Here is a 144179-nt window from a genome sequence, read left to right on the forward strand (position 1 = left end):
CTTGGTTAAATGTATTCTTAAAAATTTTGCCTATTTTGGGGCACCTGGATGGCTCAGTACATAGAGCATGTGACTCTTGATCTTGGGGAGCCCCATGTTAGTATAGAGATTGCTTAAAAAATTGTCTTAATCTGGGGCGCCTGGGTGGCGCAGTCGGTTAAGCGTCCAACTTCAGCCAGGTCACGATCTCGCGGTCCGGGAGTTCGAGCCCCGCGTCGGGCTCTGGGCTGATGGCTCGGAGCCTGGAGCCTGTTTCCGATTCTGTGTCTCCCTCTCTCTCTGCCCCTCCCCCGTTCATGCTCTGTCTCTCTCTGTCCCAAAAATAAATAAACGTTGAAAAAAAAATTAAAAAAAAATTGTTTTAATCTTAAAAAAAAATAAAAAATAAAATAAGTACAAATTTTAGAAAATGATTTTATCCAGTCTGGTGATTTTGCAGGTGGAATTGTTTCTTAACTTCCTTTCTGGATTGCTCATTGCTAGTGTATAGAAATACAATTAATTTTGATACGTTGACCTTGCATCCTGTAAATATGCTGAATTCTCTTATTTTTTTAATGTTTATTCATTTTCTTTTGAAGGACGGAGAGAAACAGAGCATGAGCGGGGAAGGGGCAGAGAGAGAGAGAGAGGGAGACACAGAATCCGAAACAGGCTCCAGGCTCTGAGAGGTCAGCACAGAGCCCGACGCGGGACTCGGACTCATAAACTGCAAGATCATGACCTGAGCCAAAGTCGGACGCTCAACCGACTGAGCCACACAGGTGCCCCTGAATTCACTTATGAACTTTAACTTTTTTTGGTAGATTCTTCAGGATTTCCCGAATATATGGTCCTGTAATCTGCAAATGCTGATAACTTTACTTCTACTTTTCCAATTTGGATGCATTTTATTTCGTTTTGGCGCCTAATTGTTCTGACTAGAATTTCCAGTTTGTTAAAATATATGTTTTTTATGTTTGAGGATGTGCATTCAGTTAAACCAAGCTAATGAATTTTTTATGCAAAGCTGTGTCAAGATTTTTCTATTGAAAAGAATAGTCTATAATCAGCATAGTAATATATAATGTGTGTGTTTAATCTTAAAAAAAATAAAATTAGATTTAAAAATAAAAATAGATTTGAAATAGATTAAAAAATAGATTAAAAAATAAAAATAGATTTAAAACCTTGATAAGCTGGGGGCACCTGGGTGGCTCAGTCGGTTGAGGGTCTGACTCTTGACTTTGTCTCAGGTCATGATCTCAGGGTCGCGGGGTCCAGCCCCAAATCATGCTCCATGTTGAACGTGGAGCCTGCTTGAGATTCTCTCTCTCTCTCTCTCTCTCTCTGCCCCTTTCCTCTGCTGTCTCCAAAATGAAAAGGAAAAGGAAGAAAAAGAAGGAAGATTCTGTCTTTCCCTCTGCCCCTCTCCCTCACTCATGCTTGCTTTCTAAAATAAAAAATCGAAAACCTTGATAAGCTGTTTCAAGTTTCACAAAAAGGTTTCCTTATGATAGAATCAAGCAACTACTGAAAATGTATAATCTTTCTTACAGTTTTTGTTTCATAGTTTGATATCCCTCCCCAAACTATTATAAATTTAAAGAGCCTGTGTAATTCATATCCATTCAGACTGCTTGTCTACTTAGAATCTGTTTTCAGGGATAGCCTGAGGTGCAGGGAATAAATCTCCTCTTTTTTTTTTCTTTTTTAAGTAAACTCTATGCCCAACCTGGGGCTTGACCTCAGAACCCCAAGATCCAGAGTCATGTACTCTACCCACCGGGCCAGCCAGGAGCCCTCCAATCCCCCTTTGAGGTAAGGAGTAATGGAATTATCCTAGAAGCTGACATCAAGGTCTTCAAGTGTGAAGAATATACATTTTTACTTGTAAAACGAGTAAGAAATAAATGCAGAATCATCTATTTTGGGGGCAACTGGGTGGCTCAGTCGGTCAGGCGTCCAACTTCGGCTCAGGTCGTGATCTCGCCGTCCGTGAGTTCGAGCCCCGCATCGGGCTCTGCGCTGACAGCTCGGAGCCTGGAGCCTGCTTCAGATTCTGTGTCTCCCTCTCTCTTTGCCCCTCCCCCATTCATGCTCTGTCTCTCTCTGTCTCAAAAATAAACAAACATTAAAAATAAATAAATAAATAAATAAATAAATAAATAAATAAGAATCATCTATTCTGCATCCTTTTTTTTGAGAGAGAGAGACAGAGTCAGGGGAGGGGTACAGGGATAGAATCCCAGCATGAAGCCCAGCTCAGGGCTCGGTCTTATGACCCCCGAGATCATGACCTAAAGCAAAATCAAGAGTTGGACGCTTACCAACGGACCCACCCAGGCACTCCAATTTTTCATACCTTTTTGAACCCTCTGGTGGAAATGTGAATTGAATGTTCACTGGAGTAATCAGGCAAGAACAAGCATCTGAGTTAGATTCGTGAAGGTGAGATTCTTTAGTTAAAGGAAAAATCTCACGTCACCTACATTCTGGCTCGCCACACGCGTTCATTTTGGATGTTCTCCAAATTGTCCCTTAAACTAGTTCTACTTTGGGGCACCTGCCTGGCTCAGCCAGAGGAGCCAGTGACCCTTGATCTCAGGGTTGTGAGTGAGAGCCCCACTGGGTGTAGTGATTACTTAAAAACAGAATCTTCAATGAAATAAAATAGTTCTACTCTTTTGACTCCGTTCCTAGATCTTCCCCCACCCCTGCCTCAGCCCCACGTCCTTCCGGCTGAGCCTTCATACCAAGAACACTAGGAAGTTGAGAGACTTATAACTGAGGCACTGCTCTAAATGATGAAATCAATCAGGATAGCACAAAAGGGGACGAAAAAGAAGCTTTTCGGTCGCTTTTTTTTTTTTCAGAGCAGTGGAAGGCTTTAAAATAATTCCTTTATGAAATGAATGGTTTTCTTCACAGAAGATATTTCCATTCATTCAAAGAAATCTTGCAGGCTGACGAGACCCGAAGGAATGGGGAAAGATGAAAACCGGCGATTAACAGCAAACCTGTCTCCTAAAATTTAACCAGCCCACCGGAATATGATATAATCAAACAATGCCCCCTAAGGCGAGGGTTGTGAGATACTACATGGGTCATACTTCTAGTAAAAAATTATTTGGCATGGGGCGCCCGGGTGGCTCAGTCGGTTAAGCCTCCGAGTTGGGCTCAGGTCATGATCTGGAGGTTCATGAGTTCGAGCCCCGTGTGAGGCTCCACACTGACAGTACAGAACCTGCTCGAGATTCTCTCTCCTTCTCCCTGTCCCTCCCCTGCTTGTTCTGTCTCTCAAAAATAAATAAATAGGCTTTTTAAAAAATTATTTGTTGTGTATCTCAAATGTGAATTTAACTGGATTTCCTGTAATGTATTTATTTTGATTGATTGATTGATTGATTGCTACTCCATCGCGTCTGTGGCATTTAACATTTAGAGTCGGGTTTCGTCATTTAACATTCTCTAAAGAACAAAGAGTTTTTACTCAGCTTCCTGAAGGAACAAAATAACATTTTCTTTTCTCTTGACCTCGAACACAATTTGAACCCTATTCTATGACTTTTCTAAAGGTTCAGACGGTAAATATAACTTCACTTATAGAACACGGAGTCTCAGTTCCTACACAGTAGCAGTAACAGTGTAACAATAAGTCCTAGGTTTCTAAGTTTCCTGGTTATCTGTGGATTCACCGTCTTCTCAACCGAGGCCTTGTACCTTTGGATACCAAATTTTCTATTTCAGTGAACTTGGGGAACGGGGGATGGGGTGGGGGGGGTGGAACTTCAGGAACGTTCCTTTGCTCTGCTTTGGGCTGTGTCTGCCTCGTGCTTGCTGAGCAACAGAGAGTTAAAATCTTTTTTTCAATATCGCCACTCAAATTGCTGTTTACCATCTAAAGTACAGGGTACAGAGTGAGGAGAAAGGCCACAAGGGTCATTATGCTCTGGTGGCAAAAGACCTATCATTATTTTCATTCTGTTCGATGCCAACAAACCGTTTATTAAAGGACAAAATTGGAAATTCTCCACTTTGCTCTTTTTGGGGACTGTTGTATTTGATGTCCCCAACCTGAGGAAAAGACGAGCGAAATTCCATTTTGTTTCCTCACGTGGACTTGAACTATTTTAAAATCCTGTTCCCGAAGCGAATCTGGCTTCCCGAGACCGAAATCATTTGGTCAGTCACGGAGGGAAACAGTGGTTTGCCTTCTTCTCTCAACTCAATTGAGGCCTGAATGTAATGAATTTAATTTAACTCATTTCATCCTCTCACCCAGAACTTTGCATTGCATAGCGTAAGTTCTTGACCACTGTTTGTTAAATGAATGAACGTAGGAACTGCTTTTATTTGGCACTAACTAAACCGTCATACCCAGACGTGTGGGGCCTCTGAGCACCTATCTCCGAAAGGAATTTCTTCCCTTTTCGTTAACTCGAAATAAGAGACCTTACAGCTCTGTTATCAAGAACTACTTGGATGTAGGGGCACCTGGGTGGCTCTGTCAGTTCAGCATCCGACTTTGGCTCATGTCATGAACTCACGGTTTGTGGGTTCGAGCCCCGCATCGGGCTCTGTGCTGACAGCTCGGAGCCTGGAGCCTGCTTCGGATTCTGTGTCTCCCTCTCTCTCTCTCTCTCTGCCCCTCCCCCACTCGTGCTCTGTCTCTCAAAAATAAATACACATTAAAAATTTAAAAAAAAAAAGAATTACTTGGATGAAGAGAGACAGAGGAGAGAGGTTTGGGGATTTTCCCTACTGACAAAGTCAAACAAGTAAGTCTATCAACAGAGAGTTTTAGCTGAAGTGAATATTGACTGTAGTGCAGTGTATTCTAGAGTCTTAAAACAGGTCTCTTGTCATCTGCTCAAACTCAAGTGGTGAAAGCTCCAGGCTGGTTGGGATGTTGTTCATCATGAGTTGCATTTTAGCTCAGCATGTTTTTGCATATCTGTAGGAAGTCTTGAATGTAGCCAGAAGAGAATGACAAACCCTGGAGAGAGAAAAAAAAAAAAAAAAAAGTTAGTCTGTAACAAAGGGAGGGGTGTTTTTCAAAAACCTGAGATACGAAAGCAGATGGTGCAAAATAAGAAAGTTGGAGAAGGGGCCACGAAAACAATGTGGGAGGCTAGTTTAAAGAGATTCCTCTGGGGGCGCCTGGGTGGCGCAGTCGGTTAAGCGTCCGACTTCAGCCAGGTCACGATCTCGCGGTCCGTGAGTTCGAGCCCCGCGTCGGGCTCTGGGCTGATGGCTCAGAGCCTGGAGCCTGTCTCCGATTCTGTGTCTCCCTCTCTCTCTGCCCCTCCCCCGTTCATGCTGTGTCTCTCTCTGTCCCAAAAATAAATAAACGTTGAAGAAAAAAAATTTTAAAGAGATTCCTCTGAGCCGAAGACCAGGGGAATATATTCAGTATTCAGGAGGCTAACGGCAGAATTTTCCATCCAGGGAGAAGTGGTGTTAGATTCCAGAACAGAAGAACCTCACTTCCTTAGAAGCAAAGGTGGGAAAGAGGGAGAAAACCTGAAAGAGAAAGAGAAGGAAGAACTGGATGATAGCAAAAAAGCTAAAACCACAAAGGAAGAACTCTGGATCCCATAGCATGAGGGCTAAAGTAAGGAGTTGAGGCGCTATATTAAAAAATCGGGGAGGGGCCCCTGGGGGTGGCTCAGTCGGTTGAGCGTCCGACTTCGGCTCAGGTCATGATCTCACGGTTCGTGAGTTCGAGCCCCGCGTCGGGCTCTGTGCTGACAGCTCAGAGCCTGGAACCTGCTCCAGATTCTGTGTCCCCCTCTCTCTTCACCCCACCCCTGCTTGTGCTCTGTCTCTCTCTTTCAAAAATGAAGAAACATAAAAAAAATAAAAAGAATTGAGAGTTAGAGATAAAGGACTGGGACTAAGAATTTAAAAAAAAAAAAAAATCGGGGAGGGGAGGCACCCGGGTGGCTCAGTCAGTTCAGCGTCCAACTCTTGATTGCGGCTCAAGTCATGGTCTTACGGGTTCGTGACATCCAGCCCTGCGTCGGCAGGGTAGGCTCTCACTCTCTCTCAAAATAAATAAACGCACTTTAAAATTAATTAATTGATTGATTAATTAAAAAGCAAAATCAGACAAAAATTACTGAAATTGAAGGGTGCCTGGGTGGCTCCCTCGGATCTCACAGCGGGTGAGTTGGAGCCCCGAGTACTGCTCCGTGCTGAAATCACAGAGCCTGCTTTGGATTCTCTCTCTCTCTCTCTCTCTCTCTCTCTCTCTCTCTGTCCCTCCCCTCCTTGTGCGCGCTCTCTCTCTCTCTGAAAATAAATAAATAAACTTAAAACCAAAAGAATTATTGACATGGAAAGAAAATTCTTGAAATTCGATGAACCAACTAAAAAAGGACACTGTGTACTTACTCTGTACCAGTCAATACCCCAGGTTCTTTTCCTATGATTTTGGTCCTCCAATCACTATTCGAGTAGAAATTTTTATCTTTATTTTGTGGATGTAAAAGATGGTGGCTCCCATTCATCTTGTTCAAGATCCAACAGTGAGAAATTGAGAGGGAATCCCAGCTCAGGAATAATTCAGGTGCTCCTGACAGACTGAAGCCCACGCTCTTAATGAATGGAGTTTGCATCGGGCTGGTTCAAATAACTATGTATATCTCTGTTTACCGCTGTAGAGTCTATTACCCGCTGAGGTTTTAATAACTTCGGAATTTATTAATTTTGCAATAAAGGCAACTGAAGCCCTATAGGGAAAAGAAGTCAGAAGGGAAATTAGACTCGTCAGAAGGCGTATTTCCCACTTCCTGAGGTTGTGACAGCAACAACAACAAAAAAGTACGGCGACAGCAAAAACCAAAACGTACTTCTTGTAACCCCCTCCGCCTTCCTTCCACACCTATAGCTTCCACTCCTCTAATTCTACAAACCAGTTTAACTTTGTCACCTCGCATACATGTCCCCTCACCTCATGCCCTGACCCGATCCGGGATCTAAATGGGGAGGGGCAAGTGGTGGGGTCCAATAAAGGAAGCTGGTGGCTTTTCCATCACTCAGGAGGACGGAGACTCCTGAAAGAGCCTCACGGCTTTGTTCCTCCCAGTGTAACTCTGCCAATAACCCATGCGCCTTCGACCATAGCCCTTTAGGTGAGGTCCTGCCTTCTACCACCCCCACCCCCACTTCAAGTCCTTCCAGGGACAGGATGTTCTTGACCCTGAACTCTGCTCTTGTCAGCACTGAGTCGCTCTTCCTTCGATTCTATTATTAACGATAAAACCTATGAACTTTACAAAGCACTGTTAAATTCGTATCTCGCCTGGTCTTGACCGCCTTCTATACTTGGGTACGAGTATTTCTTATCCCCGTGTTAAAGATGAGAAGCCTAGGGGCGCCTGGGTGGCTCAGTCGGTTGAACATCAGACTCTTGATTTCAGCTCAGGTCATGATTTCACGGTCTGTGAGTTTGAGCCCCACATAGGGCTCTGTGCTGTCAGCGTGGAGCCTGCTCGGAATTCTCTCTCTACTTCTCTCTTCCCCGCTTGCACACTCGCTCACTCGCTCTCTCCAAAGATAAATAAATAAAATAAAGTTAAGAAGCCTGAAGAGTTGTGACTTGCCTTAGGACACAGGATATTAAATGATTTTTCTGGTGAACAGACCAGTCCTCTGTCACCAATGCCCTGTTACATTCCGACTGTCCCTTCTGCCTATTGGCTCACATACTGGTTTGAGATCTATCTTTGACCCTAAGTTCTCACATGCTTGCACTTTGCTCTTTGCCTCCACGGATTCACTTCTTAAACTAATGTTCCTTCCTTGCCCAGAGATTCTCAGACTTTAGAATGCACAAGGTCACATGGGATGCTTGTTAAAATGTGGATTCTGAGCCCTTGACCCCAGTGGATCTGATTTATTATGTTTGGAGGGAGGATGCAGGAGTCCCCATTTTGGAAAGGAATCTAAGTGATTATGATGCAGGGAGTCCAGGGATCACCCTTTGAGCAATGCTGTTGTAGGTATTCTGAAAGAAGAGAATCCTCAAAGTGAAAATTGCTGGGGGATTCTTCAGTTTGAGAGCTGTGTTGCCTTGAGTTACAGAGCTCTCACACAATGTGAAGTGAATAATGTGGAACATTCTATCAACACAGTTGTTCACTGCAATAAAATGTCAACATTTCAAGTCTTTTTTTTTTTTCAAAAGACTTCTTAAGACTCACTCTGTCTGCACATGGTCCTGTTCAAAAGGAATTACAGCTGTTCCTACTTTTGTAACTAACACTTCCCGATCTGTGTATAAAATATTTAAAAAGAACAAAGCGCAGCTATAGCTGTATTTTCAGTTGTGTAGAATAAATCCATTGCCTTCAAAATTATAAACCTGACTAATTAAAACTAACCAAAAAATCTACTGAATAAGAATGGAATTTTTAAGCATATAAGCAATGGAAGAAACCACAAATGGAAAAATCAATAGATTGAGACTACAGAGAAATGGAAAACATTGAGGCTCAATAGCCACGACTAAATAAGAAAACCTAAAAGACAAGCCACAAGCTGGGAAAAATATATGCAACAGACACTAAAAAGGGATGATAGATTTGAAATATTAAAAAGCTCACAAAAATCAAAATAGAAAATGGCTGAAGAACAGGAACAGAGATAAATACACGTGACCCAAGTTCAAGAACCTAATGAATATATTTTTTAAGATGTTCAGTATTTTAAAATGCCAGTGGTAGGGGTGCCTGGCTGGCTCAGTCGGTAGAACATGGGACTCTTGATCTCGGGGTCATGAGTTCAAGTCCCATGTTGGGCATAGAGCTTATTTTAAAAAATAAAATAAAATAAAATAAAATAAAATAAAATACCAGTGATATATATCATTTCTATCCAACAAATAAAGAACTTTTAAATGATTATTTGGGGGCGCCTGGGTGGCTCAGTTGGTTAAGCATCTGACTTTGGCTCAGGTCATGATCTCACCGTTCATGAGTTCGAGCCCCAAGTCAGTCTCTGTGCTAACAGCTCAGAACCCGGAGCCTGCTTCAGATTCTGTGTCTCCTTCTCTCTCTGCCCCTCCCCCGCTTGTGCTCTGTCTCCCTCTCAAAAGTAAATAAACGTTAAAAAAATTTTAAAAATGATTATTTGGAAGAGACTTCAGTGAAATGGACAGGCACACTCAAACACTGCTGATGGGTGGGTAAATTGATATGAACTTTCTTTAAAAAATTTAAAAATTCTTATGGTGAGTGTGTGTGTGTGTGTGTGTGTGTGTGTGTGTGTGTGTGTGTGTTTTAAGTAAACTCTACCCCCAATGTGGGTCTCAAAGTGATGACCCCAAGATCAAGAGTTTCACGCTCTACCAACTGAGGCAGCCAGGCACCCCTCATGAGTGTTTTTTGGGGAAACACACACACACACACACACACATACTTAGACCCAGGAAGTTCCTTTACAGGATTCTAGTCTAATAAAACAATCAGAAATTCAGACAGAGATTAAGTACAGACTTATTTTTACGATGGAAAAATTGGAATCATACTGTATGTCCAACAGTAAAAGGATGCTGTTTTTAATAAACAATGCATGGTATAGTCACGTGACAAAATGTTGTATAGCAATTTAAAAGGTTTTCAAATACTTAACGGTTCTTGAAAGCGTTTCAAATGTAAGGACACTTTGAAAGCCCAAGATGTAGCATTTTATGTATAACACAATCCCAATAAAAATATTTTATATGCGCATTAAAAAGCTGTAAATAAATACATCAAAATGCTAACAGCTCTTATCTCTAGGTGGTGAGATTTTTATTTTCCTCTTAGTACTTTTCTGTACTATGAATTCTCTACAATAACCATATGTTAGTCTTATAATCCGAAACTGCAACAAATGGTATTTCAGAAGTCCCTCAGAAAGCATAACATAGAGAAGGAAAAGTTGTCAACTTAATTAATTTATAGTTTGCAAGTGACAGAGAACACTCACCACTTGTTTCTGTAACAGGCACTGGAATCCACTTATGGAATGCCAGTGACCTTATATTCTCAAGACAACTGCTTATCTGTATCCCTAATTGAAAGACGGGGCTATGGACTAAAGACAACAGTCTCTGGGAACAGATGTCTGAAGGGAGATAAAACAAGTATCAGGATAACGTAGAAGGAAAATTTTACTAACACTCCTTGGTCTAACTGCATTCTTATTTAGGCCTCTTAGTAGGGTAAAACGCTTCTCCTCGTACAATCTGATACATCAATGGATCAACATAACGCCATTAAGAGTTAGGAGGTTTCTTTTTTTTTTTTTTTTTTTTAACAGAAAAGGCTTTCTTTCAAGAATTTAAAATTGCAATCACAAGAGAAATGTCTTATTGTTTCCTTGATGAATGGATGGTGGGGTAGGGGTTAATTTTGGTAATTGATAGACAGAAAAGGAAGATGACACACGCTAGCGTCACCCAATCAGAGAGGAGCTTTGCAGGAGCCGGTACTGAAGAATCTTAGGCATCCATATTAATTTTGTATGGGTCACGCTCGACAGACTGCTCAAACAGATAATACTGGTACACTACGTGCTCCCTGAATACCCATCTAGAACACAAATTTCTTCAAATTAAAGTCACCATGGAAAACCATCCCTTCTTGGCTGCTGGGCAAACCATAGCCAAGTGGGGGGTCACTTTAGATCATCTGGAAGGTGGAACCAAGATTTGTCTCCTTGCTCCATAGGACATCATTACGTGAACATTCCCAAACTCAAAGCAGGCCATTGGACTTGATGAGGTTAATGCTCTATATTTAAGAGGCCAGGTTCAAAAATCGAGGGATTTCCTAGGCCAATGTGCTATCTTCTAACTTATCACACCTCTACCCGGGGCTAGACATGCCAACGAACACCCTGGAGAGCCACCATATGCAATTTCACTTGAAAGATATTTTAAGGATCATGGATCCAAATCTGCCCACCTCCCAAACAGGTTGCCATGAAGTCAGGTATCCCATCATTTGCCAGGACATTTACATTATAGCTGAATTGAGGCACTGATTAGGGGAGAGAGAAGGAGTTAGCTAAGGAAGCACTAGCAGAGATGAGTTTATCTGATTCAAACCTATCCTTTGGTGCTTAGCAAAAGAAAGCAGAGACTGAGAACAAGCATGGAAAGACAGATATTGTAAGGATCCTGCGAAACGGGGGGGAGGAGTATTACTCAAATAAAGAACAGGTCAAAGGGCCTGAAAGACAGATTTTGCCTACATTAATTCAACAGGCATTTATTGAGCTTGGCACTGTGTCAGTGCTGCAAACACAAGGAAAGAGGCCTTCCTTTAGACTTCGTGGTCTAGTGGGGAAAATATGTGAATTACAAAGTATATAGTCAAGGGGCACCTGGCTGGCTCAGTCGGTAGAGCATGGGACTCCTGATCTTGGGGTCGTGATTTCGAGCCCCACGTCGGGTGTAGAGATTACTGTAAAAAAAAAAAAAAAAAAAGTATAATCAAAAGTCCTACACTCTAGGAAAGCTCTGGCAGACAACTCAGTCTCTTCATCTTTCAACATTTAGTCGCTCTATTATGTACCTGGAACTTGGTTAGAAAATAGAGACACAAAGCCCAATAAGGTGGAATCATTGCCCTAAAGGAGCTTCCTAAACCTAGTTGGGGAAATAGACAAATCAACAATGGCAACACAATGCTCTGAGATGCTATGGAGACGCCGAGATAGAAGCATTTAGGTTTGCCTGGAGGGGCTAGAGAAATCATCTCCAAAGATACGCCATTTGATGTGGGACTTGAAGACTGGGTCGGAATTTGCTAGATTACAAAGGAACATGAGAGCAGACCTCACAAAGGGACAGAGGATAGATGATAAGAGGTAACTATTTACTCATACTATTGTATATGCTATATTTGATCCTTCATTCGATAATAATTGTTCCAGCACATGCTGTATACTTAGCACTGTGCTGAAGTACTAATGCCCTGAGTTTTCATGAGAGGACACAAAGGCATACAGAGACTAAGTGACTTTTCCGAAGCCACACAGATAGTAAGAGGCAGATTCAAACCAAGTTCTGACTCTCTCCAAAACACACATGTTTTCCATTCCACCCCCAAAACGGGATTGTATAGGTATACAGGCATATTTGGGAAATGATGAAATTTCTGGTTTGGCTAGAATATAAGGGAATGTGGGGAGGGGGTGGGAAGTGGCAGCAGAAAATCTGTGGAATGTTTCCCTAATTTGCATGTTAAGGTTTACATATCTGATCATTTGCATTTGATTTTACAAGAGGAGAAATAATTCCTTTTTTATGCCGTTCCAAGAAGGCCCTGGAACAGGTACAATAATAACTTTTTAAAGTTTTTAGAAACTTATGACCCCACCATGTTGAGAGGGGAAGAACAAACAAGAAGGAATTAAAATCGATTCTCAAGGCAACCATTTTTTACTTGCAATTACTTTAAAATATCATGAATATTTATCACTCGGCTTTCCAGACAATACGCCAGAATCCAACCAACGATGAGGGAACAGCTATATGAGGCCAATATGGAGAGAAGTACCAAATAAAAATGATGCGAATGGCAACCTTCACAATGCATCCTAACTGTATCGTGTCTATGGAGTTTCATGTTTTCATACCCATTACCCAGGTAATTTCATACCCATTACCCAGGTCTGCATATACTTTGAAAACTCGTTTCTTACCAAATTCAATTTCGTTAAAAGATCTAAAAATATGTTAAGTAGTATAACAAAACAAAAGAAAACTGTTTGGCAGTAAAGATTGAGTTGCTGAGTAGTGCAAACCTATAGTCATTTCATGAGATTTCTGTTTAGCCCTCAGGGCAAAACTTGAAATGACCGATCTTAGTGATCATGGAAGAGAATTTTACCCTGCACTGACGCTTAAGATGTTGGCTTTAAGTTTACAGATATCAATGTTTAAGCAAATATTTCACTTCTGTGGAGCACCAAAGCACTATAATTAATTTAATGGCTTTTAATAGGAATATCTGAAAACATAGAAATCACCTCCAAGCATTGTACTCTCATTTGAAATAAAGTAATTGAAAAACCTAACATTGGTTATGCATTTCTTGAATTTATGTACTATTTCATGCTTTCATACACATCATACACATTATTATAAATTACGTATCAACTTCCTTTTTAGAAACTGAATTTGTATTTCTAACTATTTATAAAACGCTATGAGACATTTGGAAACAACGATACTCTTCCCGATAAGCATTCAATTAGCCTGATAATCTGACCTGCTCTTTGGAGGCTGAGCCGTTCCGTCCTTCAGAGGATTTTTCTTTCCTACACACACACACACACACACACACACACACACGCACACACACACGCACACACACACACACGAAACTGGGTTGATATAAATATTAATTGAAGTATTGATCCGTTTTTTTAAAAATTATATTTAATTCAACATGGAAAAAAGGCATAGGAAAGACCTTAATGTTCTGAATCATTTCTGGTAAAGAAGAATGATCTATAGTACTATTTTAAATATTCCGAGACAAATTTTCAAGAAGAAAATCCTGAACAACCGGTTCTAGTCTTGCACATCCGTTCTGTGCATCTGGGGAGCTCTAACACATAATCATGTGTTGCTGGCAGGTAGGAGAGGCTGGTATTCATATTTGGGTTTAAAGGAAGTCCTTCCAATGTCTTGCAATCTGTTACCTATGCCTCTCTCCTTGGGGTTTTCTGCTCTGCTAAAGTCGTCCCTCACCCTGATCCAGAACGGTTATGCCATTTTAATGATCAGTACCTGCTTCAATCAAGGTCAAAAAAGAAACTGGAAAGGATAAAACTAGAATCTATTTCTCAGATTTAATGAAGACAAAGGGCTTCATTGTCCTTTTACAGAAGAGAAAGAATTGTGTAGAGTCGACAGTGGGGAAGAAAAGAAAATTAAGGAAGCAAACTGGATGAAGTCTTTCCATTGTGGGGCAGAATGACCTGACAAGTGACCTCTTTGCAGACACTGAATTGCTCCTAATGATGTAGATAATTTCCTCGAGCCTCCCAAGGAGTAATGTCGGTCCTTCCATGCCTCCTAAAATCAAAGTAATTCGTTAGAAGACTCCAATAGCTGTCCAAATCATCTCTCTGCTTAGTTACTATTCAGGTTTCCTTTACCTTATGGGGACTTCCTTCCTCGCAAGCGCTCATCTCAGGTCCTTAAAGCTTGCGTTTTGCATTTCTTTTGGTTGACAGAGTTCCTGATCTTGGTCAGTCCTGGCCCTGCTTTTGCTCTGTAGGTGCAAGGCTTCGGAGACCCACTTCTGCCCTACATGCTATTTGACCTCAGCCAGTGCCCTACTGTTGACTTCCTTTTGTCAACCGACAGCTGCAAGGGACTCCACCCTGCTACATGGCAACGTCACTGGAAGGCATCTTTACCCAGCATATTTGCAAATCCACACTTAGAGTTGAATTACACAGAAAGAAAATTATAATCCTCAAAATGCCACCCTAGCTCTTTCGCCTGCGCTGCCGACGTGCCATCCAGACCGAGGAAGGCCCAGAAAGTTCGGGGCCACGTGAGACACACCCACTGCCCCCCAGTTAACGTGTATTTATTTTTGAGAGAGAGAGAGAAATGGAGTGCAAGCAAGGGAGGGGCAGAGAGAGAGACACGCACAGAATCCGAAGCAGGCTCCAGGCTCTGAGCTGTCAGCACAGAACCCAACACAGGGTAAAAAATACCTCCTTCTAAAGCAAATGGCTCATAAAGTACTCTGAGTGACGGAAGCTTCCAGTCTTCATAATTCTAAAACACCTTTGTCATTAATCCTAGACATCGCCTACAAATCTTACTAAAGAGAAAGATAGAATCATAGTCGTCCTGTTGCCATTGGCCTAAATTGCTATTACGTGGATCCATCCCTTACTCTTTAAACCTGACATTGCCCTTTGTTGGAAGGAAAACACCAAGGGTAGATTTATGAAAACAGTGCGTACCATTAGATTAGGCATTCATGTAATAAACATGACGGCTCATCTATGATATTTACTTCTAACGGGTAACCAATTTTCCATGGAAGAGAGAAGAAAGGTGCTTTATTTCTGGGGAGAAGTAGTGAACATTTCCTGTAAGGTCCCATGGTTCTTTTTTCCCCTAAGTTTTTATTTATTCATTTTGAGAGGGGGAGGGGCAAAGAGAGAGGGAGTTAGAGAGAATCCCAAGCAGGCTCTGCGCTGTCAGCGTGGAGCCCGGCATGAGTCTCGATCTCACGAACCGCGAGATCATGACCTGAGCTGAAACCAAGAGTCAGAAGCTTAACTGACGGAGCCACCCAGGTGCCCCAGGATCCTATGGTTCTACTCACAGGCTGTCGAGATGGAGTATTTGCCTCCCCACTCCCGCATACACCCAGCTCCTGCATTACAGGCCCAATGACCTTGGGCAAAAAGGTTAGTTACACTGTAAGCTTTAGCTTTCTCATCTGAAGATGGGGATAATAATATTTCCATTCACCGACTACCTATTACCACTAAATGAGGCAATATACACCAAGGTCCTAGTACAAGTCCTACCACATTGAACAACTCAGTAAGGGGTAATTGTAAGTGTTGTCATTTTTTTCCCTCGGTGACATTGTGTCACTGTGATTACATTCGACTTTGGAAGGTGAGAAAGAAATGACAGTGGAATGTAACCATCTGCCTAAAGACCTAAGATGGTGATGAAAGAAGGGAGCCAATTTCTACCTTGCTCTGTTTCGTATCGCCAGTTGTGAACCAACTCCTGCTTAAACACTCCTCTGAGAACCCAAACATATCCAGATGCCAAACCCATATTGGAGCAAACACAGTAGCCTAGACAGGGGTCCATTGGCAAACTGCAGCAGCAAACCCAATCTGCTGCTGCTTGTTCTTATAAATAAAGTTTTATTGGCACACCACCATGCCCATTTGTTTCCTTGCTGTCTATGGGTCCTTTTGTACTAGAGCAGCAGAGTTGAGCAGTTACCACAAAGACTGCATGACCTGTGTGCCAAAAACATTTGCTCTCTGGCCCTTCATACACAATGAATGTCTGCTGACTCCTGAGCTAGAATATTCCTTGAGTCTGATCTCACTTCAGATGATGTCCTTTCCAGGGGACTCCCAAATATTTAAACATTTTTCAAAAGCTTAGTCAACTTGAATTAGTTATAGGCCTAGACCATTCCATCCATTGAATGAAATGTATCTTCCTGTAATGTTACCCGATGGGTGAAAAGAAATCCTTCCCTGATTGGACAGCTTTACGTTCCATTTGCACCCTGGTTCTGGTGACCCTATGAAGTTGATAAAGAAACAGACACGTGAAAGCATCTGGTTCTGAATGATCAAAGATGTTTGTTGATTCAAAATGAAACTTCTGTGAGGTGCCTGGGTGGCTCAGGTCATGATCTCGCGGTTTGTGGGATGAAACCCCACATCAGGTTCTGTGCCTGGAGCTCGCTTCCGATTCTGTCTCCCTCTCTCTCTGCCCCTCCCCCCGCTCACGTTCTGTCTGTCTCCCTCTCGCAACAATAATTAATAAACATTAAACAAAAATTTTAAACAGGGGTGCCTGGGTGGGTCAGTCGGTTAAAGCATCTACTTCAGCTCAGGTCACGATCTCACAGTTCGTGGGTTCGAGCCCCACGTCGGGCTCTGTGCTGACAGCTCAGAGCCTGGAGCCTGCTTCAGATTCTGCGTCTCCCTCTCTCTCGGCCTGTCCCTCGCTTGTGTTCTGTCTCTCTCTGTCTCTCAAAAATAAATGTTAAAAAATTTTCTCAACAAACCAAAAAATGAAACTTCTGTGACACTTTCTAAGATTATTTAGACAAGATCTTCTAACTGCATGGAGTTATTAAAACCTTGGCACGATTTAAATCTTTAAACGAATATAGCCACATGTTTAATTCTAAAAGTGCCAGAAAAAGAAATACATCATCTTTTGCTACCTGGATTCTGTTTCTGGCTTAAAATGTTTTTGCAACATTTAAGTCTCTTTTGTATATCAAAGCATTTTGCCCTCTTTTGTATATCAAAGCATTTTGCCCTTCTTTCAAAGACACTGGCAAATAAGGGCTCACACTTGACCAGGACATAGACTCCTTTATCTTCTGAAACCCTCTGGATTTCTGAGTGTAGTTTGTCTCTTGGAGTGCAGATCCTTAGAATACTTGTTTTCTGCCATCACATGTCATACCCTCATTAGTATGGGTTTCCTGTGTTTAAGCAGACTAATTGTGTCATTCTCCCTTTTTTAACACCACCTTTATTGAGATCTAATTCACGGTACCATTCAATTCACCTGCTTAAATGGTACAGCTCAGTGATTTTTAGTTGTACAACCATCATTGCAATCTATTTATTTTTTAATAAAGCTTATTTATGTATTTTGAGAGAAAGACAGCATGCACGCGCACACACACGCACACACACATGAGCAGGGGAAGGGCAGAGAGAGAAGGAGTGAGAGAGAATCCCAAGCAGACTCCACACTGTCAGTGCAGAGCCTTACACGGGGCTTGATCCTACAAACCGTGAGTTCGTGACTTGGACTGAAATCAAGAGGCAGACGCTGAACTGCCTGAGCCACCCAGGTGCCCCTATCACAATCTATTTCAGAACGTTTTCAGGACCCCAAGAAGGAACCCCATTAGCAGTAATTCCCCATTTTCCTCCCTAGATGTCTCTATGGATGTTCCCTTTTTGTGTATTTTATATAAGTGGAATCACATAACATGTGGTCTTTTGTAACGGAATTATTTCATTTAGCATGTTTTCAAAGTTCATCCATGTTGCAACATGGTCAATCTCTTTTTAGAATCACATTTTGCATATTTAGTGGACATGGACCCCAAAATTTGGGGGCATTTAGAAATCTGATTACATTTTCCCTCTCACACACACAAACACATGCACACATGCACACATGCACACACACATTCACACACACGGAAAGAGAACCAAACAATCATACATAATAGGCTAGACACGACTGTTTCTTTAGAAGCCTGATTAGTGGTGTGGAAAATTATGCATAATCCTTATGAATTTTGGAATATGCTGTACAATTTATTCTGAAAGTTCTCCAGGATATCTTTAACAGACCCTTCTTATAGGAAACCCTCAGGGTTTGAAATTACATTCGGACGTAGGTTTAGGTTGACTATTTCATCGAAAAGGATGCTCTTATAACCCAGATGCACAAAACAGCGAAGTCAAGATATGTGTGCGAGCTAGTGCACTCACCTACCTTGCCCTGTAATTTACAGGCATGGGCATTTTTCCTCCCAAATCAAAATGTGACATGTGCCAGTTGGTTATGTAAACCTCATGGGGGGCACTAACATGGCTATATCTAAAGCAACTATCAAAATTGCTGTAAACAAAAGGAAGACCTGTAATTTGCAAGCTCCCGGTGACACAAAAGATGCCTTCTCTGACTGCTTCAGCTTAATCATTCCCATTCTTCACAGAATACACACAACACTCCTTATATATTCTATCTTGTTTCCTCAGTATTTCTTGTATGTTGGTTTTGCCATTGAATTATCATTAGACTTTTAATTCTATGTGCATTAAGACTATACTTTTTCTATGTTGCTTATAGTATTTAATTCAATGCCAAGAACATAATAGGCACTTAAACGAATATTGTCAATTGGGGTGCCTGGGTGGTTCATTGGGTTAAGCGTCTGATTCTTGATTCGGCTCAGGTCGTGCTCTCATGGTTTGTGGGTTCGAGCCCCGTGCCAGGATCCAAGCAGATGGTGTGGGTCCTACTTGAAATTCTTTCTGTTTCTGTCTCTCTCTCTCTCTCTCTCTCTCTCTAACCCTCCCCCACTTGGACTCTCCCTCTCTCTCTCAAAATAAACTTAAAAAAAAAAGGATATTATCAATTAATATTTGACAGGAAACCTGAGGGTAACATTTTAATTTTGAGCATTTCCAGTGATGATAGTGAACTTCATTGGATCTACATAATAGAAGGTTAATGTTAATCAAATATGTCCTAAACCTAGTAAAGTCATTTTACTTGAGGTTTTTTGATCTTTTGTTCTTCTTTTTAGCAAGTGAAAATATGAAAATACTCTTGGACACGTCATAATAATTTCTTTATGAGAATGTGCTTAAAATTGGCAGGTTTTTATCAGACATTCAGGTTGACAGTAATCACTGAGACTTGAAAAATATTTGAAAGTGTTCATACATGGAATTAACATTCATGTGTTATACATGCATACATTTTGAGTTGGAAACATGAAAACAACCTTCACTTAGTAAACAATGGAAATAACTTGCAATTATTACATTGTGGGTCAAAAATTTTTAAGAAATTTCCAGGTCTACTAAGATCACCTCCATGTCTAATATTTTGAGGATAAGAGAAATCTTTTTTTTTTTTTTAATTTTTTTTTTCAACGTTTATTTATTTTTGGACAGAGAGAGACAGAGCATGAACGGGGGAGGGGCAGAGAGAGAGGGAGACACAGAATCGGAAACAGGCTCCAGGCTCTGAGCCATCAGCCCAGAGCCCGACGCGGGGCTCGAACTCCCGGACCGCGAGATCGTGACCTGGCTGAAGTCGGACGCTTAACCGACTGCGCCACCCAGGCGCCCCAAGAGAAATCTTTAAAATCAAACTTAATTTAAAATTTTTCATGTCAGTATTTGCTATGGATATTATCATAGAGGCTGTATTTGTAACCAGAAATAACACGGTGAATAAAAAGTAGAATCAAGAATCAATCCAAGAACCTAACATATCATGATATGGAATAGAATTATCATATTAAAACATAAAATGAAAGCAAAATATATATTAGTTCCTGGAAATGAACTGATAAATTGAGAAGCAATTAATTAGAACAGATTGGTACAGGGGCACCTGGGTGGCTCAGTCGGTTAAGCGTCCAACTTTGGCTCAGGTCATGATCTCCGTGCTCATGAGTTCAAGCCCCACATCTGGCTCTGTGCTCACAGCTGGGAGCCTGGAGCCTGCTTCAGATTCTGTGTCTCCCTCTCTCTGCATCCCTCCCCCGCTAGTGCTCTGTCTCTCTCTCTCTCTCAAAAATAAATAAACATTAAAAAACTTTAAATTAGATTGGTACACAATTACACATTTAGACAGTAAGAAAACAATTAGGTGAATTAGAAGAAATTATTTGCATTGAACTGATCAGGATTGTTTATTTCTTCTATTATATAATGGTTGTGTAGCAAAATCACATTTTTAAAAAATTTTATTTATTTAAAAAAATTTTTTTAACATTTATTCATTTTTGAGAGACAGAGCATGAGCACAAGAGGGACAGACAGAGCCTGACACGGGGCTCAAACTCACTGACTGAGAGATCATGACCTGAGCTGAAGTCAGATGCTTAACCGACGGAGCCACCCAGGTGCCCCTAACATTTATTTATTTATTTTGAGAGAGCTTGAGTGCAAGTGGGGGAGGGACAGAGAGAGAGAGGGAGAGAGAGAATCCCAAGCAGGCTCTGCTCAGTCAGCCCAGAGCCTGACTTGGGGCTCAACCTCACAAGATCATTACCTGAGCCGAAATCAAGAGTCAGACGATTAACCAACTGAGCCATCCAGGCGCCCTGCAAAATCACCTTTTAACAGACTATAGAAAAGAGGTTTTAAAAAAATGGGTAAATGGGAAACATAACTTACCCTAAGAAATTTTCAGGAAAAAATTCAGAATATGTGCACATAATAAATTGTGCACTGGACTGGGGAGAGCTCTGTAGAAAACACAGCAAAGAAAAGGAGGATATGCTTACGGAGAGGAAGAAAGAAAGGTACGTTGGACAGAGGGAAAACCTAAGGGTGAGACCCAAGCCTTCTGTGACATCAAACAAACACAGGAAGAAGAAGTGGTTTTCAAAATTGTGTGATATTGATTTTAAGCTATTTATTACAAAGGTCCGTGGGATTGAAAATTGGAGATGGAAGGAAAAGAGTGAAAACTTTCAGGCTGTTGATTCACAGGGTCTGTGAGAAATCTATATACGTAATAGACTTTTTGTTTTGTTTTCATTTTTACAAGAATAGAACGATAAAATAACCACTAGTTCAACAATCATTTACTGAACTGCAACATGCAAGGTGCTGTAGGCTGAATTAGAGTCTCCAGTCAGTTAAGTGTCTGACTTTGATTCAGGCTCAGGTCACGATCTAACGGTTTGTGGGATCAGCCCGTGCAGCTGGCTCTGTGCTGACAGCTAGGAGTCTGTCTCTCACTCTCTCTGCCACTCCCTGCCTCCTGCTCTCTCTTTCTTTCTCCCTCTCAAAATAGACATTTTTAAAAAGATGAATTATTGCCTCTATCTTGACTATAAGCATCTACGAGGCACACTGGAGCCCTCCTGTGCAAGCCTTTTCTACATAGATAGGAAAATGACCAATTTGGGGTTAGTTTGTGAATGATCCCATCAGAGTTCAATCAAAACGAAGTGCAGTTTGAGTAAAGCTCTGAATCTGAAGCTCCTTTCTTAGGGAAAACGCTTGGCTTTGAAGAGACTTTTAAATTTGGGGCAACACAAAGGTAGCTTAGTTACATCGAAATGCCTATTTTAATAATATTGATTAAAATGCACTTCTACTCGGATTATACTATTGAGTTAGGGATCTTAATCAGCATCCAAATAGGTGCTTCCGTGTTTAAGGCATCTTTTTTCTGGGGGAGACTTCTGAGACCCTGACTAGTGCCACTGCGTGGGCAACCTTGAGGCTTTGAAACTGTAGACCACTACACTTCTATTAAAGTGACATTTCTCAGGGGTGCCTGGGTGGCTCAGTCGGTTGGGCTTCCGACTTCCTCCACTCATGATCTCACCGTAGTTTGGTTCAAGCCCCATGCGGGGAGGGGGGGGGGCTCTGTGCTGACAGCTTAGAGCCTGGAGCCTAGCCTGCTTCAGCAGGCTCCCTGTCTCTCTGCCCCTCCCCTGATTGCTCTCTCTCTCTCTCTCTCAAAAATAAATAAACATTAAAAAAATTTAAAAATAAAGTGACATTTCTTGGCAACAAACTCTTGCTGAATTCTGACAACCTCATTGTTAATTAGTGGTGAACAAAGACCTTTATTAAAGTTTCTGATGTAAGCTTTTCTGATTAAGAAACAGGAAAGCAAAAATAGCATATGCATAGGGTTCTTAATATTTTCCCTTACTCCAAATTCTAAAACTTGAGAAGTAAACGGAAGTAGAAAATTAAGTAATTGAGACAAATATATCCATACTGGAAAACTTAGCTTGCAGAGTCCCCTCAAGCTATGGCTAAGTCTGTACGTTTAAGTCTAAAAGCACGTGGGGGTAGGGGGGGACACCTGGGTGGCTCAGTCGGTTAAGCGGCCAACTTCGGCTCAGGTCATGATCTCACAGTTTGTGAGTTCAAGCCCCGCGACGGGCTCTGTGCTGACAAGCTCAGAGCCTGGAGCCTGCTTCGGATTCTGTGTCTCCCTCTCTCTCTGCCCCTCCCCCACTCACACTCTGTTCTCTCTCTCTCTCTCTCTCTGCCCCTCCCCCACTCACACTCTGTTCTCTCTCTCTCTCTCTCTCTCTCAAATAAATGAACATTAAAAATAAATAAATAAAAGCAGGTGTAAGCTTTTCCGTGGTGACTGACGCAAGGTGGACAGCTGAAGTACCATATTCAGTGTGTCTAGAGATTTTGTGCAAAGAATTATAGAAACCATACCAAACCTTGGGCCAATTATTGGAAGCCAGGATTCTCGTTCTGGAGCCTGTTGTAAATGTGTGTGGCATGGTCAATGTAACAGCAACATGCTGAAACCAGTATTTTCGTGCTGACCCAAACCTGACCCAGTAAGAAATCTCTCATAACAGAAGCTCAATGTTTCTGAAGGCATGATTGCCCTCTCGTTTCTTTTTCACCTTCCCGTGCCTTTCATAAGTCCTTCTAGTTGGTTAATCATTAATCCCCTTCCAGGTTGCCTCCTCCCGCCTCTCTGTGTCAAGTCCTTCCCTGGTTATGTAGCTTTTAGGCAGTCTATGGACCCCCGTACCTCTTCCCATTTAAGAAGTCCGGGCACTCACTACGGGTTAATTTCTCTAAGCAAATTCATAACAGCAGATCAAGCGGGGGCTTCTTTACAGGAGCATTCAATTTTTGAGGCCACTCTTAATTTAGCATTTTTTCCTAAAATGCGTGTAAACTGGGATGCCATTGAACCCATTTTAAATTCGCAAAAAAAAAAAAAAAAAAAAAAAAAAAAAAATTCCAAGCACACATTTCCGGAACAAAATGGTTACGACTGGAACGGGAAAGGGCTTAGACTTTCTCCTCCGCAGCTGTCCCACAAGCCAATCCCTTGACCTGACCCTGGAGAATCCCTCCAACTCTGGCCCTCGGAGCTGATTTTGGACCTGCAGCGAGCCAAAGGATTGGAATGCAGATCCGGAGGGGAAACCTCCGCGTCTGTTCTTGCAAGAAGCCAGCTGTGGTAACCTGGAGGCAATCGGCTGGGCAAAGGAGAAGAAAGGGTACTCTGGGTAACAGAGAAGGTATTCCGGGAAGCGCGTCTCCCAAGTTTTCTCTGGTGGAAAGAGACGGATGAGAGTTGACATCCATTTCTAGCCAACCGAGCGGAACGAGGTTACTTGCACCATGCCTTCCCACCTCGACTTCTCACCCCTTGCCGCTCGGACAAAGCGGCCACACTAGGTGACTGGGGTCAACGATGTACTTGGCACGAAACCAAAGACCCGAGAGCCGGTCCCGTCCATATTCTGCCCCTTGGACCTCGGAAGGTTAAAGGGAAGATTGCTGAGGTTTCCCCTCTGCGTTGTTTCGCACCTGGGCTGATCCGAACAGTCGAAACTACTAGAAATGTCCCTTTCCGCGCCCAGGCTCTCTTCACCATTCAGGGGAAAAAACTGTACCCTCAGACTTAAGTAGGGGCTTAGTGACTTTCAAACTCCCATTCCCAACATTCACATCTTTACATTGTCCCCCCCCCCCCCTTTTTTTTTCTTTTCCTTTTTGCACATTACGCTGAGCCAGGCACTGTGGACTTCTAATCTCTTTTTAGCCGGGGAGGGGGAGAAGCCGGCGCGAGGGACCGGTCTCCGCTCCTCGCCGCAGAGTTAGAGTCCCCATCCCACCGGGGTGTCCACCCAGGCGACTCTTCTCCCAGTTCCCCACCCAGTTGATGTGACAGGCTCGTGGCCCAATCCTCTTCCAGGTTCCCAGGCCGAGGGCTAGCACCACCCGAGCCAATGGCGGCGGCCGAGGGGCGGAGGGAGCGCTGGCTTTAGAACCACTGCCGCAAAGATTTCGAGAGGCAGAAGTTGTCCGGGCGCGTCGGTCGGAGGCTGTCGGGCCAGATCCGGGACTCTGCGACTTTATGTAAGTGCTTTGTGGGCACGGGAGGGCACGACGGGAGCGAGTACCCGGGGCGTGGGCAGGCGTGGGTCCCGGGGAGAGCATCTCCGGGCACCTCTGCCGGAACGTGCCCCGCGCGCCGGGGACGCGGGGCGGAGAGGGGGCTGCAAAAATTCCAGTCCCAGCCCTCGGGCGCCAAAGCGATCGTTGGCAACCGCGATGGGTGGGAGTGACAGCGGGCCCCACGACCACCCGCCGCAAACACGTTTTCTGCTCTTAACCGCAGGGATGGTGCTTTCTCGCTAGTTGCTCTTAACTTGTTGCCTACCTGCGGCTGCAGTCCTGGACGCCAACCCTTGCCCTTCTCCCCTTCCGTGGCGGCCGCCCCGAAGTGGAAACCGAGCGCCTAACTTCCCTCCGTCGTCCTTCCCCGGCTACTGCCATCCCCCGCCCCCCGCCCCCTCCCGCCCCGGACTCAGGAAATCCCGGAGCCGGCCGCCTGCGACGCCTCCAGCCCCGGCTCGCCCGCCTCGGCTGACCTCGCGGGCTCACGCCAGTTCCGGGGCGCTGAGCGGCTGCCTTGGCCCAGGGAAATTAGCGGGGCTCCGACTGCCGGCCTCCCGCTCGTTTCCCTGGCCATTCGCGAGAGCGCCGCGATCGCACCGCATCTCCCTATGAGTAAGCACTTTTTTCCTTTCAGTAGCACAACATCTCCGGGCCAGTAGGGCAGAACCTTTCGGCTCTCGTCTCCCCCGACTCCGCGCCCTCGGGCTGCTCCCTGCTCGGCTCCTCGGGCTCCGTAGCCCCGAGCGCGCGGTCGGGGCAGCAGCAGCCCGGGACCTCCCGGGGCTCCGTGAGAGGCTGAGCGGCGGGGGCAGTGGGAGGGGGTGATGTGCCCTCCCCGCCTCCCCCCCCCCCGCCCCCACAGCTGCACTTGCCGCTGTTTACTTTTTTCCACCCGCGGTACTTAAGCGCTCTAATAAGAGGCCGGGGGGACGCTGACCACCCCCTCCCTGGCTTCTTGCCAGTCCCAAAGTTGCCGCCGCCGCTGCTACCGCTCTAGCGTGCTGGCGGCTCCGACGGCCCGGCTCCAGCACCGGAGACGATCCCAGGCTGGGAGGTGGAATGAGGTTAATGCTTTCTGACACTTGCCCGACGCGCTGCCTCTTGCTCCTCACCAGTTCTGCACACCATCCCTAGTGGTGCAGGTTGGGCTTAGAACTAACTGCGTTGGAGAGCCTCACCGTATAGGATCACCCCGACGGGATGCTGGGGGTGCCTGACCTGTTTCGAGGGAAGGGGTGGAGTGGGGGCACAGAGCCTGGCTGGCCGCACTGTAGGTAGAAAACGTAAAGCGAAATGACAGACTCCTGAGAGGTAAGCACTTAAACTCGACTTTACCGATGTCACACTGTGTTTGGGAGCCTCAACGTGATCCTGGAGATGCAATTTACAGTGAATTCCACGAAGCGACCGATGTCCCACACTTGCTGATTGGCATCACGTGCTGCAAATCTCTGATGCCCCTAGGGTAATGGTCACATGACTTCTTTTGCCTTTAAAACTGGAATGTAATGGCTGAAGCCCATTTTCCAAAAACAACCGCGACAAAAAAGCAGAGGGGGAGTGTGAGCTAGCCCGTACTCCAGGGAATTCTGCTTGGATTTGGATGAGGGGAACAGAAAGGGAATTTGGTGCTCAGATTTTACCCAAAATAAAGACAGGAGCTGTTTTTGAAATAAGGGCTTGAACTGTGTTTGTGCTGGGACATATACCTCCCCAGGGGCCTTTCAATCTACTTAAGGCTTTCCTGAATTCAAAGCATATCTTACTGATTATTTTCTAGGAAAATCGTCCTTCTAATTTACACCCACCTCATGCCTAAATGATCCTTTTGAAGCTGTATTCTGTAAGATGGTGTTAAAAAAAATTAGGATTTACCCATATTCCTGGTTCTGGCCTATATTCTAATTGAACTGTTCTCTTTATTAGGCATCTACTTGAAGGTGATGGATCATTTCTTGACTAAAATTAACCACCAGTTATTTGTGGTTTGGAATTAATTGGATCAGAAATCAGGCACAAAAACTGTGGATTCTAAATTTGATAAGTTGAGCTGGTTGCGACTTTGCCTGTCAGAATCTGTTTTTTGAAAAAGTGTCTCTTTTTTTAAATGATTATTTATTTATTTTGAGAGACAGGGCGCAGGCTCCTACAAGCAGGGAGGGGCAGAGAGAGAGGGAGAAAATCCCAAGCAGGCTCTGCACGGTCAGACCAGAGCCCAAGGCTGAGGCTCAATGTCACCACCAGGAGATCATGACCTGAGCCAAAATCAAGAGTGGGAGGCTTGGGGCGCCCGGGTGGCTCAGTTGGTTGAGCTTCAGACTTTGGCTCAGGTCATGATCTCCGGGTTCGTGAGTGGGAGGGACCTCCTCGTCTGCTCGCTGCTGTCAGCCAAGAGCCTGCTTCGGATCCTCTGTCCCCCTTTTTCTGCCCCTCCCCCGCTCGTGCTCTCTCAAAAATAAAACATTAAAAAAAAAAAAAAAGAGTGGGAGGCTCAACCAACTGAGCCACTCAGTATCTTTAGCCGTCAGATTCTTGATGCAGTAATGAGAGGATCCTGAAACGACTCCCATAATGACCATTACCTGCCCAGGTGGCCCAAGTTAAGGTTGCTGTTGGAAAAACGTGGCAGGGCTGATAGAGACTCTACCCCAGAGTACTGAAATGGACAGAGGAAAAAAAAAATAAAAGTGGGCAGTGGGCAGAGGAATCTCTGAGGTCAGGAGTTTAAAAGCTTTCCTTATTTACAAAAATGGATCCAGTTGATACATATTCAGCCTTGAAACTAGGGCAGCTATAAATGAAACTGGGAACAGTTAAGACATTTTGGCTTTGTATGCATTAGCCAAAATAACCCCTCGTCCACTGCAGCAACCTCGGAGCGACTTGAGCACTCTTTTTTTTTTTGTGCTGTGCTTGGGTTCCTGAGCCTAAAAACAAGAACTCCTCTAAAGCATGTAGTTCTGACCCCAAGGCTAGCCTTGTGGCACAGATTAGCTCAAAGTGGATTTAAGCTACACCTGGGCTATTGGAGTTAACGATGCTGGTTGATAGAACCCCCTAGTGGAGGTGAGGTGATAATAACATTTTAGATTGAACTCCTAATAAATATTTAACCTCAAAAAGAGAGTACAACTGTCCAATGAGGTTGAAGTGGAAGGGAGATGAGCCCTTTTCAAAATATTATTAAACCCAAGGCTCCTGGGGGGCTCAGTCAGTTAAGTGTTCGACCCTTGATTTCAGCTCAGGTCATGATCTCGCGGTGGGATCCACCTGCTGACAGCTGGGTTGGGGGCGGTGCGCACACAGTCTCTCAAAATAAATAAATGCACGTAAAAAAACTCATAAAAAATATTATTAACTCATGTCAAAACAGGATCATCTCTAGGCTCTCAGCCTACACAGCATGTCACTTGTCTTCAGATGTTCACTCTTTTAAAACCACTGACTTTGTTACTGACTTCATTTGGGGGGTATCGTTTAGTGAACTCAGGTTTTACCATCAGGGGGTTGTGAGTCTAATTCTGAATCTCTGTTAGATCTAGCAAGTTATCAACCTCTTTCTTTATTTGGGGTAGGGAGCCAAATTATGCTCTGCCTTGACTTAGTACAGACACTCCACACTGAAGTCCAGGGTCTCTAGTCTGATACCATCATTTAGATACCATTGCTAAAAATGTCTTGGCTTACGGCATTTTGGGTGGAAGGATTAATTATAATTGGTAAGTAATATTTTGGTTGAGATTACATCTCTTCTACAAATGGTTACATGCACATTAGACCCAAGTGTTTATACTGGCAGAACGTCAGTATCCAGAGCACTATCTGAACCAAATGAAATTTTGCTCCTTGGCAAACCACATGAGTGTTACTGAAAAGAAGGGGTAGCTTGGCCATGGTGCTGGAGAACGAAAGTGGTTTCTTTTTGGTGAAACTGATCGGGAAATAGGAAGAAAGACCACTTTCCATGATTCCATATTCTGTTTTAGGCATTACTTCCACTTGCCTTTCCAAGAAATTTACTGACATGATATTCTTACCACATATGATAAAGTCATGAATTTCTTACTGTATTTCATGTAGCCCAATCTAGGTGAAACATGACTGCTAAACTCTTTTTTGCTCTTTAGGACAGATTCCAAAAGATGCTGGTATAAAATTGAAAATGAACATCTATCAGTACATGACAACTTGGGTATCTGGTTTTAGAATCATTTCATGTTTGCTCATATAATAAGTTTTCTTTTGGTTAAGAGTCATCCAGAGCGGGAAAAATTTGATCTGTGAAACTAATAAAACACAGTTTAGAAGAAAACAGCCAGATCGTGTTTTGAGTCTGTGTGATTATTCTAGAGAATGATATACCCTATAATGTACCTTCACTGTGTTGGAGGTTTCAAAAGCTTTTCGGATACATTACACTGTTGGAAGCTATTTTAGATACGAATGGTCAGCCCTGGCTGTTTTTAGTTATGATACAGCTTTGGTTATAGTTATGGCTTAAAAATATAAACTGTCTAATCCTGAAATGTCAGTCTTAGAAGGTCATAAAAATTCAATATGCTTAATAATATGTAATTTACCTTCATCTTAGCACTCAAAAGGCAACTGTCAGTATGAAATGTTTTAGGGAGGAAAAAACAATGCCTTTAAGTGAAAATCAAAATACTAGAGGAAAAGTATGTTGGACTTAGCTTCAGAAGAACTCGATTCTAGACATGGCTCTGCTATTGACTCCTACTTTGACCTTGAGAAAGTCACTTAAGCTTATGTTGCTAACTAACATTGAATACATTTTGCATTTTCTCATTTATACGGCTGAGAGCATGACTCCAGAATTTTGTTTTGCTTGGATTTTTTTTTTTTTCAGATAGTTATAGTCTGGCTTATTTCAGTTACATTAGTTGATTTAAAAATTTTTAATGCACCTGTATGGAACCAAGCTAAATACCTTGTTGGCAGACTGGTAGCTTCAGGAAAGCTTCGTTTTTCTTAAAGGTCTGGAAATGTGTTTGATGGTAAGGAGGCAGTGTCGTTTATTGGAAAAGGCACTGAGCGTGGAAGGCAGCGGCTTTTCGCTCTCTACGGTTGGGACACACAGGCCATTGTAGGTAAATCACACAAGTTCTCGGTGTTCATGTTTGGATCTTACTTTATTAAGCCATCTGTTTCCAATCTATGTATTTCCCAGGCATGCTGAAAGGATAAGTGAGATATGGATAAGTGAGCCTTGGTTCTTCAGCAGACAGGTGCTATATAAAATCAAAGTACTGGAACAGTATATCACTGAAACGCTAAAACGTCAACAAAGTTTTACGGAAATGGTAGAAATCTCATCACTGAGGTCTCGCCCCATTTTAACTTGTCTGTAAATATTCTCCAGCCCTCCAGTTTTACAAGCAAAGGAGAAATAAAGGCAAACCTAATAAAATGAAAAATAAGAGAAATGGTTAATGACAAGAGAATAAAAACCTATATGTAATACTTTCTTATATGTTTTTTTTTTCCTCTCAAATATTATGCCAGGCAGCCTGGTAAAGCCATTAATGTGATGGGGTTTTTCTCCCCCCTCCTTCTCAAGTAACTACTGAGCAGTATTTTAGTGTTTGTTGGTAATCATTACAGAATCCTTTGGCTTATCCTACTTCATTCTTAGTTTTGTGACTGCCCACAATGGGAGGTCTTGTGTAAAACTGCCCACAGAGAAAGCCAAGTGCTTCTCCCTAAGCAAGTACCCTTTAAAGGAGTGCAGGTTTGGAAAAGCTCCTAATGGAGGAGATAATCTGTATATTTAAGTGGAGTGCCATCATTAACACTGAAAAGATGAGAAGTTAGGTAGATCTGTGTTTGAAAAGCAAGTTGGATAGCTGGCTTCTGAGGTGTCCTTTTTACCTCCCACCCTTAAAACGGTTAACACGGAATTAATTTTCAGTGTTTATTGTCACCTTGCCAATTATATGCTGGTGCATTAACCATTGTCATTCCTTGCATTATCATGCATTTTTATTTGGTTGGTTAAAATTATGTTTTTATCTATTAAATGCCAGTATAAGCAAAATACAGTGTTTATATTGGTTTCGGCTGTACGATAATAGCGATTCAACAGTTCTGTACATTTCTCAGTGCTCAGCACCAGAAATGAACTCTTAATCCCTTTTGCCTATTTCACCCATCCCCCATCTACCACCCCTCTAGCAACCACCAGTCTCTACATTTAGGAGACTTTTTTCTTTTTTTTTCTTTGTTCATTTGTTTTGTTTCTTACATTGCACTCGAGTGGAATCATACGGTATGCGATAGCATTTGTCAAAATATCATTTGTAAAGTGATAGTACTTAATTAAAATGAAATAAGCAGTTGTAAAGTGATAGTACTTAATTAAAATGAAATAAGCAAAAGGCCAGGAGTTAAAGGACTTTTGAAATAACCTGGTACCATGTGACTACTTCTGAAGAGTGGGCTCTTTTTGCTAATAGAAGTCAATGTCTTTTATAAACTCTCATCTCTTATTTCTACTATCTCTGCTTTAAAAGACTGAATAGTGGGGTGCCTGGGTGGCTCAGTCGGTTAAGTGTCGGACTTCAGCTCAGGTCGTGATCTCATTGTTTGTGGGTTCGAGCCCCTCGGGGACCTCTGTGCTGACAGCTCAGAGCCTGGAACCTGTTTCGGATTCTGTGTCTCCCTCTCTATGTACCCCTCCCCTGCTCACACTCTGTCTCTCTCTCAAAAATAAATAAACATTAAAAAGTTTTTTTAAGATTCAATAGCAAATTATTTTTTGTAATCTTGTAACCCATTTATTGAAAATCCAACTCTGATTCTTTTAAGCTGTGTATATATGTGTGTATATATGTGTGTATATATATATATATATACACACACACATTATATATATACATTATATATACATTATAGATATAATTTACATATAGCATATATAAAGTTTTTATCTTCTATGAAATAAATTTGTAAAGTCAGTGTAATAGCTTTGAATATTTATTATTGCATTCTTCATTATATGCTGATTACATAGTATTGCATGCAGATTAACATTCTGTAATTGACACTGAATCTGTAATTGACACTATCTTTCACAGACTAGTGTAATTTTTCAGCATTTTTTTTTCTGTATTTCATAACCAGCTTGTGTATTCCCATTTTTGTCATTTCTTTTTATTCTTTTTGGCATTTTGGGGCTTGTATTTCAGGTGAGAGAGAATTACTATTATAGACTGCAAAGTGTTTTCTAGAACTGCGAATGATAGGAAATGCTATAATAATCCACATGTATGATTTAATTTACTGAAAAAGTATCTTTAGTAGTGCATACTTAAAATTTTTTTAATCACTTTGGGTTAAAAAATACAAAGTCACTGTAAAAATGTTAGAAGAAACTATGAAAGGATTTATAAAAAAGAAAATGAAAATGACTCATAATCGAACCACCTGTTCATATTTTTTTTATCTTTTTCCAGTGTAGAAAGAAAGTTAGGTACTTTTTTTCTTTTTAAATTTTTTATTTAAATTCTAGTTAGTTAACATACAGTGCACCGTTGGTTTCAGGAGTAGGATTCGGTGATTCATCACGTACGTGCAACACCCGGTGCTCATCACAAGTGCCCTCAGTACCCATCACCCAGCTAGCCCATCCCTCACCGAGAAAGTTAGATATTTTAAAAATTGGGATGATACTGTGTTTACAGTTTGTATTCCATTCTTTCCACTCACTACATTATGAACATGTTTTCACGTAATCAAATATTTTTGAAAAATTTTTAAACCACTGTGATCTTCCACATAATGAGCATCTCATCATTTCTTTTCACTAATTCCAGGTTGCTGCAAGTTTATGTTGCTTCCATCTCTTATAGATAGTGCTTCAGTGAACATCCTTGGGCCAAAACCATTTTTGCAACTCAGATTGTTTCTTTGAGATAAATGCTTAGAAGAGAAATGGCAAAGATTTTTGTTTTTAAAGATGAAGTCCTTTGACAATCTCTGAAATTTAAACATTGGCTTAAGCAAAAAAGAGCTTTGATTGCAAACAGTGTATTCCAAAAACAAAAACAAAAAAGGCTGTTCTTTATATAGTATATGGTATTTGACTCTAAACTGAAGCTGGTTTAGGTAAAGTATATGTCACGGAAATATTTTGGTTTCCTCTGATCTACTTCACAGGTGCGAAGCAGGATGAAGGAGAATCATGTGGGGTATATACAATCATAGGAAGTTCTATTTTTTAAAACGGAACTGTTAATGGGGGAGGGAAGACAGGTTTATTTTTAAGTTGCCTTTAGATTTCAGGTTGTTCTAAAACTCAGTTCAAGTATACAGAGCTTATTTGTGACCATGTACCTTCCATATCCTAAAGGAACTTTTAATCTTGGAGTTGGTAACGTGACTGTGTTTGTCGATAGGCTTTTTTTGGGTCTCAGGCTGTTGGTCCCTTAAATTACCATGATGTCACTCAACAAATTCAAAGTTTTATATTTCACTCATAAGCAGAGCTCCAACCGTGGTAGGAATTCTGATGCTGCCAACTTAATTTGTGCCTAGTTTCAGGGTGCGGTGACTCCCCAGATTACAAACACTAGATTTAACAAATACTTTGTATATTTGCTCTCTCAAAAATAAACAAACATTGGGGCGCCTGGGTGGCTCAGTTGGTTAAGCGTCCGACTTCAGCTCAGGTCATGATCTCACAGTTCGTGAGTTTGAGCCCCACGTCCAGCTCTGTGCTGACAGCCCGGAGCCTGGAGCCTGCTTTGGATTCTGTGTCTCCTTCTTTCTCTGCCCCTCCCCCGCTCACTGTTTGTCTCTCTCTGTCTCTCTCTCAAAAATAAATAAAACATGAAAAAATTTTTGTAAGTAAAATAAAATTAAAAAATAAATAAATACTAAAAAAAAAAAAAGTTTTGAAGGCGGTGGAGTGGGGGGGGGGGGGGGCGCCTGGGCGGCTCAGTCTGTTAAGTATCTGACTTCAGCTCAGGTCATGATCTCATGGCTCCTGAGCTGGAGTCCCGCATTGGGCTCTCTGCGCTTGGGGTCCTCTGTTTCTCTCTCTGCCCCTACCCCACGTGTTCTCTTTCTCTCAAAAATAAACAAACATTAAAAAATGGGAAAAAACCCAAATATTTTGTATATTTGAATGGCTCGTAGTACATACACTGCATGTCCCTCTCTAAATGTATCCCGTGCTGATACACAGACTCTCCCCTGATGTTTCTCTCCCGTCTCCCAGTTCAGCAGTCTCACTAAGTGCCATGCCGGTCTGGACATAGCACGATGACCCAGAAGTAACGTGGAAGATGGGTCTGACCTGATGGCTCAGTCCTACCACCTTCTTGTGTTTTCTTTCCAGAGGGATCATCTCCAACTGTGTTTTATAGTCAGGATGTGTTTTAGCTTGAAATGTGAGTTCCAAGGGCTCTGCTCATTTGCATCTCTGTGACACTGGGGAAGTTCTAGTTTCACCATTTGCAAAATGGGGCCAATACGACTTGTTTTCAGTGTTGTCCATAAAATCGAATGAGAACATTTATAAAGAAACTAGCGGATAGTAGGTGCTCCATAAATATTTCCCTTTTACAGGTCAATGAATGTTGCCTTAGATGATCTTGTCAGGTGTCTGTATATCTACCTGGTCATTTTCCCCAAATTCAAACTGTTTTTCCTTACGTATCACCATTCAGGGTAAATCAGGGAGTTTATTTTTTCTGCTTTACTTAATGGCATTGTGAAAATATTGCTTCCCATTGCTTTTTATTGTACATAGGGAAGATTTTTAACAATGATGTAGGTTGAAGAAGCTTCTTGACTTAAGCTAGGAAAACCGTTTACCATTTAATGTATCCTTTTGTGAAGTTATGCCATCCAACGGTTTAAAGAGTTTGCCCTCAAAGGACCATTGGAAACATGACTCTATTCATACATTAGAGAGACCATTATGAACTTATTACTACTGACAAATATAATTAGATCAGGAGAAAAGGTAATAATAGGTAATGTTGATGCTTGACCGGGGGAAGAGGGGAAAAAAAGCTTCAAAATCTTCAGTGTTACTACCGTAGGATAAATAGACACGCGAATGTTAAAAAGGTTACCTTGGTAAAAACACGAGAAAAGAGAAAATAAACTAGTAAAAAAATTCAAGTGGGAAGGCAGAGGGTTATAAACGAAATCAACTTCTTTCCAAGACGACAGACGTGTGGCCTTTAGAAATGGTTGAATCCAAAAGGTATTAATCTTAGATTTATGATGCCCGTTATTTCCTGTAATGGAAGTTTTCAAAAGCAAAAACCAGGAAATGATGAAGGACACTGACACATTCAACAAATATTTTGAGCAGTTCGTGGGTCTCCGGTTTAAAGCTACAGTTGAATCATTTTTACAAGTGGCTACGTACAATGAAAAGTGTGTTATTTCATCTTAGGATAATTAAAAAACAAGTACAGCCAAATGGTCATGACTGTAGATAAGCAAAAAGTAATATTGACAGGTTTACATGTTTAAAAATATAAGCTGACCCATACGTTGGGTGTCTGACCCTGAATCAAAGTGTTCCGGGATTTGTTGGCCCTCTGACAAAAAAAAAAAAAGCAAAGTAGAGTATATTTATAGGTGCAAGCCAAAGATGGGAAACTTCCCTAACCAGAGATTTGTGTTAAGAGGAAAGGAAGGATGGGGCGCCTGGGTGGCTCAGTTGGTTAAGCATCTGACTCTTGGTTCAGGTCGTGATCTCATAGTTCATGGGCTGGAGCCCTGCATCTCCCACTCCCTCTCTCTCTCTCTCTCTCTCTCTCTCTGCCCCTCCCCCACTCGCTCTCTCTGTCTCTCAGATAAATAAATAATCTTTAGAAAAGAAAAGGGGACACAGACAATTCCTCAGTTAGTCTGTGGGGTGGTTTCATCATTCAACTAAAATGTTTAATGAAGACTGTTAGGTGCCACGGCCACCAAGGTGGATAAGATACACCTGCAGTCTAGTAGACGAGAAAAACACAAAATACTGCATTTCATGAAGCCTAAAAATATTCTGACGTGTAGAAAATGGGGGCACTGGGGTGGCTCCGTCAGTGGAGTGTCCGACTCTCGGTTTCGGCCCAGGATCTCACCGTTCACGGCATCGAGCCCCGCGGCTGGCTCTGCGCTGACCATTCGGAGCCTGCTTGGGATTCCCTCTCTCCCCCTTTCCCTGCCTCTCCCTCGCACTCGCTCTGCCTCAAAATAAATAAATAAACATTAAAAAAAAGGGGAAAATGAACTTAAATATGGCCCTTATTCTCAACGTAAAATATTCCTATATTTAAACCTTGTGTGAACAAAGACATTCGTTTATAACCCAATGTAATCAAATCTAAACTAAGAACAAATCAAATTTAAACATTGTTATTTCTTTGCAATAATTACTGCATCCTAAAAAAAGTGCCCACTATGAGTTAATTTGACTTAAATAGAACATTGCTCAGCCTATAAATGAAGGTCAGCAGACAGCAGTGTCTTGGAATAAAATAGCCCTTTGGCAAGAAAATGAGCCACACCCCATTTCGTTTTTGCAAAAATAAAATTCTTTCCAGCTTCGCTAAATTGTAGATGTGTGCATGTAGTTCTGCAGTAGATGGTCCTGCAGCTGTGGAAACAGCCATGTGTGCAGAAGCCCTAAGAAACATCGATAAGCCATTATTCATACGTGCAGTTCTCATACTTTCTGGGGTATAGCGTTCTGGCCAGTCTTCTCTGACTCCAGGAAGGTAGCAGGTAACTACTCCTTCATTTCTTGCCTTAAACTTCTTGATTGCCACAGGCTTTAAATTGAGCAGGAGAAGCCAGGATTCGAAGTCTCATCGTTGTTTCATTTTGCTGGGAGAGCATCGAATGCTCTCTGTACTGTGGACGCACCATGAAAAGAACCATACTTCTAGGGAGAAAGGAAAAGAAACCCCGAGGGGCAAGCGCCATTCTCCTGGTTCTTTCACCGTACCTGGTACGAGGCAGGTCTCCATATATACATTTGAAAGAGTGAAAAAAATAAACGGCTATGAGTGGCCTTTGCTGATAACGATAAAATTGTGAAAACCTAATCAGCAAATTAGTAACTTATGAAGCACACTTAATAAACTACATAATGATGTGAATCTATAAGAAGACTAAGCAAATGGGTTCCTTGGTTTTCTTTCTCTTTCAGTTGTTTTAAACAAAAGGTCAGGAGTGAACAGGAGTGAATGTTATGGATGGCACCTGCATTGTGATAACTGATTAATTTTAGAACCAAAGAGGAAATTGGGAGATATATATATATATATATATATATATATATATACACACTTTTTTATTAAATGTTTTTATTTATTTTTGAGACAGAGACAGAGCATGAGCGGGAGAGGAGCAGAGAGAGAAGGAGACCTAGAATTTGAAGCAGGTTCCAGGCTCTAAGCTGTCAGCACAGAGCCCGATGCAGAGCTCGAACTCACAAACTGTGAGATCGTGACCTGAGCCAAAGTCGGACGCTTAACTGACTGAGCCATCCAGGTGCCCATATATACACACACACACACACACACACACACACATATATATATATATATATATACTTTTTGAAGCAGTTTTATTGAGTATACAGTTTCAGTGGATTTTAATGTATTGAGATACATATAACCATCACCACAGTCAATTTTCAAACATTTTCATTACCTCAGAAAGAAACCTCATACTCTTTTTTTTTTTTAAGAGAGAGAGAGAGAACAGAGAGAGAATCTTAAGCAGGCTCCATGCTCAACGCAGAGCCTGACTCTGGGTCTCAATCTCACGAACCATGAGATCATGACTTGGGCCAAAATCAAGAGTCAGACCTTTAACCAACAGAGCCACCCAGGTGCCCCTAAAGATTTTATTTTTGTTTTTTTGTTTTTTAATGTTTATTTATTTATTTTGAGAGAGAGAGACCATCCCAAGCAGGTTCTGCGCTGTCAGCCCTATTTGGGGCTCGAACCGACAAACCATGAGATCGCGACCTGAGCCAAAATCGAGAATTGGACTCGTGACCAACTGAGCCACCCAGGTGCCCCATTTTTCTTTTTCTTTTTTTAAAATCAGTTATTTCTTCTTCTTCTTTTTTTTTTTTTTTTAATTTTAGAGAGAAAGAGGGAGAGCGGGGGAGAGGGACAGAGGGAGAGAGGATCTTAAACAGGCTCCATGCTGAGCGTGGGGCTCGATCCTACCACCCTGGGATCATGACCTGAGCCAAAATCAAGCTCAACCGACTAAGCCACCCAGGCATCCCAGAAACCTCATACACTTAAGCTCTCATTCTCCCCAACTGCCCACCTCCTCAACCTCCCACCTCTCCAACCTTAAGTAACTGTCTTTATAAGTTTCCTCGTTCTGGACTTTCATATAAATGGAACATATAGCCATGTGGTCTTCTGTGACTGGCTTCTTTCACTTAGGATAGTATTTTCAAGGTTCAAGATACATGATAGCATGCACTTCATTCCTTTTTATGGCCGAATAATATTCCATCGTACCACATTGTATTTGTCCATTTATCTGTTGAGAGACATGTGGATTGTTCCCGCTTTTTGGCTATTAGGAATAATGGGCAATGTTAATATTAAATGTCAGGGCACCTGGGTGGCTCAGTCGGTTAAGCGTCCGACTTCGGCCCAGGTCATGATCTCGCAGTCTGTGGGTTCGAGCCCCATGTCGGACTCTGTGCTGACGGCTCGGAGCCTGGAGCCTGCTTCAGATTCTGTGTCTCCCTCCCTCTCAGCCCCTCACCTGCTCCTGCTCTGTCTCTCTCTCGCTCAAAATTAAACATTACAAAATTAAAAAAAAATTTTTTTTAACGTTTATTTATTTTTGAGACAGAGAGAGACAGAGCATGAACAGGGGAGGGTCAGAGAGAGAGGGAGACACAGAATCGGAAGCAGGCCCCAGGCTCTGAGCCATCAGCCCAGAGCCCGACGCAGGGCTCGAACTCGCGAGATCGTAACCTGAGCTGAAGTCGAACGCTTAACCGACTGAGCCACCCGGGCGCCCCACAAAATTTTTTTTTAATATTAAATGTCTAACCACAGGTCAGCTAATGAGGTTGAGGTGGTATTGACAAGATGACATTTCATTTATTCCAATTCTGCTGTTATTGTAAATCTTTGCTTTGAATGACTCTGAGCAATACTGATTTCTGTGTCTAAATGTAGCTCATTTTTAGTTTCCTAATGTTTAGTAGCTTATTATCAACTTGTTCCTAATTCTTTTTTCCTTAGTAATATGTTTTAAGTGTATTTTGAGAAAGAGAGAGAGAGAGAGTGTGTGCATGAGTGGGGGGGGGGGGAGGATGCAGAGAGAGAGGGAGAGAAAGAGAATCCCAAGCAGGCTCCGTGTTGTCAACCGTGGAGATCAGCCCGGGGCTCAACTCCACGAACCGTGAGATCATGACCTGAGCCGAAACCAAGAGTGGGACACTTAATTGACTGAGCCACCCAGGTCCCCCTCCTTAGTAATATTTGTACTTGAATAATTGAAAGCCTGCAAAAATTGTGTAATCACCTTTGCTAAAAGTTACTATAGTAATATATCTGTACAAAATTTCTTATTCACATTTATTGAACACCTACTATTAAGTTTTTTTTTTTTTAATTTTTTTTTTCAACGTTTATTTATTTTTGGGACAGAGAGAGACAGAGCATGAACGGGGGAGGGGCAGAGAGAGAGGGAGACACAGAATCGGAAACAGGCTCCAGGCTCTGAGCCATCAGCCCAGAGCCCGACGCGGGGCTCGAACTCACGGACCGCGAGATCATGACCTGGCTGAAGTCGGACGCTCAACCGACTGCACCACCCAGGCGCCCCCTAAGTATTAAATAGTAAGTGGTGCACAACTAAATGTTAAATGCTTTGAAACATAATGGTTTCAGTTGACCTAGAGCATTATTGAGCACATCTAATATTTTTACTTTTTATTTATCTTGGAAGTTTATTTATTTTGAGAGAGAGAGAGCGCACACAGCACGAGCAGAGGAAGGGCAGAGAGGGAAGAGAGAATCGCAAGCAGGCTCCCCACTGTCAGTGCCCAACTTGGAGCTACATCTCACAAACCGTGAGATCATGACCTGAGCCGAAATCAAGAGTACGATGCTTAACCGACTAAGCCGCCTAGGTGCCCCTAATGTATTTGTTTTTTAATTTACTTCTCAAACATGAAACGTATTCACAGAATCAAATTCAAAAGCTATAAAGGGACGTAAAGAAAAGAAAATGAGTCCCCTGCCCCTGACCCCAGTCTCCGATTTCCTTTTTCAGGAGGTGACCATTAGAACTAGTTTCTTGTGTGTCCATCCAGAAATAATGTGGAGTACATTTTATTTATTTACTTATGTATGTATTTATTTATATATTTATTTATTTTGAGAGAGAGAGAGAGAGAGAAAGAGGCAGAAGGGAGGAGAGAATCCCAAGCAGGCTTTGCATGGTCAGTGAAGAGCCCATCACAGGACTCAAACTCACGAACCGTGAGATCATGAGCTGAGCAGAAACCAAGGGTTGGAACACTTAACCTACCGAGCCACCCAGGCACCCCAATATCGAGTACATTTAACGCTTGACATGTTCAGAAGAGCTTGGTGTTTTACATTTAGGAAGTGTGATGTTACGGTTGAGGGATTCTTTACCTTTTGACTTAACTGTGAGAATGAGAGATTATCAAAGGAGAATGAAAAGAATCACCTTCAGTTTCAGATCAGAGATTTTCTTTCTAGCACCCTTGACCACCCCAGATTCACCTGCATGGCATCGGGTCAAAATAGCTAATGATACCTAGAAACCGCCTCTGCCATTATGTCCTCGAGTCAACCCACAGAGAAGTTCTTGGACCCAGGCTCCTTACTCTTAGGGGCACTGAGTAAGACTAGGCATCCCTGAAGAGGAGGGTTGTAGTTCAGTCAAGAAAAGATACCATTTCCAGGAGAGCCATTTGGAACTTCCTGTATAATTACTTAATTCATTTAACAGGCCTTTATGAATCGTCAACAGTGTGCCAGGCAGTGGTATCACCAAGATAAATAAAGCAGGGGCGCCTGGGTGGCTCAGTTGGTTAAGCGTCCGACTTCAGTTCAGGTCATGATCTCGCGGTCCGTGGGTTCGAGCCCCGCGTCAGGCTCTGGGCTGATGGCTCGGAGCCTGGAGCCTGTTTCCGATTCTGTGTCTTCCTCTCTCCCTGCCCCTCCCCCGTTCATGCTCTGTCTCTCTCTGTCTCAAAAATAAATAAACGTTAAAAAAAAAAAAAAAAGATAAATAAAGCAATGCGCCATCATTTGAAGAGCTCAGCGTCTAATCCGGCCACGGAGTTTTACAGATGAGGTGACCGAGGTCTAGTTGCTCTTCTCGCTTTAAATGTAAACACCACAGCCAGAAGCCAACTTTGTTTACTAGGAAAACCAATTCCTCTCTGAATTAGCTTATGTTAAATGGTGTTTTCTTTCAGATGTTAACAAAATGGCAGGTGTCAAGTCATTAGTGTTGACATAAACTCTCCGAGACGGGCTTCACCTGTAACTTCAGCAGCTTGGTTTAACTGGACCAGCTCTTCCGTCGCTAATGGGAATTCGTTAGCAATAGCTTTCGAGTGGTAAATTATTTTTCTAGGCCATATATTCAGTCCGGGTGACTCTTAGGCTAACAAAACTGCAGTTTTAATTACCAGTCTTAAAGAGTTTCTTACACTGTAATGCATCCAGAAGATTTTGAAAACTCTAATGCCAATATATATTGAATATACATTATAGGATTTATCACTCTTGATTTCTTTGAAACTGGATTTTATCAATCTTGGGGAGCCAGTATTTCCTCTTTGTTTTACTCCTCACACACACACACACACACACACACACACACACACACAAATCCATTTCATTTATTTACTCAAAGATTCGCTGAGTGCCTTCTACAGATCAGGTACTACACTGAAACAGACAAAAATTACCACCGTTATGAGGTTTCAATCCTACTTGGGAGAGATAAAAAATAAACAATGATATAGTGTATTCGATGGTAATGTGTTGTGAAGAAAATTACAGCAAGATTAAGGTTATAGGGACGGGGAAGAGGGCCCCACATTAGGCTCTGCACTTACAGCGCTATAAAATAAATGAACTTTCAAAAAAGACACAAAGGAGACCAACGAGTGAGCCACATGAATATCTGGGGAGAAGTGGCACTTAAGTAAAAAATTCCAATAACAGATACCTAACTTATCATGCATTGATGTGTTTTAGCCCTGAAATTCTCCTTTATTTCAGCTTTTTATTTTGGTATTGAAGAGGAAAACAAAAGTATCTTTTACCCAGATCAGATACTCTAATGGAGTCATGGATTGACCATCTATGCTAAGACTACTATGTTAATGGTTATATCAATAATGTTTTGGAAAGATTAGTGGGAATAATGCTGAAAACAGAATATGGGGGGCACCTGGGTGGCTCAGTCATTTAGCATCAGACTCTTTTTAACAATTGTTTTTAGTGTTTCTTTATTTTTAATAGAGAGAGACAGAGCGTGAGCAGGGGAGGGGCAAGAGAAAGAGAGAGAGGGACACACAGAATCCGAAGCAGGCTGCAGGCTCTGAACTGTCAGCACAGAGGCCGTGAGATCGTGGCCTGAGCTGAAGTTGGACGCTTAACCAACCGAGCCATCCAGGCTCCCCATTGGACTCTTGATTGCAGCTCAGGTCATGACCTCAGGGTCTTGAGATCGATGCCCAAGTCAGGTTACATGCTGACAGCACGGAGCCTGCTTGGGATTCTCGCTCTCCCTCTTTTTTTCTGCCCCTCCCCCGCTCGCTCTCTTTCAAAACAAATAAAATTTTTTTTTTAATTAGAAAAACAGAATATGGAATTATTGAGAGTAGATTTTCTTCTCTTTTCCTTATCAGCTTAGTTGTACTATAGTCTGTGTTTAAGTCTTAATTCGATTTTTTAAGTTTTACTTTGCCATGACCATAGTGCAGTTATCAAAGCCAAGGTGTTGATATTGATTCAGGCCAAGATGCAGAACAGTCCCATCACTGCCAGACTCCCTTTTGTTACCCTTCTATAACAACACATACCTCCTTCCCCCTCTGCCGTCTCTACCCCTGAGAACCACTAATCTGTTCTGCATTTCTATGATTCTGTCATTTCAAAAATATGATATAAATGAAATCACAGAGTATATAACATCTTGGGTTTTGTTTTTTTTTTTTTTCAGTCCGCACAAATTCTCCAGAGACTCATCCAAGCTGTGTATATCAACACTCGCTTCCTTTTTCTTGCTGAGTCGTGTTCCATGGTGTAGATGTTTGGGCCATTTCCGTTTGGAGCTATTACAAATGAAGCCACTGTAAACATTTGTGTATAGGTTGTTGTGTGAATGTAAGCTTTTGTTTCTCTAGGATTAATGCCCAAAGAATGCAGTTTCTGGGTTGTAGGAGAGTTGCGTGTTTAGTTTTGTAAGAAACTGCCAAGCTGTCTTTCCAGAATGACCGTGCCACGTATTCTCCCACCAGCAGTTTTTACGCATCCTTGCCAGCATTTGGTATCGTCACTGTTTTTTTATTTTAGCTCTTCTGATAGGTGTGTAGGGATATCTCATTGTGTTTTCATTTTGCTCTTCCCGGTGGTTAATGATGTTGAGCATCTTTTTATGTGTTTATTTCCTATCTGTATATCCCCTTTGGCATAATATCGGTTCGTGTCTTTAGCTTATTTTTCTAACTGTATATTTTAAATGTTGAGTTTTCAAAAGTCTTTATATATTCTGGATAATAGCCCTTTGTCTAATATGTGGTATACAACTATTTTCTCTTAATCCATCACTTCTCTTTCCATCCTCTGAACCAAGGTCTTTCACGGAACGAAGGTATTTATTTTGACGAGGCCAAATTCATCACTATTTCTTTTTAGGGATTGTCTTTTTGATGTCCCATCTAACACCTCCTCACCAAACATGGTTCCTGAAGAGTTTTTCAAATTTGTGTTCTAAGGTTCTGTGATGTTATGTTTCACATTTAAGCATGTGTCCCATTTTGAGTTTTTTTTTTTATTTGAGGGAGAGCGAGAGTGCCTGTGTGCTTGTGCTCCAGACGTGGGGGGGGTGGGGAGCAGTGGAGGGGCAGAGAGGGAGGGAGGGAGAGAGAATCTTAAGCAGGCTCCATGCTCAGTGTGGATGCCCGATGCAGGGCGAGATCCCACGACCCTGGGATTGTGACCTGAGCTGAAATCAAGAGTCGGACGCTTAATCAACCGAGCCACCCAGGCGCCCCTTGAGTTAATTTTTGTAGAAAGGTGTGAGGCTCAGGGTAGAGTTCTGTTTTTTTGTGGTTGTCCACTTGCCCCAGCACCACTCGTTCACTGAAGTACTTCCTCACCCTTGTCACAGATCGGTTGAGCATATTCGCGTAAGTCTGGTTCTGGGTTCTGTTGACTATTCCATTGTTCTGCATCTGTTGCTCTATCTTGGTTCCTGCAGCCACGAGGCAGGACTTAACACCAGGCAGAATGATCCCACCCACTTTACGTTTCAAGGTATTTTCCCTATGCTAAGACCTGTTTCTTTCCACATAAATTTTTAGAACAAGCCGGTCTGTGACTCCACAAAACCGTGCTAGGGTGTTGCTAGAAATTCTAATGCCTTAGAATTTTGTGATGGCGTATGTGATGTTAAAGAAGTTAAAAAAGGGTAATTCCAGTAAGGAAGACAATTTATTTTCCTCTGTGGTCTCATGCTGGGTCTCATTTTCTACAGGGATCCCAATTTTTATGGTTTTCATTTCTTATTTGTTCTGTTAAAGATTTATTTATTTATTTATTTATTTATTTATTTATTTATTTATTTACACAATCTCTACACCCAGAGTGGGACTCAAACTCATGGCCGGGAGGTCAAGAGCCACATGCTCCACCGACTGAGCCAGCCAGGCCCCCCAACTGCTATGATTTTTAAAACACTGAATGACTATTAATTGGTCATTGCGCTTCAGATATAACTTGGGTGTCTTTTTTAATTGCGAAAATTACCTTTTTTCCCCCAAAGGATTGCCACATTCTTGATTTACATATATAACTTGTAGGTTCGAAATTATTGATCTATTTTTAAATTTAAAACTTTCTTGAAGGCTTACCTCCAGAATTTTTAAGACCCCCCTCCCCCCCGCATCAGATTTTTATGCACAAGATTCCTAAACCTATTGTTCTGCCTTAAGGAAGTTATGGTTTACCTCTCCCGTTGTTTTAAACAAATACATTTCCTCAGCGCAAAAGAGGATATGCCACTAAAGCATCGGGATTTAGGGTATTGCAGTTTGGGATGTGCTTATTATTCTCATGCTTTGACCTTTGATTCTGCAAAAGAAAAACTTAAAAATTACAAAAAGAATCTGGTAAACCTCTTAGTTTAAGTAGGACACTTGGAAACTTACCCGTAGGTGTTAAAAAAAAGGGGGGGGACTGTTAAATTGATTAGGGCTTAAGAAGAATGGAAGAGAAAATGTCACCTTGTTGCTTTTGGGTGAGGGAAAGTGAATGAGGTCATGCTTTCATTTCTGTCTTGCTTTCTCAAGATAAAACTTTTCCACGCTTCTTTCTGCTAAATGATTTAGGGTGGAGGCACCCCCCCCCCACAAAAAAAAACCCCCAAACCTCTGGATACCTTTCCTGTCCTGTTTATATTCTAGATTGGCTTTTATTGCTTTAACAAAATATATCGCTGGTGGCCTATAACATTATGAATGTGGTATTAAGTGGTTAGGCTTAGAAAGCAGGAATTTGAAAAACACAGTCCAATTCTACTACCTTAAATACAGTTAGCAGAATTACTTCTCAATAATGAAAACTTCCCTGGGTTAGAGCCAATGGCTCATACTTTCAGTGCAATCATTACAGTGAGGATTACTACCGCTAATATCAGCCGTAGTTTCTTCCCGCAACAACACCTAACTTTGCCTTAGGTGATGGTTGCAGCTGCACCATAACCTTCCCCATAATTGGAAAAAAAAAAAAAAAGTGTGATTTAAGGAAGAATGCAGTGAAATGGTACTCATCATAAACAGATATTCCAATTTCTTTTTTCACACATAGGTTATCTGCACTTTTTGGTATTTATTTGGTCTAATGAGGGACTTAATAGTTCATTCTTTAAGGCAGTGAGTTCTCAGAATCAGTAAGCCTATGACAGTCTACCCCATCAAAAGAACACTGCTGATGGCTTTAGCCAGTTTTCAAGGTAGCATAGTACCAGGCAGAGGGATAAACAGAGAGGAAAGAAGTTATCCTTGCGTGGATGACTTTTTGCTAACAATATGATTTTTAGCAAGTGAAGGCCACACAAGCCATTTGATTTGTCACAGAATTATAATGAGACTTTTTAGCTGTATCAGGTAACAGATTGCCAAATAAAATATTGAGCAAGCAACACTGGTCAGTTACAATTCGGTCTCTAAAAATGTGAGCCAGCTTAGTATAATGTTTATGGATCCAACTTCATTCTCAAGGAAATAAAACCGGGGCATCTCAGCAAAAATATAATTAATAACATTTATGGGGCATCTCCCATATGTTTGAAGAGTAAGGCCCTGTAACACTTTATGACGCCCCAGTATTTTTGTGGCCAATCGTAGGATTCTGTGTTGGGCTAAATTTAACAAATGACCATTATGCGTGGAAAATAGCAGCCATTGTTGTTGAATTAAACTCTCTCTGGAGATCAAAAAAATCTTTTCATGACGCTAATAAAAATTAATGGCAACATAACCAAAGAAATTAACATAATCATAAGAGAATGGATAGGAGCTGAAAACCTAGTGCAATTGTGGAATTAGACCTAGTAAAGGAACCCTAAGCTGTGTAAAGCTGGGGACTGTTTGTCTAAAGAATTCCAAACGTATACATGCACAAAAAAATTGGATTTTTCAGCTAGACCTTTAAGCCAGCTGTTCGTGACAAACTCCCAGTGAAATGGAATTAATTTGTGTTGTGTTCTGAAAACGTGTATATGTGCTTGCAAGAATTACAGGGAAGAATTAGGCTCCTATGGAGTACTTGGTGATTCTTAAAGTGAATATTGGCAATCTTAGAGACGTTTTATTAGACAACGAGGCAACAATTTTTTCTCTGGGAACATGTCTCCACAATAATAGGGGAAGTCAGAAACTATTTCATATGCAAATATATCTGAACCTCTTCATGAATGCATTTAACACTTTGAGGTGATGGCGACATCTGGTAACAAGTAGAAACCAGCGTCTAATAAACTATGGTTTCATGTTACCACTTCATCTGAATTAGTCATTTAAAGGGGTTTTCTATGTCTTCCTAAGAACTGACAAGGTTAATCTTGGACTAGGGCAGGCAGGCAGGCAGGAAATGCAAAAGCCGCTCTTTCTTTTGAAGGTTTCAGTATTCCTTGTGAGGTCCAAAAGTGCTCGTTTTAAAGTTTAGAAAACTAAAGCAGTGGTGTCTTGACAGCTAAGTGAGATTTCTCTTTCTTTGTGTGGTAAGTTTGAGGGAAACTCGATAGAATTCAGAGTTCTTTATACTTTCCACTCTCCTTCTTTTCTCTGAAGTGCCTTCATTTTCTCAAAGTGGAGAATTTTAAAAATCCTTTCCTACATATTTCATTCAGATACGATCATGGATTCAGGGCCACTGGAAAGACGTAACTTATCGTTTGTTTTACCAAATTAGCTCTCAGGAATCATCTTGTTTTGTAGAGTTACCCAATGTGACAAAGAGTAGATGCCTTTTACGTTTGTATTTGTTTGGTTTGCATTAAAAGAGCTATGTTTGCTCTTTGTTATGTAATAAACCACGATAGCAGGTGACTTTCATTCCTTTGATACAATGCCATTAGCATGCATTCATTTAACAGATACTTACTGAGTCCCTACTGTGTGCCAGGCAGTGTTCTAGATGCTTGAGATACATTGGCAAACAAAGCAGACAAATCACTGCCTTCATGGAGCTTAATAAATATTAAATATTAAGGCAGTAGAGCGATCTTAAATTATTTAATGCTCTCAACTTTTAAAGACTTCCAGGGCATGAGTTTCGAGAACAGTGTTCTACATTTTATCTGAAGTTTGAATAGGGAAAAATTGACAATTTGTTTGGAATATATGGCAATAAACTGGAAACTGATAAGTAAATATTGGACTTTTGGGCTGTCACTTTCATTTTTCATTAACGAGTGTTCTCATTAGACCCCTTGGGTGACCGAGGAAGGGTACTAGTTTAGCATGGGGATTTATTCTTTAGGATGGGCTTCGTTTGTGTGCAGGGAGGTGCTGAAAAGACTCACTAGCCCTAGAAATTAATGCTAACATATGGCATTTGTAAACGTTGCCTTCGGTCCTCTGAAGAATTCTAGCATACTTCGTGTTCCCCATGGAAAATGAATGTATTGCTCAGTTATTTTTGCAAGAGCTGACTCAAAGGAGATGACATGATGGTTCCTGTCCTGCAGTGAAATAAGATGATGGCTTGGGGTGGAAAACTGACGAGGTCATGCCCATATTTGCTCACATCCCTTGTTCGTTTCCTTTTATAGAGGAACACCAAAGAGACTTTCGTTTCCTAGTTTTTACGTTTCCTCTTCGCATTTTCTTTTCATGCCGGTTTTCCTCTCCCTTTTCTGAAAATTGCATTGATGATTTGGAATTCCATCGGCTCCCATTGTGCTTTGCAGTAGTGTGGGTACCACTTATGGTGGCCATGGCAGAGGCATGATACCCATTTTAGGGAGTCCTTTACATATATGGGCACAGACGCTCTGACTGAGGGGTGTGGAAGGCATGTTTCATAACTTTTATATTTCCTGATGCCATCTAATACACTGCCTTTTACACTGTTTGTCTAAGTGAGTGAATACGAGCCAGGAATTTTGTTTTTGCTTGCCAGTATACTGAATACTTTCTTATAAGCACACGGAACTTTTTAAAACTTATTTTCATGGAAATTTTCAAACATACAAAGTAAAAATAACATCATGAACCGCCCCCCCCCCCCCGCTTCAACAATTATCAATATTTACCGTTCTTATTTCATCTTTTCTCTCCCCTTCCTTTATATTTGTTGTTGGGGCTTGCTCTAAAATACCCCATATGTTACCCATGAATACTACAGCGCACCTGATTTTTAATGTTTCTTTTTCTTTTTCTTTTTTTAAGTAACCTCCAGGCCTAATGTGGAGCTTGAACTCATGACCCCAAGGTCAAGAGTCACATGGTCCACCGACCTAGCCAGCCAGGCACCCCTAGTTTTTAATATTTTAAAATAGTAATAATTTCTGCATTTCACACAGACTTTAGCTTTCAAACCCTTTCTGTTTTAGTTGATGTCAGAGCAACGCTTCCTGTTTATCAGAAGGAAAATGATTTGCCACCTAGGAGCTGGGTATTTTGAAACAACTTTGTAAGAAATATATCGCCATTCTTCATCTTTTAAAAAATTTATTGGAAGTTTCTAAACTATACCGTCATGATAAATTCACGTCTTACGGGCATTAACCTGATTCTGCAAAATGTGCTATGTCATGGTCCCCTCAGAATTGATACTAATGCATTAATTTTTCTTTTCATAATTCAACAGCCACAGAACTCCCATTAAAACCTAGAAGTGCACTTTTGGCCATTATATTTTCAGTTTCGAAATTTCTTGTCAAGCCCTACACGCCGTACGTGTTTTGTCTCTCTAAAATTTGATGACTCCGTGATACATGTTGCTAAATAAAGCACCAATTCTCAAAAAAAGTGTTGGCATACAGGCCCTTGGGGATCAAAATTACTTGCATACCGACACTAAGTTGTTACCTGCTTCTTCATCCGTGTTAACGTTTGCAAGGACGGTGGGAAAGCAAGGACGGTAAAACTACCGACGCTTTAGCGTTTCATTTATGAATGTCCTCAAGGAAGCAAGAAAAATCAATTTTATTAAATCTGAACTCTTGGGCATACATCTTTTTTTTCTTTCTTTCTTTTTTTTTTTTTTTTAAGTAAGCTGCATGCCCAGCATGGAGCCCGACGTGGGGCTTGAACTCACGACCCTGAGATCAAGGCCTGAGCGGAGACCTCGAGTCGGTCGCTTAACCGACTGAGCCACCCAGGCACCCCTGGGCATACATCTTTCACTATAGTGAAAGCTTTCTCACCGGGAGTGGACGTACACCGGCTGCCTTGAGGAAAAGTACCTGTGCGGTTGTTAGAGTTGCGAGCTAAATTAGCCGCATTTTTTTAAAAAAATAGAAAACTTTTTACTTGAAAGATTGAATGGCACATTAACTGATTATGCAGACCTGAGTATCTGGCAGATACTTTATCAAAAAGGAACCAAGTGAAGGGCGCCCGGCTGGCTCAATCGGAAGAGACTGGTCACTCTTGATCTCGGGGTCGTGATTTTGAGCCCCACGTTGGGTACAGCAATTACTTAAAAACTTTCAAAAATGAACCAGGTGTGCCTGTTACTGCAAGGAAAACAACTGAGCGTATTTGTTGCCAATGGTAAAATTAGAGCTTTCAAGCAAAAATTCAAACTTTTGAAAACTTGCCTCAAGTGTCAATACTTAGATTTTTCTGAGCTCGGTGGTATTTTTATTTCTTATTTATTTATTTTTTTGTTTTTTTAAATTTAACTTTCTTTTGTATTTTTTAAAATTTACATCCAAATTAGTTCGTATATAGTGAAGCGTTGATTTCAGTAGATTCCTTAATGCCCCTGACCCATTTAGCCCATCCCCCCTCCCACAACCCCTCCAGCAACCCTCAGTCTGTTCTCCATATTTATGAGTCTCTTCTGTTTTGTCCCCCTCCGTGTTTTTATATGATTTTTGTTTCCCTTCCCTTATGTTCATCTGTTTTGTCTCTTAAAGTCCTCATGTGAGTGAAGTCATGGTGGTGGTATTTTTAATGAAAGTGGTTGATTGGGTATTGTAAAATGAAGTGAGACAACATTTGGAAGAGGTGCATTAGTCACACAATATTGTTCCAAATGACCGGTGCATGATGTTACAAAATGAAGCATGGGTAAAAGGTCCATTTAATGTGCAAGGTAGACCAATGGGTTTTAATGTAACAGAGTATGAAAAATTCATAGGTTTGGTATCAGATTCCACACTGCAAGTAACATTTACAAAACTCCCACCTCTCAAGTTTTGCTGTAGCATTATAAGGAAGAATATCCATAATTATCTGCAAGGGCTCTTAAAACACTTCTTTCAACAATGTATCTATATGAGGTCATATTTTCTTCATTACCCTTGAACCTAAAACAACATTGAAGGCAGAAGCATACATGGAAATCCAGCTGTTTTTGTATTTAGTTAAATGATAAAGCAGTTTGCAAAAATGTAAACAATACACTTTTCACTCATTTTGGGGGGAATATAGTGATTTGCATTAAAAATGTTATTCGTGTTAACACATAATAGTTTATTGTTATTTTTAAATAAATATCTTAAGATTTCCCAGTTGTAGTTTCTTTTTTTTTGTAATGTTTATTTATTTTTGAGAGAGACAGAGACACAGAGAGAGAGAGAGAGAGACAGAGTGCGAGTGGGGGAAGGACAGAGAGAGGGGGAGACACAGAATCCAAAGCAGGCTCCAGACTGAGCTGTCAGCACAGAGCCCGATGCAGGGGCTCAAACTCACAGACTGCGAGATCATGATCTGAGCTGAAGTCAGATGCTTAACCGACTGAGCCACTCAAGCACCCCCCCAGTTGTAGTTTCTAATATGATAAATGCATTGATAGATCAAACCTACATATGAAAGACCTCTTTGGGGTCCTCAGGTCCTGAGGCCAAAAATTCAGGAAACTCTGAGTTGCGTTTTTGTTGTTTCCAGTCTTTTCCTTTCTCCTCTCCCATTTCCTTCTTTTTTTTTTTTTTTTTTTTTTTTTTTTTTTTTTGAGTGAGAGACCCTCAGGATAGAAAAGTGTGAGATGTCTGAGTTGTTCCTTTATATGGTTTTATTAGCTATGAACAGAACACACTTTTCCAGTGTTACTGAGATGTAATTGACATTAACATAGCATTAGTTTCAGGCGTACCGCATAATGATTGCACATTTATATACATTGTGAAATGACGACCACAAAAAGGCTGGTTAACCTCCAGCTCCTCACATAGGTAGGCATTTTCTTAGGATGAGACGTTCCGGGTTTACTCTCTTAGCAAACTTCAAATATACAATTCGGTATTGTTAACTGTAGTCCCAACAGATGTCTTTTCAGTCGGCTCCTCGCCCTGTCTGTAGTTCTGCTAACTAGTTTTGGAGGACTCCTACTTATATCTGCCTTCTATTTATTTCCATTTTTTTGTTTCAGTGCATTAGGGCAAAGTGTATAATTTAACGTGTAACAAGACACCGCACTTTAAAACCTTGATTGCTTTCTTACACAAATGCAGAGCTAATAAATACTACTGAGGAGACATCCCTTGGACTACTGGAATAATTAAGATATATTTGTGGGCTTATTTCCCCCTCAGGTATGAAAAGAATGATAACACAAACCAGACACACGTGGTTGTTAAAACGGACACATCCGTGCCGTGGGAAGGTTGCGTGCCTAATACTCCTCCCGGTATAAATTGCCTATACTTTGCAATATAGTCCAAAATACGGTAGCAGTTCCCAGCATGTTAATTGACGTAAGGTCCCTTGGCTTCAATGCTTCACTCACTGTGGGTGTTCTTATTTGTTTGTTTGCTTTGTAAGTCATGAAGATGGGTAAAATCCAATTTCATTAGAGGACAATAGGTCAGTGTTCCTGAGGTGCGTCACCGAGCACAGTGGGAGAGGCCTGCAGCGTGTATGTCACACATGGAAAGAATATACCTGGTACTGGGCGGGGTGGAAAGCATGACGTTTGAATGAAAGTTACCCTGATACGTCTGTGAAAGGCTCAGGCAACTTTGGGTGTGCCTCCTTCCTTCCTTTCCGCCCTTCGGGGTGTGTGTGTGCTCAGAGGTGCATGTGTGTGTGAACTTTTAACTTTATGGATTTGTTTGTACCATCTGAGAGAAAGAGAGAGAGAGCTTTACGCGTGCAGATAAAACAGGTTGGTTTCCATTGGCTTTCCTCAGCACTCATCGTGGTGAATTTGGCATGCAGTGTAAAAGTGGTTTTCATTCCGTGGCCTGCTTAGAAACACGTGAACCGTCTTACACAACCCTTGCCACCGTCTTCTGTTCCCAAACCAGCTTTTGTTGCCCACCGTAAAATCAGAGATTCTGTTCGCAAACAGTCTCAGACGTGCACACGCACAAACGCACTCCGCCTCCCCACCCCGACCCTGCACACCCACACATACCCGATGATGAGACATTTAGGTTACCAAATGGGCCACAGACTAAAACTGGCTGAACTACTGATGTGATAGAACAGTCTTTAAGAAAATGTCCTTGTACTGAGGCGCCTGGGTGGTTCAGGCAGTTAAGCGTCCGACTTTGGCTCAGGTCATGGGCTTGTGGTTTGTGAGCTCAAAGCCCCGCATCAAGCCTGCCTGGGATTCTCTCTCTCTCTCTCTCTCTCTGCCCCCTCTCTACTTGTGTTCTCTCTCTCTCTGAAAATAAATAAATAAGCTTAAAAAAAAAAAAAAAAGCCATAGCGTTCAGAAAGCTAGAAAGCATTTGCATTCAATCCAGACGGCCACGGAAGGGAAAGTCCAGGAAGCTGATGCCAGGTAGCGTTATTATTGAAGAGGTTAACAGTGCTTGAGACAGACCCATCTGAGTGGTCTGAAGGGACAAGTATGGCACAGCAAAGGTAACACTGGGAAAACCCAACATTTCTGATCCAGCACTGATACAGTCCTCTTACCTTAGGCAGTTGTCTGCGCCCCCGTTTTCTATCGGTAAAACGCGTGATAATGCACGCGTGTGCCTCCTTCCTTCCGGTCAGCTCGAAGTGTTGGCGAGTTGCTTTTACAAATGGAGAAATTGAGACTCCAGAAAGTGGAACAGGCTTCACCTAGTGAGTCAGCAACGGAGACAGATGGAAACACACAGCCTCTGGTTCCTTCTGTCCTGCATTTGTTGCCTTTTGATACTTCATGCAGTTTTTGTGACTGATGGAGGAAAGCGCTTCCGTGAAGGAGGCAAATTGTAATCGACTGGTGGCTCGTGGCGGTTCCTGATGAGGACGGGAGAGCACTCTGCCTCATAGCGTGGACCATCCTGAACCTTGTCACGAGGGAGCGCAGGTTCGAGCTGCCTCCTTGTTTTCGAGAATTCAGGATGTCAGAAAATGCTTCGGGTTGCTTTACGTTATTTCAAAAGGACTGGAGTATCTGTTACGTCCCTTTGATTCCTATTAGGTAGATGGGACAGATGGTATTCTCTGGCTGTTGCATCTCATCGCATCTTTAGAGTAACCCTGTGAAGTATGTGGAATTAGCTCCATTGATACAGGTATGACCCTAGGGCTCAGAGAAGCTAAGGAATTGTTCAAGGTCACACGGAATTCAAGGCCGGCTCGCTCCTGAGACCCTGATGCTTGCACCGTGCTCCATTTCCTTCCAAACGATCCACTTGCCCCGTGTCAGTATTAGAAGTGGTCTCTTGGGGCGCCTGGGTGGCGCAGTCGGTTAAGCGTCCGACTTCAGCCAGGTCACGATCTCGCGGTCCGGGAGTTCGAGCCCCGCGTCAGGCTCTGGGCTGATGGCTCGGAGCCTGGAGCCTGTTTCCGATTCTGTGTCTCCCTCTCTCTCTGCCCCTCCCCCGTTCATGCTCTGTCTCTCTCTGTCCCAAAAATAAATAGACATTGAAAAAAAAAATTTAAAAAAAAAAAAAAAAGAAGTGGTCTCTTGAGCACAGTACCCCTATTGATTTTCTGTTCTCTCCCCTAATGGGCATCCTCAGATACCTGGTGGCTTGATTCAGCAGTTTACTGATTAGATACCGCTTGATTGGCTCTAAAGCAAATTTCAGTAACAAGAATAGCAGGTGTCACATAACCTAACGCCTACCATGCGCCAGGACGTGATCTAAATTTTGAACGTGTCTTAAGTGATTCTCAGGGGAAGTTGTTACTATGACCATCCCTGGAGGAGAAAATAGAGGCACAGTAGCTTAAGCAACTTGCCCCAGGACTCGCATAGCCCTTAACTGCTGGGTGACACTGCCTCTGAATACAAAATTATTCCGTTCAGCCGAGTATTGGCTTTAGTTCCTTTGTGCTATGCTGGTAGAAGATATAATCCCTGTACTTAATAGCTTACATTTTCGAAAGAAAACAAGACACAGATACTTGCAGTCAATGCCTACAACGCCTATCATAAGGAGCATAAATGTTGTATGAAGGCATGATTAGGTATAGATTGGAACGAACAATGGAGAACATAAGTGGTCTGAGACCGTTCATTTGCCTTTCTGAGTATTGTACTTTCCTATGGACGAGTGACTGGGGCACTGGGGAAAAAGCTGGTTCCATGTGGTTCTAAAATAAGCAGGTTACTTGGCTAATGTTCAAGCTCTAAATAGGTATGTGGGTTGTAGCTATTTGACCTGAACCAACTTTTAAATTCCCCTATGCTCTTGCAAGATTTGAGTGAAGCTGGAATTTTAAAAATTAACCTTTCACTGGGGCGCCTGGGTGGCTCAATCGGTTGAGCATCCGACTTTGGCTCAGGTCGTGATCTCACGGTTCGTGAGCTCGAGCCCCACGTCGGGCTCTGTGCTGCCAGCTCAGAGCCCACTTTGGATCCTCTGCCCCTCCCCTACGTACACTGTCTCAAAACTCAATAAAACATTTTTTACAAAATTACCTTTTTGCCTAATGTCGTAAAGTTAGAGTTTACTAATACTTGGCAAAATACCAGGAGGCTGTCAGGAAGGGGATTCGTAAGTCTTGTATCACTCTTTTGTCAGGGTGTTCTCCTTTTCTAGCAGGAAGTGTTATGACTTGCTCTCTAAAGTTGCAATTGTAAGAAGAATGTTGGGTTTCCAGATTGGCGTTTCTGGGCGTGGGAGGTTCCTTCTATTAGTGCTGCCAGAGAGAAAGAAACAGGTTTGCTCTCGTCGTCGTGGAAGGGTAACTATTTTCATATTATTTTGTTAGGCTCGAACTTTTAGATGACTGGATATTTAAGCAGAAATTTCCTTTTAAAAAGTTCGAAATTCTTCCTCTGTGTTTGGGTAGTTCAACGTTTGGAGGTGCATTTGAAACCTTATTCAAGTAGAATCAACTCGAAGAGAAACATGTTTGAAGTTTGAGAGTCTCCAAATGTCTCTTTATATTCTGCCTTTTCTTCATTTGGGGCATCGTCTAGGGACGTTGTGCTTTTTTAAAAATTGGTCTTGAAATCTTCATTATATACCCGTATCTGTCAAGTTCGAGGCCCAAAGGCTTAAATGACAGAAACTATTACTTTGTATCTTGTGTGTGTGTGTGAGGGGGATGGAATTTCAAATGTCTTTGATGCCTTTGATCCATACATGGTGTTTCAGAATTCTGTGAAGGAGATGAGGTAGCTGTCATGATTAGACCAGTATTCTACTCTTATAAAATGACTTACGACAAACGTTGTGAGAGTATTTGCTTATACTTTACAAGGTACCTGAAAATCAGTGGTGGTGGAATTTTGGTGCTGTTACTGTATCGTGGTAGTAATAGTGATTTCGGTGCCCACGTATTCGTCACGGATTTCCATCAGGTGGGGATCGTGTAAGGTTTATTTCTCCTTATTTCAACAAAGCTAGACCTCTGACTCCGATACCCGTCTGAAGTAAAAAGTGTTTTCTCGGTTAACAAGTACTATATCTGAGAACGTATAAGCAGGGTATGTAACAATGCAGGAGACACGTCCAGTGACGAATAGATAGGCTTTCAGTTTAGCTCAAAGTCAAAGCTAAAATTGTATCGCTAGTGATTTTTGAGTTGTAACATCATATTTTGCCTTGAATTGAAGCATGTTAGTTAACTAGTCTGATCTTGTGATGTGTGTGTACGTGTGTATATGTGTGTGTATACATATATATATTGCCTCCATATGTGTGTGTATATGTGTGTGTGTATACACACACACACATACACACACACACACACAGACCTGAAGGTTGCCCTTGGCTTCAGTGTTAATTTTCACAGGAAAGGACAATGGGAATACCCCTCAGAGGTCAATTAATTTCATCAGCAGCAGAGACATTTTGTCATGAATTATTCAGATATTTTGGGAGTGTTGATGTTTACTTAGGAAATATGGACGGGCTTAGACCTTTCAAAAGGAGAGAAGGCAGTTTCAATCCAAGGAGTTAATACAACCTTAGCTTTGTAAAGATGGGAGAAGGAGAGGTGTCACTGTGATGTTTTATCTTTGGCTTTGATAGTATTCTCCGTCACAGGGAAAGGGGCTTTTCGACTATGATAAGGACATATATTAAATATCTGTGGAACCCTTGCCTGGTAAGAATTTAAAGAATGTCTTCAATCTGACTAAATGGAAGTGAATGTTTCCATTATTGGAAAGGTTACTAACCTATTTTTAAATAGCCATTACTTCAAGATCTTATCCTTTTTTTTTTTTTTATTAAGTACAAAAAGAAGACAGGCAACGTTTACTTTAAATGGAAGTATTTGATATTCCTCCAGGAAATGACACAGGATTAGCCACCCTTTGGGGTTTAAGTGACTCCTAGATATTGGTACTTGAAAAAAAAGATCAATTCGAACCTAGCCGATGCTAGATTCTAGAACAGAATAGAGGTGTTTCCAGAAAATGAACTCGTTTCTTAAGAGAGCTATGTAGGGCAAAATCATGAGATGTCTGGAGTGATGGGTTCACGGGTGTTTATTGCACTGTTTCCTCTTTTGTGTATATTGAAAAGTTTTCATAATAAAACATTTGAGCATAGCTTTAGTTTGGGGGCAATTGACATTTACTTCCAAACATTAGTTTTACCTAGAAATTGCAGATCTGTCGAAACATGATTTGCCGCATGATGTGTGTCATTGTAAAGGTGAACTGTGCTGCCTGATTGTCAAAATTGTAGCAAGTACAAACGTGTGTGTTGGGGGGGGAACAAAACTTTCTGTTTGACTTTCAGCTCAATTCAAAGGACAGGCTGCAAACATCTTGAGTAGTTTTGTAGAATCTTGAAGCATTAAACAAGAGATAGTTAAAGCATGCTAATAAGGCAATTGCATGTGAAGAATGTGGGAACATTATTATGTCTTGACTACTTTGTTCACAGCTTTCTCTAACAGACTGCATTTTTTTAAAACCACAGGAGACAACTATGTAGGCTATTTAAGTATGTTCACTTTCCCTGCTTGCCTCCATCAAAGTTTATTCAACACACATTTAGTAGGTGCTTATTGTGGGCCAAGATACAAAATCAAATAAGATACTAACCCTGCTTTCAAGGAGCTCACAGACTAGTGGAAGAAATAGAGAAGGAGATGTTCATACTGAAAGGGGCGAGGCTACGGGAATTGGGGAAATGGAGTTAGTGGCTAGCAGCTAGAACTCCATGGTGTGCCTCCTTTAAAATTTTTTTTAATGTTTATTTATTATTGAGAGACAGAGAGACACAGAGTGTGAGTAGGGGAGGGGTAGAGAGAGGGAGAAGACACAGAATCGGAAACAGGCTCCAGGCTCCGAGCCATCAGCCCAGAGCCCGACGCGGGGCCCGAACTCACGCACCGCGAGATCGTGACCTGGCTGAAGTTGGACGCTTAACCGACTGCGCCACCCAGGCGCCCCTCGTTTAAAAACATTTTTAAGAAGATCAGAGTTAGTCTTGAGTCACTGATGAGCTTTCTACAGGCCGTTTCTCAATTGACTTGGAATTTGAAACCTATTTTGTCTTGGAGGCAGTAGTTAAGGTTTTTTCAGGTCACTTCACAAATGTCCCTGAAATGATATACTGTGTTACCTGAAGTAATATAATTATTTTTTAGGTTTATTTATTTATTTTGAGAGGGAGAGAGAGAGAGAGCACAAGCGGGGTAGGAGTCAAGAGAGAGAGGGAGAGATAGAGAATCCCAAGCAGGCTCCGTGCTGGCTGCACAGAGCCCAGCGCGGGACTTGAACCCACAAACCGGGAGATCGTGACCTGAGCTGAAACCGGATGCTCAACCAACTGAACCACCCAGGCGCCACAGAAGCAATATATTTTTGTGTTCATACCGTTTTAATCCAAGTGCATTATAGCTCCGTCAGCCAGATCCTTTATTCTCTGTAGTCCTCAGTACTGGATAACCTAACGGAATACACAACAGTGCCTCATGGGAAAATGCTGTCAGTTTCATTTGGGGTCACCTAGCCATGTCCTCTGTTAAGTTTTCCCGATTTGTGGCTGCAGCGTCAAGTAGAATTGGCAGAAGATCTAGGCTTGAAAAACGGCTTCACTAAATAAAAGTATGCGGTACAGATGCATCGGTATCAGAAGCCGTTTGTAATAGGCATTACCGTCACCACTTCTTCGTGCTCGAACCTTTCCTGAACTTTCAGATCTAGGAACCTGAGACGTCTGGGGGGCATTTAGAGTTTGGCTCAGTTGTTTTGACTTTCAGAGCAACAAATCCTTAAAGTTTTCTAAAAGTAACTGCAGACAACTTGCTTGCTCCTTGAGAAAAATCAGCTGTTACGTTTAAGAACTAATCGCTAAAACCAAACCAAACCAAAACAAAACAAAACAAGAAAACAGGGGCTCCTGGGTGGCTCAGTCGGTTGAGCTTTTGACTCTTGGTTTCGGCTCAGGTCATGATCTCCTGGTTCGCAGGTTCGAGCCCTGAATCGGGGAGCCCAGCTTGGGATTCTCTCTCTCCTTCTCTCTCTGCCCCTCCCTTGCTCTCTCAAAAATAAACAAACACTAAAAAAAAAACCCACAAGAAACTATGGGTGCCATAGTGATGGCTTACGTATGAAAAGAATCCTTAAAAAGTAAATCACACAGATACTTGAGTGTTTGGTTATGTTTGTACTAAGTTATTAGCACCCATCCAGTGGGAGTGGTTCTTCACTGTACTTAGCATTTAAGAGGCTGAAATTAAGTAATATTAAATACGGTGAGGCACAAGCCCGTCACATAGGGGAAACGAATGTGCCACAAGGCGTGGTAAGCAGTTGTGTCCTGATTTTTCAAAAGTACAGCCTGTTTGGGGTGCCTGGGTGGCTCAGTCAGTCGGTCGAGCGTCCGACTGTTGATCTCAGCTCAGGCCCTGATCTCAGGGTCGTGAGTTCGAGCCTTGCGTTGGAGCGTGGAGCCTACTTAAAAGAATTTACAGCCTGTTTTAACATTAATGTTTTGAAGAAAGAACTTTTAGAATTCTATAATATACAGTCTTTACTGAACCTGTTACCTGTGTTCTGTATATTTTACACAATCCTTTTTAGTGGTTTCAATACAAGAATTAGTGAATCCCTTATCCTTTAAGTAATGAGAACAAGTTAGTATTGGCTACAGGGGACACTATCTACTTTTTCTGATAACTGTGCATACTTCTCAATGCCACGGTCACTTTTGTTAGGAGCTTTTCAATGATCTTCCATACGCTCTAATAGGCATGGGCCTTCTTTCCACAAAGCAGTGTTTTTGCTTTTACAGTAAGAGTACTTAATTACCTCCACTCACACACACACTTTTCTTTTCAGTTTATTTCTTTTTGAGAGAGAGAGAGAGCATGAGCGGGGGAGAGGCAGACAGAGAGAGGGAGAGAGAGAATCCCAAGCAGGCCCCACACTGTCAGTGCAGAACCCAGTGCAGGGCTTGAACCCACAAACTGAGATCATGACCCGAGCCGAAGTCAGAGGCTTCACCGACTGAGCCACCCAGGTGCCCCCCACACGCTTTAAATTTTACATTTGCTGCACAGCTTTGTGTCTTGGGAGAAATCCTGTAACTACCCTAGGCTCTTGTTTCTTCCCTAATACAGCTTCCATAGTCATTGGATATTGGGCTTGCTGGGAATTAGCACTACCCTCAAAACATTGAGTCGTGCCTCTGCCCGGGACCCGACAACGGATTATAATGGCGGGAGCATAGAAGGGGAAGGCAGAGTTGGAACTCTGTTCTTGAGATACGGACAATCTTGAAATGAGTCTAGCAGAGCAAGTAGCCGGCCAAGTTAACAAGCGTGCTGTTAAGAAAAGGACGAATCTCTTTTATTGGGGAAGATTATTCTCGAACCAAGTGTGAGGGGCTGTGTGGAGGAGGCCAGAATGAAATGCTTTGGTTACGAGAGTCTAAATCCTGCATTAGGAGAGAGTGAGGCTTCTGCTGAACCTTGAAGGGCTAGTAGGATTTGGATAGGGAGAGAAGAAAAAATAGAGGAGAGCGTTATACGCGTGAGGGGTGGATACAGAGAGGAGTCCTTAGTGGGAGAGAGGGAAAGAGGAACGGGGCCGGATAGAACAAACAGTAGTGAGGTAAAGTTAACAGGACATGTTCAGAAGGATGGTTGTGATCCAAAAGCTAATTTTGGGAGTGCCTCAATGGCTCGGCCGGTTAAGCGTCCCACTCTTGATTTCAGCTCAGGTCATGATCTCCGGTTTGTGAGGTCGAGCCCCGCATCGGGCTCTGCGCTGACAGCCTAGAGCCTGCCTGGGATTCTGTCTCTTCCCCCTCCCTTGCTCTCTCACTCTCTCTCTCAAAATAACTAAAAATAAACTTTAAAAAAAGCCAAGTTTGAGTGTTTGGAAGTGGAAAACTGGTTAGTGTGCGCTCTAGAGGACATAACTATCAGGCAGAGATTTCGACAAGCCGTTTTAGGCATAAGCAATGATAGCTTCCTTAAAGGGCGACCAACGTGAGCGAAATGGCTGTGGGCACTAGCTGTGGGCCACTTTTGACTCAGAAAATATGTATTGAAAATGCACTGTGTGCATTATTCCACGTGCCGTGGTGAGTACAGAGGTAAGTGAGCTGTACTTCCAGTCTGATAAAGGTTCTGGTCTTGCTGGGGGGCAAGAAATTCACTCCATAAGCTGTCGTGGAGGAGTCTACAATAGCAAAATGGTCGAGAATCCTGACCGTAGTGGCAGGCAGACCTGGGTTTGAGACCTGGCTCTACCTCTCAATAGCTGTGTGACTTTGGGAAAGTTACACAACTTCTCTGAGCTTACTTGCACTTCTGTAAAGTGGGAATAACAGTATCACCCAGTTTAGAGACTTTTTTCTAAAAATGTCTCTAGAGAGATGTAACTTACATAATATACATATATAGCATTTAGCAGAATGCACGTAAATAATAAGCCTTCTGTAAATGTCAGCTGTAATGTAAGCTTACAATGATATGTTATTATACTATCTTAATGATTATTATTACCTACTCTGTAGGCACTGCGATCGGGGCTGGGAATATGAAGATGAAAATGGGATATGGCCCTTTCCATCAAAGAGCTCTCTTATAAATGCTGTCCTTGTGGTGACAGTATTTTCCCATCCAGACATTGGTACATAGGCTGTGACAGTAAAACAAAATATTTAAAATTGGAGCTGTCCGGGGGTGCCTGGGCAGGCTCAGTGGGTTTAAGCATCCGACTTTGGCCCAGGTCACGATCTCGCGGTTCGTGAGTTCGAGCCCCGCGTCGGGCTCTGTGCTGACAGCTCGGAGCCTGGAGCCGGCTTCGGCTTCTGGGTCTCCCTCTCTCTCTGCCCCTCCCCCACTCGTGCTCTGTCTCTCAAAAATAAATAAACATTTAAAAAAATAATAATAAAATTGGAGCTGTCTGAAAGAAGAAAACAGCCAGGACCGGGCAGAGGGGCTTGTTACTTTCAGGTGGGTTCAATCTGAAGAGACTCCCTTAAAGGTGCTTTTTGAAGGGCAGATGGGAGACGGGTGGAGAACATTCCACCGGAGAGAAGCGCAGAGGAGAAGGAATGGGAACGGGAAGCTCCGTGGCCTGCTTGGGAAACGGTATCTTTCTCGAGTGAGTCGAGGGTGCCGGGCACGTGATGGGAAGTGACATCGCAAAGACACGCAGGGATCAGTACAGAAACGTGTGGGGCCTTGAGTGTCGTGCATAAACGGTAGGACTTTGTTTCGTGTAGAACAGGTCGTAGATCATCTCTCCAGGGAGCCGGCAGTGTAAAGATGGCATTGGAGGGACACGAGGGGCGATAGACCAGCTAAAAGGCTTTTGGAACGGGCCGGACCTGAGGTAATAAAGGGGGTATGCTGGGAGAACCCGGACCGCTTAATTATTTACTTCACCCTCCCTCTGTTTCTTGTGGCCCAACTTCGGCCTCAGATTTGGAACCCTGGAGACGGAGGAAAGTGGGCAACTTGAAAGGGAAAGCTGAGGCGGCAGGAGAGGTAGTTGAAGAGGAACCAAGGGGGCAGCGAATTCAACGTAGACGCTTTGGCTTTCCTGACTGAGATCCTCCTCACTGACTTTCCTTCTCCCCTGGCTAGAGGGTCAAGTCCATGTTTTGAGCGTAGCCCTTCAAAAGTGGACCCTGACCTTTTCTGCTCCCAGTTGTGTCTGTCATAATCCCCAGGCACTGTGCTCCGACCACACTGTCTTGCTCCAGCTCCAGCGTATAATCTTCTCTTTATGTCTGTGTGTCTAGAATGCCTTCACCAGTGATGTGTCTCTGGGGAATTCTACGCCAAAGTTCCCAAGTCGTCTTTGGGGGTGCCTGGGTGGCTCAGCCGGTCGAGCGGCCGACTTTCAGTTTCCGCTCAGGTCATGATCTCGTGGTTCGTGGGTTCGAGCCCCACATCGGGCTCCTCGCTGACAATGCGGAGCCTGCTTCGGATTCTCTCTCTCTCTGCCCCTCCCCTGTTCATGCTCGCTCGCTCGCTCTCTCTCAAAAATAGATAAAGAAACTTAGAAAATCAAAGGTCTTCTTTGGAAAACCTTTCCTGACCCTCCCCACTCAGGAAACACTAATAGCATGGTAGCACCAATATCATGTGTCTGTTTTTCTATTTCTGCCACTAGATAGTAAGCCCTTCAAGAGAAGGGGACTTGGGGTCCTAATTCTCTCCATATGCAGCACCCAACCCAAGCCTGGTGCCTGCCAAGCCTTCAATGAAGGATATGAACGGAGGAGTGAGTGACTCTGGTGGACAGTCAAGTTGAAATCTAGAAAGCCATTGGGAAATACAGGTTTGGAGCTTGAGTAATCCTAGTAAGAGCAGTGGGGCTTTTAGCTCAGGGTCGAGCACCCGCGTGACCTGGAGACCGGTGCTGTTGACTTGCCCAACTAGGGAGGAGGCAGGGCGGCAGTTTCTGTGGGCACAGGTATGTGAAGTGTGGGTGTCCCAAAGCGCTGCCTGGTGTGGACCAAGGAAGGTGACCGCTCTCGAATTATTCATACATCGCAGAGGCTCTGGAGGTTTCTTCCCTTCACTTATTGTGAAATAGTGTCTTCTTCCATGTTTTCTGGCCACCCTTTGTTGCCTGGCCTTCCCAGTTGTGTTTCCCTGGCACGCTAGTGTGGCAGAGTCTAGGGTTGAATCGCCTCCCACCCCCCCCCCCAGCCCCCACTTTTATCCCGTAGTTCCCTTTCGGCTTCGAGAAAAAGAAACCCAGAGTTCATCAGCAACTCCTGATTATCCACGGGTGAGTTTCCCAGTGCGGGCGCCGGGCCTCCTGCCCCACGTGGTCCCGGATGACCAAGATTAGTAAATAGATTATTCCGTCAGCTGCATTCCTCAAGTGAATCGCTTTAGGGAATGAAAACAGGCACCCCTCCTCATCTCCGCCACATACCTTTCAGAATTTGAGTAATAGTTTCAGGTAGCTCCTGGTCGGTACGCCTTTCTCAGCAAAGATTTGTGTTCAGGGTTGAAGTGTAGTTAAACGAGCCAGTGGAGTGGTTTCATAATTGCCGCATTGTTAGTCAAACTCTGTAATTAGGGATGACTTCATAGGCCTAAGATTCCTCTATGGGTGACGCCCTGAATTCAGGCCCGGTTGTACATCATATCCTTTTATGAAAAACACAAACAAACAAGGTTTTGTTTGCTTTTTCTTTTATTCCCCTTTTTGAAAATCTGTTTTCCTTTGTCTCAGATGTTTAGGGAGAGAGAGGATTTATTTTTGCTGTTGTTGTTGTTTTGGGTTTGTTTTTTTTTTGTTGTTTTTGTTTTGTTTTGTGTGTTTTTTTGGTCCTAGGGGAGGCAGGCATAGGAGCAAGGGAGGAGACAGAATTTGGGACAGTGAGAGAACTCAGAAAAATGCAGAGACCCTGGGAGCTTTTACTTTTGATTGGGATTTCATTTGGCTGCATTTAAATGGAAGGAAAATATAGACCTTTTTTTTTTTAAACAGCACACTTTCTCTCTCTCTCTCTCTCTCTCTCTCTCACTCTCACTCTCTCCCTCCCTTGTAAAATAAAGTTCAGTTCGTTGGTAAGATAGACTAGGGAGGAAGACCTGTTTCAAAAGTCACCCTTTTCTTTTGGCCTGGCAACCGCATACCGAGAACCTAAGGTTAAACTTCAGCAAGTAAATTTACTTTTTACCTCTTGACCTTTTATTTTTCAGTGCTGATGGGGGGGGGGGGGCGCAGAAATGGGCAGATTGGGAGGAAAATGCCAATATTGACAAGCTCTTAGGTGTCTTTTAAAGTGGTCCTGAAATACTTAAAGTAAAATTTGCATTTTTAAAAAATGTCTCCTGGCCACTCTTCAAGTTGTATTTGGAAACTGGCCTTAATGAAGGAGTTAAATTGAGTCATGGGTGAAAAGTGGCTGACAGGTTTTCTTTAGGCCCCTCCTTCTGAAATGATATTGACTAAAGGCTTAGAATTTTTAGGTATGAAGGACATCTTCAGACGCTGTAGTCAATACTTATGGGGAAAATGGAATAACTTTTCATAGATCCCATTTAAAAGGTTCTTACTGGAACTTAGGCCTATTTTTATATAGCCTCTCACAATGATCTAGATATTTATTCCCTGTTTTCTTTCATCAAGGATCTGAAGTTACTGTAGAATAATTTATATATTACAGTGTGCCTTCACATATGCCCTCCTTTTTCATTTTTTTTTTTTTGTATTTTTTAAGTTTATTTTGAGAGAGAGAGAGAACCCCAAGCAGGCTCTGCACTAACTGATGTAGGGCTTGAACTCACGAACCATGAGATTAACCGCCTGACCCACCCAGGCGCCCCTACATATGCCATCCTTAATCTTCATGAGGAGCTGAGGGAAGTAGGTATTATTATTGCTGTCTTCAAATGAGGAGACTGAGGGTCCGATTAAATAATCTGGCTCACCGGGGCGCCTGGGTGGCGCAGTCGGTTAAGCGTCCGACTTCAACCAGGTCACGATCTCGCGGTCTGTGAGTTCGAGCCCCGCGTCAGGCTCTGGGCTGATGGCTCAGAGCCTGGAGCCTGTTTCCGATTCTGTGTCTCCCTCTCTCTCTGCCCGTCCCCCGTTCATGCTCTGTCTCTCCCTGTCCCAAAAATAAATAAATGTTGAAAAAAAAAATTAAAAAAAAAAAATAATAATCTGGCTCATGGACACACTGCTAGAAACAGCAGAACTGGGACACTGACCTTTTCGGATTCCACATCCAAGTCTTCCCATATTTCAAGGAATGCCCCGTGAGGAGAAATAGAGCTGCTGTCATTTTAATTTGTAAGATTTTAATTTTTAAAACCTTAATGTTAAATACCTACCTGGCAGCCCCCCTCTCTCTCTCTCTCAGAATAAATAAATAAACTGGAAAGAAAGATACCATCAGGGACAGCTGGGTGGCTCAGTCGGTTAAGCGTCTGACTTCGGCTCAGGTCATGATCTCACGGTTCATGAGTTTGAGCCTCGCGTCGGGCTCTGGGCTGACAGCTCGGAGCCTGGAACCTGCTTCAGATTGAGTGTCTCCCTTTCTCTCTGTCCCTCCCTTGCCCGCTCGTGCGGGCTCTCTCTCTCTCAAAAATAAATATTTAAGAAAATAAAATAAACATTGTGACTTTTATCGGGTGCCTGGGTGGCTCAGTTGGTTAAGCATCAGACTCTCGGTTTCAGCTCAGGTCATGATCTCACGATTTCGTGGGTTCGAGCCCTGCGTCGGGCTCTGTGCTGGCAGTTCAGAGCCTGCTTGAGATTACCTTTCTCTCCCACTCCTTCTGCCCCTCCCCTCCCCGCACTGTCTCTGTCTCTCACAAAAGTAAATAAATAAAAATTATTTTAAAAATTGTGACTTTTATCAACTAAAGCATATATGGCAAGGCTTTTAAATTTGACTTTGTATTTAGTAGTAGCTCGGATGCCTCAAGGTAGCATTTCTTTCATGTAATTATAAATAAACGAAACTGAGTTTATTTAAGTGAGAAGCTCCTAAACTATTCTGTTTTCCTGGACCATCTTGCCTGGAAATGTTGTTTTGGGGACATTTGCATATTCCAATTCTTTTCATTCTTATTCAGATGTGCCTCCCGAAGTCTCCTGTGAGTTGTAGGTGTTGGGGAGAAAAAAAATGTCTTCTTCTGCCCTTCTAGGTTCTTTGGTCTAATTAAATTGACATGATAAAGATTAACAGGAGACATACAGAAGTTTAATAACATAGGGGCGCTGGGTGGCTCGGTCGCTTGAGCATCCAGCTTCAGCTCAGGCCATGATGTCACCGTTTGTGGGTTCGAGCCCCTTGTTGGGCTCTGCACTGACAGTTCAGAGCCTGGAACCTGCTTCGGATTCTGTGTCTCCCTCTCTCTCTGCCCCTCCCCTGCTCACGCTCTGTCACTCTCTCTCTCAAAAATAATATTAAAAAAAAATTAAAACCTGAAAGTATATTCTGGTGTCTTTTTTTAATGCTGAGTCATATTGATTTCTTAAAATTTTTATTATTGAAGTGTAGTTGACATAATGATTCGTTTCAGGTAGATTGCTTAGTGATTCAACAATTCTATACATTGCCCAGTGCTCACCACCGTAAGTGTAGTTTCCAACTGTATTAATATTTTAATAAAATTTACCCATTTTATTTCTGAGAGAGAGCGAGCACATGCAAGGGAGAAGCAGAGAAAGAGAGAGGAATCCCAAGCAGGCTTCGTGCTATCAATGCAGAGCCTGCTGCGGGGCTCGAACCCAAGAACTGAGAGATCATGACCTGAACCAAAATCAAGAGTCAGGCGCTGAACTGAACTGAGCCACCCAGGCACCCCTCTCTTAAATATTCTTTTGTAAGTCAATGGTTGCCTTGAAGTCATTTCTGTGAGATCTAAGTATTTCCTAATTTTGCAGGAAGAACAAAACTACCTCTTTCCTGGCCTATCTGAAAAGAAACGAATATTCTTCCAAGTCTCCAGAGCCTTTTCCCTTCTATCTCTTTATTGCAGCCACTAATTTCCTTTGTGTCCAATTATAATTATTTATATGTTGCCCTCCCCAGACTGTAAATTCCTTGAGGGCAGGAACTAGACATACAACTGATGCCTGAAATACTGGTAAAAGTGTGTGAGGATAGATGTGTTTGCGTTGGGGAGGAGCGTGAAGAAGAGGGAAAGAGATTTCCGCCCTGTTCAGCCTTGCGGACCCGCAAAGGGGAGAAACCACAGGGGTGGGGGAGAAGGGTTTAGTCAGCAGGGCTGAAGCGTGGGGCAGGAGGGGGAGCTATGTCTAGAACCCTCTTTATCTAATATTCCCTTTCGTAAGGGAGTGATAGGGTAGTATGAGAATAAATCACTTGTCTTTGTTTCTTTAACTCAAATACTTTAGATCATTACTGATGCCCAAACTGCCCAAACTGGAAAGGACCTTCAGAGATAAGGAGAAGCCACATGTTTTGGATTTTCTGAGACAGTCTCACTTTCAAACTTTCTGTGCCCTTGTTCTACATGGTGAAGTTCATGGAGATGGTTAATGATTTCGTATTGAAAACTTGACTATGTAAAACTTGTGTAAAGAAACTTGGAGGGCGCCTGGGTCGTTCAGTTGGGTGAGCACCATACTCTTGGTTTCAGCTCAGGTCACGATCTCACGGTTTGTGGGTTCGAGCCCCACATCGGGCTCTGTGCCGATAGCGCGGAACCTGCTTGGGATTCTCTCTCTCTCTCTCTCTCTCTCTCTCTCTCTCTCTCTCTCACCCTACTTGTGCTCTCTCTCCCTCAAAATAAATAAATAACCTTATTTTTAAACAGAAAAGAAAATTGGAGTAAATCCTATATAGTATTTTTGTAATCAGAAGTGTTAAACATCATAATAGTAAAATAAAGGATACTTTTTAAAAGTACCGTCGTCATTACGTTATAGCTTAACATGAACAATCGCTTTTTACTCTTAACTTTTTAAAATGCCTACCTCATATCTAACTGAAGATCTTTCTTTACCTTATAGAGCCTCAGACTACTCTGAAAGGTGTTTTTACCCAACTTATCTACTGAGACATTTGTCCCTCTTTCGTGACATTTTAACATCCTAGGTAAGAAAAGTTTATAAAGAAGCAAGTTCTGTTTTCTGTTTTTTAAAAGTCTGTTTTTCTAACAAAGGAGCCACCTCTGGTGGGGGATGTTGATAATGGTGCTGGCTGTGCATGTGACTGCTGAAGGATTGCACGAGGCCTGAAATCTCTATGCTCCCTGTTCAATTTTGCTGCGAACCTAAAAGTCTGCTATAAAAATAAAGTCCTTAAAAAAGACTGAGAAAAAATAAATCCCCCTCCCCCCCCCAAATAAACAAACCCAGAGCAAGACATAATTATTTGTATTCCTCTCTGTCCAAAAATTGTGGACAGGTTTGTATTTGGGGATTACCCATTGTGATACAGACCTCCTTCCTCTGTTGCGGAGCTCAAGAAGATTTTTCTATAAAGGTCCAGATCATAAGTGTTATGGGCCAAGAGGCAAAATCAAAAATATTATATTATTAATATCAAGGATGTAATAATATTATTTCCACGAATTTTTGCTGACAAAATTCAAACTATACTACTACTACTAATAATAGAGTACTATTTTGTAATACACATCTGCTGAGAAAAATAGAATTCGCTCTTGGAGGGGAATAACCTTTCCCTTAATTAGGGCTCAAAGTTAACGTGCCTTATCAAAACTGACTGCAAATGTTTTTCTTTCTTTACAAACCATATTTAGCTTGGGGGAAGTGCAGAAATAGGCAGTAGTCCAGATGTGGCCCACAGGCCACAGTTTGTCAACCCCAGCTCTGTTGGTTAAGTAGGTAAAATAGGGCCCAGTCAGAACGCAAATTATGTATTTGGAACCCGATTATGTATTAAACCCAAATAATGTTAAGTTATATGAACGCTCCTTTAATGGGAGTGATTGATAGGTGTTAGTATCCTATTTGAAAACCAGTGTTTTCACAAGGAATGGTTGTATTGATTGATTTATTTTAAATGCTTATTTATTTTTGAGAGCAAGAGAGAGACAGTGCAAGCGGGGGGTGGGGGGGGGCGGGCAGAGAGAGAGGGAGACACAGAATCCGAAGCAGGCTCCAGGCTCTGAGCTGTCAGCACAGAGCCCGACGTGGGGCTCGCACTCACAAACGGCGAGATCATGACCCGAGCAGAAGCTGGACTCTCAACGAACTGAGCCACCCAGGCGCCCTTATTTATTTATTTATGTATTTATTTATTTTTAATGTTTATCTATTTTGAGAGAAAGAGCACGAGTGGGGGAGGGGCAGAGAGAGAGGGAGAGAGGGAGAATCCCAAGCAGGCTCCGTGCTGTCAGCTCAGAGCCCGACGCAGGGCTTCGTGCCGCAAACTGTGGGATTACGATCTTAGCTGACACCAAGAGCCGGACGCTTAACCAGCTAAGCCACCCAGATGCCCCCGCAATGAATGATTTTAAAGTGACTTAATGGAAAAAATGGTAACTGTGTGAGGTGCTGGATGTGCTAACTAACCTTGTTGTAGTAATCATTTCACAGTATGTTAGTATATCCAATCATCGTGGGATACACCTTAAACGTACACGATATTACATGTCAATTATCTCTCAGTAAAGCCGGAAAAAAAATGTAAAGAGCCAGTAAGAAAGAAAGCGAGATAAAGGCTTAATCGAACAGTTACATTGTACGTGAGTCTTTGGTCAGGCGATTTTGACTTTTAGTTTTGGCATGAATAACCAAGAATTTCTAGGATGTATCTCTTTCCTGTCATTGCTGGGTACCTTGGCCCTTCCTTACACTTAGGAGCGTAAGATTTTGTTCTTGAAAGGAAGATTCAGAGACTTTTTTGGTCTGAATAACTTTTGGTAAATCATGACTTCTCATGTGTTTGTTTTCTTCATGATGACTTTAGCTATAAATATGGGAACGCATCCAGATGCTTTTAGCAGTTTGCAATTCTGTTTAAATTCTAAGATGAGAATTTCACAGGAATGCTTACCATATATTCATCACAAACATCGCTCAGTCGTAAACCTTTTTGGTTTCTCTTTAGACCTTTAAATGGACGAGATGGCTACCACTCAGATTTCCAAAGATGAGCTTGATGAACTGAAAGAGGCCTTTGCAAAAGTTGGTGAGTATTTTTTACAGCGTTACCTATAGTAAAGCAATAATTATGTGGCCCTGATAAAAGTTATTTCTCTAAAAAATTATATGAATGGTTAATCGTGAACCGTAGGGCAAGGTAGTTAAAATCAACGGGATAAAGTTTTAGGAGCAACACGTTAAACTATTATTTCTAATTACGTCTATTATCTAATATGGTCAAGGGCCGGCTGAATGGCTCCGTTAGTAGAGCGTGTGACTCTTGATCTTGGGGTCATGAGTTCAAGCACCATGTCGTGCCCAGAGATTACTTAACAATAAATAGATAAATAACAAATAAACAGGGTGATGTACTTCTTTGTAAAAAAAAAAAAAAGTGGTCCTATGAAATAAATTCCACAGCATACCAATAAGAAAAATAAAAAAGGTAGATTATCTAATATGGTCAAAGGTTTTTAGTCCTGGGTACCAGTCCTTCGCTGGGGGCCACTGTGGCTCCTGAAATTCTTAGACAAATCTTTGGTGGTTAACTGTATTATATAGCATATATTTCTTAGGAGAGTATTGGAGCCTTCACCATATTCTCAGAGGGATGTGTGACCCCTGAAAACCTTAGGTGATTCCTTCAATTAGCTGATGTTTTGCCTTTCCCTGATTAGCTTGGCTTTGTGGCCTTTTTCATGGAGCTTCTGTGCCTTTGGATAACACAGTCTGTTCAACCTTCTCACGTTAAGCTGTAGTATCAGCATAAGATGGGAAGACGTAGCATGCCATTCGGTTTTTCCTTAAACATCACAGAACATGTCTTAGAATTTAGCAGCTATGGAAGCAGTTGATAGTATTTACATTCCAAATTTCAGTGCTCATGTCCTATCAATAGAAGATAGTGAGAAAACAGGGTAAGAACTGATGATTGATGTATGTACTCACGTGAGTCAACATGGGCCTAAAGAGGTAGCTACTAGTATGTGGTATCTCCTTGATCAAAGGGTGTCGAGCTAGATCATAATGATTTGTTATTTAAATCAGAACTGACTCTCTGACCTGTGTTACAAACCTCATTAATGAAAAGTGAGGACATGTACATCTCTATTTCCATACATTTCGGAACAGCATTTTCTGCGAAGGCATTTAAGGCTAACAGCAGGCCTTGGGAAGAATAATGATGCCTCACCAGGGTGACTATTCATAATCTCCTCAGAATTCTAAGCAGAGGTGCCCCTGGGTGGCTCAGTCTGTTAAGCTTCCGACTCTTGTTTTCTGCTCAGGTGATTTCGGCTCTCGAGCTCATGGTTCGTGGGATCGAGCCCCGCTTCGGGCTCTGCTCTGACAGTGTGGAGCCTGCTTGGGATTCTCTCTCTCCCTCTCTCTCTCTCTGTCCCTCCCCAACTCACGTGTGTGCACACTCTTTCTCTGTCTCAAAATAAACATTAAAAAAAATAATTCTAAGTAGAAAAACTTGGGTAGGCCTGAATCGAACATAATTTTCTGGGTGTCTATGAGAAAAAAAAAAAAAAGGAGTCTGTTAACTGGCCATAGTTACTACTTACCGTAAGGAGAGTATTATCTGGTACTCTCCTGATGTTCGATTGATTGCAAGAAAATGACAGGTGAATTCCTGGCTGCAAGATTTTTTAAATCTCATTATTCTATAGAAATATCCTTGTCATAATCGTTTTAGCATTGCATATCCTTTGAACCTTCTTTTTTTTCTTATGTTCGTCTTTCAGTATGAGGGACGGCCTAATTTATGAATAGAATCTTGGGGTAAGGACCATGACTTATTATTGCCATTATTGAATCTTAAAGGCCTCGTTTCCTCAAATACATGTTTATTGTTTAATACAGGCCTTGTTCTCGTGTGCAGCACCTTGAAAACAATTGTGTGCAATTTCGTTTTAAAATTAAAGCTCTTCAAATATGTTTTACTTGAGGGCACTGAAATACTCTCATCCGTAAAAGAGCTTAACTGCTCCTCGAAAGCTTTAAAGACACAAAGAGGGTTGACCAGTTATCTCCACATAGGAACCAGGGTTAAGTACAAAACATGAGGGATCAGTTAGAGCTTGGACTGAAGGAAAGAGTCACTGTAGAACTACCGTCTATTTTAAATCCTGCACCTTGGGGCGCCTGGGCGGCTCAGTCGGTTGAGCATCTGACTTCGGCTCAGGTCATGATCTCACAGCTTGTGAGTTCGAGCCCCGCGTCGGGCTCTGTGCTGACAGCTCAGAACCTGGAGCCTGCTTTGGATTCTGTGTCTCACTCTCTCTCTGTCCCTAACCCACTCGCATTGTCTCTGTCTCTCTCAAAAATAAATAAATATTTAAAATCAATCAATCAATCAATCCTGCAGGGGTTAGGGTGGACGAGGAGTTTCCCAAAGACAGCAGATTGGATCATACGTCCTACTGATGTCCCTAATAGACATATATTTATTTCGAATAGGGGTGCCTGGGTGGCTCAGTCGGTTAAGCATCTGACTTTGGTTCGGGTCATGATCTCACGGTTCATAGGTTCGAGCCCCTTGTCGGGCTCTGCGCTGACAGCTCGGAGCCTGGAGCCTGCTTCGGATTCTGTATCTCCCTTTCTCTCTGCCCCTCCCCCACTCGTGCTCTGTCTCTCAAAAACTTGTTTCTGCCCCTTAGTAGTTTGCTAGTAACACTTGACAGATGTCCCCCCGACCCCAATATTCTAACTCTTTTTCTGGCACACTGTATAAAATGATGGTTGTGGGGGCGCCTGGGTGGCTCAGTTGGTTAAGCATCTGACTTCCACTCAGGTCATGATCTCACAGGTTGTAGGTTCGAGCCCCTCATCGGGCTCCGTGCTGACAGCTCGGAGCCTGGAGCCTGCTTTGGATCCTGTGTCTCCCTCGCTCACTGCCCCTCCCCCACTCACACTCTGTCTCTCTCTGTCTCTTTCTCTCTCTCAAAAATAAACATCAAAAAAAATTTTTTTAATTCCTAAGATACGCAGACTCTTATTACTCTATATGCTGTAAATGGAAATTCCAGAGTCCACAATTCCTGCCTCTTCTGCATATTATTCTTTTGCATTCCCCACTCTGTATCTAGCTCAGTGTTGCATACACATCAGGTTCTCAATAAATATTTAATTGACTGAATCCCAAGGAATTATACATAATCTTTTCTTGCCCTGAGATTTTGTCACTATCAACTGTAAACTAAAAGGGCCTTTGTTACGAAGATTTTCATCATGGTGGAATTTATTACTAAAGGTTTTGGCCATCACATTGTAGCACGTAAAATTTATGTATATTTTTCTGCATAATAAAGGCTTGTAAGTAGTGTGTCTTTTAGAATAGTGTTTAAAGACCCAGCTGAATCTTTTGATTTTCCTTTAAAACCTCTGTAGTTTTCAGTTATTAGTTACGGAGCCCTCAGGCAACTGTCAAAGGTGTTATGGAAATCTTTTTTTTTTGTTTGTTTTTCATTCAGGGAAACGTGATTTGAAATTTTTTTAATGTTTATTTTTATTTTTGAGAGAGAGAGAGAGGGAGTGCGAGCAGAGCAGGGGCAGAGAGAAAGAGAGGGAGACACAGAATCCAAAGCAGGCTCCAGGCCCTTGCCTGTCGGCACAGAGCCCGATGCGGGGCTTGAACTCACAAACCTCAAGATAATGACCTGGGCTGGACCGACTGAGCCAACCAGGTGCCCCAGGGAAACGTGATTTTAAAAAGAAGCTCTAGAACTGATTTTCCTGTCAAGCACAATTTTTCTTATTGGTGGGGGGACGGCAGGGAGGACTACTCTGTTCGGTTGTGACAAAATATGGAAATCATTATGTGATTTTTTTCCCCCATCTATTAACAATAATAGCCTTGATTATCTCTTTAGAAATTCAGCAAAATCATAGTGTGTGAAGAAACGCTCTGTAATTACTGCTAATCGTAGGTTTTGTCCAATCAATTAATAGTGCTTTGAAATTCTCTTTACTAGCAATACATTGCGTATTAAGATTTAAAGTCCTTCTTTCATTTTCTGCACCTGCTTAGTGTTACACTCCAAGCAGTACATTTTCATTTAATTATTTCAATTTTCTCAACGTTTGTTTCCAGGATTTCCCACTGGGATAGCAGAAGCCGTGGTGCTGGTTGTTTTTGTTTTGTTTTTTTCCTACTTCATAATGTTTCCGTTTTAATTTAAACGCCTAGAAGTTCTTTCTAAAAAAAAAAAAAAAGAAAAAAAAAACAAGAATAAATAAAACTTTCAGAGCTAGAAGTCCTTTGGGTGATTAGTTGTCCTAAAGATAAATGTGCACAATGTGAATCTTTTCAGATTGGCTTTACCTTGCAAACACTGACATCTGACTTCTTTCTCTCCTAAGCACGCTACTGAGCTTTAAAAAAAAAAACACAAATTCAGCATTTTTGAAATAAAAGAATAACGGGGTTTTGTAAATGACTAGGAATACTGTGGGTATATTCCCTTGTGGCTGCCCACCACACTAAGTCAAAAAATTTCGGTTATGGTGATTTTCTCCTCCCAGGAAGCTGAGTTGTTTCAAGTTACTCGGTATTCTGTAGTACATAAAAACCACATCAGGATGATGCCACAAAGAGGAGAGTGGTTTAGTTTAATTTACTTCCAGTATTCAATATAACTACACCAGTGCATATTTGTTTAATTATGACTTAAAAACTAAAAACTATAGCCCAACCCCTCCCCCCCCCCCCGGAAAATAAACTTAACCTGGGCTGTTTCCCTGAGCCATCTGGTTAATTATCGGGGGGATATCAGAGATGAAGGTCTTGGGAGAGGCTGCAAACCATGTTTCGATGGTGTGGAAGATAGACGCACAAATATGTGGATGTGCAAGGTGAGGAGCATATGTGTTTTTAAAGTGGGAGAGTGGCGGCAGGTGACAAATGATGGCCAAACCGCTGGAAATTTTGAGGTGGAAAAGGATCAATAGACAACATTTTTGATCCCTTGGTCTCAGCCTTCTAATCTTGCCCAGCCTTCAGCTATACTTGACCTCCACCTTTGAGGATCCACTATTAGGATGAACTCTTAGGTAGCGACCTCTCTTCTGCCCTTAGCTGGGACTCATTAAACTGCCTCTTCTATTTGCTGGACTGAGCTACCTCAATAGGTATAAGCTGTGAGAGGCAAAACTCACGTTTAGTTAAGCATCTGGAGATGTTTAGCAGCTGCCTTTTCTAAAGTTTTAATGCCTAATGAAAGCTCGACTTTACTGCTTAGATCTGAGGATGGAATATAATCTAAATTCTTCGGCACAAGCCTTTTGGCCAAGTCTTTTAAATCAACATTCCATGTGCTTCCATGGGCATTCAGGATCGCGCATGTGTGCGCGCACACGTGTGCAAATGCGTTATCGTTAGACACATAGGTCCCTTTTTATCATTTTGTTAGTGCGAAAAATTTTGTGGAATATATTGGCTCAACTAAACGGAACTTTTAAACCCAGCTTTTCTGAAAGGATGTGCATCTGTACTTGATTGGTTTTTCTTCTTTAAGTCCTAATGAGCACTGTCCGGGAAGGGTTAGTTAGTAAAGACGTTGAATATGTGTTGCAGATGAGGACACACATATGCAACCTCTTTATAGAGAAAGACACTAGATTTAGACGGATTCAAGGATGGTTAAAGCAACACACACACACACACACACACACACACACAACCTGGGGGTCAAAGGAAATCCCACTCTTTCTTACTGTCAGATTTATAAGACGACGTAGCACCGCAAAAGATGCGTTTGAAGTGATAAATTGCACCACATAGCACCTGGACATGGGCAGTATAAAACAGCAGCTAAAATCAAAACCACTTGAATTCTGGCTCAGCTTTCTCCAGACAAGTACTTAAAATAGCTTAAATAACAGGATGCAAGGGGAGGGAAAACATTTCCTTTTAAGGATATGCATTCTTGGTGTGATTCAAACTTCTGCAGGAACATGGCCGTATAATAAGTTTATTTACTTTAAGGTTGCTTGGGGGAGGGCGTTGAGTTAACGGGCCTTTAAAATAATACATGGTACGAGAGCATAAGGGGGTTTCTTTTAAAGCAGACTGCAGACGTGAACCTACATGTGTCGTCAGAGAGAGACAGAGAGAGAGCGACAGACAGAATCTGTTGTTACAAACAGTTGGTTCCTGTCTGATGAACTCAGCAGCATTGGGAACCTGTTAGTGATTTCCTTTAAGTATAGTGATTTTTCTTTAAAAATAGGAACGCTTTGTCAATTTATTGAGATTTAGCTGCTCACTTTCTGCAAGAACTTTGTTCAGTGGGTAGATGCATAGGTTTTTTTTCCCTGCCATTCATTAATGTCAACTCGCACCGATCATATTTTCTGAACCCCAAAGTTGAGACTTGCTTGCAGAAACACTAAGAATGTTCTGGATAGGGGCGCCTGGGTGGCTCCGTCGGTTAAGCGTCCAACTTCGGCTCAGGTCACGATCTCACGGTCCATGGGTTCAAGCCCCGTGTCAGACTCTATGCTGACAAGCTCAGAGCCTGGAGCCTGCTTCAGATTGTGTGTCTCCTTTTCCCTCTGCCCCGCCCCAACTCCCTCTCTCTCTCTGGCTCTCTCTCTCTTTCTCAAAAATAAATCAAAATAAATCTCTCTCAAAAATTAAATTTTAATTTAAAGAATTAAAAAAAAAAAAAAAAGAACGCTCCAGGGGCACCTGGGTGGCTCAGTCAGTTGAGCATCCAACTCTTGATTTTGGCTCAGGTCATGATTTCACAGTTTGTGAGTTTGTCTGCACCGACAGTGTGGAGCCTGCTTGGGATTCTCTTCTGTCCCTCTGTCTCTGTCTGCCCCTCTTTGCCTCTTTCTCTCTCTCAAAATAAATAAATAAACTTAAATTAAAAAAATAAAAAGAATGTTCTGGATAATATAGGCTGTATGATAGTATCTACCTTATCAGATGGTTGAAAATAGGGTGCTAGGGGCTCCTGGGTGGCTCAGTCGGTTAAGCATCCGACTTTGGCTCAGGTCACAATCTCACAGTCCGTGAGTTCAAGCCCCGTGTCAGGCTCTGTGCTGACAGCTCAGAGCCTGGAGCCTGCTTCGGATTGGATTCTGTGTGTCCCTCTCTCTCTGCCCCTCCCCTGCTCATGCTCTGTCTCTCTCTGTCTCAAAAATAAATAAAAACATTAACAAAAATTAAAAAAAAAAAAACAACAGGGTGCTAGAACAGAAGAGTCTTCTAAATGCAGAACCTGGCCAACTCCATGCCAATGTGTAGGTAATGAGGAAGTGACAAATGAGCCAGAAAGGGGTTCCAGAATATCGGCAGCTTTAATGAGAAAATAAAGGGCCACCATTATGCCAGCAGGTTGTGATGTTAGTTTCCAGTTGTTAAAACTGTTTTTGATCTAGGTCTCTGTTTTTGGGGGTCGGTTTATTATTAAATTCTCATGTTTGTATCAAAATGCAGAATAGAAAAAGTTCGCTGTCAAACATAGTTTTGAGATCCTGATTAATAATGTCACGAATGAGATAGAAGCTTTCTAAAATGCCATTGTGTGATCTCATTTTCTGGCTTTCTAAAGCACAGCATATTAGATCTCTGATAATAGTTTAAGGGTGTGTGTGTGTGTGTGTGTGTGCATGCATGTGCGTGTGCATGTGTGTGTGTGTGTGTGTGTGTGTGTGTGTTGGCAAGGGATTGGAAATAAAATTAGCATAAAACTCTTTAAAAATAATTGCACCCTATTTTGTCTTTCAAGTACTTTTCCAGCTGGGAGATTTTGTAAAATTAATTGCAAGCTGCCTTTTTAGGCTCCCTCTGCCTTTTTATTGAAATTGAAATTGTTGTCTTCAAAAGATATGATTTAGGACTTCTAAGAAAGGCTTGAGATAATTTACTAGTACTAACACTAAAATGTCTTTGATTACGGGAGGTAGTAAAAGCTAGATCTGCTGATAAAATATGGAAAGATAGCAGAGTAGGTTAAACTTTTAAAATATGTCAAACTAGATGCATATGTTCAATGATTCTTTTCCCATCTCCGGAAAGATAAAGGATAGCTAGATATTCCAAGTACTTTGTATTTTCACAAGGATTTTATTTTTTTTAACTTTTTTAATGTTTATTTATTTACTTTGAGAGAGAGAGAGAGAGAGAGAGAGAGAGAGAGAGAGAGAATCCCAAGCAGGCACTACACTGTCAGTGCAGAGCAGAGCCCGATGGGGGGCTCAGACTCATGAACTGTGAGATCATGACCTGAGCGGAAATCAAGAGTCAGAGGCTTAACCGACTGAGCCACCCAGGCGCCCCTTCACAAGGATTTTGAAGGCACAGTTTCAAGTAAGAGCCAAAGAGATTCTGTCGGATTAATTTCTGTATCTTTGGTATCTAGCTCAGTGCCTGCCACAGAGTAGGTACTCAGCTTTCTCTGGAGGTCGACTTCTGCCCAAACAAGTTCACATGGTATTTCTTAATACAGCCAAAGCAGGTTTCTACATTTAGAACAGGAGAAGTCCCAACCTGACAACCATCACTGGTTGTCTACTTGGGTACTCGTTGGTGGGTGTGTTCACTTAGAAAACCAAATTACAGATCTGAAGGCTGCCGGGTGGGGACAGGATTAGAACAAAGGGAATGAGATTGAATGTTATTTAAGAGATATTTCTGTCGTTATGGTTTCCTGGTGAATTGCCATTCAGTCTTCTAGTGCTATTTCTGTATTTTTTGTTATTGTTTAATTCTGTTGTTAAAATGCTCATTAGATTAGAGCATTATTTTCCTAGTTAACACTTGAGAATCAGCAGTTCTACAAAAACTAGTTTTCACATTGCTTGTTATGTGCAAGGTACTGTGCTACATATTGGGGTGGAGATAAAAAGATTCAAAAGAATCTTTACCCAAGAGGTTTGCAACCTAATAAGGAAGATGGCTCTGTAATGACCAAGTCGTATTCCTCCAACCCCCTTTTCAAACGCTCCTGTCAGTTACTAACAGCATCTGTTATTACTACTGTTACTTCAAAATGGAGTTTCTGCATGTGGTTATTGTATGTGAGTTATATTTTAGGGTGAGTACGCTTCCTCGCATCTTTTAATCACATCAGTGAGCTGTCTTCTAATTAATGCCCAACAGAGGTTATTTCACAGAGGGCTCTCACGCAAATGCTCATTCTCCGCATTGCCTGCACCTCTAGTCTACCTAAGGCCAATAAACCGCCAAGTAGATCAGACTCTCCGGGCTTTGGTCAGTTTCCTGTAGTTTTGCATTTACAGTTCTCTGCTATTTATTTTAAAACCTCTCTACCTTCTGCTTCTATTGTACCACTGAGAACACAAAGGGAACAATGAAGCGCCTGTTGTATGCTAGGTCGAAACTGGAATCAATCACAGGTTAAGTTATGCTCAGATATGTCCTTTCAGAAGTCAAGGTAAAGGAGAATACATTTAAAAATATTTCTCTCTCAGAAATTGCCAAGTGGACTTTTTGATAGTTGCAAGGAATAAGCTATCTCTTTCTAAAAGATCGAAAAACGAAGGAGTGTTGTATTTAGATAATGTGATATAGTAGTGATCAGAATGTTTATTACTGTAGGGGCACTTGGGTGGCTCAGTGGGTTAAGCGTCTGGCTCTGGATTTCTGCTCAAGTCATGATCTTGCAGTTGATGAGATAGAGCCCCATGTCAGGCGCTGCGCCGACACCACAGAGCCTGCTTGGGATCCCACCCCCCCCACCTCTCTCAAAATAATAAACATTTTAAATAAGAATGTTATTACTGTATATTTGTTTTTAAGAGGCATTATGATTTTACCTCGGATATCTTTTTAAAGTGTGTGTGTGTGTGTGTGTGTGTGTGTGTGTGTGTGTGGTTTGTGAAGTCTTAGCTACTCACATTTAGAATCAGAGTGTTAGTGGGGCGCCTGGGTGGCTCAGTCGGTTAAGCGTCCGACTTCAGCCAGGTCACGATCTCGCGGTCCGTGAGTTTGAGCCCCGCGTCGGGCTCTAGGCTGATGGCTCAGAGCCTGGAGCCTGTTTCCGATTCTGTGTCTCCCTCTCTCTGACCCTCCCCCGTTCATGCTCTGTCTCTCTCTGTCTCAAAAATAAATAAACGTTAAAAAAAAAAATTTAGAATCAGAGTGTTAGAGTCAGCAAGGGACCTTGGAGGTCATTTGATCCAAAGGACTCCTTTACACATGGGTAAACAAAGACCTACAGAGGTGACTTATGCAAATCCTATGTCACAATACTCCCACTTGTCCTTCAACTATGCTGTATATCTTTCACTATGCCACACTTACACCCTAGAACTGAGCTCTATTTGTTTTTAATTTTTCTATTTTAACATTTTTTAAAGTTTATTTGTTTATTATGAGAGAGAGGGAGAGAGAGAGAGAGAGAGAGCGAGCGAGCAGGGGAGGGGCAGAAAAAGAGGGAGAAGGAGAGAGAATCCCAAGCAGGCTCTGTACTGTGAGCGCGGAGCCCGATGCGGGGCTCGAACCCATGAACCGTGAGATCATAACCTGAGCCGAAGCCAAGAGTCAGACATTTAACTGACTGAGCTACCCAGATCTCCCTCTATTTTAACTTTTTAGAGAAAATGGGAGAAAGAGATTGATATATGCATGGGAGGAGGTCTATTTAAACTCAAGAATTTCATTCATCAAAAATTGCTAAAACCCTGCCACAGTACCATGTGGATTACTTTGTTCTTTTTAGCAACTGCAGTTGTTGCTGCTGGACTGACTTCTGCATATAAACACTTTACTAATAAAGCGTTGGATGTATGGCCTTTCATTAATTCAAAGCAAAGAACGTAAAGATGTGCCCTAGGGACATTGAGTGCCCTTTGTGGAAGGAAATAATCACGATTTTCAGAAGTTTTGGGTAGTTTGAGGATGACGTTTCCGAAGTATACATACTCTCGGTGATGGATTTAAACGTACTAGTTATGTTTAAGAGTCATTCGCTTACTCTAGAAGTACACTTCATTAAAATGCTCAACTCACACTGGATCCTCACTGTTCTCTCAACATACCAGACATTCTGCCGCATCACCGATGTCGCATGTGCTCTTTCCTCTGCCTGAAATCTCTTCCCCCAGATACCCACGTGATGCGCTCCCTTACCTCACAGAGGTCTTCATCCAGATATAACCTCAGCAAAGTGGCTGTCCTTGACCACTGACCTTTTGAGCTGCATAATTCTGGATCGTGAGTGGGGGTCATGGGCCTTGTAGGATATTTGGCGGCTGTATACATTGGATGCCGGGAGCACCCTCAGACTACCCCTCCCCCTGTCCCCCCGTTGTAGCAACCAAAAACGTCTCCAGACATTTCTGAAGTTTCCCCGAGGGGCAAAATAGCCCCCAGTCTGCGACCCCTTACCCTGCTTTATTTTCTATCACAGCACTTATTTATATTGCGTGATTTTATAGTTCTACCTCACGATATATGTTATTTGCTGTTTAGTTGCCATTAGAATGTGAGCCCTTGGACAGCAGGACTTTCTTTCGTTGGTGGTGATGGCCCCAATTCCCAGAACTGTACCTGGTACAGTTTTAAAGTGACGTGTCAGATAGAGGGGCGCCTGGGTGGCTCGGATGGTTAAGCGTCCGACTTTGGCTCAGGTCATGATCTCATGGTTTGAGAGTTCGAGCCCCGCTAACGGCACAGAGCCTGCTTCTGATCCTCTGTCTCCCTCTCTCTGCCCCTCCCCTGCTCTCCCTCTCTTGCTCTCTCAAACATCAATAAGCATTAACAAAATTTTTTAATAAAGTCACATATCAAGTAAATTAACTGCCCAGTATATTTTCTTGAACAGTGCTGTGGTCATCTTGAGTCATTTCTCTATTGAGATTGTATCCTTTTATTAGAATAATTAAATTTACATATGAAATTCAGTGGGGACCTAAGGAATAAAAAGGATTGTTGAACAGGAGGTGTTTGAAATTGCTGGTGAAAGTCCAATTTTTTTTTAGTTAAAAAAAAAAAATATGCCCGAGTGATTACAACACCCAGGACATTAGCCCTCTTTCCCAGCAAATTAACTTTTGGTCATTCATCAGTCCTCTCCTCCCCCACTCCTTTTTTTTTTTTTTTTTTTTTGAGAGAGAGAGCATGAGCTGGGGAGAGGGGCAGAGAGAGAGAGAGAGAGAGAGAGAGAGAGGGAGAATCTCAAGCAAGCTCCTTGCTCAGCACAGAGCCCCATGTGGGACTCAATCCCACAACCCTGGGATCATGATGCGAGCGGAAATCAAGTGTTGGACGCTCAACTGACTGAGCCACCCAGGCACCTCAGGTTTTTTTTTTTTTCACATTTTTAACAGTTTCAGACTAAAGATACATATTTTCGGCACTTAAGATATATACTGTTAGAATTGTCCTAGCACAAAGATAAAAAGATTATTTCTAGAATCGTGGTAAATATTTGCCTTACTTTAGGACTGCATTTATTTTTATGAACTCTATATTTGTCTTGGATTAATGTTTATTTACATTAACTCTTGAAAAAAATTGGCACTGGAGAGGGTAGCTGAATTTCAGGTGTGCTGTGTAAGTAATATAATCAGCATCAATTCATAAAAAAATTCTATTGGACCGATGGAAGAATGAGGGGCATAAAACTTTTAAGTAGGTACCGTAGAAATTGTTTTATGCCATGGCAGTGTTTTCTTGGTGTAGAGTCTATTAATTTTATTTTTTAAAGTCCTGTAAGCTTCATGATTTAAAAATAAGTTTATGAGACAACTATGCTTTGTTAATATTAGGGCTACTATTTGTAAGTGAAGCTACTTATACACTGTTTAAAATACAGGAAACATGATGTAAACCCATGCCCTTTGAGTTAAAAGTTGCATTTCCCTTTTAAACAACCGTAGATAAGAAACAGTAACAAGAACAAACACTATATTTAGGCAAGCTTATGAACCAAGTCTCAAATGAAGAAAAACACTCTGATCGTAAAAATACTCACAGATTAATTTATTTCTCCTAAATTTTCTCCTTCCTCGCCTGCCCTCCCTTCGTCCAAAGATCTCAACAGCAATGGATTCATCTGTGACTATGAACTTCATGAACTTTTCAAGGAAGCCAATATGCCATTACCGGGATACAAAGTGAGAGAAATAATTCAAAAACTCATGCTGGATGGTGACAGGAATAAAGATGGGAAGATAAGTTTCGATGAATTTGTTTATGTAAGTATGTGAAAATCCCCCATTATTCAGAGTAATGATTGTTCCTTTGTCTAGAGGGATTTTCTGGTAATAAGTCCTCCCAAGTCCCTAACTACACCATATTCGTCTTGTTGCAACTAATGCAATTTCTCTCACCCCACCAAATTGAGTTAGTTCTTTTAGCCATCGGAGTATCTTAAACCGATCAAGAAGAAGAACACGGACAGAATCAAAGGCAGAACTCACGACTCGCTGTGAAATGCGAACCGTTTCCTTTGGGGGCATCATTAAAGGGCATTTTTCAAGGTGCTACGTGCCACCCTTGAGATGCTCCGTCTCCCATGGGGAACGGTGTGCTCCCAAATCTTAACGCTACACCCTGACTCACAGTCTTGGAAGCTTCCTGAGTTGAACTTTCTGATTAAAAAGATGTTTCGTTCTCTTGCGGTGGTAGTATTTAAGTGTGCCATTTTCTCGAGGATGATAATTTGGCTAATTAAAAGTTAGAAGCGTATCTTTTGAGTCCCAAGCACGTAGTTTCTAGTTCTGTACTCCGTGCTTGGAGAGTGTATGCGTAGCTCTTCTGATTGAAGCTTGATGCTTTAGCTGCCAGTGGGCGAGGTTACCTAGGCCATTTTCCATCCATATTCATTGGCACAGTATTTGAGATGTATATTAAAGAATAGCGGTTGCCTCTTCCCCCAATTAAGAACGCCATTAAGATTTTATTGGTTTTAGGGGCGCCTGGGTGGCTCAGTCGGTTGAACGTCCGACTGGCTCAGGTCATGATCTCATGATTCATGGGTTCGAGCCCCGCATCGGGCTCTGTGCTGACAGCTCAGAGCCTGGAGTCTGCTTCAGACTCTCTCTCTTCGTCTCTCTCTCTCTGCTCCTCCCCCACTCACACTCTGCGTCTCTCTCTCAAAAATAAATAAGCATAAAAAAAATTTTTTAAAGATTTTATTGGTTTTATTTATTATTACTTGAAGGCTGAGTTTGACTAGACCTGATTAGGCATTCTTTTCACTGTATCACAAACAGGGAATTCGTGCCTCCTGTTTATCACAAACTTCCTAGCACTCTTATCCTCCTACCATGGTAACTGAGGCTCAGTGTAGCCAGTGAAATTCTGGTATATTTTCTCCCATTAGAACGAACCCCTTTAGAACACTGTCAGTGTTCCAGAAGGAAATTGACTAAGTAATGATGTCTACTGAGCTGATAGCATTTTGTGGGGGTGCTACTGTTTTAAAAATGTAGACATGCGTCATAATTATAATGGTATCGTTCATGCCGACTTCTTTTGAAATGCTGATTTCCTCCCCACTGTTTTTGTCCTCAGTTATTGCCAAAGCCTTTTGTTTTGAATTCTGTGTTCAATAGTAAGTTGCATGTCCTCTGATGTGTAACGTGCTCCCCTTATAACTGCATGTTGAATTGTGAATTTAAAGCAGCGTAGAGCAGTAGTAGTTAACTATGATCGGTTATTTTCTGATAGAATTTACTGCTTAGAATTTTGATCTACTAGAAAGAGCAGACCTAAATCATTAAGATTTGCAGCATGCCGGTATTATTAAGGATGGAATTATAAGAGTGTCTTTGAGAAAAATGACCTCGGGGAAATATTTAATTTTGTATATTTTGAAATGTGGCAGATTCTGCACAGCTGTTTGAGGCTTTTAAAGTGAGGAGGTTTGATTACCTTACTATATCCTTAAAAAGTAAATGATATGCATCATAATTCTGGCATCACTAGGAATTTTTTAAAAATATTAATGAGCGCATTTTATGTTCGTATGTACATTTTTTAATTGGAAGGAATCAATATGCTTATACGCCTTCATTTTTCAAATTGAAAACAAAAGCCTGGATTCCTGAAAAAAGGAAGTAGCTTCCCGGACTTTACACAGGGGACCAATGCTTTTTCCAGTTAGCTCCCTTCTATTGAAGAAATTTGAAATATGAAGGACAGTAAAATAACTTGCCCGAAGTTTCAGAATGATACCAGCATGACCGTACTGAAAGATCGATGTGCAATCCAATATCTGTCCATTTACATCTGCTTTGTCACCAGTGAGACATCTTAAAAATTGTCAAAATATGGGTAGATCTTAGTTATCCATGAAAAAGGAGGCGAATTATTCCTGGCAGGTATTAACATAAAGCAGTAGAAATAAACATGTTCGTGCATCTTAGGGTGTTTTTAAATTACTGCATAAGAGGTATTAATTGCAAACCAGCCTACAGATAAAATCAGTTTATGTTAATTTCAGAGAAGAATATATATATATATATATATATATATATATATATATATATATATATAGGCAGAAAAGAGTCCCTAGATTATATGTAAACTTCACACATTCAAGTTAAATTTAATACTCTGATTTTGTTTCTTCTGAGTATTTCAAAACTAAATTACTGGATTTTTATACCTACAAGGTTATAGTGGGGTTTTTCCTTGCATCTTTAAAAAGACTGGCATGGCAGTTTCTTTCAGCAGAGATGTCTGCATTAGACTCTTATTTTCACAGTGAGAAACTTGGTCTTGCATAATGGTAATAAGTTGTTGACCTGTTTTAGGACTTTTGCTAATAGCGCTGACCTCGCCAGATTAAATAACTTTACCTAAGTGCTTAGAACAGTGCCAGGCATATAGCAAATGTTATGTAGGTATTACTTGTTGGGGGTTGCTATTTCTATTTAAAAAAAAAAAAAAAAAACAAAAAACAACCAGTGTTCTTTTCCTATTATTACTAAGTTTAGGCTTACAACAGATTCCCCCCCCCCCCCCCCCCCCCACACACACACAAAGGGAAAAATTCAAACATATTACTTTGGAAACACTTTGGAAGCAAGCCTCAAACCCTGGAAGCCAGTCAGTATTTTGCAATTCTTTCTGAAATCTTTCCTTCCGCTTCAGTCATTATGCCTCTGGATTGCTTTCGTCTGGCCACTCACTAGTCCTGCGCTGAGCTAGAAAGGTGACGAAACCTTAAAAAGGAATCAGACACATTTATACAGTCCATAAGAGACCCGCAAAGATGGATAGGAGCAGAGCAAGCAGCTTATACCCAGAGCTTCTGCGCGCATGACAAAGCCCATCCCTCCTCAGCGAGGGAAAACAGCTCGAAACAGTGAGCTCATTAGTATCACAACAGGCAGCTTTGAAAAGATTCATTGAGAAGACAGTAGCTGGCCTTGTGTTATCTCTGATTTCTGAGATTCTTGTTAAGCCAGGGCTTCTACTCAAATAGCGTTATCACCTCCTGCAGTGAAGCAGTGTAAGATACGTAAATTTCAATTATCCCTTTAAAGTGTTTTTTTTTTTTTTTTTTTTTTTTTTTTGTCGAAGGCACAGAAGAAAATACCTTGAACCTGAAAATTTGAGCTTGGCTAGGATAATTTATTTAAAAATATTTAGAAGATGAAGGTCATATAACCTTTGTAAGGCAATTAGAAAGTTTAATTTTTAATCGCAACTTTGCTTTCATTCCCAAGCGTGAGCTTAACTAGAGCTACGTAAGTAATTGCATGAGGATATGATAAAGCAGGCATTCTTTTTGTTAACTCATTATTTATATTATTCCTCTTTTCCGCGATGTATATAAATTCAGATTTATTTATTTTTCAGCTGCAAGTGTGATCATGGAAATCAGCCTAATTTTTATATTTATTTTTTATTGTTTTATTTTAGAGAGAGTGCGAGTGGGAGAGTGGGGCAGAGAGAGAATCTTAAGCAGGCTCCGTGCACGGGGCTCGATCCCACAACCCTGAGATCCCACAACCTGAGCTGAAATCAAGAGTCAGACACTCAAACGACTGAGCCACCCAGGCGCCCCTCAACCGAATTTTTAGAAGCAGATGATCCTTGAGGCAAAAATAGTTACAATAAAAATAAATAACTCTTCGAAGGTCATTTCTGAGGCAGTAACATTTTGGATTTGGATGTTTTCTTGTCATGCCAGTGATTTATGTCATGAGGAAAAGCACACATTTCAGATTTTAATTTACTAGATAGTGTTTTACTAAATGAAGGAGAGTTCAGAATGAGGTAGAATAGTGAACATTGTTTTTTTTTTTTTTTCTATTTTCTTAATATTTGTTTATTTTTGAGAGAGAGAGAAGGAGAGTGAGTAGGGGAGGGAAAGAGGGAGAGGGAGAGGGAGTCACAGAATCCGAAGCAGGCTCCAGACTCTGAGCTCTCAGCACAGAGCTCGATGCGGGGCTCAAACTCACCAACGGTGAGATCATGACCTGAGCCGAAGTCAGACGTTTAAGCGACTGAGCCACTCAGGTGCCCCAAATATTATGTTTTTGCTGAGTAGATATATTGTTATCAAAGGGGGTCGGTCGCCCTTTGATAATGGCTGGTCGCCATTTTGTTGTATGATCTTGGCTGTGAAATTGAGGTAAATGAAATTAAAGTTGGACTTAAAAAATTAGATTGTACATAAAAATAACTTCAATAATTCAGAAATTATCCAGAGTGCATGAGTAATCAGCTCTATGCTACTGGTACTTAATAGGAGTCAGTATAATGGCCAGAAAGGAGGAAAAGTGATTTTGTTGGTTGTGTGCATACTCGTTCTAAAATTCTATGTCGAGAGGGGTGCCTGTTTGGCTCACTCGGCAGAACATGCGACTCTTGATCTTAGGATTGTGAGTTGGAGCCCCATGTTGGGTGTAGAGATTATTTAAAAAATAAAATCTTTAAAAACGTAAAAATAGGGACGCCTGGATGGCTCAGTCGGTTAAGCATCCGACTCTTGATTTCGGCTCAGGTCGTGATCTCAGGGTTCACGAGATTGAGCCCCTTGTGGGACTCCAGGCACGGAGCCTGCTAAAATTCTCTTCCCCCTCTCCCTCCCTCTCTGTCCCTCCCCTGCTCACATGTACGCTCTCTCTCTGTCTCTCAAAAAAAAAAATTAATTGATTACAAATTTTTAAATTAAAGAAATAACAAAACTCTACCTTGAGAAATTACAGTTATGGCAAAAAAAAAAAAAAAAAAAAAAACCCTCACAGCTGTGGAAACTGAGTAAGCTCGATTTTGTGGAACTTAACTGCTTCCTAACTATTTTCCTAAATAAAATTGGGTTTGTAAGTCCAAGGAGAGTCAGGATCTTAGAAAGGTTAAGAGGAAAGCATGACGTTGTCACAGGGCCACCAACAATACCTACAACTTTTACACCAGTTACAAAAAAGTCACTCTCTCCGATTTGGATTAATAGATTAGTGAATTAATGACAAAAAGGTGCCTTTCTGGAAAATCTAAATATCAAAAGGCCCTCCCTGCTTTTGGCCCGACACTGTCTTGTGCAAAACCAGGACTTGGTTAATGGCACGGGGAGCTGGATTTAAAGCTTCTCCTCTTGCCTGCTTTCGCAGATACAACCTGAACTGCTAGATATCGTGATCCTGGTCTATGAACTTCAAACACAGGCTGTGCCTCCTGAGATGTGCTGTGTGTATGTGTGTGTGTGTGTGTGTGTGTGTGTGTGTGTGTACTTGTCAATAATGCCAAAGGCCTTTGACTTCTGTTTGTTGAGCAACTTTTCCATTAGGGTCATACGTTTCTTTCTGTAAGTCCACTTAACGTGTTGTAAACACCTTTTAAAGAAATTTTTATGAAGATACTGTGTCTTGCTCTCATTTTACTGGAGGTGGCTACAGGAACAAATTTGGGCCTAGGGGATTTCCAGTCTTTAAAAATATACAGATAGTCCTGGGCACCTGGATGGCTCAATCCATTGAGTGTCTGACTCTTGATTTCCGCTCAGGTCCTGATCTCGCGGTTCGTGGGATCGCGCCCCATGTCGGGCTCTGTGCTGGCAGCGTGGAGCCTGCTTGGGATTCTCTCTCTCTCCCTCTTCGCCTCTCCCCCACTAGTTCACTATCTCTTTCTCAAAATAAATAAACACTTAAAAATCAATAAATAGACATATACAGGTAGTCCTTTAGAATGTCCATTCAATCAGGCGATTAGGGTAGGGTGTGAAATTAAGCTTTGTTACTACCTGCTCTTGTATAATTAGAATGTACACGTTAATTTTGTTAGCCATGCTCCTTATTTTGAAGAGAAGCTGGATTTTATAAATGCTCAAACAAGACAATCACTGAAAAGCTCCTTTTTTGTGTTCATTCTCCGTAGTCGTCTCTTTGCTGCCAACTGAATGCATTCTTTCACCTTATTACTCTGTAAACTTTGATTGAACAAGCCCTTACCATTGTATCCAAAAAGGTGTGTGTGTGTGTGTGTGTGTGTGTGTGTTTTTTTGGGGGGGGGGGGTTGAGTCCTAAAAACTTCACCTTTCTTTGCACTAAGAATTGTGGTTAAAGAAGGGAGATAGATCCCTCAGCCTTTTCTCTCCAGGGAACGAACAAAGGCTCACTTGTTGGTAGAAAATTAACAGATTTATGTATGCTTTCGAACCACGCCAGTTTTCGGCTTAAGGCGGATTCAATGCATGTGGCACTTAACGTTTTCCACAAGTGTGTGCAATTGCCTCTGGCTTCATTTTCAGTATCGTAGTACTGGTTTACCAGCTTCAAAACTCGAGCGCAGTGTTCCGTGGCCTTTAACACTCGGCACCTGGGTGGGACCATGCAGCTGATCGCAGTGTGAAAGAAGAGGGATGGGCTTCTCCTCGTGCCTAATTTAAAATGAATCGCGAATTAACGATGTTATTTTCATTAATAGATTTTCCAAGAGGTAAAAAGCAGTGATATTGCCAAAACCTTCCGCAAAGCGATCAACAGGAAAGAAGGGATTTGTGCTCTGGGAGGCACTTCAGAGCTTTCCAGTGAAGGAACACAGCATTCTTACTCAGGTAATAGTAATAGTTTCGCCCGTGTTAGGCTAACACAATGAACTAAGTAGAATGCATGCTATAATGTCAAGGAGGGGACCGAGAAAAACATTGCCTCCTAATTAACAATACAGTAGAAGCACTTTGTGGCCTGTATTCAACTCGGGATCCATTCTTGCCATAAAGGCATTATGACTATTTACTGTAGCTTGCGAGAGATGCTATAAGTAATAATTTCTTGTTATTCAACATAATTCTAGAGGAAGAAAAATACGCTTTTGTTAACTGGATAAACAAAGCTTTGGAAAATGATCCCGATTGCAGACACGTTATACCAATGAACCCAAACACCGACGACCTGTTCAAAGCTGTTGGTGACGGAATTGTGCTTTGGTAAGATGTTGGTTGAGTCTTCCACATGATTGATATATCTGTTTCTGGATGCTTGACAGTGGGGAATAAGTAGAATTGACAGTTGTCTCGGCTCAGGGGCGCCTGGGTGGCTCAGTCGGTTAAGGGTTCGACTCTTGATTTCGACTCAGGTCACAGTCTCCTGGTTTTTGGGTTCGAGCCTCATTTCGGGCTCTGGCCATTAGCGCAGAGCCTGCTTGGGATTCTCTCTCTCCCAGTCTTTCTGCCTCTTCCCCATGCATGCTCGCTCTCTCTTTCTTTCTCTCTCTCTAAAGAAAGAAAGAAAGAAAGAAAGAAAGAAAGAAAGAAAGAAAGAAAGAAAGAAAGAAAGAAACTTAAAAAAGTTATTAAAAACATTGTCAGGGCTCTCCCCACTTCATCTCTGAGCGTGTCTGAGAAAGGACCACCAAAATATGAATCTAAAACTCAGTCATTTAGAGCCTGGAGCCTGTTTCCGATTCTGTGTCTCCCTCTCTCTCTGCCCCTCCCCCGTTCATGCTCTGTCTCTCTCTGTCCCAAAAATAAATAAACGTTGAAAAAAAAAAAATTTAAAACTCAGTCATTTAGAGTGGGGACCACTTTATAAAGAAGCCATCAGCTTCCAGCTTCTTCTCATCACTGGAGCAAGCAGACCATGACCAGCTTTGCTGGACTTAAGTATGTCGGTGTCCACTTATTTCTAAAGTACCGTGGCTTCGAAAAAAAGAAGTGACACTCCGCTTCAGTTCTCACTCTCCAATTACTTATTTCTGAAAAATGTGGGTGTTCTTCCTGCTGCCCCAGAGGCAGCAGTATCTTGGCAGAAAGGATGTAAGATTACCAACACTTTGTCGGTTGATGGACTCTGTTGAAGCAGTGAGGCATGATGGCTAAGAGCGTGCTCCAGGGGGCGCCTGGGTGGCTCAGTCAGTTAACCCTCTGACTTTGGCTCAGGTCATGATCTCATGGTTCATGGGTGTGAGCCCTGCTTCAGATTCTGCTTCCCTCTCCCTCTGCCCCTCCCTGGCTGACGCTCTGTCTCTCTCTCTCAAAAATAAAAAATTTTTAACATTTCTTCTGAAAGAAAAAAAAGTAAGAAGGGGCGCCTGGGTGGCTCAGTCGGTGGAGCATGGGACTCTTGCTTTCGGCTCAGGTCATGATCTCAGGGTTGGGAGATCAAGCCCCACCTCGGGCTCTGTGCTGGGCATGGAACCTGCTTAAGATTCTCTCTCTCTCGGCCCCTTCCCCGCTCACACACTCTCTCTCTCAAATATAAATAAGTAAATAAAGAAATGTTTTTAAAAACCGTAAGAGAGCCCCTCTTCTGTCTATATATAGGCACTAAAGAAATAATGCCCCCCTGTGTTTTAATACAGAGAAATAATCACATGATGCTATTTATTTCATATTGAAATTTTACATGGAAAGAAGCCTGCTTTTCCCTGTGCAGAATAACATGTTTTAAGGCAGTGTTTTTAAACGTCTAAAATGTTAGCATCTCAGTCCAAATTTTACCAGATGAGATTCTTCCAAAGAAGTCCTAGATTCTTGTCTAATTAGCAGAACCTTCCTTTCTCTCACCACGGAATTAGCACCAAATGTAGTGCCTAACTCATCATTTAGGCGCTCAGTAAATATGGTGAATGAAAGAATCTCATGCTCAACGAATTTACCTCCTTGTGAATAAATGGTCATTTTTTTAAATTATTTTTTTTTAATTTTTTTAAACGTTTATTTATCATTGAGAGACAAGAGAGACACAGAGCCTGAACAGGGAAGGGGTAGAGAGAGGGGGAGACACAGAATCTGAAGCAGGCTTCAGGCTCTGAGCTGTCAGCACAGAGCCGGACGCGGGGCTCGAACTCACAAACTGTGAGATCATGACCTGAGCCGTAGTCAGTCGCTTAACTGACTGAGCCACCCAGGTGCCCCAATAAATGGTCATTTTTAATTGTGAATTACACAATCTAGAAGAGACAGAATTTCAGTGTGGGGTTTTATCTGTTTTTAAAATTTATTCAGGGGGTGCCTGGGTGGCTCAGTCCGTTAAGAGTACGACTTCGGCTCAGGTCATGATGTCACAGCTCGTGGGTTCAAGCCCCGCATCGGGCTCTGTGCTGACAGACCAGAGCCTGGATCCTGCTTTGGATCCTGTGTCTCCCTCTCTCTCTGCCTCTTCGCCCCCCTCTAAAACAACAGATAAATTCTAATACTAGTCAAGAGTTGAGAAACGCTAGTCTAGATGATCCAAGAGTTCTTCTATTTTAAATGATCTAGTATTCTGTGCTATGTCTAATTAATTTTTTAAATATTAGTAAAAGCTATTTGTATGTAAAATGCAATTAAAAACGCTTATGGGGGTGCCTGGGTGGCTCAGCCGGTGGGGCATCCAGCTTTGGCTCAGGTCATGAGCTCGTGGTGCATGGGTTCGAGCCCCGCGTCGGGCTGTGCGCTGACCGCTCAGAGCCTGGAGCCTGTTTCAGATTCTGTGTCTCCCTCTCTCTCTGACCCCCTCCCACTTGTGCTCTGTCTCTTTTTCTCTCGAAAATAAACGAACATTAAAAATTTTTTTAAAGTTATTTAGTAAGGTTTTTTTCACTATCCAAATTATTTATTCTTATAAAATAATGTGGAAAATAACAAAAAATTTAAATGAGAGAGTATGCCCCCATGCCCAACTCAGAAATACCCAGCTACTGGACCAAACACGTTGGTCTTTTTTTTTTCAACTTGAGTTTTTCACATGTATAGTTTTTCTTGTGTGATCAACATGATGAAAGTCACATATTGCATGTATCGTTTTCAGATTACATGAGTGGCGTTTTGGGATAAGCCTTAAAATAGTGTGATGTTTACAGGCTCTTTAAAAGTAAACCAACTCCTTGTTTAATTTTTGTTTCAGTAAAATGATCAACCTTTCAGTTCCTGATACAATTGATGAAAGGGCCATCAACAAGAAGAAACTTACGCCCTTCATCATTCAGGTGCGCATTGGTCTTCCTGTCCTCTTCAGGGAAACTGCCATGTGAGGACCTATTCTGTAGACCATAGGTTCTGCCCTGTGTATCTTCCCATGTAATTCTTATAACAACTCTTGAGTTGAGGACCATTATCCAGATTTGACAGAGGAGAGCTGGGACTCTGAAAGGCTTCTGAGCTTGTCCAAGCTTAATGTTGGAACTGAAGTTCAAATCCAGATCCAACTCCAAAGCCCTATGTTCTTTTCATTACATACTGTGTGCAAGCATGCAGAAATAAAGAAAAAAATATGTAAGCTCTTAGTTAATTAGCATGCTTAAGGAATGGAGCATTTTCCCTTTCCATCAAGTGAGTATTACCCTGTTAGATAACAAAATTCCCTCAGGCAAGAGCACCTCTTGGGATGTGGAGCTTGAAACCTCTAGAACTTTTTCAGGTGCGTGGGATAGACCTCGTTTAGGTAATTTGAGAAACCCAACAGTTGGGACACCTGGCTGGCTCAGTCAGTAGAGCATGCGACTATTGATCTCGGGGTTGTAAGTTTCAGCCCCGTGTTGAGGGTTGAGATTCCTTAAAAATACAATCTTAAAAGCCCAAATGTCCATCGGTGCATGAATGGATAAAGAAGATGTGGTATATATATATATATGTGTGTGTATATATATATATATATATATGTATATATATACATATATATATATATATACACACACACACATATATATATATATATAGTGGAGTATTACTCAGCAATCAAAAAGAATGAAATCTTGCCATTTGCAACTACGTGGATGGATCTAGAGGGGATTATGCTAAGCGGAATTAGTCAGAGAAAGACAAATATCATATGACTCCACTCATATGAGGACTTTAAGATACAAAACAGACGAACATAAGGGAAGGGAAGCAAAACTAATATAAAAACGGGGGGGGGGACAAAACAGAAGAGACTTTTAAATATGGAGAACAAACAGAGGGTTACTGGAAGGGTGATGGGAGGGGGGATGGGCTAAATGGGTAAGGGGCATTAAAGAGTCTACCCCTGAAATCATTGTTGCACTATATGCTAACTACCTTGGATGTAAATTTAAAAAGTAAATTAAAAATTTTTTAAAATACAGTTCTAAAAAAAATGCAACACTTAACCCGACATGGATATACTGATTCTACGTCTCTCGTCCGTTTCCTTTTGTGAGAAAGGACCAAATAAGAGACCAAATTAAAATACCACGTTAACTTCCCATAGAATTCTGGAAAGGACAATAGCTATAAGGATGAGATTTGTTGTAGCTAGGCTTTTAATGCCAAAGTCTGGAATTTGTTGTCTGGAGTTTGTTTTCTATGGATCCTGTATGGCTGAAACTCATTTCCTCGTTGAGCATTATTTTCAGTGAAGGGTGTAGACTCCTAAAAAATGGAAAGGTCAAGAAGCAAATGTGTAAACTGGCTGTCTTGCAGGAAAACTTGAACTTGGCACTGAACTCTGCTTCTGCCATTGGGTGTCACGTTGTGAACATCGGTGCAGAGGATTTGCGGGCTGGGAAACCCCATCTGGTTTTGGGACTGCTCTGGCAGATCATTAAGATCGGTTTGTTCGCCGACATTGAATTAAGCAGGAATGAAGGTAATGGAACATCGTCACTATTTTGAAAGTTGTTTATTGGTTATTTTGTTCCTAGTCATGCAGACTGTTGTGCCTTCACTTAATTGAGGTGATTAGATGATAACTAGAATTAACAAAAGGTAATGCTATAGTGTTATTCAGGAAAACAGCCTGATTACAACGTTTCTTCTTTAGTATTATTTTTAGTGCTTTTTCTATTCTCTGGCTGATTTAGATCTCTTCAGAACTATGCCAACCTGCCCTTGATGGTCGCATATGTCCTGAACCAGCAGAAGCATCATCCTTCTTACACATTACCCTCTTCCTGTAAGGCTAAATTAAAATATGAAGCACCACCCCAAATATTCCTATTTTATTCCAGAAATCAGTCTCTCAATCCTAGTGACTTCTGGGGAATATATATTTGGGGTTCTCAGCAGTTTCAAAGTCCCAGACTGTCTGTCGGCCGACTCATTTTGCACATTCATCCATCGTAAGACTTTTTGGCCACTTTGGACACCATTACACTTTCTCTTTTGGTCCACTCCAAGGTACCTATATTTGAACAAATATAATTCCTCTCGTTGCTAGCCACCTTCACGGTGGTGTTTGTCTTATTAAAGGAGTTGAAGTCTGTTCAAAAAGGAAAAGAGGACAACAAAATAAAATTACATTGGCTTGTGTAATCAAATGACTCTTCTTTGCCAAGGTCTCAGGTGCATAGATGTCATGGTGTTTAATCATGGTGTTTAATCCTTTGCCTTGGTGGAGATGGGGAGCCAACGGAGGGTCCTGGACAAGTGACCATGCTGCCTCTGCCCTTGTTTCAATCCCTCAGGGTCAAAGTGACATGGCATGAAGCAGAGTCCGTGAAAGATGAAACTGGCCTGATAAAAGCATTACTTAGACCTCTTCAGAAATCAGGCAATTTCAGTCTTCTTGTTCAATATAAACCTCCTTTTATCTTATGGGAGGTAATAATTGCATTAGGACTGCATGACTTACTCCTAAAACAATGCTAAAATTTAGATGGTTCTCTATGCAGACACCCCTGCTTCTATTACCTGAGGGAATATTTACCAAAAACCTTTGGCTTCTTCTACACATTCCATTCAACAACAAAAAATAATTGAGCGGTGGGGTGCCTGGGTGGCTCAGTCGGTTGGGCATCCGACTTTGGCTCAGGTCATGATCTCGCAGTTCGTGGGTTCAAGCCCCACATCGGGCTCTGTGCTGACAGCTCAGGGCCTGGAGCCTGCTTTTGGATTCCGTGTCTCCCTCTCTCTGCCCCTCCGTACTCACACTCTGTCTCTGTCTCTGTCTCTGTCTCTCTCTCTAAAATAAATAAGCGTTAAAAAAACACCCATTCATCTCTAAAAAAATAATAATTGAGGGGCTTTTACATGTTATGTGCTATAGAAAATGTAAAGTTGAGTTATATCCCATTAAAAATAGATTTAACCCAGGCACCTGGCTGGCTCAGTCTGTAGAGCATACAAGTCTTGATTTGGGGGTTGTGAGTTTGAGCCCCATGTTGGGTGTACAGATTACTTTTTTTAAAAAGTAAAAATAGGGGCGCCTGGGTGGCGCAGTCGGTTAAGCGTCTGACTTCAGCCAGGTCACGATCTCACGGTCCGTGAGTTCGAGCCCCGCGTCAGGCTCTGGGCTGATGGCTCAGAGCCTGGAGCCTGTTTCCGATTCTGTGTCTCCCTCTCTCTCTGCCCCTCCCCCGTTCATGCTCTGTCTCTCTCTGTCCCAAAAATAAATAAACGTTGAAAAAAAAAAATAAAAAAAATAAAAAGTAAAAATATTTTTTAAAAACCATATTTAACCCTTCAGGAGTAAGCTAACTATACTTAAATATGAATACCAGGACGCCTGGGTGGCTCAAGTCAGTTAAGTGTCCGACTTCAGCTCAGGTCATGATCTCACAGTTCATGAGTTCGAGCCCCACGTCGGGCTCTGTGCTGACAGCTCAGAGCCTGGAGCCTGCTTTGGGTTCTGTGTCTCCCCCTCTCTCCACCCCTCCCCCACTCGCACTCTCTCTCTCTCAAAAATAAACACTAAAAAAATAAAAAATAAATATGAATACTGTAGTGTTCCTGTACTCCTGTAGTCAAAAGGTTAAGTATAAAGGCTCCAATATTTTTAACATCCTTCCCCCAACCTCTGATTTTAATATTATTAAACAAGGACAATTTAGGTAAGTATATGACATAATGTAAAAATGTTTCAAAAACTGTAACTTGGGGTGCCTGGGTGGCTGAGTGCACAGCCTGCTTGGGGTTCTCTCTCTCCCTCTCTCTGCTCTTTGCCTGCTTGCACACACATTCTCTCTCTCTCTAAATTAAATAAAGAAGCATTTACAAAAACCTGTAACTTATTTGCCATTTGGAATGTGAAGAATAATAAAGATAATACATTATAGTATTGTATATTTGCTGTGTATCTTCATAACAGTCATAACACAGTATCTTTATATCATTGCATAATTATCTACTTCCGTATTTATCTTTTATTAGACTCTCCGTACCTAAAACTGAGGACCTAGGTCATTGCTAGTTCTTGCACGTCCATTACTTCACAGAGCGTCAGAAGACCAAATGAACTTACAATGACCATTGTCAGATAACATATTGGTTGTGGGGTTTTTTTTTTTTCCTTATAGCCTTGGCCGCCTTACTTCGAGACGGGGAGACTTTGGAGGAGCTCATGAAACTGTCTCCAGAAGAGCTTCTGCTTAGATGGGCCAACTTTCATTTGGAAAACTCGGGCTGGCAAAAAATCAACAACTTTAGTGCTGACATCAAGGTAACGGTGCAGAGAACGATCACACTCTTGGGCGACGTGATGAGCAGCGAGGGCATTCTGCCAGTATATCACCAGGCCTTGTTGGCCCTTGGCCCCGATGGTAGTTTTCAGTAAGAGACAAAACCTAGGAACGAGCACTAGCCCCAAGTCTAGCTCTGCTTCTGTGAAAAAGGGTACAAGTATTCTAGTCCTAACTTCTATGTTCTTCCTACTGTTAAACATGGAGTATAGAAGGGGGGGCCATGACTAGCCTCTTCCTAACTGCCTTTCCCAGACCTCAGTGTATCTGTTAGTATAGCTCTAGAAGAGAGAGAAAGGGCCCCGAGACTCCCCTTCGTCTTTCATGTTTGGCTTCTCTCCTGTCATGTGCTCCCCCCATTAGACACTGAGTTCCGGAGGGTAGTGATGAGCTCTTCACATATGTCTGTGTCTCCTACCTCAGCCCCTGCTCTAGGGCCCTCCTGCTAAATCCCACCTCTAACACGATACCTGGCACATAACAGACCTGCAAAGTGGCGCCTGGGTGGCTCAGTCGGTTAAGGGTCCGACTGCGGCTCAGGTCGTGATCTCGCGGTTTGTGAGATCGAGCCCCGCGTCGGGCTCTGTGCTGACAGGACGGAGCCTCCTTCTGGTCCTCTGTCCCCCTCTCTTTCTGTCCCTCCCCAGCTTGTGTGCTCTCTGTCTCTCTCTGTCTCTCTCTGTCTCTCTCTCTCTCTCCCAAAAATAAATAAATAAACGTAAAAAAAAAAAAAAAAGAAAAAGAAAATCAAGTCCTTGACCACATGTTGCTTCGGCTTCCCAGAGAGAGGGGGCCACAATTACCATAGCGAATATCACAGAGTCCTCATTAATTGCCTCGACTCTCTGCAAAATCCAGACGTTGGGACACAGGGAACAAACTCAAGGATCTTCACCAGATGTCACTGACCCACAGGGCTATGAAAACAATAGTCTGTGGTCACATCCAATGCGTTCAGCGGTGAGAGGAAGTGATGGGATATTGGCAATACTGATTTCATCAGTGAAACTTCAGGATAGCTCCAAAATTGTAAGACCAGCTGGTTCCCCATCCCTTCTTTTAACTTACACAACATGTTTGGCCAGGTGTATTTTTGCCGTATGCATTAGATGTGTTCTCAAAAACCACTTGGAAATGGGTTTTCTGTTCTGGGATGTATTTTAAATGTACAAAAGGAAATCCTGTTTAAAAATAAATAAATAAAGCCTGCCTTGAATCTTTTTAAAAAGCAAAGCATTGGGGCGCCTGGGTGGCGCAGTCGGTTAAGCGTCCGACTTCAGCCAGGTCACGATCTCGCGGTCCGTGAGTTCGAGCCCCGCGTCGGGCTCTGGGCTGATGGCTCAGAGCCTGGAGCCTGTTTCCGATTCTGTGTCTCCCTCTCTCTCTGCCCCTCCCCCGTTCATGCTCTGTCTCTCTCTGTCCCAAAGATAAATAAACGTTGAAAAAAAAAAATTTAAAAAAAAAAAAAAGCAAAGCATTGTTTGGTAATGTGAAAAAGGGCTTCCGGGGCACCTGGGTGGCTCAGTCGGTTGAGCCTCCGACTTCGGCTCGGGTCATGATCTCGCGGTGTGTGAGTTCGAGCCCCACGTCGGGCTCTGGGCTGACGGCTCAGAGCCTGGAGCCTGTTTCGGATTCTGTGGCTCCCTCTTTCTCTGACCCTCCCCTGTTCATGCTCTCTCTCTCTCTGTCTCAAAAATAAATAAACGTTAAAAAAAATTAAAAAAAAAAAAAAAAAAAAAAAGAAAAAGGGCTTCCAACTTACCTGTATTCAAGTTCAATTTTCACTTGCAAAGCCTTTTTCAGGATAGTACATACAATGCTGGGCCTGCTCTTTACCTGTTCTCCAGTGCATAGGATTTGATCATGAATTGTTTATGCACCTTTAGAAAGAAATTGTGAGCAAACACATTTTTGCAACAGTAAATATCCTATTACAGGGAGGCAAATCCTATGCCCACTAATGGTAGCATCTGGGTTTGCATTTCATGAATTGGTCTGAAATGGATTTCACTCACCTGATTCTCCCCGTTCTTGGCATCATTTATGGCATTATGCGTCAAACTCACTTGCCTTAGCTCATCTAAGACGCAGCTCTGGGTAACTCCCAGGGGTTCATATTTGGTAGGTCTGGGTTTTGATCCAGTAATCTGCATATTGGACAGCTTCCCCCAGGGGATTATGGTGCACATAATCTACAGAGCTTACTAGGAGGAACATTCCTTTAGAGCCTGTCTGGACTGTCAAGGGTCAGTAATCCTCTATTTTACTATCATGATGTTTAACACTTCTGATTACAAAAATATGATGTAGGAATTCCGAGTCCTGCTGTATTGGAGGATCGCCTTCCCAGTGGTGATCAGTTTCAGTCCCCTGAAGGCAGTTTACTTGACAGGTGTGTTGGGGACCCTTATTAAATGCGGTGGTACAGTGGTTTTCAAGTTATATTCTGTGGCGTGTCCACACAGCCCGAAGTCACGCAGCCCACCCCCATATGAGCAACACCGCTTTAATTATTGGAATTCCAAGCAAAAACATTCAAGCAATAAATGAGTTCAGGAGCTTAAAAAGAAAAATCGTGTTTGGCTAAGTATATTCAGGTCACAAAGTGTTAAATGTGTTATTTCACCCACTCAAGCGTTACTCATTTAAGAATGGTCATTTAAGTCTACAACTAAATACATCTTTAACACAGCTAATCTCTTCTCCGTAGGTTATGGTATATATCGTGTTTTGTAATGATGTAACCTGTTTATTTTCTCTTTCCCTATGCTTCCTGGATTTCTGCTCCTACTTTCTTTTCTTGCTTGTTTTGTCTACCAAGCTTATTGACTTCAGTAATTCAGTGAAGGTACAGAACTAGTTATGTGTTTACTAGTATTATGGCTAATGTTAATCAATTGTGAAGTCATGATAAAATCTAGTTATCCATATTCAAGGCAGACGTTAGGCCAGATAGATGGACTTTTCTGGGGGAAAGATCCGTTAGATTTGAAGGCAGAGATTTCTGCCATCCGTTCTCCCAAAATCCAATGCAAATATCCTTACAAATATGGGACAAGAGGATACATTCATTCTTTGTAAATGTGATCTCACTGAAACTTTCAATTCACTTGTAGGATTCCAAAGCCTATTTCCATCTTCTTAATCAAATTGCACCAAAAGGACAAAAAGAAGGGGAACCACGGATAGATATTAACATGTCGGGTTTCAATGTAAGTATTGAAATTCTACAGTCTTACAAAATCATTGTCCATTTCTTCTGAATAGCAAGAATTGTTACAATTGCATGTGGTGGTGTTGACAGTTTTAAGCGTTACTTTAAAATGTATTGCTGTGGGTGTAATTCAAAGGCGGAAAGATTAGCTTTGGTTTATTTTGACAGTTTATTAGTGAGCTCCACAGTGATGGCGCTGTTGGTTTATATGGATTGCATAAAATATTCAAAGTGAGGGTGAGGAAATAAGTGTTAGAAACTAATCTTTTCCAGGTGTTTGGATTGTAATCACAGTAAGACATTTAGTGACTCTATGTTCATATATGCATCTGTAATATTCCTGTGTTGAGGGTAATGTGACTATGTTTACAAACTGCTGATCCCTGAAATCCAATATGGGGGATCATTCACGGAACATGTTCCCTGCTTACGTCATTGATTTGTCCAGTGACCTTGGACACATTTCTTCCCCATACTGGATCTCACTTAGCTCATCCATAAAGTAAGGAGTTGGACTAGACTAGTCTCAAGTTTCTACGTTCGCCTGGTTTATTCTTTGTACCTATTAGATATAGGATGCACTGTACTAATTTGGGGGCACCTGGGTGGCTCGGTCAGTTAAGCACCCGACTCTTGGTTTCAGCTCAGGTCATGATCTCATGGTTTGTGAGTTCAAGCCCCGCGTTGGGCTCCATGCTGGGCATGAAGCCTACTTAAAAAAAAAAAAAAAAAGGAGAAGAAGAAGGAAAGAAAATCCACATTTCTACCCTATTATGCAGTGGGATTGAGTGGATTATACTGTCTAAACCATTTACACTGCCCTTATCAGAACTGAACTTGTAACTGACTTGTGTACGTGTATTTCTGTCTGTATGTTAGATGTGAGACTCTTTGGTCCAGTCACTTGGTATGGATGAGGGGCTGTCCTGTGCACTAGGGAGCTGTCTGGGAAGGCTAACCAGATGACCTTATGCCTGTGTAAATAGCAGCAGGATACTAACTGATTCTGATTCTGATACAGCTCTTCTCCATTCAGTCTTCCCTGATTGATCTGAAAACACTCCTTTGTCTCTTCCCTCCTCAGAGTCCTTCAAGGATTCCCATTGACTGTAGTCTTTAGTCCGAAATGTTCTGCTTAGCATTTAAGGCCCTACACAGTCTTGTTCCAGGTCTCCTATCCAGCGATGTTTCCCACTAGTTTTACCTCTGAGCCCGTGCTCATGCTTTTTTCCCTTGTTGTTCAGTGTCCTTCTTCATCTTTTTCAGCCTTATACCTTCTTTAGGGCCTCATTGATGACTGATTTTTTTAAATCCATTATCACATCAGGTTTGCTCGTGATCCTTTATAATTCCTTCCTGCCACTTTCCCCTACTCCCCCTTCCCAGGCAACCGCTCATTTGCTTTCTTTCACTTTACATTAGTTTGAATATTTGCAAATTTTATATAAATGGACCCCTGTAGTATGTATTCTTTTTTTGTGTAGCTCCTTTCGCTTGGCATGATTATTTTGAGACTCATTCATGTTGTCACATGTATCATAAATTCATTCCTTCTTAAAGGCTGAATTATATTCCGATGAATGGATATACCACAATTTGTTAACCCACACACTTGTTGAACATTTGGATTGTTTCCAGTTTGGGGCTATTACAACTACAGCTGCTATGAACATTCGTATAGAAGTCTCTGTGTAAATATGTGCATTCATTTCTCTTTGGGAAGTACCTAGGAGTGAAATGGCTGAGTGATGGGGTATGGTTATTGGTGATGGTTAACTTTTTGAAGAAGCTGCCAATTCATTTGCCCAAGTGGTTGTACCATTTTACATTGCCACCAGCAGTGTATGAAAGTTCCAGTTCATCCACGTCCTCGCTAACACTTCAGTGTGGTTAGCCCTTTTAACTTGGCTCATTCTAACAGGTGTTGAAAGATCTGTCATTGTGGTTTTAATTTGTATTTCCCTAGTGACCTGTGATGTTGAACATTTTTTTTTTTAATTTTTTTTTTCAACGTTTATTTATTTTTGGGACGGAGAGAGACAGAGCATGAACGGGAGAGGGGCAGAGAGAGAGGGAGACACAGAATCGGAAACAGGCTCCAGGCTCTGAGCCATCAGCCCAGAGCCTGACGCGGGGCTCAAACTCACGGACCGCGAGATCGCGACCTGGCTGAAGTCGGACGCTTAACCGACTGCGCCACCCAGGCGCCCCGATGTTGAACATTTTTATGTGACTATTTACCATCGTGTATCGTCATTGTTCAAACATTTTGTCCATTTTTAATTGCATTGTTTGTTTTCTTATTAGCAAGTTTTGAGTGTTTTTTATGTATTTTGGATACAAATCCTTTATCGGATATGTGATTTGCAAATGTTTTCTCCCAACGTTTTTCAAAGAACAGACGTTCTTAATTTTAGCCAAGTCAAATTTAGTCATTTTTCTTTTACGGATCATGCTTTTGATGTTGTATCTGAGAAATTTTAGCATAATACAAGGTCACAAGTATTTCCTCCTATGTTTTCTCCTAGAGGTTTTTAGAGTTTGGCTTTTTGCATTTAGAAATATGTTTGGAATTAATTTTGAATATAGTGTGAGATAGGAGCTGAAGTTATTTTTGCATATATATTTTTTTCGATTTGATTATTTTTATTTCACTATTGTATATTTGACTATTTAAGTTTTTGGTTGTCATCTATTTTAAAGCTTTCTTCTGTTCCAATATTATGTCAATGCTTCATTAAGAATGCCAGGATGATCAATGAAGAAGGGATTTTAAGATAAAGCTGGTAAATAGCATAAATCAAACAATATTAAAGTAATAACTGACAGGTTACAAGAAATAGAAAAGGCTCTGAGAGGAACTCACTATATGCTCACAGAGAATCCTGAAGAAACGTTGAATCCCACTCAATTGCCAATCTTCTGGTGGTTACTGGCTGCAGAAGGTTACAAGGGTAACACAATAAACACACATTGTTCTGGAGTCCTACACAGTCAAGGTATCGCACTGGAGGGTAAAAAACTAAGGAGCATCACCCATTAAAGACAAAGTTAAGGGGCGCCTGGGTGGCTCAGTCGGTTGAGTGGCCGACTTCGGCTCAGGTCACGATCTCGCGGTCCGTGAGTTTGAGCCCCGCGTCGGGCTCTGTGCTGACAGCTCAGAGCCTGGAGCCTGTTTCGGATTCTGTGTCTCCCTCTCTCTGTGTCGGATTCTGTGTCGGTCCCTCTCTCTGACCCTCCCCCATTCATGCTCTGTCTCTCTCCGTCTCAAAAATAAATAAACGTTAAAAAAAAAAATTTTAAGACAATTTAAAACCCTCAAATTATACATTCTGGGCAGCGCTAGTTTAAAAGTAACATTCCTCAAGCTTCCTTTAGCTTTATCTCTTCTTTTCCCACCAATTGTAAAACCTTTTTATAGGGGACACTGTTGTCCAAAAGTGCTACATTTGCCCTGGGACAAACTGTAGTGTACAGATATAGGAACTTTTCAGAGTGTTGCTGTGTTCTTTTCCAAACATAGGTCACTAGACACAGAAAATCCCAAAGCAACTGTGCCTCCTGTAGCTCCCGGTTTTTTTACTTGTAGCATTGGGAGGCGGGAATACTGGGTGTCTGAGAAACTGTAATTTTGACACTGGTCTGAAATGATTGGGTAACTCACATTCTTCACCAAACCCTATGTTGATCAAGAGCTCAGCATGCATCTTTCCGGGAGGGGGGGGGGGAAGAAAAGGGGAAAAAAATAGAATGGGGTGGGCACCTGGGTGGCTCAGTTGGTTGAGCTTCTGACTCTTGGTTTCGGCTCAGGTCATCTCGGATTTTCTGGGTTCGAGCCCCACGTTGGGCTCTGTGCTGACAGTGCAGAGCCTGCTTGAGATTCTCTGTCTCCCTCTCTCTCTACCCCTCCCCGACTCACCCTAGTGCTCTCGCTCTGTCTCTCTCTCTCTCTCTCAAAATAAACAAATGAACATTAAAAAAAATAGAATGGGGAAGAAGGTAACAAGTTGGGAGTCATAGGAATTAGTCGAAGTATTCTTTGCAGAAATGCACAACATTGCTTCTTCGTGGGTGGAAAAGTTAAGTAAAGCAAACCGTAAACAAATAAAATAGACTAAAATAAAAATCCCTGAAGAGAAAAACTACAATTTGAAATGCACAATTTAAACCTGAAATCAAATCATTGGAAACTGCGATTCTTGATTATTATTTTTAAATTATTTTCTCATAATTATTTTCTCTTTTTCAGTCTTACACCTCCCTTAGGGCCCAACTGAAAAATCTGAGCAGTTTTTGCTTTTTTCTTGATGAGTTTTAGCAGGATATGTAATCCCAATGGAATTAAATGTATTATCCTTAGATAAATCATCTGGTGCCACCTAGGGTATTTTTAAGGTACTGCAATCAAATACAGCCAACTTTCTGTTGCATTCCACAAACAATTTTATAATAAATACCACGTGTTGGCTAAGAGAAAGTAGAATTGTATATCCAGCCTATCATTGTAGGGAAACGTTTCTATATTTTTAGTATTTTTAGCCTTTTACAATATGTCTTCTTACTTCAACAGGAAACAGATGATTTGAAGAGAGCAGAGAGTATGCTTCAACAAGCAGACAAGTTAGGTTGCAGACAGTTTGTTACCCCTGCTGATGTTGTCAGTGGAAACCCCAAACTGAACTTGGCCTTTGTGGCTAACCTGTTCAATAAATACCCAGCACTAACGAAGCCAGAGAACCAGGATATTGACTGGACTCTATTGGAAGGTAACTGAAGGTTTCTCACATTCTAATGTGCAGGACTACAGAGTGGAAATATGTTACGTGGGCCACGATGGTTTCAGGATCTTGACTTAATATGTTTCCTTATCCACTGTCCCTTAGCAAATATCTGCTGGAAGTAGACCCAAAGGCTGAGTAAAAAGTGGCAGCCGATAGAGAAGGACGATACAAGGAAACTTGTAAAGGAGTCACAGATCACTTAGCTTAAGGCCACTTAGTAAACCAGTGCTTTATTTTAATATTTTAGAATTAGATCACTTTTTAAACCTCTCCCCCCGCAAATATACATATGCATTAAGTTTGACCTATGAATTTACAGTATTATTTCATTCATCCATGGTTGGACTGACCAGAACTAGCCCCGATTCCTTTTCTACTCCCCTACTCAAAAAATACTAGGGGCGCCCGGCAGGCTCAGTCAGTTGAGCGTGCTAGTCTCAATCTCGGGATTTTGAATTTGATCCCCACGTAGGGTATAGAGATTACTTAAAAATAAAATCTTTAAGGGGCGCCTGGGTGGTTCAGGCAGTTGAGCCCGACTCTTGATTTCAGCTCAGGTCATGATCCCAGGGTCGTGGGGTCAAGCCCTGCGTCACGCTCCGTGCTGAGCGTGGAACCTGCTTGAGATTCTCTTTCTCTCTCCTCTGCCCTTCTTCCCTGCTCACATGCTGTCTCTCTAAAAAGAAAAAATAATGGGGTGCCTGGGTGGCTCAGTCGGTTGAGCATCTGACTTCGGGTCAGGTCATGATCTCGCGGTCTGTGAGTTCAAGCCCTGCGTTGGGCTCTGTGCTGACAGCTCAGAGCCCGGACCCTGCTTCGGATTCCGTGTCTCCCTCTCTTTATGCTTTTCCAGTTTCAAGTAACTTATTGCTGTAGTATTATAGGCATGTAAAATGAGTACTCGCGTGTAGCTTAGAATGTATAAATGTGTAGAAAGGAGAAGTCAATTCATGAGTATAGAGGGTTCATTTAACCACAAAAATTTTTTTTAATGTAAAACTGATCACATCAGTTACTTCTGGGAGATATTGGGGAAGGATTACAAGGGACAGAAGATTATTAAAAATTCATAAACCTCGGGGCGCCTGGGTGGCGCAGTCGGTTAAGCGTCCGACTTCAGCCAGGTCATGATCTCGCGGTCTGTGAGTTCGAGCCCCGCGTCAGGCTCTGGGCTGATGGCTCAGAGCCTGGAGCCTGTTTCCGATTCTGTGTCTCCCTCTCTCTCTGCCCCTCCCCCGTTCATGCTCTGTCTCTCTCTGTCCCAAAAATAAATAAACGTTGAGAAAAAAAAAATTAAAAAAAAAATTCATAAACCTCTAAATTGCTTAACTGATTATAAATTTGCATTCTTTAATTTTAAAATAAAATGAATAGATTTTTAAAAACAGGCATGTATCTGGGGGTACCTGGGTAGCTCAGTTGGTTAAGTGTCCGACTCTTGATCTTGGCTCAGGTCATGATCTCATGGTTTGTGAGACTGAGCCCCACATTGAAGCTTTGCACTGACAGCATGGAGCCTGCTTAGGATTCTCTCTCTCTCTCTCTCTCTCTCTCTCTCTTTCTCTCTCTCTCAATATAAAGAAATGAACTTTAAAAAAATAAAAAAAATAAAAAGCATGTATGTATAGAGAAAGTAGAGAGAATGTTTGGAGATTCATAGTGGAGAAAACCTCTAGATCTGTACAGAGGAAATGAAATAATCTTACATATGCTTTCATATTATATGCACATATACAAGGTGTTGCATTAATATATAAACTTTGTGAATATTCTTAATAGGAGAAACTCGTGAAGAAAGAACCTTCCGTAACTGGATGAACTCTCTTGGTGTTAATCCCCACGTAAACCATCTCTATGCGTAAGCTTTTCTACTTTTCTTATAAACAATTAGGAACGTCATGAGTGGATGCCACAGAAATAATTACAGCTCTAAACATTTTCTAAATGTTAGTTTACAGGGTGCCTGGTGGAGTGTCTGACTCCTAATTCAGCTCAAGATCGAACCCCGTGTTGGGCTCCGCACTGAGCATAGAGGCTGCTTAAGATTCTGTCTCTCCCCTGCCTCCCTCTGCCCCTTTCCCCGTTTGCACGCACTCTCTCCCTCTCTCTCAAAAAAAGTTAGTTTACAGTGGTCATTTATAGTGGAAAATGCTTAGTGGTGACATCCATCATTATTTTCCAAATATGCAGAAGCCAGATTATTTCTCTATATGATCATTAAGTGAAAGAATGTAAGGATGTCTTTCTAACACCCTAGGGAACAGATAGTTAATATTTTGAAACAGAGACCAAGGAATGCCTTAGGTAGACCATCCATGATGTCTTGAGGCCTTCGTGTTCACTGTTCTCTCAGCATGGAATGTTCTTTTCCACCTCTAATGCCTTACTCCCTTACTATATTCAAACCACGAATTCAGACCCGGCCCAGCACCTAACACTCCTTAACCCTAACCCTAGTTCTTTCTTATCTCCATAGCAGTTATATACACCCCCAAATCAAATGATCTGTTTATCCATATACTTGTTTATTGTCTCTCTCTGTAACTCTAAAGTAAGGCCAGGGATTTTTGTCCTATTGCCCAGCTTCTAGAATAGTCCCTTGCAAAAAGTAAGCTCTCAATAAATATTTCAAGTGAGCAAGATGATGTTACCTTTGTCTTGGGGACAGACTGAGAGAAAATAGGAGCCTGGGGTATTATCTGTGGTTTTCTAGGTTTTATTTACTTTTTAAATTTAAATCCCATTTAGTTAATATAGTTGTAATAACGATTTCAGGAGTAGAATTTAGTGGTTCATCACTTACATACAACACCCAGCACTCATCCCAACAAGTGCCCTCCTTAATGCCTATCACCCATTTTCCCCTCTCTCCCACTCCCCCATCAACCCTCAGCTTGTTCTCTGTATTTCAGAGTCTCTTATGGTTTGCGTCCCTCTCTGTTTTTATCTTATTTTTCCTTCCCTTCCCCTATGTTCATCTGTTTTGTTTCTTAAATTCCACATGTGAGTGAAATCATATGATATTTGTCTTTCTCTGCCTGACTTATTTCGCTTAGCATCATACACTCTAGTTCCATCCCCGTTGATGCAAATGGCAAGATTTCATTCTTTTTGATGGCTGAGTAATATTCCATTGTGTATATATACCACAGCTTCTTCAGCTATTCTTCCATCGTTGGTCAGGTTTTCTATGTTTTAGTCACCCCTGTACTGTTACTGCTTTTCATGAAACCAAGTCTGGCTGTCTGAAAACACTGATTGAATTCTTCTTAAATCTTTAGTGACCTCCAAGACGCCTTGGTAATCTTACAGTTGTACGAACGAATTAAAGTTCCTGTTGACTGGAGTAAGGTCAATAAACCTCCATACCCAAAACTCGGAGCCAACATGAAAAAGGTAGATCATTCAGTCGCCACACAGATTTGTTACGGGCTGTTTTTATTCTCCGTGTGTTTCTTTCGTTTAGAACACTCTTGAGTCTGAGCTTCTTGAGAACAGGAACCGTGTCTTGACTCCTTTTGATGTGTGGAGCACCCCGCGTCGCAAACACGTACTCACGTATGTGCGCGGAGTAAACAGATGAGAAATGTTTAACCGTTTACCTTCTGTGCGTTTACAGCTGGAAAACTGCAACTATGCTGTCGAACTGGGGAAGCATCCTGCCAAATTCTCCCTGGTCGGTATTGGAGGGCAGGACCTGAATGATGGAAACCAAACTCTGACTTTAGCTTTGGTCTGGCAGCTGATGAGAAGGTATGGTACGCAGTTCGAGCTGTTCACGCTTCGCTGCAATACTGGTCTGTGATCGACTTCTTGTTACTTTCAGGCAGACGTGTCAGTGGCTATGTCTTTGAAATGTTTGCATTTAGACTCTTAAGTGGCCTTAAGTAACGAATACATGCTGGGTGTTCAGTGGGAGATGCCTCCTTGAAAGCCAGGCAGCAGAACCGTGAATATTTCCTGGTTTTATTTTTTTAAGTTTTTTGCATTTATTTTGAGAGAGAGGAGCATGAGTCGGGGAGGGGCAGAGAGAGAGAATCCCACACAGGCTGTCAGCACATAGATCTGACGTGGGGCTCGATCTCACGAACCACGAGATCATGACCTGAGCTGAAATCAAGATGCCTAACCAACTGAGCCACCCAGGCACCCCCTGTTCACCTGTTTTACTAGGAAGCCTGGCATGCAGACTTGAGCTTCATTTAGTGTCAGTGAATTAAAAAAAAAAAAACAAAAAGCAAAAATTATGAACAGTCCCTGGATCCATTTTAAAAAAAAGGTCTCATAATTATAATGCTTAAAAGCATTCTTTATGACTGAGCACCAGCCAAAGCACAGCTTCTTTTAGGTCATGGCCACTGTTGGACTGGTATAAAAGGTGCCTGCAATAGACTGTTGGGCTTGCTCTGGAAAGCACTGAAATACACCCCCCCCCCCAGCACCACTTACAAAGGGTAGATCAGTGGTGAGCCACTACTACTCGAATTTTTTTTTTTCATATAATATGAATTTCCTTCCATGGAATCTTTAGTCTTTCAAGCCTAAGGGATAAAAGAAATAGAAGACAAAGCACCTTTCTATCGTTTGCATATTTTTCCCTAAAATAGATCGGGACCTAGGGCGCCTGGGTGGCTCGGTCAGTTAAGCATCGGACTCTTTTCTTTTTGAAGTGTTATTTATTTTGAGAGAGAGAGAGAGAGAGAGTGCAAGTGGGGAAAGCACAGAGAAAGAAGGAGAGAGGGAATCCCAAGTAGGCTCCACACCATCGGCACAGAGCCTGATACAGGGCTCAAACCTACGAACCATGAGATCATGACCCGAGTCAAACAGCTGAGCCACCCAGGCGCCCCAAGCATCTGACTCTTGATTTCGGCTCGGGTCATGATCTCAAGGTTTGTGAGTTCAAGCCCCACGTCCGGCTCTGTGCTGACGGTGTGGTGCCTGCTTGGGATTCTCTCTCAATCTCTCTCTCTCTCTCTCTCTCTCTCTCAAAATAAATAATTTTTTTTAAAGTAGATTAGGACCTTTTCTTCCACCTCTTTTATTTTTGTTTTCCTTATTATTAGTTTATGTTACAGTTCTAAGTTACATAGGCTCCCCCCCCCACATTTCACGTTTTTCTTTTCAAATTTTTATTTAAATTCTAGTGCGTTAACATACAGTGCAATATTGGCGTCAGCAGTAGAATTCGGTGATTCATCACTTACAACAACACTGCTTCTTCTTTTAGATATACCCTCAATGTTCTGGAAGACCTTGGAGACGGGCAGAAAGCTAATGACGACATCATCGTAAGCTGGGTGAACAGAACATTGAGTGAAGCTGGAAAATCAACTTCCATTCAGAGTTTTAAGGCAAGAATTCCACATTTGACTCTTAGACGTTATGTTTGCCGGAAAGTGCCAGTAATTTGGAAGGGCAGCCGTTGGGTTTCTTCGTCAGTGTGAATTAGTGCTGGGCTAATGGCAAGACTCTCTTAATTCACTGGGCTTTGTTTACGGCAGCTTTCTATAAGTAATCACGTGTTAATTTGTGCATACTGAAACTCTCAGGTTCATTGTCCTTTTTACACTAGGACAAGACGATCAGCTCCAGCTTGGCGGTTGTGGATTTAATTGATGCCATCCAGCCGGGCTGCATAAACTATGACCTTGTTAAGAGTGGCAATCTGACAGAAGATGACAAGCATAATAATGCCAAGTAAGAGATACCAATGATAGTAGTGATTAATATCCTGGCAAGAGCACAGGCTTTGGAGCCGGGCACGTCCGCATTTTTGCTCAGATTCTGCCGCTGAACAATGGCGTTATCTGAGGGGCGCCCGGGTGGGTGGCTCAGTCAGTGAAGCGTCCGACCCTTGGTTTCAGCTCAGGGAATGATCTCATGTTTCGTGAGTTCGAGCCCTGCATTGGGCTCTGGGCTGACAGCTCGGAGCCTGGGGCCTGTTTCGGATGCTGTGTCTCCCTCTCTCTCCCCCTCCCCCGTTCGTGCTCTGTCTCTCTCTGTGTCAAAAATAAATAAACGTTAAAAAAAAAAACATTCATGCCATAGATAAGAGTAGATAGAAATATTCTTTTTTGAAACACATTGTTTACTGATGTCTTTTTTACTGGGCATAGAGCACCTTTACGACATGTGTTGAGTTTATTATCTTGGTCCCTAAATGAGCAGGATGCTTAACCCTCCACTGAAACTACCTATGCCTTGAAAATTTTCTGCAAGCCAACGATATTGACAAGGGCTTTTCCACCTGTCACTTCCCTTCCCCACCAAAGACCTAGACTGTGACTTGCTTTTGCAGGTGACCCATGAAAGCTTGACTAACATACACTGAAAACGAGCCCACCGAAAAACTTTCCTTTTTCAGTGACTTGGTCCTCTTCAAAGATTTGTGTCACAAAACACCTAGAAATGTCTCATGGATTAATTGAAGTGTGCTCTTGCAAATTTCCTCCACTGGACACATCAGTTCTTTCTTCCCGTACTTTGTGTACCTTTTCCGTTCCTTATTCTGACCACTCCGTTCATGTACCGTGTAGACTCCCCGCCCTTGACTTTTTGGAAGCATGCATTGTATCCACCAAAGCGGCTTGGATTTGACATGTGACACAGATTTCCACCCCCTTTCTCTAAGATCACATGAGAGTGTCTGTTATCCTATTACGTGTTCAATGAAACTGTCAACATTGATTATATAGCCAGTCTGGATAATTATATATTTTTATATATATAATATATATATTTTATGTATACATATTTTTTTCATTGTCAGGTCATGTCAGTGCTCCAAAATTAATTCTCATTGCATAGTGGAGAAATGGAGTGGATAAAATCTGTCCCAAATAGTAGAGCTTAAAAATCTGGTGTCACTTAAGAGTGACATCAAAAAACAAAACAAAACAAAACAAAACCAGGGGCGCCTGGGTGGCTCAGTCGGTTAAGCGTCCATCTCTCGATTTGGGCTCAGGTCATGATCTTGCAGTTCGTGAGATCGAGCCCCACATCAGGCTCTGGCTGACAGTGCAGAGCCTGCTTAGAATTCTGTCTCCCTCTCTCTCTGCCCCTCTCCCACACATGCATGCACTCTCTCTTTCTCTCTCTCTCTCAAAATCAATAGAAATAGACTTTAAAACAAAACAGAGAACAAAAACAGCAAAATGTTCCCATCCGAACTCCCACACTATGAAAGTTTTGCATCCCGGCCAAATGATAAGAGGAAACCGACGTCTCCTCTCCTGTCCTTCGCTAACGAGAAGTTCATCTGAATTTCTGTTTCCTCCAAAAACAGGTACGCGGTGTCCATGGCTAGAAGAATTGGAGCCCGGGTGTATGCTCTCCCCGAAGACCTTGTGGAAGTAAAGCCCAAGATGGTCATGACCGTGTTTGCATGCTTGATGGGCAGGGGAATGAAGAGAGTGTAAAATAACCAATTTGAATACAAACAGCCTTGCTCCCAGGTGCATGGTTACCAGGGCAGCTATTTCCAGGTGATGTGCTCATGGCTTAAGGAACTGTTGGTCATCCTGAGAGCCCACAGGGGAAAGAGGTTGAATGAAAACGACTCCCCTTTCCCATCGCCGAAGTTGGATTTGTCAGGCACCCCTGAAATGTGCTCACGGCCAACAACTCATTTACTCTCTCCTCCTAGATTGCTGCCCTGGATACTTCCCATTGCTGTATGTTATGTCCGTGTATCTTTTTCCCTCCTAGAACATCCACATCTTGAGACGTGCTTAGATGATTGGATATGAATATTCTTAGACCATAATTTTGCTTTCCATCCAGTATGCTCGTTCTCATTCGAGAACTGTGGTCGGAGGGTATTTGGATAGGAGTACCTTTTGCTTTCTCTTCGTAGTACTGAAAATTGGCAGAAGTAACTGGCTGTGCAGAATGTAATAGAAGCTTTTCGTATTCTTTTATTCTGAAAATCAGTATCTTTTTACAGTATTCTTTCTACATGATCTTTTTTGTACATTTAAGAATATTTTGATTACATTAAATAAGACTGCTGATTTTGCTACTTTTTTTAAGGGGTCTTCAAGTAAGTAAAAACCATACATTATAGGTAGAGGAACAAAACGGACCTTCCAATTTGCATACCCTGGCCTCTCACACCCAAGCTGTAAACAATTGACGCATCTTATCTTAAAACACTTGGTTCAGTATACGCTTCTTTGTGTTACAACCTGTATCCTCAGACTCTCTCTTTGGATTTAAAAATGTTGGTGAATGACACTTTTGAGGAGAGAGTGTGCTCGGACCGTAGACAGGATATGCTAAGTGTACCATCGAATTTCCAATTTTACACCTAAGACAAGGAGATGTGGTCACTAAAGAATAAAAATATGTATGTAGGACTTAATGTACTCTTGCTTTGTCCAGCTATTTGCTATAGTTTTCAAGATCATAATGTTACTCTAACTCTGAAAAGTGATGTAATCTGGTAGCAACGTATTAGTTCAAATAAAGGCATTTACATAATAATTAGTCTCTTCTTTGTGGGGGTGCCTTCGTGGCTCACTTGGTTAAGCGTCCGACTTCGGCTCAGGTCATCATCTTGCGGTTCGTGGGTTCGAGCCCCGCGTCGGGCTCTGTGCTGACAGCTGGGAGCCTGGAGCCTGTTTCGGATTCCGTGTCTCCCTCTCTTTCCACCCCTCCCCCACTCACACTGTGTCTCTCTTGCTCTCTCAAAAATAAAGAAACATTAAAATTTTTTTTTTACAAAAACGGCTTTAAGGAATAACTACAAGACAAGTTTCCTGCAAACATACCGGAGTAACTGGTAAGGACAATCACATCTTACGACCTGTCTTCTGCTGAAGAAAAAGCTCCATTAGAAAAATGGGCAGGGGCACCTGGCTGGCTCAGTTGGTGGAACGTGCAAGTCTTGATCTCAGGGGGCTGAGTTTGAGCCCCATGTTGGGTGTCGAGATTATTTAAAAATAGAATCTTTAGGGGCTCCTGGGTGGCTCAGTTAAGCCTCTGACTTCAGCTCAGGTCATGATCGCACAGTTCATGAGTTCGAGCCCCGAGTCGGGCTCTGTGCTGACCGCTCAGAGCCCGGAGCCTGCTTCAAGCTCTGTGTCTCCCTCTCTCTGCTCCCCACCTCCCCCCCCCCACCCAACTCACAGTCTCTCTCTCAAAAAATAAATATTAAAATTAATCTTTTTAAAAAAAGAAAAAATGGGCAAAGGAGTCCGATATCATTCAAAAAATTATAGTTAACCAATAAACATAAAAAGGGAATGCTGGTTCTCACAAGTAATGAGGATTATGCAATCTAAACAAACCAAGAATTACTTTTTTTTTTTTTAGACGTCTTTTAAGAGCAGTTTTAGGTTGGAAGCAAAATGGAAAGGTACAGAGAGTTCTATACCACCTCCCCCCACACATGCATAGCCTCTCCAACTATCAACACCCCTCCCTGGAGCGGTATATTTGTTACAATTGATGGACCTACATTGACACATCACAATCACCCAAAGATCATAGTTGACGTTAGGGTTCACCCTTGCTGTTGTACATTCTGTGGGTTTTGACGAATGTATAATGACGTGCCCACCATTACAGCATCATACAGAATAGTTTCAATGCCCTAAAAATCCTCTGCGCTCTGCCCATTCATCCCTCCCCATCTGCTAAGCCCTGGAAACCACTGATCTTAGTGTGTCCCTAGTTTTGCCATTTGCAGATATCCTATAGTTAGAATCATACGGTACTCAGCCTTTTCCGATTGGCTTTTTCACTTAGTGAAACATTTGAGAGAACTGCCTTTTTAACAAACTGCCTTTCATTGATTAAAAAAAAAAAGTGATTGGGGGGCCTGGGTGGCTCAGCCGGTTGAGCGTCCGACGTCGGCTCAGGTCATGATCTCACAGCTTGTGGGTTCGAGCCCTGCGTCGGGCTCTGTGCTGACAGCTTGGAGCCTGGAGCCTGTTTCAGATTCTGTGTCTCCCTCTCTCTGCCTCTAACCCACTCGCATTCCGTCTCTGTCTCTCTCAAAAATAAATATTAAAAAAACAATGATAAATGATCTGTTGGTGGAGGTATGCAAATACAGGCTTTCTCTAATGCCCAGATGGAAGAATGATCAGTTTATGGCTGGTTGAAGGCAATTTGGTAACTACAGCCAAACTGAAAACGGTCGTATTTTTCCACTCTGCAGCCAGCAAATATAGCAATGTGCTATGATACATCTTGTAATGAAACAAGTTGTAGTCCAGCTACGTAATGCAATACTTTTGTAGTCATTAAAAACACTGCTGTGGGAGTGCCTGGGTGGCTCAGTCGGTTGAGCATCTGACTCGATTTCGGTTCAGGTCATGATCTCACAGTTTGTGAGATCAAACCCTGTGTCAGGCTCTGGCTGACAGTGTAGAGCCTGCTTGGGATTCTCTGTCTCCCTCTCTCCGCCCCTCCCCTGCTCGCACACACACACACACACACACACTCTCAAATAAACTTTAAAAAATAAAAATAAAAAGTAAACTTAAAAACTGCTATGACTATGTAAGGAAAGATGTCTCATTCTACCCCACTTTTAAAAATAAATGGTAGTATGTACAAATATACTTCTACTTGGGGAGGTGGAGTGGAACATCAAGGATTTTTTACTTGTTTTGGAAAGCGTTCATTGCATCGTTTTGAAGTTTTTATTTCAATTCCAGTTAGTTAACATACAGTGTAAAATTAGTAAAATTAGTTGAATCACGATAGAGTGATTCAAGACTTCCATGCAACACCCCGTGCTCATCACAAGTGCCCTCCTTCATCCCTATCACCCATTAAAAAAAATTCTTTAAGGTTTTATTTAGGTAACCTCCGCACCCAACAGGAAATTAAACAACATAGAGAGCTGCATGAAGCCCATTCTTTTTCTTGAGTGCTATAGTTGCTTCTCTGGGACACAAACACTCATCATAACGTCAAATGGAACAAGGGAAGTTTGTATCCGGCAGGGGCACAAAGTCAGAAAGTATAGATTTTTACAGTGGTAGGGACGCCTGGGTGCCTCGGTCGGTTAAGGATTTCCAACAGCATGGAACCAGCTTGGGTTTCTCTCCCTCCCTCTCTCTCTGTCCCTCCCCTGCTTGTACGCTCTCTCTCAAAATATAATGTTTACAGTGGCAGACAGAATGCGTAGGGATTAGAGGTGGTGGCGATCAGTAAAATCCCCAATGCGACGTGATGCTTTGGCTGGTTCTTCATTTCTTACAAGTTTGACGGGTGATAAAAAGGGCCAGGTAGGTTTTTCGGGTGTTTTGTTTTGTTTTTTAATCCTGCAGGTTCCTTTTTGAGGTCCAGATCTGACCCATCCTTGTTTCCTGGTTTCAAAATCCTATTTCAAAACTGAGGCATTCAGATTTCACAGAAGGGGCTCCTCCTAAGGCTGGACAGCTTAGACACATATGTAAGACAGCCTTCTCACAGTCCAAAATCACCAATGCAAAATGGAAATAGCCCCTGACGTATGGGAACTGGCCTGGCACTCACAGCTATGCCTTGTTCTCCTGTGAGCATAAATGCATTCGTAGAACACCAGCATCCTCTGTGTTGGTGATGAAGGCAGACAAAATAGGAACGCTATCCAACTCTCAGAAATGAACAAACATCTCCCTCTCCTGGCTGATATGAGATATCGCTGCTGCTTTTTCTTCATTCCCAGTACAGCTTGAGCCTGGGTATAATCTAGTATGGTTTTGCAATGTTGATTGTAAATATTTCTTGTCTTTAGTCACTTACGACGTAAACTGTGTCTCTAGCAACTTTTTTTAATAATTTTTAAAAAGTTTATTTATTATTGAGAGAGAGAGAGAGAGAGAGAGAGGAGAGCACAAATTGGGAAGAGGCAGAGAGAATCCAAAGCAGGCTCCAGGCTCTGAGCTCTCAGCACAGAGCCCGACACGGGGCTCGAACCCACAGACTGTAAGATCATGACCTGAGCCGAAGTCAGACACTTAACCGACTGAGCCACCCAGGCACCCCTCTGACAACTATTCTTGATTTCACCTTTCCCAAATGCAGGCTTCAAATTCAGACTACATAATAAAATTATTAAGAGGTCTTTTATGCTTCAAATATCTTTGGGTTTCCTGAAATGGCCATTAGAGAATACAAAGATTGCTCCTGTAAAAGAAAGGGCAATTCTGGAGCACCTGGGTGGCCGGTCAGTCGAGCAGCTGACTCTTGATTTTGGCTGAGGTCCAGATCCTAGGGTCATGGGATCGAGCCCTGCAGCAGGCTCCACACTGACCGTGCAGCCTGCTTAAGATTGTCTCTCCCTCTGCCCCCTCCCTTGCTTGCGTGCTTGCTTTCTCTCAAATTAAGAAAGAAAAAATTTTTTAATGTTTATTTATTCTTGAGAGAAAGAGAGAGAGAGTGCAAGCAAGGGAGGGGCAGAGGGAGAGGGAGACACAGAATCTGAAGCAGGCTTCAGGCTCCGAGCTGTCAGCACAGAGCCCGACGCGGGGCTCGAACTCACGAACCGTGAGATCATGACCTGAGCTGAAATCAAGAGTGGGATGCTTAATGGACTGAGCCACCCAGGTGCCCCTTAGGAGATTATCTATGCCCTAGACAGACCTTCTAAAGACTCTCCGATGACGATGCTTTAGTCGTAGTTGTTAATGGTTCGAACACAAAAAAAGGAAAGCTAAAAATTGCTGAACAGGATATGCTATCGCAGTCTTAAATTTCTCCTTAAAATATAAGCTTCTCATGGAAATTAAATTGGTTCAGATGGCTCTATGAATTGCCCTTGCTCAGACTTACCATCAGACAAAATATAAAAAGAGGATACTTTACATGGATAGTAAGTATGTGATTTTAGGTTAGTCCACGATGTCAACATGGCTTAGAAACAAAGAGATTTCCTGACCTCTCCAGGAACCCCTATAAAATAAATGCTGAGTTAAAAGACCTTGAGATGTTGGGGTGCCTGCCTCAGTCGGTTGGGCAGCCAACTTTGGCTCAGGTCATGATCTCATGATTCATGAGTTTGAGCCCCACATCAGGCTCTGCACTGTCAGCACGGAGCCTCCTTGGGATCCTCTCTCTCTCTCTCTCTCTCTCTCTCTCTCTCTCTGTCTCTGTCTCTCTCTCCTGAAAATAAACTTTTTTTTTTTAAGTATCTTGTTACTCGATATTGGTCAACAACTGGCATTATCAGTAAAACCCCAAGACATTGATACTTGAGTTTTTGTAAGCGTATAAAACTTTTAATACATATGCCTCACTTCCTCCCACTCCTCTGGAATCCATTCGATCAGCACACCTTCAACAGAAGGTTCTTAGGAATCCTCCAGAAGCTGCTGACAGCAGAAGTGGATGACTTACGCCCGACAACAAAACAAGCCGTTGACATCAGAAGCGGAGAGGTTCCAGCCAAGGTGACAGACTGAGATTAATTTTCTGACTTTTCTTTCTGCCCTCTAGCACGTTAATGTGACCTCCTTTATCTTCATCGTATTGTTTTGAACCCCCCAGTGGTCTTCCTCTGGCACTTGAGGGAATACGAAATTCTCCTATACGTTTTCTTCCCAGGTCATAGCAACTGCTCTGAATTTAACTAATGGCTGGATCTAACATCCTCCAGCAGACCCTGCTGACAGTGATTTAATACCAATTCCTTTCAACATCGCAGAAGGTAGATTCCCTTTTATAGGCCCCTTCTGGTATGTAATAAACTTCCCTCCTATCATTAGTCCTGACCTTCAGCCTTATGAAAATAGACCTTGACCTCACATTATCAGAATGCTTCTGCTAAGGCTATATGATAATACTATCAGCAAAACCAAGCCACTCGGGAGTAGACCGTACTATTGACACTCTCCTGACCCCGAAAGTCAGTAAATTACTTCCAGGAAAACACATCCTTCCCTGCTTTGCTGAATTTTTTCTAGCTCCACTCAAGAAATCTACCACCAGGGGGTGCCTGGGTCAGTCGGTTGAGCATCTGACTTCAGCTCAGGTCAAGATCTCACGGCTCATGAGTTGGAGCCCCCCATCGGGCTCTCTGCTGTCAGCACAGAGCACGCTTTGGGTCCTCTGTTTCCTTCTCGGTCTGCTCCCCACCCCCCTGATCATGCTGTCTCTTAAAAATAAAATAAACATCGGGGCACCTGGGTGGGTTCGTCAGTTACGAGTCCAACTTTGGCTCAGGTCACGATCTCACAGTTGGTGAGTTCGAGCCCCACGTTGGACTCTGTGCTGACAGCTCGGAGCTTGGAGCCTGCTTCGGATTCTGTGTCTCCCTCTCTCTTTCTGCCCCTCCCCTGCCCACACTCTGTCTCTCTCTCTGTCAAAAATAATAAACATTACAAAAAAATGTTTTAATAAAATAACCATTAAAAAAGATTACCACTAAGGACAGCAAACTGGCTTACTTGTTGTGATAAATGATACTTATATTCCCAATACAGTTTACCCCCAACTGGGGTACTACATTTTATATGGATAGGCTTATACTGGTCAGCCATACACTAATTTATCCTGTGTATTCAGGATAATTGTGATATTAGATACTTTGCAGACTTTCATATAATTGTGGATTTTTAGATATTAAAATGTACCACCCCTCCAGGGGAACATGTTCCTCTGGAAAAAATACTACCAGAAACTTCCAAGCACACAAGCTTATTTAAAAAAAACAAGAACAAAAACAAGACAAAACAGGGGCACCTGGGTGGCTCAGCCAGTTGAGCATCTGACTTTGGCCCAGGTCGTGATCTCACAGTGCATGGGTCCCAGCCCCGTGTCAGGCTCTGTGCTGACAGCTCGGAGCCTGGAGCCTGTTTTGGATTCTGTGTTTCCCACTCTCTCTCTCTGCCCCTCCCCCGCTCGCGCTCTGTCTCTGTTTCAAAAATAGATAAGCATTAAAAATCAATAAATAAAATAACAACAACAAACTCCCAGAAGGCATACCTGACTCTGGCTTTAGGCATACCATACAAGTTGCAATCACCCTGTTAGGGCAAACGTGGCCCCAAACTTGCCTCGGCCCTGACAAAAATCCTAAGTAACACAACTTCAACTCTGAAAGACAAATTAGCCTGATCTCATTAGCTAGGATTGTTATGGGCAATCACGTGGTCCTCAATGACCTCTTACCTGGTCAAGGGGAAATTGATGCTGTAGCGATAAAGTTCATTTGTACCTCAGGACCCACAAGAAGGAAGTTGCCCCAGTGGTCTGGCCACATCACAAATCTAAACCTAAGTCAGCCCGCACTTATGGGAAACACCTGTCCAGGAAGCCAAACATACCCCAGCCACCATCCTCCAACTAAGCTTTAACTACTTTCCCTTCACCCCAGAAAATAACACCTGCTAGCTTTTATAGGGAAATCCCCCACCTCCTACCCAATCCTGGCCTGTTTCCGAGCTGCCTCTTGTAACGCTCTCTGTAAAATTTGCTCTTGCCCCAAATCCTCAGGGAGAGCTCCCAACTGTTTGTGAGGAGCGTATGCCCCCAAGCCACGGATTGTTTTCCTTTGAATAAGGGATATCAGACTCATTGCTAAATCGCTTTAGTTTTGTCATTTGACAGTTTTGGCGATGAGATGGAACCTGAGGAGAGCCGCTGAAGATTCCAAGGATGGCTCCAAGATGGCGGTGAAGATACCCACAGAGCCCTTTTGGTTTGCTGACTCTTCAGCTGCTCTGCGGGATCTCTGGTAAGCTTCTCTCAGATCAAGTTCTGCTCATTCTGCATCCTGAGCTTTTCCAGTTTGTTTGTCCTAATCATTCTGGGTGGGAGATTGGGGTGTCAGAAGCTCCAGATTTTTCCAGGTGGGGCTTAGTGAGCCACAACATTTGGGTTTGTGGCTGGCCTCACCTACATGGTAAAAAGCTTTGGAAGGTCCTTACAACTGTCAGGAATTCTGCACAGGCAGCCAGAAACAGTAAGTCTGGTTGAATAAGGAAGGATTATTTCAATAAGGGAAAATAATGGGTATCCCTCAATCTAAGAAAGCAAGATGGCAGCCATCAGGGGATTCACAACACCTTGAGCTAAATCCACAGCATAAACTGTTGGGGGACTTGGGGAAACAAATTAAGACAAGAAATTCAGACTGTTTTGACCAAAGGCACATCAAAATCTAAGTAGGCACAACTTAACTAGTAAAAACCATAGGACATCTGCCACTATAAAGAAATCTTTCCGGGGGCGCCTGGGTGGCTCAGTCGGTTAAGCGTCTGACTTCTGCTCAAGTCACCATCTCACGGTTTGTGAGTTCAAGCTCCGCATAGGGCTCTCTGCTGTCAGCACAGAGCTTGCTTCGGATCCTCTGTCCCCCTCTCTCTCTGCCCTTCCCCTGCTCTCTCACTCTCTCTCAAAAATAAAATAAGCATTAAAAAAAGAAGAACAGTGCCTGGAAGCCATAGATATTTACAAAAATGGCAAAATTCTACCAATACAACCAAGAACCACAACAGCCATCATGGGGAAACGTTCCAATTAGACAAGATTGTACATTTAAGAAGTGCATTTGAAAGTAAATCAAACAGAATGGGTTACCTATTTTAATTGGCATTAAAAAGCCTCTAAAAGGCTTCAAAATGCCAAAAGAGCGTCTTTGGAAGATTCGTTGCAAAACGCTAATGAAAGATCAAAGATACAAGAGGCCCCTAAAACAAGACTGTGAGACTTTTACCTCTCCCTCCTGTCCTCCCTTACCTGAGTACTCACCGTCTACTGATCCTCTAACTGAATCGCCTTTCCACTCTGCGGAGACCACAATATCGTTACCTCCTAGAGTTGGAAGGCCCCAAAACCAGAAGCTTTGATATCTGAAGGCATGATTAGATGGATATCCTCCCTCAAGAAGAAAGAGCGAGAATTCGCATTCCTCTGCCTTTTGGTTCTATTCAGGTTCTCCACGGATGGGATGATGCCAGGTCACTCCTCAGAGTGACTGAATGCACCTTCCAGTAGGTTTCCCCTCCCTGGAAGTCAGAGGATGGGGCTGCAAGGTTCAACTCTCTACTTCAGGCTTTGGTCTTTCTGGGACCAGCCACTGTCAGGAAGTTCATTGGAGGCCCCCCACATCCTGTCATCTCATTAGCATATAAAAGACACTCCTCACCCAGGAGATTCCAACGGTTATAGGAACAGTGTGCCAGCAACCAAAGACCAAATATTTATTTCTTAATAGATCACAGCATCCAAGGAAGGGCAAAGCACTAATTCTTTAAGCTCTCTATGAAGCCATTTCATACAAATTCTAATCCTAAATTAAGTCCCTTCTTTATCTAAGAAAATTTTTAATGCTTATTTATTTTTTAGAGAGAGAGAGAGAGAGAGAGGAGACCGAGTGGGAGCGGGGAGGGGCAGAGAGAGAGACACAGAGTCTTAAGCAGGTTCCAAGCTTCGAGCTGTCAGCACAGAACCTGATGTGGGGCTTGAACCCACGAACTGCGAGATCCTGACCTGAGCCAAAATCAGACGCTTAACCGACTGAGCCACCCAGGTGCCCCCTAAATTAAGTCCTTTCAAACGCCCTTTTATGGAGGCAGTTCATGGTTCCTTCAATAAGCAATAATTCCCATATGTTTCACTACAGACCCTGGAAACCACCTCTGCATCTCCAGGTGGTTTGTAAGGAAAGCAATGAGAAAATGCACTCACATTTTACCCCCTTCCCAAGAGCCCAGAACTGGTCTCCTTGTCTCCAGTTTTCCTTCAGCCCACTCCTGTCTCCTCTGGCTTTATTTTCTAAAAAGAGGTAAATAATTTTGCAACCCATTCACTTCACCTTGGAAAGAGTTTGAAGAACTTACCGTGAAATTTTTTTTTAAGTAGGCTCCAGGCCCAGTTTCGGGCCCCAGTGTGGGGCTTGAACTCACAACCCTAAGATCAAGACCTGAGCTGACTGAGGTCTTAACTGGACGCTTAACTGACTGAGCCACCCAGGTGCTCTGAAACTAATGATTTTAAAGATCTAACTGGGGGGCACCTGGCTGGCTCCCATGTGTGACTCTTGTGACTCTTGATCACATGTGTGACTCTTGATCTCGGGGTTGTGAGTTCGAGGCCCATGTGGGATGTAGAGATTACTTGAATGAATGAATGAATGAATGAGAATGGGTTCTCTGTAAAACAAACAAACCAACCAACCTGTGACTAATTGCTCTGAATGAAATTTGAATCACTTCCTCATGACTGAATTCACATGTGCTCAGGGAATTTGCTTAACAATTCGTGGAGACTTCCTTGGAAACACATTTTTGCACAAAAGGGGAGCCTCTGGGTTTGCCCTATGTTTCCGTAAAAAGTCTCAGATTTTTTTTTCTGATAAAAGTGGTTTTTCTTAGAAGGGTTCTTAAATATGGAGACGTGTGGAAACAATCTAGATCAGAATTATACTTGCTAACATCATTATCAACATAAGGATAAACTTGGGAAGACCCACATATGAAGAATGCCTTTCATCAAAACTTGCTTAATTCCTCTTGCTTTGTCTGGGACTCGCGCTGGTGACCACTTGGGGGTGTTGTGAGCCATTTTCACGTTATGTTTGATGACTCCTGCCATCTAGTGGCCAAATTACAGGGTGCTACTTTCATACCTAAAATGGAGCCAAAGATTTCACAGAGCCCGGCAAGTTCACCACGCTCCTGGTGCTTGGATGAAACAATAACAAAGCCTCGTCTATTTCAAGGTGCAAGGAACATTTTAAACCTTTGGATATAGTCTTCCTTTAGCGGGAAAACAAAAGGCTTCGTCTGGGAAAATTTTTGGTTTGGCCTTGAAGTTGAGGTCCCTTTGACCACAACCATGGGTGTGTATTTGTCCTGAAATACCCATCTGCCTGCCTACAACAGGTGAGCATGCAGACTTCAGGAACATTCTGCCAGACTAGCCTCTCCTACTCTCCCCCCAACCCCACAAGGGTGCAGCCAAGCCTGTGGGGGGTCAGGATTTGTGTCCCAGAAGGCCAGACAGAACTGTGGAGTTAAGGGGGATGCAGAGTCCAGGGGAGTGAACTTGGTGCACTGAGTATTGAACTTGAAAATCAGAATGTGTCCACATGATGCAGGGTCACCAAGCGTAATGGTCAAGAAAAATTCTTGAGACATTTTATGGTAGAAAAAGGTGCTTTTATTATGGCAGAGGCATAGGACCTGTGGGCAGAAAGAGCTTCACTGGGATTGGAGATCCCAGTGAAGGATATACTGATTATATACCCTTTTCAGTTTGTGGAGGATGAGGGGTTAGAGATAACGTAAGTTTCTAAGGAATTTCTCTGTGCTGAAAGTGAGGTTTACAGGACCTTGGAGGTCTGGCTATTGTCAAGATAAGGTTGCTTTTAGTCTCTACTGAAAGAAACCGCAACATTAAGGCAGCCATGAATTCCTTGAGGAAGGTCACGCTCAGGTGTCTGTCAGTGGGCTGCAAGTTGTAAGGGGATTTAATTTCAGCTACCATTTCCCTTGCTTTAGTTCTCGTCATTTTCCCCCCTAAACAATGTTGACCCTTCAGTCTTTGAGGTTGCTGAGTGTGGAAGGTCTTCTCTTCTGTAACTTCTTCCTTCAGAGGCAGCTGAATCCAAGGGAGGCAACAAACAGGAATCTCCTTATGTAGAAAGGATCATCTGTCAGCTTGAGGTTACGGCAGTGAGGGAGTCTCGGCAACAGGCAGAGAGACATTGGAGAAGACAACATAACAAGATAAATATTATTATGAGACAAAGAGGCCCAGTGAAAAGAGCCTGGAGAGTTGACCAAAATCCTCCTCCAGTCCAACCAATCATTAAAGGAGAGGGAGGGATGGTTTAAAGCACCAATTTGAGGGGGGCCTGGGTGGCTCGGTCGGCCAAGCATCACTCAGATTGGGTCTTGATCTCAGAGTTGCAAGTTTAAGCTCCACGCTGGGCTCCATGACAAAAATGTAACAGGATTGCTAAAAGATATGGCTACTCAGATTGGTGCTTTATTTACTCTATTTTATGTTATGCAATCCTGTTACATTTTTGTCATATGGTGACACATGTTCCTCCTCGTGCAGCTGTCCAGACCTCGAATGCCATTCCGTTTTGCAGAGCTGCTTTACACATTTGAGTTATTTCCACATACAACAACGTAATGCTATTTTGAGAGTCGTGTAAGGCCTTAATTGTGTAGCAGGTGATGTTAGCCATCATACAGACTCTATTTTGTTTAGCAAGTAATCAGGTAATATTAGGCACTTTTATGGAAACAAAAGAAAAATATAGGTTAACGTTTGGAGCAACATACAAACCCAGTGTCTGAGCCTCAAGTGCTGCCAGTGGGAAAAATTTTGGCAGGTGGTGGGGGTGGGGGGGAAGGCAGAGGGAGAGGGAGAGAGAGAGTCTCAATCAGGCTCCATGCCAGCCAGGAGCCTGACACACGGGGCTGGATCCTGAGATCATGACCTGAGCCAAAATCAGGAGTTGGAAGATTGACTGAGCCACCCAGGCGCCCCTGTAAGGAATCTCTAGATTGAAATTTTAAAACCCTCTCAAGGCCAGAAACCAAGCCAAATACTAGTCACCAGACTTGCCTGCAATCTGTAGATTTGGGCAAATTCCTCTTCGCGAGGTCCCCAAAATATCCTGAGGTTCCTGCACCTGCCAGGAAGTGACATTCTTTACGCACCTGGTAAGCCTGCTGGGAACCCTGTGAGCAAGGGATCAGGCCAACATTTCCAAGGGGCTTTATGGCTCCGGGTTTCATAAAGTCAACCTTAGTTCCTTAGAGCCGTAGGGTCATATCTGAGTCTATGCGTGTGTCTCAAATATGATACTCCAGTCAAAGTCTTGATAAATGTAACCGATGTTTCCAATGGTGTCCTGTTACAAGGAGAACAGATTCTCACTGAACTTACGCAGACACGGTTGCCATGAGAGAAAGAATGCACTGAGAGTGTCTGAATTTCAGAGACCTCAGGAAGGGAGAAAAGTTAAATGCTTCAATTTGTTCACAAAGGGATATTTTATCATATTTCTGCATATCATAGATATCTTAACAGAAGGATTCTGTCATCTAGAAGGGCAAACATTAGGGAACCAATAATGTTTCAAACACGAGTCACGAAAACTATAATCATCTTCTCAGTTCTTTCAGTTCCACGTTCTTAAATTCTTATTCTGTTTGAATGCAGCTTTTCCATCAGTTCAGGAAACTCTTACCCAGTTTAATGATCTTAAAGACCATAAACTTGTATTTGTCAGAAGTCCTTTTCATGACTCTCCTTGAGGACAAAACACCTGTTGCAGAGCAATAACTATAAATGACAAAAGACTTTTAAAAATGGCCACAGTTAGAAACCTGGTACGAGAGTTCATTATAATATAGCTGACGAGGAGATCTGGTTATTTCTGTGACACATAACACTTCCATAATTAAACTGTCAAGTGACGACCTCACACCAAAATTTATTAAAACTTTAGGAATTTCGGGGCACCTGGCTGGCTCACTCAGTGCAGCATGTGACTCTTGATTTCGGCTCAGGTCATGATCTCACTGGTTCGTGGGTTCGAGCCCTGTGCTGACAGTGTGAGGCCTGCTTGGGATTCCCTCTCTCACCTTCTCTCTCTGCCCTTTCACGCTCTCTCTCTCTCTCTCCCTCAAAATAAATAAACTTAAAAAAAAAAAAACCTTAGGAATATTGTATCATGTCTTGAACAGTTATAGCATTTTTCCAAAAAATTCAACCTAAAGTTTATTATTTGTTTGACAGTGCTTCCAAAGTAACTTAACACACCAAATAAGCCAGCCTAATGAGTCAAAAAGACTTTACGATTCAAATATCAGGAAAGTTTGTTAAAACCTTCAGACAGTTTTAAAGCACATGCCTAAATAGCGTTATGGATCATTATAACTTTAATATTTACATTAAACCAAAGTGGCAATAAGGGAGTCTACAGGAAGCTATATAGTTGTTAGCAAAATTTGGCCCCTTTAACAATGAGAAGTTTTAACGTTCTCATGTAATCAAAGACCTGATAAAGACAAAACATAGAAGCTTTGGTTTTCTGGGCAAATAAACGAAAGAGAAAAAAAACTTACATTTTCTTATCAAGAGCAGACCAACAATCCGAGAAAATTTTGTCTTTTTATCAGAGAGAAATGCAGAATTTGAATTTTGTATCAGTGTACTTTATTTTTAAAAAATTCTTTAACTAGGCTCCACACCCAAAGTGGGGTTTGAGCTCATGACCTTGAGATCAAGAGTTGTGCCCTTTACTGACTGAGCCAGCCAGGAGGCCCTGTATCTTTATGGTTTAAAAATCCATTCATTTCTTTAAAAAAAAAATTTTTTTTAACGTGTATTTATTTTTGAGACAGAGAGAGACAGAGCATGAACGGGGGAGGGTCAGAGAGAGGGAGACACAGAATCCGAAACAGGCTCCAGGCTCCCAGCTGTCAGCACAGAGTCCGATGCGGGGCTTGAACTCACGGACCGCGAGATCATGACCTGAGCCGAAGTCGGCCGCTCAACCAACTGAGCCACCCGGGCGCCCCTAAAAATCCATTCATTTCAACCTTTTTTATTTACTCAATGTACTTGGTTCTTAAAATTTTTTTAATGTTGGGGCGCCTGGGTGGCGCAGTCGGTTAAGCGTCCGACTTCAGCCAGGTCACGATCTCGCGGTCCGGGAGTTCGAGCCCCGCGTCAGGCTCTGGGCTGATGGCTCAGAGACTGGAGCCTGTTTCCGATTCTGTGTCTCCCTCTCTCTCTGCCCCTCCCCCGTTCATGCTCTGTCTCTCTCTGTCCCAAAAATAAAATAAACGTTGAAAAAAAAATTAAAAAAATTTTTAATGTTTATTTATTATTTTTGAGAGGGGGGGAGGGACGGGCAGACAGAGAGGGAGACACAGAATCCGAAGCAGGGTCCAGGCTCTGAGCTGTCAGCACAGAGCTCGACGCAGGGCTTGAACTCACCATAAGATCATGAACTGAGCCAAAGTCAGACGCTCAACCAACTGAGCCATCCAGGTGCTCCGCCTCCCTTTGTTTTTATTTTCCTTTCCTTCCCCTATGTTCATCTGTTGTGTTTCTCAAACTCCACATATGAGTGAAATCATGTGATATCTGTCTTTCTCTGACTGACTTATTTCACTTAGCATAATACCCTCCAGTTCCATCCACGTTGTTGCAAATGGCAAGATTTCATTCCTTTTCATCGCCGAGTAGTATTCCATTGTCAATTTTTAACTGGGGCACCAAAGGGAGAATCTGAAGTGGGCAGTGTAAGTCCAGGGAGGGGTGCTCTTTGCTCTTTGATAGCAAGGATAGGAGGAGCCAGAGCCAATGGCGGAGGCACAGAGGATCGTTTAGGAGCCGCTTATTCAAGCTGTACCCATGACGGTGCAGAAACAGGGGGAGGGCAAGGCAGAAGAGGTGAGGTGCCACCAGCAAGGCTGGAGGCAGATAGAAGCCCAGACGGAAGAAAGGGGACTCCCATTCCTAAAGCTTATCAGCTTGGACAGACGAACAGATGCACGTTTTTTTCCCACCAAGAAAAAAGTGAAAATAGGCAGTCCCTGTTGGGCTGGAGAAGATGGGGAAGTTCCCCCAAACAAAAGGGGTTTCAGCAGCTGCTTGGGAATATTCCTTAAAGTCCCCATCCCGACGTGGACTAACCAGACAATTAGCTCCAATGCTCAAAGCCGTTAACCTGGGAAATGAATGAGGGAGAAGACCCCTCCATACAACAAGAGTCCGGCCACGCTGATTCGGTCCTTTCAAGATATATTCCAGATCTGACACACAAAAGAAGCAAACAAAGAAGAGATGAGTAATTCCAGAGAAAGAGGGAGGCAAGTATAGGATCTTGGCAGAAATAGTATTGAAATTTAAGGCCCCATTAATGGGCCATTTTTCCTCGTCTCCTAAGGAGTACTCAGTCCATGCATTATTGCAGAAGATGAATCTTCTTTAAATCTTGGAATCCAAGTTGCCTCCAATGGGTTAAGAGACACCCTAAGGGGGAATTCTTGGGGACCAAAGAAAAAAAGTCCATTACCATAATCCCACCCCCTTACCCCTGCACCTGTGTGGTATCCCACTCAGGTTAATGTCAAAGGTTCCTAGTGTTCAAAGTGACCAGAAGTGTCCCTCAAAAAGTAGTTATGAACACTGAGCTGTCCTACTGAAGGGATGTGGATGTCCCTTAACTTCCCTATTTTTTCCTGGACACAATAGGTACCAGTAGGGGCGCCTGGGTGGCTCAGTCGATTAAGCATCCAACTTCGGCTCAGGCCACGATCTCACGTTCTGTGAGTTTGAGCCCCGCGTCTGGCTCTGTGCTTGGAGCCTGCTTTGGATTCTGTGTCTCCATCTCTCTCTGCCCCTCCCCTGCTCATGCTCTGTCTCTCTCGCTCTTAAATATAAATAAACATTAAAAAATTAGGTACCAGTAGATGGACCAAGAGAGCCCGCTGTTTTAACTCATGGAGACACTAAGAATTTGCAGGGTGATATACCTAATGTTACAATTAAGTAGTCAGTAGGGGACATTGACAAATCCAACACATGTAGTCTTTATAGTGGACTTCCCCAGGAAATGGTTTTTTTTTTTTCTCTTTTTTTTTTTTTTAAATTTTTTTTTTCAACGTTTATTTATTTTTGGGACAGAGAGAGACAGAGCATGAACGGGGGAGGGGCAGAGAGAGAGGGAGACACAGAATCGGAAACAGGCTCCAGGCTCTGAGCCATCAGCCCAGAGCCCGACGCGGGGCTCGAACTCACGGACCGCGAGATCGTGACCTGGCTGAAGTCGGACGCTTAACCGACTACGCCACCCAGGCGCCCCACCAGGAAATGGTTTTAATTCAATCAGCTACTGGTTTCAGCGGGCTCCCAGGGGAGGTCTTACGCCGGAAGTGGCTGGAGCAGGGACGTGGAGGGGCTCGCCTTGGACCAATGAGAAGGAAACCTAACACCGGAGTCTTAAGGTTGGTAACCGTCCTAGTAACTTAAGTGGCTGTCTTGTGCCCAAGAAAGCCAAAGTCCTAGCCTCCAGTCAAAAGGTAGGCTTTTGTTCCTCCCTGCAGAACAGCCGTGGGGACAAGAGGATTGCAGCCTGTGCAACAGACACGAAAGTGATGCAATAAGACCGGTACTCCTTGAAAAGCTTTTTAAAATGAAAGTAAAGGGAGTGGAGGGAGTAGCTTACCAAGTTTGCACAAGGCTTGAAGTCCGGAAGCAGGAAGATGCAGATACCCCGCCTGCACTGGCCACCAAAAATGATGCAGGATTGCTGAACACAGCAGTCAGGAAAGAATTTGCGAGACGTTTTATGGTGCAAAAAGGTGATTTTGTTATAGCATGGGACGGGACCCGTGGGCAGAAAGAGCTGCACTGGGGTTGTGAGAAGTGACTGATTACATACTTTGAAGTTTGTGGAGGAGAGGTGGGGCACAGATAACGTTAAGTTTCTAAGGGAGTTCTCCATGCCAAAAGTGAGGTTTACAGGACCCCAGAGGTCTGGCTGTTGTCAAGATAAGATTGCTTTTAGTCTAATAAAACATCCACATTAAGGCACGCGGGGCAGCCCTCATGGGTGGAGGCCAGAGGCGCAGGGAGTGAAAGAATTCACCCAAGGCAGAACAAAGGAGATAGAAGTTTGGGCACCGACCGCAAAGGAGAGACTGTCTATCAGAAGGCAGTGATGGGGGGCTGTAGTTAAGGGGAGGAAGGTGTGGAGGTATGGGAATGTACAGAATCTTCCTTTTTTGTTTTTTTTTTTAATTTTTTTTTAACGTTTATTTTTGAGACAGAGACAGGGCATGAACAGGAGAGGGTCAGAGAGAGGGAGACACAGAATCTGAAGCAGGCTCCAGGCTCTGAGCTGTCAGCACAGAACCCGACGCGGGGCTCGAACCCATGGACCGTGAGATCATGACCTGAGCCGAAGTCAGACGCTTAACCGACTGAGCCACCCAGGCGCCCCCAGAATCTTCCTTTTTTGATGCCTGTGTCCAGGTGTAAGGAGTCCATTGGCCAGCTAGGACTTAAGGATATTTGGAGCTGGGCGAATTGATCGCTCAGGACCTGAGCACAGGCAAAACTGGAGCAAAACTCAGCCTGACCTGTGGCTGAGAAAGAAATTGGAGGATACTGACCTTGCCTTTATTAGTATTGAAATAGGACAGTGTTCGGAGGCTTGCAGGTCAAAGTGGTCTCCACCCTAAGGTGAAATCAAATGTCCACTGATTGCAAGGAGAGAGCAATGGATTTTGCAGCTTGAGAGCCCCGTGTGTATGGCTCACAACGGCAGAGCCATTTAGACCTCGGTTTCCTGGTACAGTGAGTACTTGGTAGTGAACTGGTCTCTGCCCGGAGAATGGGAATAGAAAAAGGCTTTGGCTTGGATCTCTGCATGAGGAAATGACCCCCACTCCCTAACGTAAAGGACAAGAAACACAGGGAGGAATCCAGAGGCTCAGCTGAGACCCAGAGCCCAGGCGCTGGTCAGGTAATCCCACCAGGGGAGGAGGTGGAAACGTTTTCATTTACCACCCTGCCAGGTGGGGAGAGTGAGGCAGGGAATTAACCCCTCCCTTCACTGCTGGGAGTGGAAGGCTGCTGGGTTTTGTGAGATTTCCGGTGTTGACCTGAAATGCAAAAAGGCCAGCTGCCTGAAGCACCTGGGTGGCTCAGTCGTGTTACACATCCGACTTAGGCTCAGGTCATGATCTCACGGCTCATGAATTCGAGTTCCACATTCACAGAGCCTGCTTCAGATTCTCTGTCTCCCTCTCTCTCTGCCCCTCCCCTACTCGCACTCTCTCCCTCTCTCTCAAAAACAAAAAAAACCCCAAAAAAACAAAAAACAGCTGCCTGGCCAGGACACAGCCCTTCAGTGTAGTTATTGTCCTCCTTCCTTCTGGCCCTAGAAATTCCCACCCACCTCGACCCAAACAGCAAGGGAAAGGGTGAGAAAAAGGGTCTGTGAGTCAGAGCTTGAGTCAGGCTGGGAGCAGCCTGGACAGCACTGGTCTTAAAGGTGTGATGACTTCAAGGTCTCCCTTGAAACACATCCGTATTCATGAAAATGTTTTCTTTTGAAAAGCAATCAGGCAAAGATTGCATTTGTCAATGAATATAAAAAGAGTCGGGGCGCCTGGGTGGCTCAGTCGGTTGAGCGTCCAACTTTGGCTCAGGTCATGATCTCGCAGTCCGTGAGTTCAAGCCCCGCATCAGGCTCTGTGCTGACAGCTCAGAGCCTGCAGCCTGCTTCAGATTCTGTGTCTCCCTCTCTCTGGCCCTCCCCCATTCATGCTCTGTCTCTCTCTGTCTCAAAAATAAATAAACATTAAAAAAATTTTTTTTAATAAAATAAAATAAAATAAAAAGAGTCAACAAAGATATCAGCACAGTCCATTGTTTAGTAACCGAATAGCCGAGGTTACCCAAAGGCCTATGGAGCTCTTTAGAAGAGTGTTTTAAAAGATATTGGGGCACCTGGGTGGCTTAGTCAGTTGAGCATCCCACTTCGGCTCAAGGCTTGATCTCGTAGTTTGTGAGTTCGAGACCCTCGTCAGGACATCAGTCTGTCAGCGCAGAGCCCATTTCAGATCTTCTCTCTCCCTTACTCTCTGCCTCTCCCCCACTCATGCACACGTGCTCTCTCTCTCAAAAATAAATGAAAAAAAAATATCTTTTGGGGCCCCTGGGTGGCTCAGCCGGTTAAGCATCCAACTTCGTGGCTCAGGTCATGATATCGCTGTTCATGAATTCAAGCCCCAAGTCGGGCTCTGTGCTGATGGCTCAGAGCTTGGAGTCTGCTTCCGGGTTCTGTTTCCCTCTCTCTCTGCCCCTCCCCCACTCACACTCTGTCTTTCTCTCAAAAATAAACCTTACAAAAAGAAATTCAAAAATTAAAATAAAAAAAGATCTGTATATGCATCTTTCTCTCAAAAACAAACATTAAGACAAGAAATCAGGTCATGATGTCATGGTTTGTGGGTCCAAGTCCCACATCGGGTTCTGTGCTGTCAGCTCAGAGCCTGGAGCTGCTTCGGATTCTGTGTCTCCCTCTCTTCCTGCCCCTCCCTTGCTTGCTCTCTCTTTCTCTCTCTCCCTCTCTCAAAAATAAATAAACATTTAAAAAAAATAAATGTCAATGGACTAAACGCTCCTATCAAAAGATATAGGGTATTAGAATGGATAAGAAAATAGGACCCATCTATATGCTGCTTACAAGAGATTCATTTTACACCTAAAGACACCCGAAGATTGAAAGTGAGGCGATGGAGAACCGTCTATCATGCTAATGGACGTCCAAAGAAAGCTGGAGTAGCCATACTTATATCAGACAAAATAGGTTTTAAGATAAATACTGTAACAAGATGAAGAAGGGCATTATATCATAATTCAGGGGTCTATCCACCAAGAAGTTCTAATAATTATAAATATTTATGCCCCCAACATGAAATCACCCAAATATATACACCAGTTAATCACAAACATAAAGAAATTCATTGGCAATAATACCATAATAGGAGGGGACTTCAACCCTCCACTTATAGCAATGAACATATCACCTAAGCATAAAATCAACAAGGAAACAATGGCTTTGAATGACACACTGGACTGGATGGACTTAACAGATACATACAGAACATTTCATCCTAAATCAGCAGAATACACATTCTTCTCGAGTGCACATGGAACATTCTTTAGAATAGAACACATAGTGGGACACAAATCAGCCCTCAACAAGTACAAGATCGAGATCATACCTTGCATACTTTCAGACCACAATGCTATGAAACTCAAAATCAACCACAAGAAAAAATTTGGAAAGACGATATATACTTGGACATTAAAGAACATCCTACTACAGAATGAATGGGTTAACCAAGAAATTAAAGAGGAAATTAAAAAGTACATGAAAGCCAATGAAAATGAAAACACGACAGCCCAAAACCTCTGGGATGCACTAAAGGCGGTCATAAGAGGGAAGTATATAGCAATCCAGAACTTCCTAAAGAAGGAGGAAAGTTCTCAAATACACAACCTAATCTTATGCCTTAAAGGGCTGGAAAAAGAACAGCAAATAAAGCCCAAAACAGGCAGAAGGGTAATAATAAAGATTAGAGCAGAAATCAATGATATCAAAATCAAGAAAACAGTATTAAAGATCAACGAAACCAGGAGCTGATTCTTCGAAAGAATTAACAAAATTGATAATCCCCTGGACAGACTGATCAAAAAGAAAAAGGAAAGGACCCAAATAAATAAAATCACAAATGAAAGAGAAGAGATCACAACCAACACAGCAGAAATAAAAACAAGGGGATATTATAAGCAATTATATGCCAATAAAATGGCAATCTGGAAGAAATGGACAAATTCCTAGAAACATAAGAACTACCAAAACTGAAACAGGAAGAGATAGAAAATTTGAATATACCCATAGCCAGTAAAGAAATTGAATCAGTAATCAAAATCTCCCAACACACAAGAGTCCAGGGCTGGATGGCTTTCCAGGGAAATTCTACCAAACTTTTAAAGAAGAGTTAACACCTATTCTTTTGAAGCTGTTCCAAAAAATAAAAATGGAAGGAAAACTCCCAAACTCATTCTATGAGGCCAGCATTACCTTGATTCCAAAACCAGACAAAGACCCCAGTAAAAAGAACTACAGACCAATTTCCCTGATGAACTTGGATGCAAAAATTCTCAACAAGATACTAGCAAACCGGATCCAACAATACATTAGAAGAATTATTCACCACAATCAAGTGGGATTTATCCCTGGGGTGCAGGGCTGGTTTAATATCCATAAACCAATCAATGTGATACATCGCATTAATAAAAGAAAAGATAAGAACCACATGATCCTCTCAATAGATGCTGAAAAAGAATTTGACAAATTACAGGATCCTTTCTTGATTAAAAAAAAAAAATCCTCAGGAAAGTTGGGATAGAAGGATCAAACCTCAAGATGATAAAAGCCATATATGAAAGACCCACTGCTAATATCATCCTCAATGGGGAAAAACCGAGAGCTTTCCTCGTAAGGTCAGGAACACGAGAAGGATGTCCACTCTTACCACTGTTATTCAACATAGTGTTGGAAGTCCTAGCCTCAGCAATCAGACAACACAAAGAAATAAAAGGCATCCAAATCAGCAAGGAGGAAGTCAAATTTTCACTCTTCACAGATGGCATGATACTCTATGTGGGAAACCCAAAGACTCCACCAAAAAACTGTTAGAATTGATGCATGAATTCAGCAAAGTCGCAAGATATAAAATCAACGCACAGAAATCAGTTGCATATGTATACACCAATAATGAAGCAGCAGAAAGAGAAATCAAGGAATCAATCCCATTTACAATTGCACCAAAACCTATAAAGTACCTAGGAAAAAACCTAACCAAAGAGGTGAAAAAAATCTATATACTGAAAACCATAGAAACCTAACGAAAGGAATTGAAGAAGACACAAAGAAACGGAAAAAGATTCCATGCTCCTGGATAGGAAGAACAAATATCGTTGAAATGTCAATACTACCCAAAGTAATCTACATATTCAATGCAATCCTCATCAAAATAACACCAGCATTCATCACAGAGCTAGAACAAACAATCCTAAAATTTGTATGGAACCAGAAAAGACCCCAAATAGCCAAAGCAATCTTGAATAAGAAAACCAAAGCAGAAGGCATCACAATCCCAGACTTCAAGCTGTATTACAAAGCTGTAATCATCAAGACAGTATGGTACTGGCACAAGAACAGACAGACCAATGGAACAGAATAGAGAACCCAGAAATGGACCCACAAACATATGGCCAACTAATCTTTGACAAAGCAGCAAAGAATATTCAATGGAATAAATATAGTCTCTTCAGCAAGTGGTGCTGGGAAAACTGGACAGCGACATGCAGATGAATGAACCTGGACCATTTTCTTACACCATACACAAAAATAAACTCAAAATGGATGAAACACCTAAACGTAAGACAGAAAGCCATCAAAATCCTACAGTATAAAACAGGCAACAACCTCTTTGACCTCAGCTGCAGCAACTTCTTACTTGACCTGTGACTGAGACAAGGGAAACAAAAGCAAAACTATACAATTGGGACCTCATCAAGATAAAAAGCTTCTGCACAACAAAGGAAACAACCAGCAAAACTAAAATGCAACCAATGGAATGGGAGATATTTGCAAATGACATATCAGATAAAGGGCTAGTATCCAAATCGATAAAGGATTTCTCCAACTCAACACCCCCAAAACAAATAATCCAGTGAACACACAAATAGGCTCTTTTCCAAAGATGACATCCAGATGGCTAACAGACACATGAAAAAATGTTCAACATCACTCATCATCAGGGAAATACAAATCAAAACCAGAATGAGATATCACCTTACGCCTGTCAGAATAGCTAAAATTAACAACTCAGGCAACAACAGATGTTGGTGAGGATGCAGAGAAAGAGGATCTCTTTTGCATTGTTGGTGGGAATGCAAACTGGTGCAGCCGCTCTGGAAAACAGTATGGAGGTTCCTCAAACAATTAAAAATAGAACTACTCTATGACCCAGCAATTGCACTACTAGGTATTTATCCAAGGGATACAGGAGTGCTGATTCAAAGGGGCACATACACCCCAATGTTTATAGCAGCACTAGCAACAATAGCCAAAGTATGGAAAGAGCCCAAATGTCCATTGATTGATGAATGGACAAAGATGTGGTATATATATGCAATGGAATATTAGTGATCAAAAAGAATGAAATCTTGCCATTTGCAACAATGTGGATGGAACTGGAAGGTATTATGCTAAGTGAAATAAGTCAGTCAGAGAAAGACAAATATATAATTTCACTCTTATGTGGAATTTAATATACAAAACAGATGAACATAAAGGAAGGGAAGTAAATATAATATAAAAACAGAGAGGGAGACAAACCATAAGAGACTCTTTTTTTTTAATGTTTATTTATTTTTGAGAGAGAGAGTGGATGAGCAGGGGAGGGGCAAAGAGAGAGGGAGACACAGAATCTGAAACAGGCTCCAGGCTCCCAGCTGTCAGCACAGAGTCCAATGCGGGGCTTGAACCCACGGACCACGCGACCATGACCTGAGCCGAAGTCCGATGCCCAACTGACTAAGCCACCCAGGTGCCCCAACTATAAGAGACTCTTAAATATAGAGAACAAACTGAATATTGCTGGTGAGGTATTGGGTGGGGGCATGGGGCTAAAAGGGCATTAAGGAGGACACTTGTTGGGATGAGCACTGGGTGTCATATGTAAGTGATGAATCACTAAATACTACTTCTGAAATTATTATTACACTACATGTTAACTAACCTGGATTTAAATTAAAAAAATAATAAATATTTTAAAAAGTAGGCAGACTATATGTTCATATTTTCTTATATATGCATTCTAGAAGAGTACATGAAAATAAAAGTAGTCGGAAGGCACTGAGTGAAAACGGAGCAGATGGGGGATAGATGTTTCCAGAAACTTTTTACTGTATATCTTTTTACTCTTTGATCTGAGAATCCTACGAATATATTACCTCTTGAAAATTAAATAAAAATTCATATACTTATAGGACAAAGTTAAAGAGTAATATGACAAGATGTCTGAGAAGGGTCTAGATAAATAACAATGGCAGATGTTACTGGTAATGTTGAAGCTGGTTGATGGGTCTGTGGGAGTTCAACACACGTTTGGAATCTTTCATAATAAATTGTTAACAGTTTTAAAGTTTTTATAATAATCAAAAAGTAGAAACAATCTAAATGTCCATCAAGTGATGAATGAATGAACAAAATGTCATGTCTCCATACAATGGAGTGCACTCATTAATAAAAAGGAACAATCTACTGGTACAAACTACAACATGGATTAACCTCAAAAGCATCATGGGAAATGAAAGGAGCCAGATACATGAGCACATATTGTATGATGCCATTTATATGAAATGTCCCAAAACGGCAAATCCATAGAGGCAGAGAGTAGATTAGTGATTCCCTAGGTCTGGGGCTGGGACAGGGTAGTGACAACAAACAGGCAGGAGGGATCTTTTAGGGATCATAGAAATGTTCTAAACTGTTTTTTTAATTTTATTTATTTATTTTAAGAGAGAGAGAGCCCTCCAGAGAGTGCACAAGTGAGGGAGGGGCAGAGAGAGAAAGAGGGAGAATCCCAAGCAGGCTCCACACTGTCAAGTGCAGAGTCTAACATGGGACTTGAACTCACAAACTGTGAGATCATGACCTGAGCCGAAATCCAGAGTTAGATGCTTAACCGACTGAACCACCCAGGTGCCCCGATCATAGAAATGTTATCAACTTGATTATGATGATGGCTGTACAACTCTGTAAATTTAGTAAACCATTGAAATATACACTTAAGAAGAGTGAATTTTATGGTGTGCAAGTTATGTCACAATACACTGAGGGAGCTGTCAGCACAGCGGGCACGGAGCCTGAACCCACGAACCATGAGATAATCACCTGGGCCAAAGTCGGAGGCTTAACCAACCGAGCCACCCAGATGCCCCTATGATTCCATTTTAATAACATGTTTAGAATAGGCAAACCTATAGAGACAGAGAGTTAATTAGTGGTTGCTTAGGGTCAACAGAAGCATGAGGTTTGGGGAGTAGTAACTAAAGGGTACAGGGTTGCTTTTTGATTTGACGACAGTGTTCTACAACTGAGTCTGGTGATAATTTCACATGTCTGTGACTACACTAAAAACCGTGCAACTATATGATTTAAATGCATGAGTTGTATGGTATATGTATTGCAATGCATAACGTTGTTATTTAAAACGTCTGTGGACCCGGGATGCCTGGCCGGCTCAGTCCATAGAGCACACGACTCTTGATCTTGAGGTTGGAAGTTCAAGCCCCGCGTTGGACAGAGAGCCTGTTTAAAAACATAACTAAAAAAGAAGATACAATTTCAAAAAAAATAGTACTGAGTAGAAGCATGTTTAGTGCTTAATCTGAAAGTCAGATTTGTTAGTGAGACCAGTCCTCTGTCAGCTAAGTATTATTATGCCCATTTTACGAAGAAGACAACTAGTGTAAGGAGTGATTAAGAAACTTGCCTAAGATCATGCCCATATCAAGTGGCAGAGCCAGATTTCACATTGTATCTGCCTGATTGTAAGCTTGTATGTGTAACTCCTGTGTTGACTAGCTATCTGTCCTCAACAGGCTCCTAAGCCTCACCCAAAGCCCTGCATTAATAAGAGTTTGGTGGGCGCCTGGATGGCTCAGTTGGTTGAGTGGCCACTTCGGCTCAGGTGATGATCCCACGGTTCATGGGTTCAAGCCCCACATCGGGCTCTCTTCTGTGAGGGCGGAGCCTGCTTTCGATCCTCTGTCCCCCTCTGTCTCTGCATCTCCCCGCTCACCCTCTCTCTCAAAAATAAATAAAGATTAAAAAAAAGAGTTTGGCAAATTTGATTAGATGAAAAAAACTGTGACACATGCCATAAACTAAATTTTGAGAAATTCAAAAAGAAGAGACAAAAGCTGAATGTATTTAATGATAGATTCTGAAAAATTAGTATTTAAAGACAAACATCCTGATGAAAAATAGGACATAGATATGATCAGGCACCTCATAGAAAAGGAAATAGGGGCTCCTGGGTGGCTCAGTCAGTTAAGCGTCTGACTTCAGCTTGGGCTCACATCATGAGCTTGCGGTTCGTGAGTTCAAGCCCCACTGTTGCGCCCTGTGCTGACAGCTCAGAGCCTGGAGTCTGCTTTGGATTCTGTGTCTCCCTCTCTTTCTGCCCCTCCCCTGCTAGGTTGCACTCTCTCTTTCTCTCTCTGTCAAAAATAAATAATGAACATTTAAAAACTTTAAAAAGAAAAGGAAATAGAATAAGCTATAAATACAGAAATCGATGTTTCATCTGGCTAGTGTTTATATGTATGCCTTTAGGAAACAACACTGAGGGGCATCTGGGTGGCTCTGTTGGTTAAATGTCCAACTCTTGATTTCGGCTCAGGTCATGATCTCACGGGTTTGTGAGTTTGAGCCCCATGTAGGGCTCTGCACAGACAGCATGGAGCCTGCTTGGGATTCTCTCTCTCTCTCTCTCTCTCTCTCTCTCTCTCTCTCTCTCTGCCCCTCCCCCATCTCAAAAAATAGAAAAGAAAACAATACTGAAATCCGGTGGTTCCCTTATCAGACTAGCCAAAGCTACAACCAGATAATTCTTATTGTTTGTGAGGCTGTAAACAAATGGGAGCTTTTTTATAAATGAAAGAAGTTACTTCGTTTTTTCTTAGACATACAACGTTTGATCAGTTTTACGTGTACAATACAGTGATTCAACAATGCCATACAACACCTGGTGCTCATCAAGACAAGTGCCCTCCTTAATCCCCATCATCTATTTCACCCACCCCCCACCCACCTCCCTTCTGGTAACCGTCAGTTTGTTCTCTATCGTTAAGAGTCTGTTTCTTGAGTTGTTTCTCTCTCTCTGCCCTCTTCCTCCCATTTGCTCATTTGCTTGTTTCTTACATTCTCCGTGTGAGTGAAATCATAGGACATTTATCTTTCTCTAACCGCCTTATTTTGCTCAGCATTGTACTCTCTAGCTCCATCCGTATAGCTGCAAGTGGCAAGATTTCATTTATTTTTAGGGCTGAATGACGTTCAATTGTCCATGTATACCACATCTTCTTTATCCATTCATCTATCGGTGGACACTTGGGCAGCTTCAATAGTTTGACTATTCTGAATAATGCTGCGTGTATCCCTTTGGATATAGGGGTGCGTGTATCCCTTTGAATTAGTGTTTCTGTATTCTCTGGGTAAATGCTAGGTGGTGCAATTGCTCGGTCTCGGGGTAGTTCTATTTTTAACCAGCCGTGCAGGAGGGTTCCTTTTTCTCCATATCCTCACCAACACTTGTTTCTTGTGTTGCTGATTTTAGTCACTCTGACCGGTGTGAGGTGGTATCTCATTTTAGTTTTGATTTGCATTTCCCTGATGGTAAGTCATGATGAACATCTGTTTAGGTGTTTATTGGCCACCTGGATGTCTTCTTTTGAGAAATGTCTGTTCGCGTCTTCTGTCCATTTTTAATTGAATTATTTGTTTTCAGGGTGTTGAGTCGTGTAAGTTCTTTATATATTTTGGATACTAACATTTTATTGGATATGTCATTTGCAAATATCTTCTCCCATTCCGTAGGTTGCCTTTTAGTTTTGTTGATTGTTTCTTTCACTGTGCAACAGCTTATTTGGATGTACTCCCACTAGTTTATTTTTGGTTTTGTGTCCCTTGCCTCAGAAGACATATGTAGAAAAACATTGCTACAGCCAATGTCAAAGAAGTTCCTGCCTGTGTTCTCTAGGATTTTTATGGTTTCACATGTCACATGTAGGTCTTTAATCCACTTTGAATTTATGTCTGTGTATGGTATAAGAAAGTGGCCTAGTTTCATTCTTTTGCATGTTGCAAATGATTTGAGCTAGGCTTAGGTTTCTCAACACTATTTTCTTTAATGTTTTTTTTTTTTAATTTTTTTTTCAACGTTTATTTATTTTTGGGACAGAGAGAGACACAGCATGAACGGGGGAGGGGCAGAGAGAGGGAGACACAGAATCGGAAACAGGCTCCAGGCTCTGAGCCATCAGCCCAGAGCCCGATGCGGGGCTCGAACTCACGGACCGCGAGATCGTGACCTGGCTGAAGTCGGATGCTTAACCGACTGCGCCACCCAGGCGCCCTCTTTAATGTTTATTTTACTTTTGAGAGAGAGAGAGAGAGAGAGAGGGAGAATGAGTGGGGGAGGGGCAGAAGGAGAAGGACAGAGGAACTGAAGCAGGCTCTGTGCGGATAGCAGAGAGCCCTATACGGGGCCTTGAACCCACGAACCAGAAGATCATGACCTGAGCTGAAGTCAGATGCTTAACCAACTGAGCCACCCAGGCGCCCTTCCCAACGCTATTTGTTGAAGAGAAAGTCTTTCCTATTGGATATGTACTGTTTCTCAAAGACTAAATAAATGACCACATAGTTGTGGGTTTATTTCTGGCTGTTCTATTCTGTTCTATTGATCTATGTGTCTATTTTGTGCTAGTATCATACTATCTTGATTACTACAGCATTGTAATATAACTCGAAGTCCAAAGTTGTGATGTCTCCAGCTTTGCTTTACTTTTTTCAAGATTGCTTAGGCTATTTGGGGTCTATGTGTAACTCACACATGTTCCTTTGTCCCCGGAGGAGTCTCTCCATGAATGCTGCCTCTCCAGGACGCGCTCTGAAGTGAGCAAATCACCTCCCCAGTGTGGCTCTGAAATGAGCAAATTACCTCCCAGTGTGTGCCCCAGGCATTCTTCAGATTGTGGTTTCCATGCTGCACGTCTGCAGGTTGTTTGCCTTCTCTCCAAGAATAGTGCAGTTCCCTCTGGGCTCTATCTCAGTCAAGCTCGCTGACCTTTTTTATTTATTTATCTTTTATTTTTCATTATTTTTTAAATAGAATTTATTGTCAACTTGGTTTCCATACAACACCCAGTGCTCATCCCAACAGGTGCCGTCCTCAATGCCCATCACCCACTTTCCCCTCTCCCCCACCCCCCATCAACCCTCAGTTTGTTCTCAGTATCCAAGAGTCTCTTATGGTTTGCCTCCCTCCTTCTCTGTAACTTTTTTTCCCCCTTCC

General features: G+C 42.2%; 1 protein-coding gene across 9 annotated transcripts; it reads left to right on the forward strand.

The window, feature by feature from the left end:
* The first annotated feature begins 23244 nt into the window (after positions 1-23244).
* PLS3 (plastin 3) lies at positions 23245-115011 on the forward strand. Of its 9 annotated transcripts, XM_045472280.1 has the most exons (19): positions 24285-24366; positions 24629-25020; positions 68655-68739; positions 70723-70803; positions 83770-83933; positions 90619-90748; positions 90988-91120; positions 94020-94101; positions 95555-95720; positions 98368-98510; positions 101351-101377; positions 101646-101741; positions 106314-106509; positions 108304-108382; positions 109806-109920; positions 110144-110277; positions 111755-111878; positions 112100-112224; positions 113813-115011. In XM_045472280.1, exons 4-19 carry the CDS (start codon positions 70731-70733, stop codon positions 113943-113945), a joined length of 1920 nt encoding a protein of 639 aa, XP_045328236.1. In that variant the 5' UTR covers positions 24285-24366; positions 24629-25020; positions 68655-68739; positions 70723-70730; the 3' UTR covers positions 113946-115011. The 9 variants fall into 9 exon arrangements, with proteins under 9 accessions (XP_045328235.1, XP_045328239.1, XP_045328241.1 ...); XM_045472279.1 differs by lacking the exon at positions 24629-25020 and having other exon boundaries at positions 23245-24366; XM_045472285.1 differs by lacking the exons at positions 24629-25020; positions 101351-101377 and adding an exon at positions 23254-23682 and having other exon boundaries at positions 24203-24366.
* Positions 115012-144179: the final 29168 nt, after the last annotated feature.

This window comes from Leopardus geoffroyi, chromosome X (genome assembly GCF_018350155.1).
Source record: "Leopardus geoffroyi isolate Oge1 chromosome X, O.geoffroyi_Oge1_pat1.0, whole genome shotgun sequence".
In the NCBI taxonomy this organism is placed as follows: Eukaryota; Metazoa; Chordata; class Mammalia; order Carnivora; family Felidae; genus Leopardus; species Leopardus geoffroyi.

Excerpts from the sequence above, each read along its gene's own strand:
- PLS3 (XM_045472279.1), top strand. The coding sequence starts at position 70,731 with ATGGACGAGATGGCTACCACTCAGATTTCCAAAGATGAGCTTGATGAA. Across the intron at positions 83,934-90,618 it reads GTTTCGATGAATTTGTTTAT|ATTTTCCAAGAGGTAAAAAG; the intron begins GTAAGTATGTGA and ends TTTCATTAATAG. Across the intron at positions 95,721-98,367 it reads TGAATTAAGCAGGAATGAAG|CCTTGGCCGCCTTACTTCGA; the intron begins GTAATGGAACAT and ends TTTTCCTTATAG.